The following is a 144179-nucleotide window of genomic DNA, read 5'->3' as shown; positions in this document are numbered from 1 at the left end:
CTCTGGATATGGATGCACCTCTGAGGTCTTAGCTATGCCCAGTCATGGTGTTCCCCAACCTTTTGTGTCCATTGTCCATCCATGTTTGTCTTATATGTCCTGTAAGTCTGCACCTGCTGCCTAACCTACCATACCTATCTGATCCTCTCATTCCTAAGCACCTACCCCAACTTTCGTCTCTCTTTAGAAGAATACAGAAAATGGGTGCCTGTCCCACAAAAAAGCACACTCTGTACATAGCTCTCCTCTTCACAGATGTGATTTCTTGACACATTTAATTTGGTCCAGTTGTCTGTACAACATTATTCTGTTGTTGTCACCCATCTCTGTTTGGTGACTCTCCAAAGTCATGATATTCTTTGTAGAATTCTATATTTATGTTCTGAAGAAGTGGATAGCTATGGTGCTCTCCCATCACCCTCCTGCAAATTCCTGTATTATTCCCTCTGTGTCCAACCATTTGTTTGTCATCCCCATTTTTACCTCTATCCAATCAACCCTTTTTTTTTTACAATTTATTCTGGTAAAAAATAGAATCACACACAACATACATGGATGGAACTGGCCCATGGAAAAGCCTTCTTTTTTGTCTTCAGCATTTGCAAGGAGGTTGGCATAGCACACCAGTGCTGAGTGTCAGTGAATGCCATTTAACTTCCTATGGCAAAAGCTGAAGATTTTAATTTCAGCTACCCAAGTCTGGTTACCTTCTCGCAAATGTGCTTAAATATGCTGCACTTTGGGAATACAGAGTAAAGGCAGACAAAAGGCGCTACTGTGAAACAATTACCTTAACAGTTCTTAGGCTGCTGGATCTAATGAACCAGAAGTGCCTATGTGGCATGTTGACATAATTCCCCTGTTTCTAGACTATTTTTTTCATAGTATTCTTTGGGTCAAATAATTATTTCATGACATTTTATATTCCTATCCAGTTAACTGCAAATGTCTACATTTCACTCCATTTACATTTCATTAACTTATCATTTGAATAGTGCAGGAAGACATCATTTGCAAAAACACTGCAGCCCCAACAGGAAGACTTAGTAAGCCCACCTAATCCTGCTTATGTCTTAATGCTGGTGGTATCTTCTACCCCTTCTTTTTCCCTATAGCAGGCAGTTTATTGTATAGAGCATGACAGCATAATGTACTTGTGGTAATACATGTCCCACAAAAATACTGTTGTTATTCCTCTCTCCATCTGTTTCAATCTCTCATTTTTCACCCCTTCTGCTTTGGTAAGTTGTCAGCGTCCTTCAGTTGTGTTATTTAAAGTGTGTGAGGTAGAAGTTCCTTTGTGATGTGATGAGATAATGCTTAGATCTATAAATAGATTTGTGAATACTTTCAAGGTTTCTAAGCCAGGCATTAGCTAAGTGTTGCTGACTGTTCTTAGTACACTATTTTATGTGTAGCTGTTGCTTACATATTGTAATGAGCAAACATTATCTTGCTTCTGTAATAAGGTACTTTGTCCCTGCCTCCCTCTCCCCCTGCCTATGTATCATCTTCATTCTGTGTCATTAGTCTTCCTTCACTGCATTTGTGCAATGTCTGCCACGGAGCACCAACTGCAGTTGAGGCTAAATGGGAAGTACACAGCTTATGGCAAGATGTTGTTTTTGCCTTCGGATGCATTGTTGTGGTGTTCTTTGATCTGCTGTGCTTAGCTATGTTTAGTCAAGAGTATGCTATATAATCAAACATTCGTAATGTGTTTAATAATCAAATGTTCGTAATTCCACATGTGTTTAACACTGGCAGAAGTTATCAAAAGACATTTGATTGCTTCTGCTAGTGTTAAGTCCAAGCAAGATTGAGCACAGGGACTGAGAAATTTGCCCTTTCTCCATTGTAGAGCGATCTTGAAGTTTGGTATACATAATTAGCAGGGGGTGTGGGACTGTTTTGTATTTTCGTTGTTTTTGGATTTCAGTCTTGTGAGATCAATTTTTAGCTATTTGATGTTTATGTACTCCAATGTTTCGAAGTACACCCATCTAGTCATGTTGAATATACAACTTACAGTTCTCATGAGGGTAATGAAGAGTAACATACATTCTCCTTTTCTGCAATCTATTGTCACACGTGAATTTTGTGAAATAGGAGTTCCTATGTGGTGTGATTAGATAATACTAAGGTCAGTTTTTTTCTTGAAATACCCTCAAGGTTCGAATCCAGATGTATGATAAGCTGTTTTTGAATATTTTGTGTGATTCCTGTGGGTGTAAATGTTGGCTACACCTTTTCTTAACACGCCATTTCCTGCTGCTATAATAATGTACTTGCTTCCTATTATGAAGCCTCGCTTGTACATATCTTGCATGAATAAGTATGCTGGTAAAGCAAACAGTAACACAACACAAATATGTGCAGAAAGAAAACATGAACTAATGTGTTAGAATGTCTGTACTGTGTATTCCTGTCACCAACTGTTCACCTCTTCCCACCACATCTGTGTCATCCAATAAACCTTTTTGATTCACACCTGCTTCCATAATCCATGTTTCCACCAGCAATAACAAGCTTGGTCTCACATGTTTTGGAATATACCTCTAGCATACATACAAGGCTTGATTAACTGCAACTGCCATAACTACAACTGCCATGACAAATGTGTAAATCATGACACCTGAAACATGACCATAATGCATGTCTGTTCCTTATTCCATCATATTCACACATAGTTGCATGAATATAATGCTTCTTTGTGTGAACATACTGCTAGTTCCATTCTAAGTTCAACACCTCAAGATATGATTACACATGTGCTAATACTTTGCCATCAGCTGCACAAATTAGCTTGACAATGCTGTAGAGAATTAATTTCAGCAGCAGTTATCTGTATTTCAGAAGTCAGTCTGTTAATGTATATCTGCATTCCAGTGGTTACACTTGCAATTGTGTTACAATGCTGGGTAATCTATTCATACACACTCCATCACTGTTATTGTACAGTGTGCTGTCCTATTCAGGATGTGTCTATTTGTATTGTCAATGCTCATTAGACAAACATGAAACAAGTCAAGTGTAGAGTCACCCGAAATGAAGTAGCAGGAATACTTGATTGACAGTCTACTCATTTATAACTGTGATTGTCACTGGCATCTCATACTGTAAAACAGGTAAATGTCCCTCACAGTAATGCAATGTACATGAAGGACAGTATATAAATCTTAGCTGATAAGTATATCATTAAATGGGACAATCACAGTGCTGTTGCATTGGTCTGTGTGCACATAACACCAGCTATGCCAAAAAGTGATTTTTTTTTTTACTAATTATAAATATGCGTTTTCACATCATTAAATTCAGGCTTCTGTGGCATTGCTACTAATATTGTTCTCTCTACATTGTGTCACTAGATAGGTAGGAAGTTCAGATCTCACAATGGGAAGTGTGTGTGTGTGTGTGTGTGTGTGTGTGTGTGTGTGTGTGTCTGGGAGGTGTAGTGACAGATAAGTAATGCTTTAATGTCAAATGTGCTGTGTCCACTTCCACTGAGGAGAATATGTTTAACACCTCTCAACCTCTTATAGCAAGAAATCTGGACAAAGTCATAAATAAAAGTATAAAAGTGGGACAAAGGACACAAATAGGAACAATTTTTAAATATCACTCTTATCAACTTAGAAAGTTGATAGAATAATAGGTTTTGAATTAGCATGACTATTCTGAAGGGTATGAAATCTGAAACTCAAATGTCTGTGTTTATTTTCTAACTTCAATCTTTAATGATTTGCCACTAATTTGCCAGAAAACCACAAATTTATGAAAAACTGAACAGAAATATGAAGCAAAAATCTGGACATTCTGCAAAAAGATGCACAGTTGAGAGATATGCATTTCACTTTGTACATAGCTCCCTTTGCATGTTATCCCACTTTTAACACAAACATCCTCTCTGCAACACGCTGATGAGATCATCCTATCAAAAGTGCACTCTCTTTCCTTAAGAGTCAGGCTTCATCTGTGGTGCTTACAAATAATACTGTGCTCTATATATTGTGTAACTAGATGGGAGGTTCAATTCTCACTCTGGGAAATGTGTGTGTGTCTGGGGGTATAGTGACAGGTAAATAATGCTTCAATATTAAATGTGTTCCGTCCACTTCCACTGAGGAGGATACATTCACATTTGCTCACAACTCCCTCTGCACTTCATCCCACTTTTGGCACAAACATCCTCTCTGCAACACACTGATGAGGTTGTGCTGTCAAAAGTTCACTATCTCCCCTTAAAAGTCAGACTTCTTCTGTGGCACTTGCAGCTAGTACTGTGTTCTCTAGATTGTATAAAAAGATAGGTAGAATGTTCAAATCTCACAGTGAAGAACTTGTGTGTGGCTTCAATGTCAGTTGCATATAGCTTCCAAAATGCTCATGCTGTATCTACTTCCACTCAGCAGAGACTTTTAACATAGGAGAGGATGCTCCCATCCCCTTATCCCACTTTTACCACAAACATCTTCTCTCCATCCTGCTGATGAGGTCAGTGTGTTAAAATTGCACACTGTGCCCTTACAATACACAGTTCTCCTGTGGAGATTTCAGCTAATTATGTGTTGTATGGATTATGTAAATAGGTAGGGGGTTCAAATCCAGCACTGAGTAAATAATGTCAGTGTGTTTACTCTCATGTAGAGATGTGTCTGTGAAAACACCCCTTATATAAAATTCCATTTATGCATTGTATTTTGGATTACCCCATTGATTTGTATTACCCTGAGGCAATAAACATTTTTGGAAGTGCAATGCTTACATCATGCTATCAAAAAAGAACCACATCAAACTGATCATATGAGTTACCCTGTGGTTCTGCCTGATGATACTGTGCTTCATAGACAGGATGAGTACAGCAGGAGGAGGTATGAATTCAGCAATGATAGAGTACTGTCTGCAGGTGTTTGCCTGTAGTGTTGTGTACAGAAGGCTTGCAATGCATGTAGCTGTGTAGTGTTACTGTGCATTTCAACTGTCTTCATACATTTTTAGAAGAACAACATATGAAAGAATGGTGATGTCATCCATTTGAATGCGCACTGTCACAACTGTAAAAGAACATCTCGTGTAGTCCATGTGATTCAGACACAGTTGTGTACCTTGTGATCTTAGGTAGTCTGTTCAAATCCAGCCATCACTCCTTAGACTCAGTTGTGTCACTATGTCTATAAATGTGCAGGTAGGAAACAATGTTAGCCAGATGTCTGTGGTATACATGTATGGAGGGAGATTACAATGCATTCTGCTCCTTTTTCACACAGAAATGCTTTCTTTTATATGATGAAAAGGGATGAAATTTGTCTTTCTCATGAGAACTACTAAAGTTTTTTTTCCTGTGGAGTGAAAACATAGGATTATGTTCTGTACGCTGGTGCCTTACTAAGGCATGTGGTCAAATCTGTGATTATCCACACATTGTGCTGATTGCCATTCTCCCATCACATTGAAGACTCATGAACCCCTCATGAATGCTCTGATACATCACAGTATACCCCAACCCTATCCATCTTCTTCCCTGGTGTTTAATCTTTTATTCTTACTGACTTGTCTTAACCTTATATCTTGACACAAGTCATTCTTTACAAATAGTACTACCTATGTTCAAAGCCTAGGTTTTGTTGTCAAGATGTAACAAAATTGTATTTTCTTATATATACTACATTTTGTTTACTTTACACTTTATTGATTATTGTACTGTGTGCATTAAAATTTACTGTTACTCGTGGAGCTTTTGTCCCCGGGCCTCTGCTGAAAAAGGACCTGTGTCCAGTCAGATTTTCCTGGTAAACAAATGATAAATAAATAAATAAATAAATTATGCATCTCGTGTCTGGGTATAGCTAGCAGCAGGCAATGGTGTGTGTGAAAAAATGCACATATACCAACAGTATTTTAAAGAAATTACAGGCACACATTTCCTTTCCAGTAATAAAATGATGTCATGGATTCAAAGACCAGAAATATGTCACACTTGGAGCACCAGTGGCACATTCATTCTTTCCAGTATTATGTACCTTCTGTCATCACACAGGCAGATGTTCAAAACCCACATTGACTGACTGTAAGCATTGTATGTCCTAATGCTGTTATGCATGAATGAAAACCACACGTGTTATAAACACAATCGTATGATGTAATGATCTCACATAGGTGCAGTATCACAGCTTTGTTAAGACTTCCACTGTGGCTCATGTGAGTCATACATATGTTTGTAGTCTGTGGGCTTATATAGCTTGCTGTTCGGTTCCAGGCAAGGGTTACATTCTCTGAATGTATTCACAATATAAAAACAACACAGCATTAAGTTATCATGCTCAATTTTTATTGATTTATTATTAATGCAAATAATATATGTGTTTATGTTGTTTACATGCTGTTATGGCTGTATTCACTGTAATGCCTTCTGAGCAAACTTGGTATAATACTATATTAGATGCACTCCATTTGCAAACTAGAGACCTTAAAATAATGCAGTGTCATCAGATCTGTGTTGTCATTTGTCACTTGTGTATTTTGACTGATATTATATTACTGTTTATGATCCACATGTATATAAAACACATGCTTGTTTAGGTCATGTGTCAATGTAATATACTCCCTATTTATGGTTTCCAATGAAAAATGTTAAAAGATGTCCCTTTCGGCTGTGCATGACACAGCTGATCTACAGCTCAAGCCTTGTTAATACAGGATAGAGTGGATGATACAGAAATACAGTCAGTTATCATGCATACATTCCCTGTACATACATGTTATATTCAATAACTGCATTGTATACGAATGGCCCATAATGTATCTATTGTCCTTGCTAACTATTATCTCAACTTGGCATGTTATCAACATTAATATCACATTTACTCCTCTTTCTTACAATGTCGCATATTGTCCATCTCACATCCAGTTTCAGTATGTCCTATTTAAATTTTGCACATAGATAAATAGTTGCAAACAGGATTATTAATTACCATCATCAATACAGATTTCTTCCTATTGAAAAATGTTTTTGTGGCATTATCACATTTGAATGTATTAAATGAGTATATTTTTTCCATTTACCCTCTCCTCATAATTATCCCTGCACTGTTCACATTGCATTCTGTGTAAATTATCCCAGTTTCACATCCCCTGCAGCCACATGCTTAAATGTAAATTACCTTTACTTCATATAAGCTGCTCACACATGCCTACAGGTAAGTATATTTGTTTGTCATAGTGTGGCCGTGTCTCCAGCACTGTTTCATGGCCACCAACACTATTGCTGGCCATGAAAGGGTGCTTGGGATTATGTAGGCACAATGAACAGCATACATATTCAGTGAGCTCTGCTGCACATTGTGCTAACGCTCTATAGTTGTGTATGTTTAGTGCAAAGCCTACATGATTGTTAGTAAAGCCCAGGGTGTATGTTCTGACCAGAAGTATCCTAAGTAGCCAGATGCCTCCATCTTGGACTTAATGATTGCTGGTAGGGAGTCTAACAGATCACACTGAGCAAAGATATTCCAGCAATGTTAGCCATCCCAGCCTAGCCTAGAATCACTTCAAGCCTCCTTACACACACACACACACACACACACACACACACACACACACACACACACACACAGGCACACACACTGGTAGCAAGTGGCAGCCATCCCTATCCTTCATTTCTTGGCTCATTTGTGACTAGTGCAATGCTCTCTCATACACTAACAGTAAGCAGAGCTCCGACACCCCACACGGTGACCCTAGTAGAGCCTTTCATCCCTCCCTATCCTGGCAATAAACACAGTCTCACTGAGTTCTTATAAATCCTGCCCGCAAGTGGATTCTCTTACCCAAAATCAGCAGTTGGTGTCCTCTCTTCTCTTCTCAGCCTGTAAATGGCGCATGTCTCCAGTCTCCCTTCTCCCTTCACACATCATATAATCAGTAAGAGTCAGACATTACTTTTCTACCTGACACATCAACAGTAGATGTAAAAGTCTATCCGCTACACTCATTCCACTAACACCTAGAGTACACTGTCTACACTCTATCCCATGCTATGATTGGAGAGCTTTGTTCACTTCCTCATTTGAATTCCCATGGCTAGTAATGCCCCCATTCTATGTAGCCCACATGGTAAAGAAGTGCAACATCCACCTGCCCTTCTATCCCTGCCCCACAAGCTCTGCATTCTCTTAAGGCACAAGTACACTGTATCAGACTCCCAGACTATACTTGCACTATACGTATCAGGTGCATAATGATTCCATTTATGAAAGTCATCTTGGTATCAGAGTATAGAGTGAAAAAGTTCTCTGCATCAGACAGGCCAGTCATCCTTCAGTACACGTTAGAAGGGCAGCCCTTCCTACATCCCTCTTAGAGTGTGCTGCCCCCTTTCAACACAACTGCCACAGCATAATTTTCATGAATCCCACGAAACATTCATATAGTTGATCCATATTCCTTCATTACGCATGCTTTGCATGAACTGTAGCAGAAATGGCATGCGTTTCTTTATCTAGAGTTGTCTCTATCATTTTCTTATATATAGAATGCAATAGGTAGCACAATGGTACAGCATATATTATTGCTTTTTAACAGTGCTTGACTTCCTGGTTAGACTCTCAGCCGGACTGCCTTCTGTATGGAGTTTGCATGTCCCTCCTATATTCAAATGACGTTTTACCAAAGTCTTCACTTCCCCTCGTATTCCAGAGACATGCTGACAGATAAAGAGATGATGCTTAACTGCTCGAGTACTCTTGTCAGTTTCAGTATTATTGTGCTGCAGTGGATGATGTCACATCCAGGAATGCTCCCCACCTTGCACCTTTTGCTTACCAAGATAGAATCCAGCCCTCCTTGATCACGACTAGATTAAATCTAGATATAGAAAATGGGTGGCTACAGTATGGAGCCATTATATTACATCATCTTCTTGTTTACTGTGGCTGTGCAAACTCAAGAAAACTGGTTGATTATTTAACAACAGACATAGTAAAGCTTTTATATTACATAATCACTGTGTGTAGATAAGGCATGGGGGAAAGTAATATTATAATTGTAAATGAGCCATTTTTATAGCAACAGATGTGCTCTGTATTTGTGCTGCTGAATACTGACAGCACTCCTGCTGTGGATCAATATATTTTGCTTTGCCTTATGCCTTGTCTGTCAGCAACAGTGATATTATTACTTAATAGCAGACACACACACACACACACACACACACACACACACACACACACACACTCAGTGCTACATAATGTTGCTTCTCTGTAACATTTTGTACTTGTGCTTTGGTTTAGGCTTCATCATTTAGTAATCTAAACCAGGAGTAACATCTGAACAATTAAATATATTTGTTATAATAACACGTGCAACACTCATAATGTGCCAATACTTTTGGCAATTAAAAACTGACTACAAAACAAGATCAAGGAAGAATAGAAAATCCTACCACACAGCTAAGCAATATAATAAAAATTGTATTTATTTCAGGCTTCACACACAGCAGACTGTTTTTCTAAGAAAGCAAATACCTGCAAGCATGTCTTCATCCAACTCATACATGAGTATGACTTTGCACAGGATTTTTGTAAAAACTAAAGTGAACGACGTATAATACTAGTGAAAAACATGGAATTTATGTTAAGAAATACCATGCTGAAATAACATTCATCTTACAGGCCCATGCTTACACTTATCAAGGGTATCAGAACCTGTTAGAGATTTGGGATCCATGTTTAAGCTTAAAATGACCCTTGTGGTTGTTAGCCTAGTAAACTATGACTAATTATGCCTAATTATACAGTGGCTATGTGTATTTTTGTAGCCCATAATTAACCTTTAGTAATTCACATTTTCTCTAGTAGTATTACAAGTATTGTTTTAGAGATCATTCATTTTATGGAGTTACAGGACACTTACATGAAAAGAAGCACAGTGACGCATAGAAAGCAAAACTGCAAAGGAAGGTTTCATTGAAACTCTCCAACAAGTGATGTAAACTATTTTTGCAAGGAGGCTCAGGTCTCTCTGCACTCCCACGTGGGGGCTGCTGTTTCCACACCACTGTAATATGCCCGTTCCCAGACTGCACAAATTCAGACAAAGTGAATTGTTTGGTTTTGCAAGTAATTCCCTTTTCCACAAATTCCTCACTTCTGGCTGCTTTCTTGACTCAACTTTCAGACTGTGTGCATTGCTATCCTAAAAGACAGAGAACAAGAACAGAGTCATTGCATTTAAGTATAGCAGAGAAAGAGTTCATTGCTGCTTTTTCTTGGCATGAAAGCTGGACTACTTAGATTATCAGTTTAATTACAGTTTCTGAAGCTGAAACCTAAAGTTGTGTGCTTCTTCTGTATTACTGACTTGCGGTTATTTTCTTATAAATATTTATTATTTTTACTAGGAAATAGCTATGACCTGATTCTGTAATTTAATTCAGTGATGCTTTTCCCATGTCAAACTTCCTGTTATTTATTGACACTCTTACAACACTGGTCCTTAATGTATATGAGTATAGTATTTTATGATACAGGAATTTTCATGTATGCCCTCTGTAATTTATTCAGCATGTGAATTAAAAAAGGGTTGGATAATCTCTTTGCTCCATTTACCTTTCAAAATGTTTCAAATTAGTTTTGGGGTACTGCACTCTTATTTTTTATAGTACAGAAGAGCATTCTTTCTTAAGGTTTTGTGGACTACTAGATTTGCTGCAACATTACTGAATTAACCAGGGCCATTCTGTGTATGCCACAAACATATTATGTGTTAAAGAAAACATGTAAGTTGACATTAGTTTTGATTTGAAATGCCTAGGCTATACTGAGCTCTATATTTTATATTCTAACATCTCTTGAAGAAACAGTTATAGATTTTCACTGGAAAATAGATGCGTAATTCCCAGGATGCTTTATAATGATGATAAATGCAGGTGTTTCTGAAAGTTAGAAAGACATGATGCAAGCCAGAAGACTTTAATATCATAAGGTCAGTTTTGTGGGCTAGCTCAAAGTGGGGCATGTTCCTTGAGGACCATGAGTCATTCATTGTCTATGTCTGTGGTAAGAATAAGTACTACTTCAAGAAGGATAGTTTATCCAGAAACTTCCGTTGGAGCATGGCCAGATCATTTCAATGGTTGGAAGTGTGAAGCTCATCACATTCTTTTGTTTATGTGGCCTTTTTTGGCTTTTCCAGTCCTAGTTCAAGAGGATAATGACTTCACTCCCTGATTGAGAAATACTCTTTTTAATTCCTTTCATGATGGTTTGATTTGCTGGCTATTCTTCTTTTTCGTTTCAATATTCATTGTTAAAGTTTTCTTACTTGCTGATTGACCATTATGTTCTATTGTTCAGCCTCCACTGACCTTTACAGTAGTGGACGGACTATCAGAAAACCCTCAAGGTAGTCTTAGTTGATTGTCTTTCATCTCTCACTCAAGCCATGGAGCACCTGTAATGGGTTTCCCCTTCTCAGAAACTGCCCAAGCAAGATGATTGTCCTGTATCTCCTTTTAGCAGTCCTAGCTAGTTTAATAAAAGTCAATCCTACATGCAAGCTTCTTCCCTCCCCTACTACCTTATTCCTTAACATTATTGGATTGACTTAGCATATCGTACACTGTCTACTTGCTAGCCAAGGTTTCCTTCGCTCTCAACCCTTGTACAGCTGGATCTTACACAAACCTCTTGATTGGTCAGACCCTGTTTGTTCTTCACTCCTATTGGATGGGTACTGATTCAATGGCTAAATCTATTGTGTTACACTAATTGGTTTGCCAAAACTTGAAACCCATTGTTGAAGTTTGAGCAGCTGCTGAAATCCTAAGCATTAATCTGATGTTTTCATTTTTATTTTTCTGTCATGAGTGGTCTGTTTGAATTTACTGTTTTATTATGATGCTCATAAAAGATGTAGTTGAATGCTTGTTGATCCAGCATATAAAATAGTCTAGAAAAAGACAGAAAATTTGCCTGTAACTTGTTTGCTCATGTTTTCATTTCATTTTTGTTTTTGAGTATTAGGGCACTACAGTTTTTTATTCTCTTTAAGGTGCAACCACTTGTTTTCATGTATCATAATATCAAGTGGTTATAACCTCCATCACTTTGTCATTATATGGGCACATCACTGTCTACCCTGTCTCCAGTCTCCTTCTGCCATGCTTTTTCTCACCACCCATGGATTCACCAGCCTGCACCCCCCTAAATTGTATTTACTATCTGCCATTCCCTCTTCAGCTCCTTTCCTATGCCTTATCCTTGCCTATATTTCCCACAGCCACCTTTTCTTTTGCCTATACTCATCACACCCCCTATATCTTAGCCCACCAGCCTGTCACTTTTTTAAGTAGTTTCCTAATCCAGCTGCTATACTGTAATGTCACATTGGCCCCAGTTCTTTTCCCCCCAACTTCCATTTCCTTTATGTCCTATAATTAGCTCATTCCACCACCAGTATCCATTACATCCTCTGCTCAGCACTGCCCCTATGTTCTTTCCACTGTACTCTTAACAACCAAAGTTTCCAGCACTCTTCATTTGTTGATTTATTTCCTCCCAGCTTCTCACTCCTCCACAAATCCAACAACCTTTTACATGCATACAATATGTGGGGGCTACTGGTCCCTCCTTACTATACCTTTAAAACGTATCATGCTGGCGGAGACCCTCCTCCTTCAACCTGTAGAGAGTCTTGTACCATCTATGAACCAGCCACATCTGCAAATCTCATACCAGGCACATTACCTCCAGACCCATAAGGAGACATCAGAACTGCTCATACTACTGGTTAAACTTAATTCTGCTTTCTCCATCCATCAGCTATCTGCTAAGCATCCCTTAAACCATTAAGTCACTATATGTTCTCCCTGTCCTCACTTTTCTTTTCCTTCTCAACCCTCCCATGATACCTCAATCCTCTCCTTTCCTTTCCCTTTAGAATGTTTTTCCACCACACCTCTGTAAACCTACTGCAAACCACCTTTCATAACAATATTTCAACCTCTCATCTCTACCATGAATGTATTTCTACCCACTTCCTACCATGCCTCTCAACCTCTTAGCTGAAGAAATCTGGACAGAGCCTAAAATAATGGAGGAGACAAAGGCCCAAAATAGAAACATATTTTAAATGTAGCTAGAATAACAGGATTTGTTAGTATGCATTTTCTGAAGGATATGAAGCCTGAAACTCAAATATATGTAGTTATTTAGTGACTTCAGTCCTCAGTGATTTGCTTAAAATCACAAACTTTATGAGGAACAGACCAAAACTATGAGGCAAAACTCTGGACAACTGAGAGGTTTGCTTACTACAGCCACTATCTGGAACTGGACTGGCTGGTGGAGCTACAGGCTTCACTTTCTGTCTCCCCATCATCTTGTAATGTGAGAAGCCATTTTCTTGTTCAGTACTCCATCTGATAGGAAGCAGAGGAAACTGTATGTATGTACAAGAGGAACAGCAAGCACTGGCACCAAGTATGGACAGGTAAACAAAGTGTCAAGGTGCAGTTAATGTCAGACTATGCACCTCAAATAAAGCAACACCAGGTACTGCAGAGGTAAACTCTGTACTTTATGGCATGTGTTGGTACAATATAGGCACAGGTTCACAAAAAATTGAAACAGCTGTGTATACCCTGGATACTGAAGAGTGAGGACTTATGAAAATCGTAAACTAGTATGGTATAAGGGAACAGCACACACACATGCACACAAAAACAACATATTAAAGTGTGTGTGGCACCAAAGTACATTCTACACCCTTGATGAGGGTGGGGGTCATAGTTTTGCAGGTTACTACAAAAGGAGGCACACACAAATGCCACACACACACAGAAACATGCAACTGGTATGATATGAGAGTGTACAAATATTTCTCATTGTGCTATTGTGAGGTGGAGGGGGTTGGGTCAGGGCAGAGTGCCCATATCTGGAGTAGCTGATTGGGTGACAGGGTGTTCTCTGTCTGCCTGTGCATCATGATAGATCCTATATCCAATTTCTGTTTTTACAGCACTTACCTGGACATGGGCCTGAGGATGAGTGTGAGAGAACACATAACATATACAGTACAATAGACTGACTGTTCACTGTGCACAAAGCACAACACATGTGGATAGGATGTTTTTGTGTCAGGAACTACACATGGCACACAATGTCCCCTGTAGATGTAATGCCAGCAGCCATGCATATTTAGGTTTTGTATTACAGAGGCACATGGCATAGGAGGGATGCTTTGCACAGTTAAAAATCCATTGGTCTGCAGTACATGATTATGAACAGGGCATACACCCAACATAAAATGTCATTATCCATATGACTATAATCTAGAGCATACATAGTGGCCTGTATATGTACCACAATGTCTGCTATGGAATATGGTTGTAAATGCAAGGTAACACAGCAGCAGCAGAATGGATTAATTGCTTCAGCATTTGTGGGTGGCAGGCATGAGCAATATGACTTATAATGGAGTGTGTCTTATTACTTGTGCATGTGGACCAAGTACTACCTGCATATCATCACCTTAAGCTCTCTTCCCAGGAGGTCTGTGACTGGTTGTTTCATTCAGGTTGTGTATGGAAGAAGGATGGAATGTGAGTGCACTGTGGTATTTGTATGTCAAGTACTGCAGTATGATACACTGCCCATATATGAGTGGACAGCTTTTTTCTGGCACTGCTTGAGCCATATTTAGGTAACTGATATTGCTAAGTTGTGTTATGCTGGGCAACACTTCACATTTGTGTTCTGGTTGGTTTCTTTTTTGTGGTTGTTTGGTTGGTTTGTCCTCAGTATGGCTTGCATAGTAGACTGCCTCAGGCAACTTCCCTTTGTGAACACTAGTTATGTTGCGTACATTGCATCAAGCAGAGGTATGCTGGCTGCCTTAATTTGCATATCTTTTTAGTGTTGTCTGTTGTACTCAGTATGTAGTTTTATCAGAGGCAAAGAAAGATATGAGTAATGAAACTTTGTCATGGGAAGATGGGTATGATGTGCCTCTGTCAGGGGAACAGATGAGTGATGCGGCTTTGTCATGGGAAGATGGGTATGATGTGCCTCTGTCAGGGGAACAGATGAGTGATGCGGCTTTGTCATGGGAAGATGGGTATGATGTGCCTCTGTCAGGGGAACAGATGAGTGATGCGGCTTTGTCATGGGAAGATGGGTATGATGTGCCTCTGTCAGGGGAACAGATGAGTGATACGGCTTTGTCATGGGAAGATGGGTATGATGTGCCTCTGTCAGGGGAACAGATGAGTGATGCGGCTTTGTCATGGGAAGATGGGTATGATGTGCCTCTGTCAGGGGAACAGATGAGTGATGCGGCTTTGTCATGGGAAGATGGGTATGATGTGCCTCTGTCAGGGAACAGATGAGTGATGGCTTTGTCATGGGAAGATGGGTATGATGTGCCTCTGTCAGGGAACAGATGAGTGATGCGGCTTTGTCATGGGAAGATGGGTATGATGTGCCTCTGTCAGGGGAACAGATGAGTGATGCGGCTTTGTCATGGGAAGATGGGTATGATGTGCCTCTGTCAGGGGAACAGATGAGTGATGCGGCTTTGGCAGGGGAAGAGAAAATGGATGCATTTTGTCGGGGAATAAAGGAACAATGTTTCTTTGGTATCGCACGAGTGTTTGGGGGAAGGTAAGGGTAGATCCAGGTGCTCATTCCCACTGTAGCATCCCAGAAAGCAACAGAGATCTACTGGGAGCACTAGCTTCAATGGAGGACAGGGCAGTCCTGAGGGCTTATGTCGTCAGTGAAAGCAAATTATACATATGCCCTCACAGAAGGCCATTGTATGACAAACCATGGGCAGTTACAGGCATGCACAGACATATTAGGGCCTTAAAGTCACAGCCCCAAGCCTCAAATGAGTGACAGCTCCATTCTCGACTCTCAGCTATACAGCTCTGGCCTTTTGAAGGCATGAAAGGGTTGAATGGGGCAGCAGAGAGAGGGGAACTTGATGGCCACCAATTTAGGGAGAAAAAAAAGAGCCAGAAATGCTTATTCTCTTTTATATGGCAGAAATTGAGTTTTTGTATTGTTTTCTGCAGTTGTTTGAATTGGACTTCTTAAATCAGCATTCTTGCTATTCTTTCTAGAGTGTAAATTTCAGTTCTGTGGTTTTATTTGTTATTTTTCTGTAAATGTTTAAACATTGACTAAGATACAGACTATGGACAGATTCAGTAATCCTACAGAATGATATTTTTCAACAGGTGTTTTTTATATTGCTCCATGTCGGAGTTCCTACATTTCCTTACTATCATCTAGACAGTGTTCCATTGTGTACAAAATCCCCATATTTTAAGGCAAAGCAATTAAACTTCATGTCTGACTCGTAATAGCTTTTAATTTATCTAGCATATGAAATAAAATAGATAACTAACCCATTTCCTCAATTTGTCTAAAAATAAATAAAATGAGAGCTCTGGGATAGTGCCTTCTTGTTTTCATAATATGGAAATTATTCTATTTTATATTTTATACAACAGCATGCTATTAGACTACTACATGGGTCCCATGCAAGTTTTATGCATTAAAGATCACTTACAGAAGCTGGTATTATTTTTGATTTGACTTGGTAGTACAACACAGCTGTGTGGAGTTCCATATTCCATGAGCTCTGAGAAAATAGTTCATGGTTTTCATAGAAAAGCTGCATAATTTCCAGAAGTTTCTACAATGAGAATAATGCAAGTGTTGCAAAATGGAAAGATATGTGTGGTGCAGGCCAGAAGACTGACATACCATAAAGTCAGTTCTGAGAATAGTGTATGCAGAATTTAGTTGCCAGTGCTATTAACATGCAACTTATTGCCAAAGATTCAGTCGATGTTGGAGAACAGCTACAAAAGGACATTTAGGGAACAGTAGAATAATGTCAGATTCATTCAACTCATTACCAAGTTTTAGTTAGGAATAGATATGATGACACAAACAGAGCTTTTGAAAAAGCTCAGCAAAAATCTTAAACGTTGTCAACTTCATCACTTGCATGTTATTATTTTTAACTGCAAAAAAGGAGGAGCAGAATGAGAGAGACACTAGAAATACATTCTGTTTGTATTAGTGTCTCTGGTCATAAAAGACCCCTCTTGGATATTCTTTCTGTAGCACATAAATATGCATTTATATCCAAGACCCTAATGTAGAGCTTCCCAGCTCAACACATCAAAATAACTTGCTTTGCCATTAGTACCTCCAGTGCAGTGCAGTTCTAACTGAGGTCTAGTGGCAATAACATAATGCTAGGAGTAGCACAAAATAAATTAATATATATATATATATAGAGAGAGAGAGAGAGAGAGAGAGAGAGAAACTGAGGAATAAATTAATAGATCATGTTAGAATGCAAATTACAAAAAGTGGTTCTGCAAGAACAGCTAAGAATCTTTCAAACACCGATTTCTATTTTTAATTTCTACTCCAATAAATATGAGTCCTGCTGTTCTAGCTGAGAGATTACTGCTAATTAACATTTTATACTGCATACTTAAGACTACGAAGATGATTATATTTGGCTAAGAACACAGCTTCACTTCAACATTTCCATTTTAATTTAACAGACTCACTTCTTACCTGTTGTTATACCTTCACTATGACATCTGATCTTTCTCCTAATAAGATTTCCATTACGTCTTTGTTTTATGGTTCACCGTAGTAAGTGAGAATATCATCTTGCTGTAAAGAAATCTATTAGTGCATCAAGTTCCTCCTTGTATGTTTTACAATTTAAACCCTATTACAGAGGATAACTTGTTACTTCTCTGTTAATGATGTTACTGATAACATGCATCTGTACAGCCCCAGAAATGGAGATGTGCTCCATTACAAGATGTATAACTCCATGTCTGGTAGGTATTTGTCTTAGACACCCCCTCCCGCACCTTACTCCCGAAAAAGAGGTCAACTAATTACATGAGTCATACTGGCATAAGGCCAGTGCACACAGAAATACATGAACAATCCAGCTCCCTGTCTGGAGAAACTGTGAAGCATGGCTGCATAAATTATGTGGTACTGCACAACAAGCAGGCAGGTTTTTCAGAGGACACAGGCCATGTTGTTAATACTTACAAACATATTACTTAATTCTGTTCATTTCACTGTTGTATATGTAGCATGCACTCTGACTTTACTAATAACTACTTTATGCTATGTGTATATGTGTATCGTTTCTCAAGAGCTCAAGTCATGGCCGAAAAGGGTCATTGGACCAGCCCACGAACATGGTTATTAAACTGCCAAATCAAATAAATAAAATAAATAAAAACTCTGCAGTTGAACTCCCAGATGTAAGGCTTTGTGACTATGGAATTGCATGTTTAAAGTGTACAATATTGCTCTGCCTTTCACCTTCGGCATACCTCAATAACCCCCAGATGCCTTGTGCGTTATCCTTATGTGGGGTGCTTAGTACTGGCTTGTTGTTTACATTCAGCATACAGGTGTAACCATCAAAGTACCTTCTGTGTTATTTCTGTGTAGCTGTGTATCTGTGTAGCCCAACCTCTTTTATAGATGTGCCGTAGAATAGGTGTAAGCCTATGATCACAGTAAACTCCTGTTGTTCTGGGATTCATTCCCTCTTTTAGAGCTTGCATAAATGTATGAGTTTTTAAGCAGTAAACTATTGTAGTCCTGGGATTGATTCTCTTTTTTAGAGTTCACCTTGCATACTTTGTAAGTCTGAGAAACTAATTTCCAGTGAAACCAAATCACTGACAGATGGTAGTTCCTCAGTTGTTGAATACCCCACAGCATACGCCATTCCCATCATTTCCAGTATTGTTTTCAATGCAAGCAACATTATGATATTTAATCAGTTGTTGTGTCTTTCGGCTTATTAGGGGTCGCCACAGTGGAACTCCGGTCCGCTAATGTTTGGTAGTAGATTTTTACGTGCCGAGTTACCAGCCCTGACGCACAAACTTCAATGAAGGCACACCCATTCACGCATGCCTCCACACAGAAGACGCTCTAGCTGAGAATCGAACGGGACAACGTCTTGCTGTGAGGCGACAACGCTACCGCAGCACCAGAGTATGCTCCCTAAACAACACAGACACTGTGGATATGTTAACAACTACCATGAGGCCTTTGTTATGTCTTCTTCTGCAAAGAAGTGTGTCACATGACATTCAACTTCCTGCAGTTAGGGATTAGCGTTCTTAAAGATATATACTCTCTATGCTATAGTTCACTTTTTTCTAGTTAAAAATATACTTATTTTATTTGCATTTTATGAGGTAGCATTCATTACTTTACACTGGTCATTTAAATTATTTTTGACATTTACATTAAGCATGCTACGTGCTGTTTTTATATCAAACAACGCTTTAGTGTTGACATCAATAAATTCAGTTTTCAGTACTTGGAATCATAATCAGCTCTTTTACTCTTCATCTATCTGTCTGGTTTCTTACATGGTCTTGCAAATCTGGAGAGTTTTCTAATACTGTTCTCTTTAGGCATCTGATCACCCTTTGAAGCCGTTCTTACTGCTATACAACTGTATTTAAAGACATGACTAGAGCATCTTCTCTCAGCAGTTCTTAAATATCACAGCTGTCACTATTGTGGTTTTGTTTATTTTTTCATTATCATGTGGGTGGTATTCTCATCAGACTCTTGCCAGCCATAGTCTGGGCATACTGAGGATAACAAATATTACAGCACAATAATAAAATATTATGTCAGGCAGTTAGCGCAGAGGATAATGACAATGATGGTTAATGAACTACTTCCTGTAGTCCACAGCCTGATTCTCTCACCCTCCTTTTGCCTGCTGTATCATTGACTCTGAGCAAGTCACTTAAGCAGGCAGTTCTGTGGGGTAGTTGTACTGTTGGCCTAGACTTCTCAGAAGTCCCATGGACCACATGCCTATGAACTTTGCATAATTACAGAACAGCACAATGGAATAAAACAATCACTCGGCAACGTATTATTATACAAAGAGTATTTAACAAGCACAGTGGAAATCAGCACTGATTGATTTACCATTATTTTAGCAAAAAAAAAAAAAAAAACATTTGCATTCATTTTTGAATGCATAAATAAATGAATATTCTTTCAATTTAGTCCTGAAGTCTTCTATTTTTTTCTTCTGTATCCTAGCTAGAATTTGATTTTAGCATGCTGCAGCAATTTTTATAAATGCTAACTCCCAACTACCAAACCAAATAGATGTCTAAGTAAGGAAAGTGCATTGCTGCTTCTTAAGGAATAACCTTGCCTGTCTGCCATAGCATTTACTACTTACTCTGTGAAAAAAAAAGACTTTCATGTAGCCTACTTCCCCCACAAACTAATACTTCAAATTCAGCATGTACTGAACGTGCCACAAGTAACATAAACTGACCAATGCTATACTCTATCAGTAAAGTAAACAAAACTGCTATCTTCCTTACAAACCCCTTCTCAGTATTCAGAATCAGTTCATTCCTCAGAATTGTAGCTTGTATAAAGCCACATACCTACCACAGTTAACATCAGAACTCAAACTACTGCACTGACAAAGAGATGATGATTGAGAAGCATGAAAACATCCCAGAACATCCAGGACTGCAGCAATTACATAAGTGTGCAAAATCATGAAAAAAGGCAATTAGAAGGACCAAAGATTTACAACAGCAGGCAAACTGACACTTTTGCCAGCCCCAGACTCTTCTGGAAATAAGAAAGTCAGTTATCTGCACCAAAATCATACATGACTACCTTGAACTTTATAATTGAATTCAGTAACATCATCACTACTACTTTATCACCTAACACCACCAGCCTGCACAAACTAACAGACTCTGTACATAAGTAAATATCTTACAGGAGTCCTCTCCGTCAGTCTCAGAAAAGTTTTTGATCCAGTTAAATGCTGATTCCTCCTGACATCCTTCACAGTCTCCATCTTTGGCCCTGTACTCTTAGCTGCTCCAAGGGCTACATCAGTATCAGATCCTTCACTGTTAAATACTGTGGCCCCTTCTCATCACCACATCCAGTCATAACAGATGTGCCTCAAGGGTCCATCCCTGATCCCATATTTTTCAGCGTCTCCATCAATTCCCTCCCCAGTGATTTAAGTACTTCTAACATCATACTGTACATTGATGACATTGTCACCTGCCACTCCTCTCTGCTGCAGAACCTCCAAAATGCTCTTCAGACCCCACAGTCATGGCTAACTATCAAATAACTAACCAAGAACCCCCCCAAAACAAACTAATAACTGAGCAGCTTACCACCGCTCCACTATCTCCCCTTTCTCCTAACTTATAAGTCACAACCTATTGAACATGTCACCTCCTTCTAATACTTTGCTATTACTTTTCATCCCTGTCCAAACATGTTAATGCACATTAACAATGTAAAAGCTACAATAAGCTCCACACTTTTGGGTCACCATCAAATTGCACAGTTCCCCACCCTAGAAAGAAGAAATGCAATCTGTAAAAACATTCTCCACCCCCAATTAATACACGCTCTAGCTTTCCTTGCTTGTACCTCCAATAAAAACATCAGAGACCTGCAAACACATTCTAACAAAATCTATAGTTTTGACTTTTTACCGCTAAATAAGAACATGAATATGTCATTCTCCATTTAGCCAAATGCTCCATATTAGGAAAGAGCAGACCTGCTACTCCTCAGCCTGGTTCATAAAATACTCTTTACAGACTCACCCTCCCTCCTTCCTGGACAGTAAATTGACCATCAAACATACCCCGTTCCAGTTCAGTTCACAGTTCAACAATACCCAAATTCTTGCCAGTCCCTCTGACACACTATCTTCCACTAATCATGCCGTCTCCATCTCTGGACTTAAGCTATGAGATTCTTTCCCTCCAGAACTCCATGATACATCATCATACGCCATCTGGGGAAAAGCTAACTGCTCACTTATATAAAAGAGCAACTGGAAAATGTACAGTCATCCCCTTATAATACAAACTTACCAATAAAAGTACATAAAACCACCTGTTCTGCCTTCATTCCATTACTCCTGATAAGTCAATGGAACAAATAACTCGACAAGTTAGAAGTTCCATTAAATACCTCTGTCTTCACACTAAACATTTCTTTTTTTCTTTTTCATACCTTCATGATTCGCATCTCTTCCACATCAGCTGCATCCTTAAAGCAACTCTATCATAACCCTTCTCCCACCAACCCCTCCCGCTCCCAATTACTCCTACCTTCTGTTTCTCCTTACACTTTTGTAAATATGTACATAAGCATGCTAAGCATTATGGTGATGGTGTAAATCTGCATGTAATTGTATACTAAGTTTTACTTTTCTACATTACTGTGCATAACTATTATACTCTGTTGCAAAGCTTATCTTAGTCTATCTTTTCAACTGTAATTGTTAATTATGTCATGGTAGCCAATGTCTTGATAAATTTTCCCTTTTTGCCTACTGTAACTCCCAGGCTGTGGCTGAAATGGGTCCATACTGGATTAGCCCTCTACCTCAGTCAACAAACTAAGTAAATAAATAAATAAATAAACATATTGAAACTGATGGTAGGCAATACATTCATTTGATTAGTTTAAATATAAAGGTGGCCAAAGGTAGTACAGCTCCGGCTATCACAGGTAGCCAGTGGGACTTCTATATTGGCAAGTAGTGATGGGTATAAGGTCTGACAGAAGAGTGCATCTACAACTCTTGTTGAAGGTACTTTGGAGAAACTAGGAGCTGGTGATACAGGGCAATAAAAGGGAGATGGAATTCTCATTAGCAGTAGTATATATTTTTGCTAATGACCTTCTTGCTGTAAGGGAGAGTAGATGTGAGATCTGCTGCTAAGTTTTATTTGGTTTAAGTCATAAATTGTAAATGACATTGTGAGGTCCAAGATATTTTTGATAGCGAAGGGGGTGTTATTTAGGGGATCTTTGAAGAACACGTTGTTCCAGCCAAAACTGTGTGAGACTGTGAGCAGCATAACTGCAGATCTTGGGGGGGGGGGGTTATTGTGGGCTTGTTACTGAAGGTCCAGTACTGAAAGTTAAAGTCCATGTGCAGCTTTTCTTGCAGCTTTTGAACAACATTAACTGAATGTAATATCAGTATATCATTTGAACACAGAGTAACATTTAAAGAGGAAGATATGATTTAGACCATTGTGAAATAGAACAGCACTAGGCCTAGCACTTCTTATATACTATAATAGAATCTCTAAAGCCAGTTTAAACAAATAAGGGGAAAACAGGCAACATTGCTGTGTACTGTTTATAATGTTAAATGCGAGAGGTGGCATTTAATTACCCTGTGCTCTGGCTCAGGGCATTTAATACAAAACATTAACATATTTAATAAAAAAAGATAAGGAAGGTCTATGCACATGACCATAAAAAAAGACTGACTTTAGATTGACTTTATTCAGTAGAAAGTTGTACTGGTCTTTAGCACTGCTAAGGATAATATAGGGTAATATAGGTGTTCTTAGGACCAAACTGAATGACAACTGTCTGCACCTAATAAAACTAACTTGCCCCCTACTCAGCAAGTATAATCAGATTTTGTCCAGTATGGTGACAAGTATACTGCGGTTTGTAATGGTTTAGTGAGACTAGTTTTTGTAAGGAAACATCATGACAATCCATATCCATTTTGAGAAGCTACATAAGAGCGGCTACATATTACTCAGACTAAGAAACATGGGCCTTATGCACTTGGCTTATAGTCAGCTTCATCCGTAACACACTTACATGCCACAACTCTTCTTGTCCCTAGGCTTTTTCAGAAGCAAGATAATTAACTGTTGCATTTATTTATTTATTGTTTACCAATATGGATGGTCACAAAAACTGCCTGTCTATATCAGACAATGTTCTCAGGCCTTTTTAACCTAAATATGCCATCAGTGACTCATAATCCATACACATTCCGGGAACATAATATAAAACATTAAGCAATTCTCCTTAAACATCTTAACCAGCTCTCCTGAAACTGAATCTCCAGGCAATGGTATACAACAGGGAGCCACAGGAATGATAGCCATTGCACTAAATTCTGTTTGGCAGCTCCTCCACTCCTGCCCATTTTACATAATAAACTTCATTATTTGTGCTATGTCCTCAGTTTGCATGCCATCATGCTATGCAATTATAGATCCTAAGACCATCAGAAAAAGAGAGAGAAAGAAAATCAGTAAAAAAAAACAAAAACTTGTACCAGGTCTGTACAACCTTAAAACTGTGCCCATATATTTAAAACACAAGTAAAATCTCACTTCATCAATAACTGAATAGATCACTTTTCATCCCCACCAGGGACCTGTTTACAAGTTAAATGCATTACAAATAAATCCCTATGTGGTAAAATGGATAGTAAGTTGGCTAAGGGACAGAACCCATTCTGTGTGTATAGCTGGTAACTCATCAAGGAGTATGAAGGTAACCAATGGTATCTGGCAGGGCTCTGTGCTGCAGTCCCTTTTGTTTGGCATTTACTTTTCCAACCTCCAGACCCCAAGCCAAGATCTCTGGATAACCAGGTTTGTAGATGACTGCAATCTGGGAGCCATTGTCAAGTCAACCACGGACATTGGATCCCTGCAGCAAGCATTACACTTGTAAATACCAGGTGTGCTAACAATGGGCTTAAATTAAATGCTAAAAAGTATAACATTGTCACATGTGGTAAACCATTCCTCCCATAAGCACATGACATAGACAATGCCCCCTCTCCCCTCTAAAATGAAAATCTTGTTAGAGACCTTGGTACTACTTCTTCTTTTGGCTTTTCCTGTTAGGGGTTGTGTGAAGATATGTGAAGGCTCCCAGCCTAGCAAGATAGAATTTTGTAGATAATTCTGTCATTTGTAAATATTAATGTAAGACACAGGGTTGTTCTCTTAAATGGAAGAAAATGATGTTAAATGTTGAACTTCAAAAATGTAACCACATTGCACTCTGCTGGAGGAAAGCTGATAAGTCAAGCATTGTATAATTGTTTGATCTCAAAATTTGGAGCTGAGATGTCTGGATGAAGGAATTCTTGCTATTGTTTTGAGACCAGAGTTAATTGCTAGAATTTGCGTGTATAATGTCTTTTATTGCTGTAGCTTCTTGACCAGGTGCAAGATCAAAAGGGCTGCTAAACTCTGAGTTTCTATTAGCCTGGAAACCAGAGAAAAAATTATGTAATCTGAAATGAGTCAGTTGTACTGTGTTATCAATTTACACAGAGAGAAAGACTCAGAGCATTTTGCATTTGTCTTCAGAGCATCCAACATCACCAGCACTGTCTTGTTCTATATATATAAGTTTATTTGAGAACTGTGTTTGCTTTTAGAAATAGCTAGGAAATAGGAAGATTAAACTGGCTATTTTCTGTATTGATGTCAGAACTATTCTACTGTATTATTTTAAGCATTTTACTGTGATCTCTGAACTCTTGACTAGCACTTTGTAATAAGAAGTATTGTCTTGTGTTCTTATTATTAAATATGTTTAAACCTTTCAACTATGGCTGTTTTATGTAGAGATAATTTAAGCTCTAGAGTACATTGCATGTATATAGTGATCACTCCAATAAGTTTTGCTGTTCAGTCACACTTACCATTTGGATAATAATATTGCACAGTAGTAATTGGACACCCTTTGATAAGGGCCTTTTAAGTAGCTGGTATTAGTGGTTGGTGGCAGCTGGTACTACCTTATATCCTGGCAGAAAGGGGCACAGCTGGAGAACCTGTGCCAGCCTTCCCCAGGAGTGGCTGTGTGTTTGTATCTAAATCAAATCTTAGTGTGTGTGTGTGTGTGTGTGTCAGCTACTTGGGCAGGGACACGAAGCACTGGTTGGGCAGAGAGGGTGCTGGAGGTTTTAGCTTGACCACTAGGTTGAGATCTGGACCCTATAGCTGTGCCAGTGGGGAGTCTTATTGGGGATCTGGAGAGAAAGGGAGAAACCAGCCTCAGACTGACTGTGATCTCTGTGTGCTCTTAAGGGAAATTGCACTTTACTGTGTGTGTATTTTTTATCCTTCCCAATGTGGACACCCCTCACTGGTGTTAGTTGTGAGGATTGAGGCTCCTTGATTGCTAGCCCAGTGCACGGGCATCACAGGTTGTCACAGTGGAACAATGCTCTGCAGAATGATTGACAGCAGAGTTTTACAGTGTTGAGTTGCCAGCATGGGACCCAACCTTCCACAGAAGGCACACACACTCACATCTAGGGCCAATTTAGAGTGTCCAATTCACCTTCAGCATATCTTTGGGATGTGAGAGGAAACTGGAGCACCCGGAGGAAACCCACATAACAGCAGAGAGGACATGCTGAATCTGCACAGAAGGCACCCCAACTAAGAATTAAACCGGAGCACCTCTTGCTATGAGATAGCAATGTTAACCACTGCACCACTGCAGCCACCCTGTTAGAGACCTTGGTACAGGGACTGATAATTCCCTCTCCTTTGATCACTATGTAATGACTGTAGTCAGGAAGTCCTTGAACTTCACCCAGTTTACCACCAAAACAATTTCTTCCAGAGTGGTCATAGTCCCATTCTATTCAGAATTTATTAGCCCAATTACTGGATGCAATACCCTCTTTGGGATATACCTCACAAACATCTAAAAAGACGTCAGTGTTTCCCAACTGAAAAGATCACTAGCTTAAAAATCTACATCTCCTAGAAAAGACTAGAGACATTGTCCCTTTATTCAGTATCTAAGAGACCCCGAAGGGGAGACCTATGCCTTGCCTTGCCTTGCCAGCCATTAGGGATCCAGTATTATTTATTTTTTATTTATTAGCATTTGTTTAGTGGGAAAGAGCCCATTTTCATTGGAGGGGCATAGAGAAATGCTCCAAACGCATGTCTTTGTAATGTGGGGGGAACCAGAGCACCCAGAGGAAATCCATGTGAACACACAGAGGATATGCAGACTCCACACAGAAGGCACCCCAGCCAAAAATTGAACCAGAGAGCCTCTTGCTGTGAGGTGATGGTGCTAACCGCTGCATCACTGCACTGCCATAGTCCAGGATCTTTTGCATCACAACAGATTGAATAGACTCACAAATACCAGAACAAGGGGTCTAAGTCTTCAGCAGCAGATAAGCAGATAAACAGAGCAGAGCAGGGCGATAGGGTCATTACACAACACCTTCCCCACCTCTGGAATAGACTCCCACTAAAAGTTAAGCAGTGTGATACATTATCTTCTGGGTGATTGGATGGATATTAACAAATTCACCCCTGACTTTACTAGTCTAGCCCTGCTGAAGAGAGGAGAATCATTCCAAAGGCGGATAGTGGTGAAGTGTAAATGGTCTCCAGATTTAGTTGCCTTACATTTGCTATGATGCTATATCTACTACATGTAGTCACACTACCATTTTATTTCTTACTCCTTCCATCTCATTTTCTTTCCACATACAGGTCTCTCCCTTTTCTCGTCTAATCTTGTTTTTCCAGATTATATCACCACTTACGCATTTTTGCTCATTCGTCTAAAATCCTTTCCTTCACTTTCCCCAGCTTTAAACTACCTTTTTATTATTACATTTACACTGCATTTCCCTCTTTCTAACACATTTTCTCAAAGGATTATAACAACACTTCTGCACCTCAAGGTAATTAGATCATTTCCAAGTCTATGATTCAGTCTTACAGGTGCATTTCACTTCCTGTTCTATCAATGGAAGCTGTAATTTTAGTTCCTAAAGTTACTGCACCTATCGCTGAAATTTCTTCACGTCTTTTGGGTTTGTAATGTCATGATAGTAATGGACCCCATTCCTACATCAGGGTACAATTACAGTTCACAAAATTAGTATTTTTCAGTCTTTGAGGTTTGAGAGTCCTCTTCTCAGAACCCACAACATGCCTGTGATTGCCTCTTACTCTAATTCATACGGCATTATATGTATTATAGCATAAGTAAGTACGACTGTAAATTCTTTTTTTATTAGACACATTGTTTCTACTGTTATTAGAACTGTTTGAATATCTTTCTTCCACATTGCTCTCATTTCTGCCTTCAAATCCTGGTATTTTATGACTTTGTGTCTCTCTGTATGTAAGACCCTGTGATCATTGGGTATGGCAATTTCAGTGATCTGATCAGTACAACTTTTAACTTTTTTCATGGGCTACTATATATGGTTTTCTCGCATCTAGTTTTTGAACTGTTGGTAATGGGCGATCCCATGTGATATACACTTCATCATTCTCCATAGTGTTTTGTGATTTATGTTTCCAAAACTTCTCAGCTACTTTTATATTGTAGTGTTTGCACAATCATTCTCACCGCATTACTGTATCTTTCAGTATATAGACCCTCTGCCATGAGCATATCACACCCAGCAACACAGTGTGTTTCCAATTCTGTTTTTTTTTTTTTTTTAACAGAATATATACATTTATCTGTTTCTCCCACCTTTTCAGTGGATTTTGTGAACCAACATGTACGCAGTCCACTATCCTGGGCTACTATTATTAGCCCTTCATCTTTTGGTTTCAGTTCACCTCTCCTTAACCATTCTTGTATCAAATGTTGGTCACCATGAGGTTGTTCAGATATTTCTGTACTTGTCACTAAATGTATGGATTTTCCACATTTTTTCCTTTTCATCTGAGCCTTCTCCTTATATTATTGATTTTGTTTTTTAGCACATTTCATTACAATCTGATTTTTGTCTACTTCTGGTTTGATTTGTGTTCCCTCTTGACACCAAAATGTTTTTGGTAAACTAAGCAAATATGTTTTGTCCTACTTCTTCTCTGTGTTTTAAAGCTTTCACTATGTTTGGATCTAAGGCGATCTGTATATGTAATCAGTTTTGAGAAGGCCCATTCCTCCTTTAGAGCAGGAGATATATAATCTTGGTTTACAGTGATTTTTACATAGCATTTGTAGGTATGAAGCAGTTTTCATGCTCAGTCAGGCCAGTACTTTTTTTGGGCCAATCAATTCACCCCAAAGCTGAAGTTAGAACAAGAAGAGCAAATTGATTTATAACTTCAACTTTATTCTTAAATGACAAGGCAGTTTTCAATAACAATTTTAGTCTTCTGAAGTATTATTTACTGAGCTTTATTTGTATTTGCTCATGCTCAGCTGTTGAACCCTACTGTTTGGTATGTACTTCTCAGAAGTTCAGGCCAAAACTAAGGGGCTGTGGCTGACCAAGTTTGCTGATGACTGCAAACTGGGTGCAATTATTGAATCCACAAATTATGTCAGTATATGTCGAGAGGTTCTTATACAGACCAACAACTGCTGTCTAAGTTACAGTCTCAAACTGAATGTAAAGAAATGCATCATTCCCTTGGGTGTCGCTTCACACTATCAAATTAACAGTAGCCTATGTACCTACAAAGTGGTATGAGATCTGGGATCACAAGTTGACTGCGACCTTAACTTTGACCACCATGTTTCTACTGTAGTAAGGAAAGCTTTCTAAGTAGCACACTTGATTAGCAAAGTCATCGCTTCTAGAGCAAAGGAGGTTATAACACCTCTATTCTTGTCACTAATCAGGCCCATATTTGAGTATAATGCCCATTTCGGCATCTACAGTACAAAGCACCTGCAGCAATTGGAGAGACCTCAGAGGATTCTAACTAAGAAGATCAAGGGACTCCAGCATATTCTGTATGCAGACCGACTAAAGTCCCTGTCACTATACACAGTATCATATAGACTTCTTAGGGGACACTTATGCCTGACTTACAGAGCAATCTCCAACCTAAACCTAAAGAATTTGCTGCATATCTGTAAATCAAACAAGACTAGAGCTACCCATTCCAGGGACCTAAATATGGCCTGTGACTTGAATAGGACATGCTGGAGGGACAGATTTGTCTCCCAGCGACTGCCATATCTTTGGAATAGGCTGCCAATTCATGTCAAGCAGAGCACCTCTGTGACATTGTTCAAACAGAACCTCGAAGAGTGGATGGAGCACCATAAATTCTTACCAGGGATCGTGCCCACAACCCTCCTGGACATGGGCAGTCATTAATAAATACAGTCCTCGGTATTAACTAGAGTATCTATGGTATTACATTGGGATGAAATGGCTAGGCTTGAAGTGACCTCTGGGTCGATAGCCTAGTATCCTGCTATGATCCTTCATTTATTTCCAAATATTTATACATTCCCTCCTGCTCAAGTTTCTTAATATCACATTTCTGTCCCAGGTTCATATTTTCTTAGTGTTGCAGCTTTCCCATTTAAATGTTGCTTTTAAAAATTTATCAAGTCCAAATGTGGTTTGTAGGATGACGTTGGTGATCAAGAAGAGGAGGAGGAGTGTAAGGACAGCACCAAGGATCAAATGGTGGAAATTGAAAAAGGGTAATTGTGAGGTGGAGTTCAGGAAAGAGTTAAGACAGACACTGGGTGGCAGTGAAGAGTTACCAAATAGCTGGGTAACTACAGCAGAGCTAGTAAGGGAGACGGCTAGAAAGGTGCTTGGTATGACATCTGGACAGAGGAAGGATGACAAGGAGACATGGTGGTGGAATGAGGAAGTACAGGAGAGTATACAGAGAAAGAGGTTGACAAAGAAGAAGTGGGATTGTCAGAGAGTTGAAGAAAGTAGACAGGAGTATAAGGAGATGAGGTGCATGGCAAAGAGAGAGGTGGTGAAGGCTAAGGATAAGGCATATGAAGAGTTGTATGAAAGGTTGGACACTAAGGAGGGAGAAAAGGACCTGTACCGATTGGCTAGACAGAGGGACCGAGCTAGGAAAGATGTGCAGCAGGTAAAGTTGATAAAGGATAATGAGGGAAACATACTCACAAGCGAGGAGAGTGTGTTGAGGAGATGGAAAGAGTACTTTGAGGGGTTGATGAATGAAGAGAATGAGAGGGAGAGAAGGTTGGATGATGTAGTGATAGTGAATCATGAAGTGCAGTGGATTAGCAAGGAGGAAGTAAGGTTAGCTATAAAGAGGATGAAGAATGGAAAGGCTGTTGGTCCAGATGACATACTTGTGGAAGCATGGAGATGTTTAGGTGACATGGCAGTGGAGTTTTTAACCAGATTATTTAATGAAATCTTGGAAAGTGAGAGGATGCCTGAGGAATGGAGAAAAAGTGTTTTGGTACAGATTTTAAAGAATAAGGGCAATGTGCAGAGCTGTAGTAACTACAGCAGGATTAAATTGATCAGTCACAGCATGAAGTCATGGGAAAGAATAGTGGAAGCTAGGTTAAGAAGGGACATGATGATTAGTGATCAGCAGTATGGTGTCATGCCGGGAAAGAGCACTCTGATGCGATGTTTGCTCTCAGAGTGTTGATGGAGAAGTACAGAGAAGGTCAGAAGGAGTTGCATTATGTTTTTGTAGACTTAGAGAAAGCATATGACAGGGTGCCTAGAGAGGAGTTGTGGTATTGTATGAGCAAGTTGGGAGTGTCAGAGAAGTATGTAAGAGTGGTACAGGATATGTACGAGGGTAGTGTGACAGCGGTGAGGTCTGTGGTGGGAGTGACAGATGTGTTTAAGTTGGAGGTGAGATTACATCAAGGATCAGCTCTGAGCCCTTTCTTATTTGCAATGGTGATGGACAGGTTGACAGACGAGATCAGACAGGAGTCCCTGTTGACTATGATGTTTGCAGGTGACACTGTGATCTGTATTGAGATTAAGGAACAGGTGGAGGAGACCCTGGAGAGATGGAGATATGCCCTAGAGAGAAGAGGAATGAAGGTCAGCAGGACTAAGACAGAATATATGTGTGTGAATGAGAGGGAGGATAGAGGAATGGTGAGGATGCAGGAAGTAGAGGTGGCGAAGGTGGATGAGTTTAAATACTTGGGATCAATAGTTCAGAGTAATGGTAAGTGTGGAAGAAAGGTGAAGAAGAGAGTACAGGCAGGATGGAGTGGGTGGAGAAGAGTGCCAGGAGTGATTTGTGACAGACGAGTACCAGTAAAAGTGAAAGGGAAAGTCTACAAGAGAGTAGTGAGACTAGCTATGTTATATGGGTTGGAGACAGTGGCATTGACAAAAAGGCAGGAGTCAGAGCTGGATGTGGCAGAGTTAAAGATGTTAAGATTTGCACTGGGTGTGACAAGGGTGGACAGGATTAGGAATAAATATATTAGAGGGTCAGCCCAGGTTGGAAGGTTTGGAGACAAAGCCAGAGAGGCACGATTACGTTGGTTTGGACATGTGCTGAGGAGGGACATTGAGTATATTGGGAAAAAGATGCTAAGGATGACGCTACCAGGTAACAGGAAAAGAGGAAGGCCTAAGATAAGGTTTATGGATGTGGTGAGAGAGGACATGCAGGTGGTTGGTGTGACAGAGCAAGATGCAGAGGACGGGAAGAAATGGAAACAGATGATCTGCTGTGGCGACCCCTAACGGGAACAGCCGAAAGAAGATGATGATCAAGTCCAAATGTCATTCTTATATCATCTGAGAAAGTTTTAACCATTTGTAGTTGTGCTTTGAGGTCCTCATCTGATGAACTATACAGTTTTAAGTCATCCACAAAAAGCAGATGAAAAATATTTAAACAATGTTGTTTTCTGGGAGCTAAATTGTAACCATAACCTAATCTGCTAAGTAAACATCTTAAGGGGTAAAGAGCAAGACAAAACAGCAGCGATGACAAAGAATCACCCTGGAAATCTTCCTTTGAATTTCTATCCCTGGGATAATTTTTTTGTCATTGCCACTGTTTTATGGTCACTATAATGTAATTGATCAATATTGGGTGTATCATTAGTAAGCACTCCTTTATCCATGAACGTAATACTGTCAAATGCTTTTTTGTAATCTAAGATAAATGGTGGTAAATTAGTGCTTTTTTGTAATCTATCTACGCCATACTGAAATTCTTCCTCTTTTTACGATTCTCAGCTATGACTTTATTTAGAAATAAATGATCCTTTATGCTATAGGACTTTCTTTTGTTACCCTTTTATTCTATTGCCATAACTGATTTTTTTTCTAAATGACTATAAACTCTGTCTGCATTAATTCCAGTACACAGTTTGCATATCGTCAGAAAGCAAGTTTTTGGTCTATAGTTCTTAGGATGGCTTGCAGGTTCACTCATAAGAAGGAGTATCATTTTTCCTGTTAACCAGGTTGGTATCTTCAGGGTGTGCAAATAAGCAATTCTTACTCAAGGATAAATCTTTATGTAAAGATATTTGTTTGTTTGTTTATTTGTTTTCTGGGGAAGAGCACTGATCTCCATAGACGTTTTTTTAGACTCAACTCAGGGGTGGTGTCTGGTTAATTGACTTGCTCAGAATCACATAGTTAGGCAACATAGGCTCAGGGAATCAAACCTGGCACCTCTAAACCGTAGAGGAAACTGCTGTTTAACAGCTTCTTAATCCTTTAAGCCAACTGCCAGACACAATAAACAGCTAATGCTTTTAGCCAGAAGTTAGGTACTGTGTCCGGGCCTGGGGTTTTCCAGTTAGATTTTCTTAATTTTGTCTGAATTTCTCTCACTGTCACTTCAGCCCATTTCATATCATCTACATCATCACTTTATTTTATTTTTTCTCTCCATTCATATATTTATGTTCAACAGGGTCGTCTTAAATACTTCTCCAAAATGTGCCTATTTCCTAGATTTTTTTTTTTTTTTTTGTGGTGCTTCTGTTCCTTTTTTATTTCCCAAATATCTATAGAATGTTTTAGCATAATCAATGAATTGCTTATTTTGTACTTTTCCTTTATATTTATCTGCATGCTTTCTAATGTTTTCTGCCATTGCTGATATTTTTGGTTTATTATTGGTAATAGGATATGATACATTTTGGCCTGTTTTGCTATTGTACATTGCTTTTATCGTGTCTATCTTTCTAAGTATTTTTGATGACCTGTTCCATTTTCTATGTTTTTCTAATAGTAATACTTCTTGTCGTAATTGCTTTATAGTTTTCTTTAGTCAATGCTTCCATGGTGGCATTTTGCGTTTCCTTCCTTCCCTTTGTTACTCTATGTTTTTGCAGCAGCACTTTATCCATTATTAATTTAGCTGCATGCTAGTGATATATTCTATTTATTTCAGTTACAAAACATAAATGTCTGTCAATAGTCCTGATTACTGTTTTCATCTGTTTTAGCAAGTCTTCTCACATTTGGGGTCCTATTTACTTCCTGTAATCTATTTCTTTCATCTATGTTAATATGGTTGTCCATCTCTATTATGTCAAGTAGATCTCACATAAATCACTTTCTTCTGGGCTGAGAGCATCATCTTTGCTCTCTGATTCCTGTGAGTAATCTACAGAAAGTTCCAGAAAATCTTCCTGTGGCATATCCTCTTCAGAGGCACCTTGATTCATCTGCTGGTCCTACATATGGGAAACTTTTCTCCCATCACTCCACAACATTACCTGTGTCAGAGTTTCCTGTGCCTTCTCTTGCTGTTCAGCTTAACTGGACTTTCATACTGGTCTCCTGCAGGAGGCTCCAGGGCATCATTATGTTACAAATCTTCTTTAGATGCTACCTGCTCCACCTGTTGCTCCTTAATCTGAGGACCCGTAATTCCACCATGCTGCAACATTGCCTGTGTTGGATTCTCCACACTAAATCCTTCACTTCGCAGATAATCCATAGTTTAATTTTACTAATCCTATTTTCTACATTCATCCTTTGTTTTCTTATTTATTGTATTGTGAAATGTTTCATATCTGGGTGCCTTTGCCTGTATTTCTCTTCAAATGTCTTTGGAGCTGCTAGTTGTGTACTGATTAGTTTGTTTTTCTCCTTTGCATAAATATTGAACCTTACCAAATCTGTTTTTCTTTCCCACAAACATGTTTAATTTTTATACCCTTTCAAAAATCTCAGGGTTTTCATTTTACTTGAAGCATTTGACAATTTTTCTTGTGAAAGTATTTTTCTTTCCCATAATTTCTGTTTTAATCTTTCTAAATATCTTATATCTGGAAATTCTGGGCTTGTTGTTTAATAGTAACAGTACATAATAATGGGCGTGCCTTCGTTGAAGGTTGTGCATCAGGGCTGGTAACTCGGCATGTAAAAATCCACTACCAAACATTAGCGGACCGGAGTTCCGCTGTGGCGACCCCTAACCGGGTTAAGCCGAAAGACACACACACACACACACACACACACACACACACACACACACACACACACACACACACACACACACACATAATTTCTTTCTTATCCTCAGTAGTCCACTTTCTTATATTTACGGATCTTTTTTGCTCTGTCAGTTTTTGTGGACTACTTCCTTGTTCTCCAGTGGGTGGTTATCTCTATTTTAGTTTCCAGTATGTTCTTACTCATTTATGCTGCATGTATGTTTCCTAACTATTTCTACAGTGAATATCGTTTGTAGTACAGCAATTTGATGATTCTGTTGTTTGTTTACAAAGTAACACTAATTTTAACTTTGTATAATATATGCTTGTCCTATGCTCTGTTAATTTTTGTTATTTTATGTAATACTTTTGCAGCTTTTCTACCTGGGTCTATGTTGAAATGGGGCTTTGCCCAGTTGGACTTTCACGGTAAACAAATGCAAATAAATAAATAAATGACATGTTACATATATATATATATATATATATATATATATATATATATATATATATATAAGCATAACAGTCTCATGTTGCTGCCTAAAATGTTATGCGACAGAGACTCTCAAGTCATGACCCTTTAAATAAACATAGCAAACTAAAGAGAAACTGCACCTCAGCAATATGGTAGTCCCAGCAAAAGCCAGAAATGGTGGATAGACCTGCTTTTGCAATGAACTCCCACTGGGATTGCTAACCTACCTGAGAGCATGGCTTGAATAAAAGAGAAGCAGTCAGTAAGGCTTACATGCTGTTCACCCCTTAAACCATCCAAAGCCACACATCCAGTCATACAGCAGACCTCCTCCTTCTTTCGACTGTTCCCGTTAGGGGTTGCCACACAAGATCATCTATTTCCATTTCTTCCTGTCCTCTGCACCTTGCTCTGTCACACCAAACACCTGCATGTCCTCTTTCACCACATCCATAAATCTTATCTTAGGCCTTCATCTTTTCCTCTTACCTGGCAACTCCATCCTTAGCATCCTTTTCCCAATATACCCATCATCCCTCCTCAGTACATGTGTGTGTGTGTGTGTGTGTGTGTGTGTGTGTGTGTGTGTGTGTGTGTGTGTGTGTGTGCGTGCCTCTCTGGTTTGTCTCCAAGCCATCCAACCTGAGCTGACCCTCTAATATACTGATTCCTAATCCTGTCCATGCTCGCCACACCCAAAGCAAATTTTAACATCTTTAACTCTGCTACCTCCATCTCTGACTTCTGCCTTTTTGTCACTGTCACTGTCTGCAACCCATATAACATAGCTGGTCTCACTACCCTCTTGTAGGCCTTACCTTTCACTCTTACTGGTACCAGTCTGTCATAAATCACTCCTGACATTCTTCTCCACCCACTCCACCCTGCCTGTACTCTTTCCTTCACCTCCCTTCTACACTCACCATTACTCTGAACTGTTGATCCCAAGTATTTAAATTCATCCACCTTCGCTAACACTACTCCCTGTATTCCTCTAGCCTCCCTCTCATTCACACACATATATTCTGTCTTAGTCCTGCTTACCTTCATTCCTCTCCTCTCTAGAGCATATGTCCACCTCCCCAGGGTCTCCTCAACCTACTCCCTACTCTCACTACAGTTCACAGTGTCTTCAGCAAACATCATAGTCCATGAGAACTCCTGTCTGATCTCATCTGTCAACATGTCCATCATACAGCACTCCATCCCACTAAAAGTGCTCACATAGTCCATGTCAGTATCGCATTGCAAGGAGAAATGCTCAACCAATTTGTAGTGCATGGTAGTGGAAATGCCAAAATGTCTGTTCTACATTTCTGATCATTACCTTCACCAAACATTTCAAAAACAGAAAGTAAGTCAATGATGTTTGTGTCTTTCGGCTTTTCCCGGTTAGGGGTCGCCACAGAGGAACTCCGGTCCGCTAATGATTGGTAGTTGATTTTTATGTGCCGAGTAACCAGCCCTGACGCACAATCTTCAACGAAGGTACGCCCATTCACGCATATCTCCATGCAGAAGACGTTCTAGCTGAGAATCGAACCGGACAACGTCTTACTGTGAGGCGACAAAGCTACCGCTGCGGGAAAGTAAGTCAGTGATACACTATTATATTGCACTTGTCACGCAATAAACTCTAAACTTGCTGCAACATAAATGCATAGATCAAGTAGCTGATGGTTCAACTCTCTAGGTGCAAAGTCTGATTCTGTAAAAGAAATCCATAAGTCATTATATACAGGACTTGCTAAGTAGAAGGGTTCCTAACTGGCAGTTCAACTGATGCAGAAAGCAGGAGTTCAGGATGCAGAATCTCACAGAGTAATTGTAAATTGCCCAATGCTTGCTTATCTCAGAAGGAAAAATCTCTTAATTTCAGTAGGTATAGATTTCCCCAAAGACGCCTTCTGGTGGAGTGTAGATCTTACATTATATTTTCTAAAGGAATTTCAGAAATGTGCAATGATAGGACAAGACAAGAGAAGACAAATTTCCTTCCATAGACTTAATGCGTCAGTGCAGGAAGAAAACTACAATGCATTGGGTATTTTATCGCTCACTGATAACCAGAACAGAATCAGGTTATTGTAATATAAAAAGCCATCCAAGACCTCTATTTTACTGAAGACATTTTTGACCCTTTGCTTTAACATATCCACTTCTCAATTTGATTTTCTTCTCACCAAACACCATAAGATTGGACTTAAGATACAAGGCAATCATACTGATCTTATATTGTAACCATTTTCTGCCACTGCTTGTTTAAAATATGTCACCTTTTAATTACTGTATGTTCATACACATTGTTTTTGAAACTGTATTTTTGTCTTTACCATGAATTAATATTTTGCTTTTCATTTACAATGTTAATACATCTGAAACATTATTAATGTTGTCAATATTGTTAGTAGTAGTAGATTTTCTCCTGTATGTCAGGAGCTTTTCTCCCCAGGTCTCCGCTGAAAATGGGCTTCTGGCCCAGACGTACATCACCCAGTAAACAAATGTAATAAATAAATGAAGAAGTGCCACAAAACAAGACTAAGAAGAAACAACCAGGCACTTCAGTGTAACCACACAATGAGCTCCATACTCATCAAAAATGCATTTCAACCAATGTCCAGTGACAAACAAACAAGTTCCACTTAATCCTAGAGGTGGGTGGCGGGAGCTCCATTTACAGCTAAGAGAGTTTCATTGAATTATTAAATTAAGCTCAAATATGCATCCCAGTATTAACAAATGTATTTTCTTTAGCCCCAGTTTTAAAGAAAAGAGCTTTAGATTTTAAATAAATAGTTTTTTAGGAAAGGTTTTTTTTTTGGTGTTATTTGTATGGAAGACATGTTATTTTATGTAATGTTTAATATCTAATTGTTAATAATTTAATCTTTAATTAGCCTAATTTATATGCAAATTGTTTGAATATAAAAGGTGGGTGGTATGAGTGCTTTTTTAATTCTGATGAAGTCTCTGTAAAGTAGGCAAGACGAAAGTGCTTAACTTTTCATTTTATTGGAATTAATTGTGTTTCACTAGACAGTGGTTGAATTGCATTTTTGCTGGGTATGGAGCTCATTGTGTTGTTACACTGACGTGCCTGGTTGTTTCTTCTTATTCTAAGATCTGTCACAGCCATCTTGATTTCCTGGAAGCCCTTTTCATATGCAGCATTTTTAAATTAACAGAAATAAGCAATTCTCAGATTAGCAATTAGTGGTGCCTTCTTAATAATTTTGTTTCTGCTTTTGCATGGCTTCCCTCTTTGAGGTTGAGCTGAGGGTGCAGGTACTTTACCATTAGTTTTTTTTTAAATGTTGCAGATGTCATATCATGCAGAAATCAAGCTCCCCTTTCAGCAACTTTATCCAGTGCAATTTCCAAAGAGCAAATGCCCTAAAATTACTTTCCTTTTCTTTAATTCCAGATACACTTATAATGTATTATTATCACAGTTATATTCGATGGGAAAAAGTACCACTTATTTTAGGTATAAGATCATGGAGCATAACAATGTTTCTAAACTGGTCACTTAATTGCATTCAGAACCCTTCCCATCCTTTCAGGTCCCTGGACATTCTTCCTAATCACCTCCAGTGGTGGCTGGTGCTATTGGGTTGCAGGACTGCAGCCCATCCAGCTGAGAAAACAAAAGAAAACCAAATTAATAAAATCAGAACTCACGCATGTGTGAGTGGAAGTTCTAATCTGGACTGTCATTTAACCAGTCCAGATTCAGAAGAAGGTAGCAGTCTTACAGATGCCCCAGAAGTCTATGCAGTTACAACTGCATAGATTGGAAGGGAATCGGACTGCAAGGTTTGCAGGCATTGCTCGGAATGGAACACACAGAGGCAGTGCACACATGTGTGCTTGCCATTCCGGCACCAAGAACAAGCAGAAACGGCTGCTTAAACTTGGCTTATGGAGGAATACTTTTGCAAATCGTGACTACTGGCTGTTTTTTATGGAGGAAACGGCTGCTGTATTTTATGAGGAATACTTTTGCAAGGGAACGGCTGTTTCGCAAATCATAGCTGTTTTGTATATAGAAAATGGCTGCTTGAGGAGGAATACTTTTGCAAAATAGGTACTTACTTTAGGAGGTGTGTGTGTGTGTGTGTGTGTGTGTGTGTGTGTGTGTGTGTGTGTGTGTGTGTGTGTGTGTGTGTGTGTGTGTGTGTAAAATGCCCCAGTTAACCATAACTGATGGCTAGAGAATAATTCAGGTTCGAAAAGGTGGCTTACTGTAAAACCTCTATATGCTTCATGTCCAAAGAAAGAATTTTTAGACTTTGTATGAGAGACTGTATGCCTTTGTTTATGGAACTCTAGGACTTTGAAAGAAAGAAGATGCTTCACATGATTTTATTTGGTTGCCACTACAGAAAGTTAATTTGCTTTGGTGCATTAGTTTATATGAGATGAGTCTACACCATGTACTTGTTTTGCTTTACAATACAATTATTTTAATTTTATGAATTTGTGGACATTGACACATTAATATACCACTATTTATTGTATATAGTCAAGGCAGAATATATATCAAATCATAAGTTCATGTAACAATCCATAATCCAGAGAATCAACCCATTAGGTTTGCAAATTTAAAATAAAAACAACAGTATATTGGTTATTTCTCAACAACTGTGTACAGAGCACACAGCATTTGGGAAACAGCCTATCTATTAACACAAGAAATGTCCAAGGATTTTCCAGGCCCATTTTAAGTTCTAACTGTATATTGTATATACTGTATATGATATTTCCACAGGTATAATCCACATGTAGTGTTGATTAGCTTCTCTCTCAATGCATCCAAGGTCTTCCTTCAGATGTTCCATCAATGAAGAACTAACTGCCTAGTTTGCTGTTTTAAGGCAACCTCATTTTATGCAACACTAAATGGCAATTAAGACCTTGTTAACAAACTAAGTATTGCACAGCTGCCCTTCCATGCAAATATTCTCACAAATCACAGCATATATTTAAAGACATCACACATTTTTCAGTGCAAATGTGTAAATTTGTGAGAGTATGTGTCTGTGTACCTTTGTGTGTGAGATACTATGCCCCAGGTTTTCATGCTTCTTTTCCTCTCCAACAATTTCAACATACTTCATACTTTTGTTCACATATTTCTCCTGTCAGACTCATTTGGTTCCCACTACCATTTCCAGTAGAGTCAAAGGATAACACTGTCAACTGATTTTGTTAACTTTTGTCATTTTTATTGTTGTAGAGATCATAACAGCGTATTATTTAACACACACATTTTCATATAAAATGGTCAATCCACACTTTTCTATGTAACTGGCAGTACTTCTATTTATTTTTACATTTGTTAACCGGGTTAGTCCAGCTAAGACCAGAGAGCCCTTTTCAGTGGAGACCCGAAGAGAAAATTTCATAGGTTCATAGGTTCATACTAGGCTATCTGCCCTAGGGCATTTATAAGCCTAGCCAGAGTATGTTTGGCTTTCACCACCCATTTTAAATTAATTTTGCTATGCCCTTTTTCGAGGTTAGTATACTGTGCCTCTGTCTAACAGTGACACAGAAGTGATACCCGGGGTAAACCTATGATCTCCCATCCACTCATCAAGATTCCTCTTGAAGAGAGTCAATGAGGGACTCTGCCTAACCTGGACTGGGATTTTATTCCATAGTGAAGGGAGCCTCTGGGTTATGAATCTGTCCCTCCAGCATGTCCTATTTATTTCAGTGCTGAGGTTCAAGTCTCGAGTGTAGCTCGATGGGATTTAGATTTTTGAGGTGCAGCATGTCCCTTAATTCCGGGTTGGACATGGCCTTATACGTCAGGCACAGGTCACCTCTGAGCAGGCGGTATGCTGCTGAGTAGAGCTGGAGTTTGTTTAACCGGGCAGCATATGGCAACTGTTTGAGCCCTTTGATCCTCTTGGTGAGGTACTTTTGGGGTCTTTCCAGTTGCTGCAGGTGTTTGGTAAGGTACATCCCAAAAGGGGCATTGTACTCGATTATGGGCCTGATGAGGGATGAGTAAAGAGGCACGATGACCTCCCCTAATCTAGATGTGAATCCCTTCATGATTAGGTGGGCTATATAAAATGTTTTTCTAACCACTTTGGCCACGTGGTTGTCAAATGAGAGATTGCTATCAACTTGGGCCCCCAGGTCCCTAATTACTTCTTCTGTACTTAATGGATTACCACCTATGTGGTAATTTGTGGGCACTTTGTTTTAACCAAAGGGGATGACTATACACTTTTTGGCGTTTAGCTTGAGGCCATGGCTCTGGCACCAGTTGTCTGTTTCTATGAGGCCCTTTTGGAGGATGCTTGTGTCGGCTGGAGAGTCGATTATGGTGCCCAGTTTGCAGTTATCTGCGAACTTAGTCAGCCACAGTCCTTCCGTGTTGGCCTGTACCTCCGAGAAATATATACCAAACAAGAGAGGTCCCAGGACTGAGCCTTGTGGGACGCCACTTGTAACTGGTTTGGAGTCTGACATGGCTCCAGCAATTCTAACCATGTGGGTTCTGTCCTTGAGCCAGTTTGCAACCCATCTAGTGACATAGGGGTTTATATTTAAGCTGGTGAGCTTATCTATAATGCCCGAGTGTGGTATTGTATCGAAGGCTTTTGCGAGGTCCAGATAGGCTGTGTGGACCACCTTCCCTTCGTCAATGGCCTTGGTGACTGTTTCAAAGAAGTCAACCAGGTTTAAGAGGCAGGATCTGCCCTTAACAAAGCCGAACTGGGTAGAATTCAGTGTCTGTAGGTCCCCAATATCTTTATTTATGAGGTCCATGATGATCCTTTCCATAGCTTTGCAGACCAAGCTAGTCAGGCTTATGGGGCGATAGTTTCCAGGGTCCGTTGAGGCACCACCTTTGTGGAGAGGGACCACTGTTGCTGTACGCCACTCTTTGGGTACATATCCTGTAGTAAGGCTGAGATTGAACAGTAGTTTTATGTTTGGGTTTAGCTCTTCTTGGAGTTCATGTAGGACACAGCCTGGGACACCGCCTGGTCCCATTGATGCTGTGTTTTTGCTTTGGAGAGGGCGGCTCCCACCTGAGCATCTGAGATGTCAGGGGCAGCACTCTGCTGGGATAGATATTTGCCCTTTGGTGGGAGGGGAGAAGTTTGCACTGAACCTGTCAGCTAGGATGTTGGCAATGTCTGTGGGTTCGTGTATTTTTGTCATTTTGGACTAATTCTGAGCATATCTGGGAATTCCCACCCAGGTTCCTAACATAACTAAAGAAAGCCTTGTGATTATCCTTAGTGTCCTGTGCAATTTTTCTCTCAACGCTGGCCTTTGACGATTTTATGAGTGCCCTTAGTTTTTGCTAATACTGATCAGAGATGCCTTCCTTTTGGGATTTTGCTCTATCATGTAGTAGCTTCCTCCTTCTATTGTATAGTTTGTTTATGGCTGGGGTCCACCAGACAGGTCGTCTGCCTTTGGAGGATTGGGTCTTGGTTTTATTTGGGATTGATGATCCATGCATTCCTGAAGGTGTTCATAGAATGCATTTATAAAGGATTCTGTGTGGGCCGATTTTCCACAGGCCCGGGCTTTGAAGGATTCCACCTCGGTTTTGAGGAGTGTGATATTTGCTTTAGAGAAGTTTTTCACTGTGGTTTTCTGGGCAGGGGGTGGGGTCGGGATGTGAATATCCAGTGAGATCAGTTTATGGTCTGATCTTACCAGTGAGGGATACACTTCTGGACTGGAGCATAGAGTCCCCATGTTGGTGATGATCAGGTCCAGTATGTTTTCCCCTCTTGTGGGAGTGGTAACAAGTTGTTCCATAGCATCTGAGTTTATGAATTCTAGGAAACTTTGGGCAAGGGTGTTGGAGCTAGAGTAATGCTCCCAATCTATGTTTGGGTAGTTGAAGTCGCCCAATATAATGGTGTTCGGAGAGACCTTCATATTTTCCAGTGTTCTCAGGAAGACCGAGTGGGGTTCCTGGGTTTGGGAGGGTGGTCTGTAGCAGGCTATAAACTGGAAGGCAGTTTTACCCACTGTTAGTTACACATGGATATTCTCTGATGCTTCGTGCTTTGCCACCAACCTGGAGGTGTGAGTATCTTTGATGAATATCGATACTCCCCCTCCTTTTGTGATTCGGTCCAAGTTTTGGGGCCGAAAAGCATGGTATGAGGTATAACCTGGTAGTGCTGGGGTGCTCTCGGGAGTCCTGAACCAGGTTTCTGTTACTGCACAGATATCGATGTTCTCCATGCTAAGGAGAGTTTCGAGTGCGTGCATCTTGAGGTTTAGACTTCTGGCGTTGAGTAGCATTACTCTTAGTTTCTTATCCCTTGTGATACCTATGGAGGTGGGTTTGTCTTTTGAGCCTTGCCTAAAAAAGGCACTATGGGGGTACCAAGAGCCTTTGCCAATATCCGAAAGCCCAGGGGTGGCAGGTGCAAGCCGTCCCTAGCAAAGCATTGTGACATGTCGTGCATATCATCCCAAGCTGACCGGCATTGGATCCCCTTTGAATGACACCAATACTTAAGCCAATTGTTGAAATTGATCATCTTGTCTTCATATTGTGGCATCATTCTTGGTGAGGGTAAGATGCTACTCAAGGTCAGGGTCATACCAGCCTGGGCTACATGCTAAGAGAGCTCCTCTATGTCTCTTTTCATGTAGTCCAGGGAGGTACGTCTCAGGTCATTCACACCAGCATGGACAATGACTGAGTCATATTTGTACTTGCCTTGGAGTAACCTGAGTGCTTGTGTTATGTGGTGGATCCTAGCGCCAGACAGGCTGATCACCGTGACCTTCTCCTTGTTCAGCCTGGTGAGCGGGACGTCAGTGTGACTGACGATAGAGTCACCTATTACAAGTGTATCAGGTGTGTTGTTTAGCCTTAAGGGCTGTGACTGTTCGGCACACTGGCTTTGTGAGATATGTGTTGCACATGTTTTGTTTTGGGGTAGCGGTTGCTTGGGTGTCTGCTTTGGAGGTCTCTGCTGCTTAGGCAGATCTTTATTTAGAGCCTCCGAGTATGTTTTTGTGTGATTATGTGTTTGGTTTGCTGTCGTGGTAGGTCTACGTGAGACTGGAATTGTAGTGAGTGTGGTTTCCTTCTCCTCCTGACTGGTTATGCCAGTAATGAGTTGAGAGAGCTTAGCCTCCAGTTTGGCTATATGGATGCCTCTCTCACATGTGTTGGAATTTGTTGGGAGGAGGAGAGGGTTGTCTGTGTACATGAGGCAGTTGTAACATTGACTCAAGATTCCAATATTCACCAGCTGGACCGGAGAGGAGATTGACAACTGACCTTTGGACATGCTAGAATAATATTGGGAATTCCTTTATAATTGAAAACAAGGGCCAATGGGGAGCGAGGGTGTAGTGCTTTTAATTTTTAGTGCTGACTTATAATTGCTTTAGTGAGCAAGTGCCAGGTAACATGTGCAATGTGTTACAGGTAACTTAAATGCAAAAACGACAAACAGTAACTTTCTTTCAAGCGAAGCAAGGAAATAAGTACAGTAAGCAATGCAGATATCACTAGGGATCCACAGAAGCGCTGAGAAGCCACGTTTTAGGTGGAATTAGCGTTCCAGGGAAATAACAAGCATACAAACAAAGCTAGATTCAGCAGGCCTGGATCTAGTCTATGCTACAGCAAACAAGGTGTACCAATTTCAGTAAGATACAGTTCAGATATTCAGGCACTATGAACCTTTAACCAGAAATTCCCAGCTCAGAAGGGCAGAGTCCAGCCTCTCCTCCCACAAGAGTGCAGACCACGAACCTTCTTAATGTAAAAATAACTGGCCTGAAGCCCAAGTGCTTAAACCAGAGCTAATACACTTTAAGAATAACAGACACTGAGCTCTCAATCAGCAGTTCCCAACTTAGAAGGATGAAAGCTACCTGTCCTGCCACCACAGTGCATGCCACAAACCTTCCTAATGTAAAACAACTGGTCTGAAGCCAAGTGCTTAATACAAAAGACTTAGAATGATAGCTACACTTTAACCAAGTTACTACCAAGCAGTAATAAATACAACTGAATACTTGAAATAATGCCTGGATTAGTGCTCAAGTTATACAAACAAAGCTAGATTCAGCAGGCCTGCTACAGCAAACAAGGTGTACCAATTTCAGTAAGAAGAAATTCAGATATGCATGCACTATAAGCCTTCAACCAGAAATTCCCAGCTCAGAAGGGCAGAGTCCAGCCTCTCCTCCCACTAGAGTGCAGACCACGAAACCCTCTTAATGTAAAATAACTGGCCTGAAAGCCCAAGTGCTTAAACCAGAATTAATATACTTTTAGAATAACAGACACTGAGCCCCTCAATCAGCAGTTCCCAACTTAGAAGGATGTAAGCTACCTGTTCTGCCACTACAGTGCAGACCACAAACCTCTCAATGTAAAACAACTGGTCTGAAGCCCAAGTGTTTAAACTAAAAGGCTTAGAATGAGTTACACCAAGCAGTAATAAATACAACTGAGAACTTTTAAGATGACGCAAAAGCAAAATAAAGTAGGAAGAAACACAAGTACAGTAAAAGCAGAAGATTTTTTTTTAGAAAAGTAGCAAAAGCAGTAGTAAATACAATTCTCATGCAGTGCAAGCTGGCACACTTGAATATGTAGCAATATTAGTCCACACACAGTTTGAAAAAATGTAATTAAATTAAAAAGGACTAAAAGCAAGTGCAGAAAGGGTTTATTAGGTAGAATGCGTAAAGAGATGTCCTGGGGAGTGTCTTAGATCAAATCTACAGTGGGGCGGGCACTGCAAAAGCCACCAAATTTAAACTACAACCAAGAATAGGGAGGGGGGTGGGGAAACAGTTTCAACACAGATGTAAGGAATGTGCAAATTATAAAAAAATATATATACTGTTTTCTATATATTTGCAGAGCAGTAAGACACAGATATCAAGCAGACAATTTAGCTCTATAATACAGAATAACACAGAAAATATACTCAGCTCTATATACTTGAAGATAGTTCTGTAAGGCTGTCTCTCAAACTAAGATTCCAGTTTGAATACAGGTTGTTGAGGAAAGTAATTCCTCAACCTTGGGTGCAGGTGGCAAGAACCTGAATTCCCTACCCACTACCACTTGTGAAAAGCATTCAGATTTTTGCCTCATATTTTTGTTCCCTTCTCTTCTTCATAAATTCTGTGGTTTTAGAGTTTTCTGGATTTTCAGACATTTGAATTTCAGACTTCATATTCTTCAGAAAGTACATAGTAACACAAAACATTTTATTCTAGCAATTTTCTAAGTTTATAAGATCAGTATTTGAAATTTGTCCCTATTTTTGGGTTGTATTCCCCCATTATTGGCTTTGTCCAAGTTTTTTGTGCTAAGAGGTTGAGAGCTATGGTGAGAACTGAATTCACTAAGTGATAACCATTTAAGTTTCCGTCTTCCTATCTTTCAAGAAACAGCTGATTTGGCATAGTAGTATGTTTCTCTGACTGTAGTAGTGCACAGGGTCCTGGTTCAAGTCTTGGCAGTGAAATGCATGGTAGTAACACAGCATTTTATTCTAGCAACTTTCCAAGGTTATACAAGCAGTGTTTAAAACGTGTCCCTGTTTTTTGGGCTTTTGCCCCCCCCCCAATAAATTTTGGCTTTTTCCAGATTTCTTGTGCTCATGTGTTGCAAAGTTGAGAGATACAGTTGAGTGGATTTTACAAGGAGTTAAGAACTTCAGGGGAAGAGAAGTTTAGTGCTGCTTATTCTGAGTCTGCTTGCACTGTTAATAGCACAATAGGTAGTATACTTGCTTTTGATGCAGAAGGCTGTGGGTTCTACTCCCACAGTATGTAGATAATTTGCTGATACTGTACTGTGTTGTACTTTTAAAGGGGGTGGATACTGCAGTCCTAAGAATGTCCTCTTTGACAGATATACCTAGTAACTATCAACCTGTTATCAGTTTGCCATCCATTCTCTATTGCAATATTACTAACATATCATTTCTAAATGTAACATGGGCAATTTATTCCTCAAGGGCAGCAGGCACTTTATTTGTAGATGAAACAATGAAATATAGAGTTGTTTGCTAGCAGCAACAATTAGTTACAGATCTCTTTAATGTGGAATTATTTAGATGACTTTTACTTCTGCAAAGATTGTGCATATTTACTGATACTGGTGGATTGCAAAAGGTTGAGTAGACTTTTATGATGGAAATGTTCTGAATTGGACAGTTTTGTCATTATTGGTGCATGCAATTTGTTTCATTGTTTACTGGAAAAAATGTTCAAAACAATAAATTTAAAATGTCCTCTAACAACTGTACTGTATTATACAAGGAATATAATTTAATACAACCAGGAAGGTGTATCAAAGAACACATATGTTTCCTGTGCAAGGGCCCTATGATTTGAAAACAGTCCAAAGTTGATCTTTATCCGCCGCTGGCCAGATGTATTTTCTTTGAATGTGGGTTTCAAAGCTGTTTCAATGAATGTGAGTTTCAAGGGCAGAGAAGTTTTAATGCTAAGTTTATTTTCATTGTGAGACTGCATTGCTTTGTTCAGCAGAAGTCTATTAGTGTTTGTGCTGTAAAAATGTAAAATAAAACTTTTAAATGAAAGCCAAATTATCGTAGAAGTAAAGTAGTATGCACATTACAATGTTTATGGTAAATGGGGTGAAATAGCCAAGTAATGGGACATTGGAATGCCTGCAGGGGAGATGCCCCATTCAACCATGATTTTGTGAGGGGGGGGATGGCAAACTCAAAGACAGCCCAGGCTGAACTATACCTCTCAACTGTATGAATGAATTAATAGATTTTTGTTTCTTATTTTTGGTTTGTTCCTCATAAAATGTGTGGTTTTCTGGCAAATAATTTAGGAATGAAGTCATTAAATAATGACAGACATTGATTTTCAGACTTCATACCCTTCAGAAAAATGCATGCTAAAGCAAGACCTGTTATTTTATCAACTATCTAAGTTTATACAACAGCAATTTTTAGTACTGTTTGTATGTTCCCCCAATATACATGGCCTTGTCCAGATTTCCTGCATTGAGAGGTACATGCAAATAAATTGCTTTATAGAATTAGGTATATCCAAACCTCTCAACTGTCCTTGACTTTGGTTCAAAATGTTGCTTCCCCTAATAATCCCTCTGCAAAATGGCAATTTTGGAAGAAAATGTGGAGGATTTACAATTAAGAAATAATTGTAATCATCAGAGTTGTTATAGACTACTTTTATTTCAGAAATGCATGTAGATTCTCTTATTTTGTCAGTTGCTCAACTTAACAGTACTAATATTAAAAAGTGTCCCTTCTTTGACAGGTTCCCAGCTGTATTGTGTGGCTATTTTATATTTTTGCATCACATTTTTGGTCCATTTTTCATAAAATTGTGGTTTTCTGGCAAATTAGTGACAAATCATTAAAGATTGAAGTTAGAAAATAATGACAGACATTTGAGTTTCAGATTTCATACCCTTCAGAAAAGTCATACTATTGCAAGACATACTATTTTATTACCTTTCTAAGTTTATAAGAGCAATATTTAAAAAGTGTCCTTATTTGTGGTCCTTTGTCTCACTTCTGTTTATGGCTTTGTCCAGATTTCTTGCTCTGAGGTTGAGAGGTATGACATGTGTCAGGGCCATCACTGTCAGCCAGAGACATTTCAAATTGCGACATGCTTGTTGCAACACACTCCCCCATGTAGTGACTCTGGATGTGTCCAAGCAAGGCAAGGAGCAGTTATGCAGTGTAAGTGTGCTGAGTATCCCCCATCAAAGGTAGACACAAATACTACAGTGGCTTTTCATCTGTCCTTGATTTTGCAGAATGTTCTGGTTTTCTGTCATATTTTTATACTGTTGATTTATGCTTCTTCTTATTCAGAAAATGCATGTTGTTGCAGTGCCTGTTGCTCTGTGTTTAAGTTGCAATGCTTTAATGACCATCAGGTAAGCTTGTCTGAGATTGTAAGATGCAAGTAAGCTTTAATAAGCATGCTGTTAAAGAATTACCAACATTGAAAGCCTTTTTGTTGTTGCCATGCAAAGAATATTTACATAACTAGATAACGTATAAGCCTTGGGTATTGAAATCCATATGACAGCATTTGTAATAAAGCACAGGATTACAGTATTTTCAGAAGCTCACTACATTTTTTGGAGACTTGCAGTCATCTTTGCAGGCTTTACCAGTAAACTAAACAGAATGCCATTCTATCATGTGTGGTCCATAACCTGTGCAGTAATATCTTGAGCTTTATTCTTGTTTGCTGTTCATTTTTTACTTTGATCATGTTTTCCCCATGAAACAAGTAGATAGTTGTCAGGCAGCAGGTCTTTTTTGGATAAGAAACATTTTTATAAGTGGGGGTATCACAAAAATTGCTATTTTCAGCATGTTACTTGGGTAGTTTTATAAAGCTGAATATAAATTATAATTAGAAATTTGGAAGATGTTTTTTTAAAAGTTTTAATCTATTAAGAATTTGGAGGGAATTTTTTAATTGATTCATTAAATGGGGTATAAATAGCAGATGGATTAGTCTAATAAAGTACATCTGATGAAGTGTTGGGATATAAACGAAAATGTAGTTGGAATAATAGCGTTTATGCTGTGGCCTTTCCTTTGCTGTTATGTGGTTTAACTTCTGATCTTGACTGTTGTGGAATAAAACTTTGAATATTTAAGCTTCCTGGTCTTCATCCATTCCATTACATTTGGATTATTGGTTTGTTTCACCCTGCTTTTTGTGGTTTCTTGGTTTTTTTGGTGGTCGGAATGGAGAGCCAGGAAGTCCCTGCAAAATCTTTGCAGGAAGACGTTGGATTGACGCGTAAGCTAATTGGACAGCTTACGGAGCTTATCAATTTACTCACTCCTGTAGCCTCCACGCTGCTTACAGCACAAGGAAGGAGAGAGACAGTTTCTCCGCAAAGAACCGAATGGTCAGAACTAACGAGGAGTTTGAATAACGGTAATGGCGAAATGGAGCTTATGGGCGCGAAAGATGACGCCGGCTGCAATAGAGAGAGGGTTAGAGGTAGCTTTAACCCTGCCAGCACGCCAAATATATTGAAAGAAACTTCCAGCGTGGAGGCAAATGGAACGAGAGATAAGCGAGACAAGAGACCACTTCGTGTTGCAAATGGGAAAGGTACTGTTAACAATTTCCAAGAACTAAATGACTGGTTATTTCACAAATTTGATTTTAAAGACAGTAAAAGTGCTCCTAAAGTGCAAAGTTGTAACAGCACTTACAAGGACAGTATTAACATGTTATACAGACTAATGAACAAGCATAGAATTTTGAATGTTGAAAATGCATATTTAACTGAATGTATAGCTAAAGAGATTGTACCTAAGGGGTTAAGAATTTATAAATTCCCCAACAATGTTATTACTGATTCTGAGTTTCATAAAGAATTGTTGGAGATTTTTAATAAATGTGGAATTGAAATGTTAAAATTAATGGTGAAAGAAAACACTAGACTACAAGAGGAATTGTATATAGAAATAGAAATACTGGACAAGAGTATTAGGAAAGACCTGCTTTTCTCTATTGAAGAAGAAAGAAATAAGTATTTTAATGTTAGAGAAGATATAGATAGTAATATGGATGAACTAATAAAGAGAAAGATTAAAAAAATGGATCGTGATATATATGAATATCAAAATAACTTGAGTTATCCGATCCCATCCAATAGGAGAAATCAGAAAGATAATTTTTATAAAGAGAATAATAAGTTAATTGGGGAACAAGTTGATGAATTTTGTCCATATGATGCAGAACATGAGTATGAAGAAGAATTTCCTCCCTTGAGGAGGTCTGAAAGAATTATGAACAAACAGCTTGATAAAGAAAGAAATTTTTATGTGAGGGGGGGGAGAAGGGGAAGGGGGAAGTATTAACGGAAGTTAATAACCTCTTAAAATCCCCACCCCCACCCTGTTCAGATATTATAATACATGAACATAACAAATGGACATACAATAATTTTAATATTTATAACTACAGCTCCTTAATATTAGAAAAAGACCACTTTAACCTACTTTCTAAAGGTTTAAAATTTATACCATATATTAGAGGGAATATTACTAAGTCTTTAATGGACATTAAAGTGTTCTTAAGAAAAATAAATTTACACTTTATGTTCTCCAACCCTATAAATAGGACAGATATGGTGTTAAGAAGGAAATCCATTTACAACCCACCGATGCACCCCCAGTTAAAATGTTTTGAAAAACTGATAGAGAAAGAAATCAGAAAGGAAGAATTAAACACCATAAAATACCCAAACAATATGGGGAAAATGAGAAGAGATTGTTGTATGAGATGAAAAATGACTCTAATTTAAGAATTATGAAGCCTGACAAAGGGGGAGGAGTTGTTATAATGGATAAGGTAGAATATGACAGCAGAATGTATAAGATCCTATGGAATGACACCAAATATGAAATAGTATCTAAAAATGAAATAAATATTGCATGTAATAGAATAGACATGAACTTAAAAGATATGCTGTATGAAGGGTCTATCGATCAAGATATGTATAACTTTTTGAAGGTAGAAAAACCAAAAATCCCTCTAATATTTGGTATACCTAAAACCCATAAAAACGAAATAGATCCACTACTTTAGCCAAGTTTGTTGACAATAAGACCAAAAGATTATGGGTAGATAGGCAACAAATCTTGAAAGATTCATGGGATTTATTGAAAGTCATTTCTGATATAGCTGATATAGATAATATTATTTTTGTTACTATAGATGTAATGGATCTATTTTCCTCTATTCCCTATAAGGAGGGTATTGAGTTCTATGAAGAAATTATATACGAAGACAATAGTTTGACAAATAATGATAAGCAGGCATCTGTCTGGTTAATGGATATGGTGCTGCAAAACAATTTTTTGTTCTTTAATGGCGAATTTTACAAGCAAACACAAGGTGTGGCTATGGGTGCGGCATGTGCCCCCACTTTTGCTAATTTGGTAATGGCAAAGTGGGAGGAAAAATATGTGTTGGAATGTGCATTTAGTAAATGGTGGGTGCTATACCGTAGATTTCTTGATGACATAGTCCTTTTTTGGACAGGAAGTGGAGAGAAATTAAATGAATTTTTAGAATATTTGAATCACACTACAAACTTCCTGAAATTCACTTGGACAATTTCTAATACCTCTTTAAAGTACTTGGATGTGGAAATTTATAAGAAAGGTAGTACTTTAGAAACCAAAGTGTATAGGAAATCCACTTATTGTAATGCTTATTTGCACTATAATAGTGCACACCCCACACATTGTAAGAGGAACATTATTAAAGGCCAGTTTGTGAGGGGTAGCAGGATGACCAGCAATGAAGAAGACTTTATGAGAGAATGTGATACACTAGGGAGTATGTTTAGAGACCGAGGCTACCCAGAAAAACTTATTAAAGAAATCAGACAAGAAGTTGAAAAAGGAAGAGAAACTAGATTCGCACCTATAGTGAGAGGAGTGGAATTGGTTAACACTTCTAACATAAGCAAGACTATAGATAAAGAACAAGAAAATTACAACCTAGCTCTTACCTTAGAATATAATGGTGTTAATAACAATATAAAACAAATTTTTCATAGAGAATGGAAGAGATTCATTAATTTAACTGACATAGAGAAAGCAGAAAACATTCCAGCTAAAGTAGTATATAAAAATGCACATAGCCTAAGAAATATTTTGGAAAACAAGAAACTTAATAATTTGAATGATAAAAAGAAAAAAGGTACATACAAGTGTGGCAGATGTGCACAATGCCCATATATATTAAATGGGAATAGTATAAATATAATGAGTAGGAATAGAATAATAACAAATGAAGAGTATTACTATAATTGTGAGTCTTTGGGCTTAATATACTTAGCGTTTTGTAAAATTTGTTATTCATTCTATATAGGGAAAATGGAAAGGAAGCTTAAAAGGAGAATCTATGAACATCTTAATGATGTCAAAGATTGTAAGGAGACTAATGCCCTTTATAGACATACTAAGAATGCCCGAAGCAAGTTTCGAATTCACAGTTATTGAACATACTGAAAAAGATATAAGAGGTGGGCTTTGGGAGGAGAAGATAGAATATAGGGAGCTCTGGTGGCAAATCACACTAGAGTCCTATAACCCACCGGGTTTGAATGAATATACAAGTATATTACCCATTTTAAAGTTAAGGGCAGCTAAATTGTAACATATACTTGAATGTATTTAATAAACTTGTGTCTAGTGTAATACTTTATATCTATTTTATTATTTATATAATTTTTACCCCTTTAAAGATTTTAAATAATATTTATTCATAAATAAATTTTAACTCCTGTGGGTTTTAGCTATATAATAATTATGAAATAGCAGGAATTAATTTATTAAAGTTGTGTATTACTATGGTTACATTTTTTAGAAAAACTAACACTCAGTAGCAATATTGACAAATAGCCACTAGATGGCAGACACGTACAGGCTATTTTCGTCTGTTCATGATTTAAGCAACTGAAATTTTATACAGCTTTTTTATTTTGAATATATACTATAAATGCATTGTATTTACATAATGCCACATATTATTGCTGAATTTATTTTGAGTCTAGAATTTCCAGAATTGTTTTATACATATTAAAATGTGTCCATAATAACAAAGACAGTTAGTTAATTTGGAAGATGTTTTTTTAAAAGTTTTAATCTATTAAGAATTTGGAGGGAATTTTTTAATTGATTCATTAAATGGGGTATAAATAGCAGATGGATTAGACTAATAAAGTACATCTGATGAAGTGTTGGGATATAAACGAAAACGCAGTTGGAATAATAGCGTTTATGCTGTGGCCTTTCCTTTGCTGTTATGTGGTTTAACTTCTGATCGTGACTGTTGTGGAATAAAACTTTGAATATTTAAGCTTCCTGGTCTTCATCCATTCCATTACATTTGGATTATTGGTTTGTTTCACCCTGCTTTTTGTGGTTTCATGCTGTTAAAGAATTACCAAAATTGAAAGCCTTTTTGTTGTTGCCATGCAAAGAATATTTACATAACTAGATAACGTATAAGCCTTGGGTATTGAAATCCATATGACAGCATTTGTAATAAAGCACAGGATTACAGTATTTTCAGAAGCTCACTACATTTGTTGGAGACTTGCAGTCATCTTTGCAGGCTTTACCAGTAAACTAAACAGAATGCCATTCTATCATGTGTGGTCCATAACCTGTGCAGTAATATCTTGAGCTTTATTCTTGTTTGCTGTTCATTTTTTACTTTGATCATGTTTTCCCCATGAAACAAGTAGATAGTTGTCAGGCAGCAGGTCTTTTTTGGATAAGAAACATTTTTATAAGTGGGGGTATCACAAAAATTGCTACTTTCAGCATGTTACTTGGGTAGTTTTATAAAGCTAAATATAAATTATAATTAGAAATGCAGAGCAAGGAGAAGCGGTTTGAGTTGAGTGCTGCTTGTTTTTTTTTATACTTGATTTTGACTAGCATTCCAGTAATGTATTTAAAAAGTAATTTATTTTTTCATGCCTCACAACCTTTTTATTTCCATCTAGATATTACGTAAGCTGTCATGTAGCCAATGCACTTCTTCTACCACATCCTTTTGTCTTGATTGGTCTCTCATAATGATGGTTTGGCACCCAGGGCAGTGTATTTAATTAAAGTCCCAGTTTTTGTGGTTTTGAGCATAGCTCCACCCCTTTATTGTTGGTTACACCCCTTTCCATTGGCCCCATCCATTCATCTGTCTCCTGCAGCCCCCATTTGATTTGAAGTCACCAGCCACCACTGATCACCTCCGTCACCATCCCTTGCAATCTCCCCATCTGCATCCTATGTCTTCCATGCCATTGACTGTCTAGCCCAAACTGTCACCAAAATCTCCCAACATACGTTTATCCATTTTAAAATAATCAGCATATCTGGTTATTGAGACCCCAGTTCCCAATTTTATATCTGAGCATAATAGTCTGAAAAGAAGTAGCCCATGAAGTGAGCCCTGTGATCAACAATGATAAGCCCCCTCCAGATAGACAAGTGATACTTGCCCACCCTGACTTTCTGTGTCATGTTACAGAGTCAGTGTTCCATCCACATGGTTGCCATTTAGTGATCTTAATCTGTCAGCTATTTCCTTATGTGAAACAGTGTAGAATTTTGTATCAAGGTCAATATAAGCACATTGTACTGTAAGTTTTTCAAGCGCTGTTGTGTGACTTTTTCAAAGAATGCCTCATGATTCAAAATATAGCATCTCCCCCTAACAGAAATAGGTCATTTGTGTCATTTTCAGATAAGCAGCATTATAATTAGCTGCATGATTTTACATAGAATATTAGGTGTATAAGTTTAACATTTCTGGGGTCTAATGGGACCCTATGAGAATTGGTACCATTACATCTTGTTGCCATATATCAGGAATGTATCAACATATTGACATTTTGCTTAGCATGACTGAGAGGAATTTAGTAAAGTTTTCCTTTGATTCTGTAAAGCAAACTAGTTGATTTGTTAGGTTTTCCTTGATTTTGTAAAATTCTACCACCAGCAAGATAGTCCAGGAATGAAAAAATGTAGGCCAAGAAGAGCTTCCAGTAGTTTAATAAAACACACAAAACTGACAAGTTTGAGCGCTTTCATATAAAAATACTTCATCAAAATCTGTTACAAAAACACAAACACCAAGTTTAAATAACCCTCCGTATAATCACATGACAGTTTGCATCATCAATGCACTCACCTGTAGAAAAAAGCATGTTAGCAACAACATGTTACAAGCTAAAACTTAAAAAAATATGTTATCTATTACTTTTCATATATAAAATGATAAAAATAATCCTTGCCCAACAAAAAGAAAGTTTATATATATATATATATATATATATATATATATATATATATATATAGTTTGTTGAAATGCACAGAACAGCAGCACCTGGCTACACACAAGCTATATACACCCCTTCATTGAGACCAGGAGGGTTGGTAGCATTTAATCTAAACTGCCAACGCAGTTCCCTTTCTTCCAATTTATCCTCCCATGGTCCCCTTTTAAGGTCTTGTAACACTTGTTTCAAAACAAAAAATCGAAAACTGTGACTTGGGTAAATGTGTTTAGCAAGGGCACTTTTACTATCCTACATAAAAACTTTTACACAGTTGACATACAGCCACATAAACCACCCTTATACTGTTGCAGTTAGAAAAATTCCTAGATCTAATTGTCATTTGGTTTAACACCAGGTTATCACCTTCCAGTATGTCATTACAATAATTACAAAAGTCACATTTATAGGTGCCAGCCATTTTGTTCCTGCGTCCATATTCACAGTGGACAGATGTGTGCTCAAGATGATTTTTAATGGTCTTGCCCCTTCTAAGGACCACGGTTGGATGGTTCCCTATTTTGTCTCCGAATTCTTTAAACAAAGAAAAAAAATCTGACAGTTTTTGATCAAAATACCCCTAATCTGAGGGGGCTCATTGCAAAACTCTGTAACAAAGGCTTTTTGCATAATAGGCCCATCCACTTGTCTCCTAGAAAATGCACCTGTGGCCAAAGTGGAGGTGGGGTGTATAAGGGGTACTGTATCTCCCTTCATTCTTTTCTCCATGATATTATCCTGAATCATGGCAACTGTGCCCTCGGGGTATGCCCTCTTGAGCAACATGTGCCACAGTGTCTCACATTCTTCCACAAAATGATTGTGAGAGGAAACCATTCTGGCCACTCCAATATATTGGCCTTTGATGATTCCTATTTCTTGATGGAGAGGGTGGTTGCTCTCAAAATGTAATAGGTTGTTGCTGCATGTGGGTTTTCTGTAAATTTTACTAGCCCATTGTTCATTCTGATAATCTTTAAAAATAGTAACATCCAAATAATTGGTACTTCCAACTGAATGGTGTGAGTAAACCTCAAAAAAATGTAGAGGAATTAATAAATTCCATAAAATCCCGGATCTCCTCTGGTGTCTATCCCAGATGATAAAAATATTGTCCAAAAAACTGAGATATAACTTCCAAGGTTTAACCTCATAGTGTCTGAAAAGAACATATCATTCCCATTGCAGCAATACTATGTTGGCAAATATGGGAGCACAAGACGCTAACATAGCTACCCCCTTTTTTCTGCCTATATTATTGCCCCTCCAGAAAAACAAAGTTATATTTCAGAACCATTTCCATGCATAAAACTAAAACATTAACAGTGTCATTGTTAAACTCACTGCATTCACACAGGAGATCATGGAACCATTCCAGATCTCGTTCATGTGGTATAATGTTAAACAACTCAATTACAGCCACTGTTAAAAAAACAGTCCCTTGAAAATTCCAAGTTTTTCATTTTACACAAAAAATCCCATGAGTCCTTGCAAATGTGATCAAAAGGTTCCAAACACTTTTTTAGCAAAGAATCCACGTAGACCCCAAGGGGGTGGATTCTGGATTTACTGTCATTTACAATTGGTCTCATTGGTGGGTCAACAATGTTCTTGTGAATCTTGGGGATCCCGAATATACACAGGACAACAGGATGCAATACCTGAAGAAACCTGTGTACTTCCAGTGTGATCTCCCCCTATTCCAAGTCTTGCAGAAAAAAATCAGTTCTGCAGTATTTCAGTTTAGTGTAACTCAATGACGTCTTCTCATACAAATCACAATTTGTGACATGGTTCATTATTTTGTGCAAGTAGTCTCTGTTCATGACCACTACCCCTCCCCCTTTGTCAGATTTCATAACCCTTAAATGTTTGTTCCTAGCTAGTTGAAAAAGCAATGTATATGCATGGTTATTCATGTTACTCGTGTTATTATGGTTAAATTTACAAAAGGCTCTGAAATCCAGCTCTACAATTTTTTCAAACAATATTAAGGGCAATGGGGGGGGGGGGTTAAATGTGCTGCTACGTTTCAAAATGTTACTAGTAAAATCTGTTCGATTTCCCAATACTAGCCCCAGATTAATTTTTCTGAGGTACAATTTTAAGTCAATTAACAGCGTATCTATTTTAAATTGAGCAGAAAGAACAAATAACTCACCCTTGCTGAGTAGATCTACATGTTTAACAGTGCATTCAAAGTTACTGCAATTTAAAGTCACCTGAATTATTAAATGTCAACAAAGGTCCTTCTGTGGCATTTTCCCTTTGAAAGTCAGACTCATTGTCGGCTAATGCACAAAGTTCTTCAGTCATGCTGTATGATATCCCCGTGGTTGCTGCCACCTGTTTCCCTGGCTACTTTTCCACTGGTTGTGCTAGACACTGTTCTGTCTCTGATTTTTATTCTGTCAGAACAGCGAACAAATTCCCCCTGCCCTAGCTCTAAAGGGCTCTCCTGGCATTCGTCATGGTTACGCCTGGCAGTTTCTGCTTCCTCAGTGACATCGTCATGTGCAGAAGAATTTACTTTTCTCGTTTTTTGTTCAGAGAAAAGGGCATGGCAGAAACAGCTTATTTGGAAGCTGCATCAAATCCTCGTTCACTGGATATTGGTTTTTGACAGACTATCTCGTATTCTAAACATTGATGAAAATCCACTTTTGAATTTCAATCTTACTAAGGAAGGAGACAGTAGCTCAGAGGGTAACAGACTATCACATGAGTTCCTACAATGTTACAGAGAGTTGGAAAACAAACTTTACAAATACAAGCGTTTGCAATGGCAACGCTTGCACCTATAAGCATCATTGGAGCATAAAGTCATACCGAGAGGTCTCAGGGTACTCAATATGCCTAGCTACGGCAAATTTTACCCTGAACTTTTACGCAGATGGCAACAACTGAATCTGCAGTTTAGTGCCCAATATATTAACCTCTTGATAGATTTCTTTTTACCCATAGAATTTGAACTGAAGAGTGACATTGTTTCTTTATAGAACTCTATGCACAGTCAATTTACTTCTTATGTGATTGCAGATAAAATAGATTCGCTACAGGAAAGTATTATAGCCTATGAGAAAAGACTACAGTTGACTAAAATGAAACAACTACAAAGAGATTTTAAAGATTTTCATAATCAACATGTTTTTTCTTGGCCACGGGAAGAAGCAAAAACATCGGCTCCCATCTCTGTGAATCCAGTTCAGACTTTGCCTAGCACACCTATTGAAGAAATCAGGGCTATGCCCATTAATTCTGTAATGGCGTTTAAATATACCCACAAAAGCCCTAGCTGTTTTACCTCTAGCTAGTACCAGCAACACTGAGCACATAGACCAGTCGACTCCTGTCGTTAGATCGCGAACTGGCACACATGCTAATATACATTTATCGAATGGCTCTATGGAGAATAATGTCAAAAACAATTTTTTATTGAGAGATCCACTGCCAATAAACAACAGATCCAGAAGCCTGGGAAGGAAGGGGAGACTGCAACGCCATCCCAGTGCAGAATGGAATACACAAACTGTCAAAAGGAGATGCTTTTGAACTCAGGTTTAATTATTAACATTTCTTCATTAGAACTAACTTGTGAACATATTGCATTATTGAATAAAGGTCTGTCCTTTATTCCTGCTAAACGGGCAGACCATGCAGAAATGCTGAAAGACTTGAGATTGCTAGGTAGAAATCTCACATTAAAAACCATGTATAAAGAGAGTTATGCTAATGCTACCTTTCCTTATAAAAAGCCTAGTACTTTTGTTCCTAACAGTGATCCTGTAGTTCAAATCTTTGTCAATGCATGTGAACTTTAATTTAGACAGTTATTCAATGAAGGAACTAGAGCCGATTTTTGTAATATGTCTAGCCAGGATTATCTAGCTCTTAACGAACTTAAGAATATGCACTCCATAGACATCAAACCTGCTGACAAGGGTGGAGGCATAGTTGTCCTTGACAGAGATCTATACCTTAGACAGATGGAATTCTTGTTGCATGATGTTAATACATATCAATGTATTTCTAAAGCCGTTGTGAACACTATTATGGAAAAAGTGTCCTCCTTGATTTTCGACTTGTTAATGACAGAACTGATCAATGAGGATTTATTTAATTTTTTTTAACACAACACATCCATTGATACCTAGGATATATGGTCTTCCTAAGAGACATAAGAACAGGAACACTCATGACCTATTGTCTCTGGTGTAGGTTGGTACACGGATCCTCTGTCTATCTTCCTAGAAAACAATTTACATGTACTGTTAGACACGTGCAATACTATTTTAAAAGACACAAAAACATTTTTAGACTGTATACTGTCGTAACTACTCTGGGCAGTGATTTTGCTTTTGTTACTCTAGACATTGAGTCTCTCTTTACTAGCATCCCTAATGACTGGGGTATAGAAATGATCAGAGAATTTTTGATGACGAACACATGTTTTTCTAACAATAAGGTTGTTGATATGTGCTCTTCTGGAAATTGTTTTAGAAAACAACGTTTGTAATTTTAACAAGGATTTTTATCTTCAGAAAGTTAGCTACACCAACTTAGCTTTGGCACATTGGGAATCTGCCCACATCCTGTCTGAAACAAATATTTATTGTGACAGGATTATATGGTATGTTCATTTTGTGGACGATACTTTTCTGTTATGGAAGGGTAATCAACAGGAATTAGACGATTTTGTTGCTTACATGCACAATACAACCAACTTTTTGAAATTTACATTCAAATATTCTCTGAATGAGATTGAACTTTTAGATGTGCTGCTGACCAAATCTGACTTAAATCAAGTGTCTAGCAGCATCTACAAGAAACCCACAAGGAAGAATGCACTCTTACATAGAAGTATGCATCCAAGACATATTCCTAGAAACACACACTGAAAGTTCAGATCTATAGAGTGCTACGGTTACATAACAATGATACAGATGCAAAGAAAGCTCTCTCTGAACTTAAATTTAAATTTTTAGAGCGAGGTTACAAAGCTAGGGGAATAGATGTTGCTATGGATGAAGCATGGACAGAAAGAAAAAAAATAGGTGTAAGCCATATTTTGGTAAAAGAACAGAATTGGCACCTTCTATTGAATCACATGCACCCTGTAATGATATTTTCAGGGTGGTTTTTCAATACTCGAGTGACATTAATGAATATTATAATGTCATTAAGAAAAACTGGAATATTTTACATAGTGCTCCAAAACTAATGAACAAGATAGGCTATACATCATTGTTTTCTTTCAGGAACAAGCTGCTAATATAGTTTGTTTTTCATTTTGCCAGAAGTGCTATGCATATTATGTGGGCAAAACCAATAGATTATTTAAAGATAGCATACTTGATCACGTCGGGAACATCAATAATCAAAAGGACAGCAACACTCTAGCAACTCATATAATGAATACTGATCAGACACACTTTCAGATTTCTAGTATTACAAGTAATAGAGGTAAATGTAAGAGGGGGAGATTTAGAAAACTGTACTGAGTCAGCTGAACAAAAGTGGATCCTTTTACTTAATGCAGAGAAGTCTCCAGTTCTCAATGGTATGTCCTCTTTGAAACCCTTCTTAAAGGCACATCCATTGAAACATAAATAGCTCTATACCCCTTTTTTAACACATCCGTTGTTATGTTCAAATATTTATATATTTTTGGATTTCTATTTACATACGTTTTTTATGCATATTTCTGTATTGCTTATTTGTAAGCACTTATTGGTTTAATGCTTTTGATATTCAGAGATGTTTTTATTGCCCTTTTAAATTTTAAATGATTAATTAATTGATTTATTAACTGACAACTTATATAACAATGTTTTTAACTGTTTTTGATTTGTCTGATGAAGCGACTTGTATGTCGTGAAAGCGCTTACGTTTTCATTTTATTTATTTGATTAAACTGTTCCGCCTAGTAAGTTCTGTGCAGTTTTTATTCATTTTAATGTGCAGAAGATTTGTTGGATGCTGGAGGTCTAGGATATGCTCTCCCTTCTTCACAGGCCATCCGGTTCCTCTCAAATTTATTTTCCTTTCTAGTCCTGATAAGAGATTTCACGATCTACTTTCCTAAAAATCGCTTCATACTCCCCCTGAAATGAGGAAGACTGTAGGTCTTTGTGTAAAACTGCATCCATCCTGCCTGCTTCACTAATGAGCACATCCAGCTCCTGTTGGTTATGTTTTATAATACACTCCAGTAGTTTGCACCCATACCTGTCAAACATGGCAAGCAACTTACAGTAGAAAGGACTCCCCTATTTAACACCACTGGGGAATTTCCAAGTTCTAAGGCCCTTAGGAATTCTTTGGGCTATAATGCTTTCCCGCTAATAGGCATTCAAGCTGTTCTTGGCTAGCATTTTTCATTCCTGGACTATCTTGCTGGTGGTAGACTTTTGCTGGATTTGGTCTTTGTTATTTTGGTTTTCCTTGATTTTGTATAGGAAAACTGCCAAGTATGCTAAGTTCTATGGATGTACATTGATAGGTTTGTGATCAGCCCCCAGCTTATCAAAACCCCACAGTACAAGGATACTTAAAAAAATATTAAAAGCACCTAATCCCCTCATTTCCACAAATCTGGATATACCTTGTGTTTGTAAGGCAAACACCTTAACCATTAGGCCACCCACTCTCCGATGTAATGTAAATCTGTGCTTCTAATGTGTTGTCTGGTGCTATATTATTTTATTTATGGCAGCAGATCTAATATCTGTACATAAATAAGGAAGTTTATCCTTGTCTCTGTAGCACTCAGACTCTCTACAGGGTTTTCCATGTACATTTGCTATATTCTGCGTTTGAGTGATCACTTCAGTGTTTACTGAAAGCATGTTATGTTCAATTTTCTAATGCAGTTGAAGAACACTCTTTTCTTTGTTTCAGCTTTGAAATTAAATTATTTAAGTTCATAAATGGATCTGGTCATATGGAAAATTTGGTAAGAGAATATAAGTAAGCAGTTGCTGTACTTTATTTAATCTAAGTTTTTATGACTAGGGCAATTTTTGTAGGATAAGTAACATCTATTTCTTCTGTTGTATATCTTATTAATTTTGTATTTCCACCAAAATCTTTTATTGATCATACATGCTTATTTACATCTTCGATTATGTAATGTACCTGAGAGCAGTTTTATCAAATAAACCATTACTGGATTATTAATATCAAAGCCTGCTGTGAGTAACCATACCTTACATGTGTTGCATATCTAGAAATGTAGAGTGTGTTACTGTAAAATCACATGGGAGCAGTTATTTGGCATTAGGATGCTTGTTCTTTTTCCCCAGACTGTGCAACTGAGGAGTTAGTACGTTATGCAAAGTGTAGGCTGTGTGTGAAGTTACCAAGTAATGTTTCTTTCATGATTTGTGAAATTCATTTTTGCACATTTGATGTTGTGCTTTCATTTTTTGAGGACATAATATCAGGATGAATCCTTATGTTTTACTGGCATGCATTCATGAATGTAGAAGTTAATATAATAAAACATACTGAACTTCTTAATAGTATCTGTTTGGGTCACCAAGGAAATTATCCCAGTATGTTATAATACATCATTAACTGGATCCTGGTCTCCATTGGTGAAGTCTATCTTAATGAATGAGTTTGATTTTACTCCTAGGTTAAAGATAATGATCTGTGTTAATTAAGGTCTTTTAAGTTTGTCAGTATGATATCCAATTAATGATACTCCCAGCTGGATTTGGTATTACTTGTTCCGAATTGTTTTGACTAACAAACTTAATATCTGACAATATTTATTTGATTTTGAGTAGATCACCCTGTCAATATTTGAGTAGTTAATTTCTTCATAAAGCTTGTATTTTAATTGCAATCTATTGCCAGGAGTTTAGTTAAGAAAGTATTTGTAACAGCTTTAAATTCTGAAACTCAGGAGTGCAAGTCCTGGAATAGTGAGACCGAATGTGCAGTAACAGGGACTTGTATTTATAAATCCAAGATCATTGTGTCTCAGAACAGTCTGCTTTTTCCAGGGTATAGTAATCTCGGAGTTAGGATATATAAGTAGTGGGGGGGGTGTAGGGTGCAATCCCCCATACATCAGGTGGTACAGAGGAGCTTGGCTTCTTATAAAAACAGCTTTAAAGGAGAACAGGAATTGCTGACATTCACTGTTCTATAGTTTTACTGTTTTATTTATTTATTGGTAATTCCAGGACTTGCAATTACAAATATCAGACTTCCAATGAAAACCAAAATTCTCATACCCTGTAAGGGAAATAGATGATGTATAGTAAATTCAAATGATATTATAAAGGGGCATTAACATTTATTTTTCTGTGAGCAATTTCTAGCCCTGAGCTTTTCTGGTTTCTGATGTCTAGCTGTTCTTATACAAAGCCTACTACACCATAGCTGCAATAATGAGAGGAGGCATACTTATGCCTTTATGTATATGGAATGCATATGTATAATGTAAGTGTGTGTGTGTGTGTGCGTGTGTGTGTGTGTGTGTATATATATATATATATATATATATATATGTGTGTGTGTGTGTGTGTGTGTGTGTGTGTGTATATATATATATATCTATATATATATATATCTATATATATATATATATATATATATTTATATATACACGGGTTCCTATCAGCAGACCCAAAGATGCATGTGTTCGAATGCACCTTTGTCGAACTGACAAAACCAAAACTGCAAAATATCGAAGTGGCATGTAAGCAAATTCTATCCTTGGGAAAGAATTTGCTTGGCCGCTTTGGTACTTTGCCATTTTCAGCACTATCGTGTGGTCTCGGAGTTGGTATATATAAGTAGGGGTGTGTGGGGGGGTGAAGCCCCTCACTTAATCTCATGTTTTAATGTGCTTTCTTTTTTTTTTGTTGGAACAGCGATTTTTTTTTCCCTTGGAAAAAATCGCTGTTCTGACAGTTCTGTTTTGTAAGCTTTCACTTATATGGGGCTGATTAATCACCATTCGCTTACCTAAGCATTCGGTGATCTAATATAGACTCATATACACACACACACACACACACATATATATATATATATATATATATGTATGTATACACGTATATAGGTATACACACACACGTGTGTATTTTGGATCTATAAATTAGGTATCAGTAAAGGTGCAAATATCAACATCCTCCAGGTATAAAAGGTCTTCCAAATTACCTGGGTTTTTTTTCTAACTTCAGATATTTAGAAATTTCACCTTCACCTCTGAATGTTTTTTGTTTCATTTTAATTTCTTTTTTTTCTGGAAATTGAATTGTTCTAAAAAGATACCATGAGAATAAAATCCCTGGGGAAAGAGGTGAAGTCTATTGGGTGCAAAGCATCTCAGCTGGTTGCAAATTCCAATTTAAGCAGACAGACAATGGGTCTCTGATACCCCACTTTAAGCCACAGACTCAATGCAAACACTTTTTTGAAACACAATTTTGTTAAACAAATATGTATTTCCAGTGATTTCTTTGGTGTCCAGTAATCTCCCCATACCTTGTGACAGATTGATTTGGGCATGTAAGAGTTCACATCTCGGTTCCTGAGGAATCCACTGTGATGTGATAGTATCCTTGACAAATACAGATACTCCCCTGCAGTTGCTAGTAGGTCTGTAGATTTGACAGGTACTAATCTCAGGAATGGATTAAGTACTTTCTTTGCTTTGAAACAATATCTCTGTAATTACATACATATGAACGTGTTCAGGTTGCAGGAGGACCTCAAGTTCAGGCATTATTTTTTTAAAACTCTTTACATTCAGTACAGCCACTTTACTGTTTTGAAAAGTCCAGTAAATGGACCCTGCCTAAAAATCTACTTTGGAAGGGTAGAAAAGGCTTTAGCCAGAATGTAAAAGCCATAGTAAGTGAGGTGCAATCCAACCCTGGCAAAATAATAGAGATTGTCAGACATCTGGTTCCAAGATGACAATACTGCACAGTCCTAGAATGACAGTACACACATAACCAGTTATGAAAGCTAATAATCTCATTTGTGAACCTCAGCAGCATTCTGGGTGATGGTAAACTTCCACTCAAGATCAGAGTCTTTCTTTCCTCACACTTGCCTAGCAAGATGAATTATGTCCTTCCACAAGTCCCCTTGAGTAAAACATATAAGGTCATTCACCCCCTCAAGGGCCACTGTTAGGACATAATTGTATTTGCCAAGATGGATGGGTCTAAAAACCCCCATTACATTCCTGAGCCTTTCTCCAGAATGACAGCAAACCATTAGCTATTCTTATCCAGCCCGGTGAGGGTTCATAGGAAGTTACTAGGCTAATGGCCCTAGAGCCCTTACAAGCCTAGCCATATTTATCCCGAGTTGACCCGATTGTCAGTGGTTAGGTGAGTGAAGTTTGCAGAGATAAGGGTCTATGGTAGTTAATACCAACTTACCCTGACCATTAGGGACATGGGTGCCAACCCAGGAGTGAATTTGTGGTCACCCATCCATTGATCTAGGTTGCATTTGAAGAGGGTCAGGGAGAGGTTCTGTTTCACATGAATAGGAAGCTTGTTGCAGAGAAGTGAAAGTCTCTCTCTCCAGCATGACCTGTTCATGTCATAGGCTAGGTTAAGATCCCTGGAGTGATTGACCCTCCAGCAGTTTGATTTACGAACGTATAACATTTCCATCAGGGCCAGGTCAGATATTGCCCTGTAAGCCAGGCACAATTAGCAATCTGTAGGAGACAGAATACAGTGACAGGCTTTCAGTCTTTCTGCATAAGACTTGTATTGTGTACCCTGTAATTTCTTGGTGAGAAACCTCTGTGGTCTCTCCAGTTGTTGCAGGTGTCTGGTAAGGTACATGCAAAAGGGAGCATAGTACTCAATTATTGGTCTGATGAGGGCCGATTATAATGGAATTATAACATCCTTAACTCTAGAGGCAATGCCTTTACTTAAAAGATGTGCCACCTAGAAGGATTTCCTTACTACTGTGGATATGTAGTGGTCAAAATTCAGATTGCTATCAACCTGAGTACCCAGATCATGTACCAATGGGTCTACACTTAGGGGTTTGCTGTCTATAATGTTGTTAGCAAGGATGTCAGCTTTCCCAAAGGGAATAATAATGCATTTTTTGCATTTAACTTTAATCCATGACTTTGGCACCAATAATTTGTCTGTATTTACCCTGTCTGCAGTATATTAACATTGTTGGGGACTCGATGATTGCTCCCAGTTTGCAATCATCAGTGAACTTGGTCAGCCACAGGCTGTCCAAGTTTGCCTAGAGGTCTGATAAATAAATTCTGAACAATAAGGGGCCCAGTACAGAACCCTGTGATATGCCACTGGTGATTGCTTTTTGCTAGAGGTGAAGTCACCCACTTTGACAGTGTGTGTCACATCATTGAGCCAGTTGGCTCCCCATATGGTAATGTAGGGGTTAATTCCCAATTGAGAGAGTTTCAGTTTCTCTATAATACCTGAGTGGGACATTGTGTCAAATGCCTTGGCTAGGTCAAGATATGTAGTATGCACTGTCTTTCCCTCATCCAAGGCCTTCGTGACTTTCTCGAAGAAGTCAACCATGTTTAACAGGCATGATCTACCTTTAACGAATCCAAACTGGGTTGGGTCCAGAGTTGGGAGATTACCTACATCCTTGTTAATAAGGTCCATAATAATTCTTTCCATGGCCTTGCAGATAAGGCTAATCAAGCTTATGGGCCTATAATTCCCAGGGTTGGTTGATGGTCCCCCTTTGTGCAGATGGATTATTGTTACTGTCCTCCATTCTGCCAGAACATAGCCACTTCACAGGCTGTGTTTAAACAGGGATTAAAGTGGGTCTGCTAGGTCATGTTTTAAGTTGTTTATAAGACAACCTATGATGTTGTCTAGTACCATTGATGCCATGTTTTTGGTCTTGGAGAGTGCTGAGATGACCTGCTTCCTTGAGATAATAGGCTGAAGAATGGTGGCAGGTATACTTTGGGGAAGAGTGGAGGGGGCAGGGAGGTGAAGTTTGCTCAAAATCTGTCAGGTAGCAGGTTGGCTATTACCTCCGGTTGAGTATGGGTGGTGCCATCCACAACCAGTTCTGCACATAGCTGGGTATTCCCTTTTAGATTTTGGATGTAGTTAAAGAATGCCTTATGATTATCCTTAGCTAGGGAGGATATTTTTGCTTCATAATTAGCTTTGCAGAACTTGTTTGTTTCAGCTAGTGAGGGATTTCTTCCTCTGCTGAGCCAGTTCCCTCTTGTTCTTGGACATTATTTTCTTTCTCTTGTTGTATAGCCTGTATATACTAGAGGTCTACCAGGGTGGCTTGTTTTTTCTGCAAGACCTGGTTTTAATCCTGTCAGGTACAGTCGATTCTATACAACTAAAGTGGTTATACAGGGCATTGGTGTACACCTCTGCATTAGGAGTCTGTGTTATCTGCATTTCAGGAGGCTTTGAAACTTCTTATACCATCACTTAGTAGGGGGTAATTTGTCTTTGAAAAACTCTTGTGTTTTTGAGCTTGTTGGGGTATCTGGTCTTACAATTACATTGGACAAGACTGATTTATGGTCTGATCTTACCAGGGAGGGCATCACAAAGTGGGGTGCAATGCTCTCCTGTGTTAGTAAGTACTATGTCCAGGACATTTGAGCCTCTTGTGGGTGTGCTGACTTGTTGTTCCAGAGCATTTGCATTGACAAAGACCAAGAACCTCTGAGCCAGCATGTTTTTGTTCATGTATCTTTCCCTGTCAACTGTAGGATAATTAAAATCACCCATTAGTAAGATGTTGGGCTGTATGGCAAGTGACTGCAGTAAGTCCAGGTATGCAGTATGTTTTTCTGTTTCATTGTGGGGGAACTGTATCTAGCTATGATGTGGTAGGGGGCTTTGCCTATAGTTAATTGGACATGGAGTAGCTCAAAAGAGTCATACTCTTTCACCAGTCTCGAGGTGTACTTATTCTTAATGAAAATGGATGCATCTCGTCCTTTGGTTCTTTCACTCTGAATTTGTGGCCTGAATGTATGGAAGGAGTTGCAGTCCTGCACAGCTGTGGTGCTTTCTATACCCTTGAGCCATGTCTCGGTGACTGCACAGATGTTAGCATCTTCCAAAATGAGGAGTGTTTCCAGGGACTGCAGTTTCTTGTTTAGACTCCTAGCATTAAGCAGCAGTACCTTGAGTTTATCTAGAGAGGATTTTGTTATGGTGGGAGGTTGGTTATTTTGACACTGCCTAAAAAGGCACTATAGGGATGGCTAATGCATTTGCCAGTATTTGAAAGCCTAGAGGAGACAGGTGCAGACCATCTCTGGCAAAGCAGAGTGGCCTGTCGACCATGTCTTCCCAGGCTGACATATTGGATCCCCTTGGACTGACACCAGAAGCTAAGCCAATTGTTAAAGTCAATCATTTTTTCTTTCTATTGTGGTGTCATCCTTGGAGAAAGTAGAATGCTGCTTAAGGCTAGGCTTATACCTGCCTGCAACACATAGTCTGAGAGCAAAGTCATGTCTCTCTTCCTATAGTCCAGTGGGGTATGTCTAAAGTCATTCACCCCCACATGGACTATGATGGAGTCATACTGGTTCTATTGTTTGAGTGACTTGATGGATCCTGGCACCTGACAGGCAGCTACGCGTAACCTGCTCCTCATCCAGCCTGGTGAGGGGAACATGTGTGTCTCACAATGGAGTCACCTATGACCAATACATTAGGTTTTGTGGTGTTATGCCTTATGGGCTTATTTGTTGAGACACTGGGGTATGTGTTATTATGTGTTGTGGTTGTTTTTTTGCATGGTTATGTGTGTAAGTGGTTTCTGTTTGGGAGGCCTCTGATCTTTTGGTAAGATGTTCTTCAAAAGTCTCACATATCTGGGTTTATGTGTTGTCCTTATTTGGTGTGTGTGTGTGCTGACAACCTATATGGCATTCAGTTTGTCCTTTTGTGAGAGTCTTGTCTCCAATTTCATAGTGTTACTATATCTCTCACATAAAGCATTTATTTGATTCAGGAGTAAATGGTTGTCAGTATTTAAGAGACAATTGCTGCATTGCCTCAGGATGCCCATGTCTATCAGGCTGGCCAGAGAGATAATGGCAAACTGCATGTCCATGATAGCAGGCTCTTACTATATGTTTTTTTGACAGGACGAGCAGCAGAAAAGCTTGGAGGGTTTCACTACTGCTGTTTAGGGAAAAACTGAGCTTTAGGCTTTGCAGCCTTACACAAGGTTTAAGCTAACTACCAATCAGGAAAGCACCAGCACCTTCTGCCACAAGGGTGCAGAAAACACGTTCTTAATGTAGAATAGTTGGTTTTTTGTCTTTTCTTGCTCAGCTGAAAGCAAATACTCAGCAATCAGTAGCAAAGTTGCCAAATGACAAGCAGTTCTGAGTATCTATGCCAAATTCTGCTCAAACACAAGGCTTAAATACAAGCAAAAAGAAACAAGTTTAAAGCTATCTACCAACTAGGAAAGACACAATGCCTGAAAATAGGGTCATCTATTACTAAAACATTACCCATGGTGAATAAATGCAGTCTTAGTTTAGTTGGTAGGCTAGAATCTTCTCCTTCCTTGTGACTGTTACTAGTATATGTAATGGCTACATGTGTGTGTAGACATAGTGGTGTACCATGTAAATTAATGTGTGTCTTAGTGGTGTTGGAGTTGATATGACAACCTCCCAAGTATGATATAATTAGTTACATTGACATATTGAATAATTCTGAGACAGTAATAAAAGGATTTCATTAAGAATGAAGTGGTCACTACAGTCCCTTAAAATGTCGCAGTGCTATCAAACTGATTACAGGAAGGAAAAGAGCTGATTAAGATTTCACAACAAGGACAAGGCAGTTAAGTTTAGGCTAGAAGAACCGTCTGTACCAGACACCGGTTCTTTAGAGGTGTCGGTGGAGCCGGTGGCTCCACTGGAGGTTTCTTTGTGTTCCCAGGGTGAGACCTTATTATTACAAGATGTGGCCTCTCAGGAGACTAGTCAGGCTGAGGGGGCTTCTCATGTTACTATACTCCCCTCCCTTCCTAAGGTGGCTAGGCCCTCTCCTTCTGTTTCAAAGGCTTCCCCCAGGGGCAGGCCAGGTTTAGCTTCAGTTGGTGTTACCCCTAGCTCTTCAGGTACTGTGCCCAAGAAGCATATGCTTAAATTGGCAGAAGATTTGATTACTTTGATTAGGGGTTCTATGCCCCCTCCTGCTAAGAGGCCTAGGGTGGAGCCTGAGCTGGGGGATTTTGAGCAGGCTTCAGATGTTTCAGAGTCTTCGGCTGAAGACTTGCAGGAGTACTCTCCTTATTCTGATTCTGAGGTGGATGATTCTACTCCTTCTGCTACTCCTCCTGAGGATTTTTCTTTTTCAGAAACTCTTCATTCCATGAGGGAGCATTTTAAGTGGGAAGGTCAGGACTTCTCTGATTCCAGGAAAAGGCTTAGGGAATTTCTGTTGTTACCCCAGCATAGGCCTTTGGCTATACCTCCTGTTTTGGATGTAGTGGAAGATGTTTTTACAGAAGCTTCTCTTAATCCTGATTCTTTGCCTCCTGCTCCTGTTAAGCCGGATAGGTATTACAGGGTGCCTGAAGCTCATAAGTATCTTTTTAAGAGTCCTAGGGCAGACCCAGAAACTGTTAGCCAGGGGCCTAAGGGTGTTAAGGCTTCTGTTGTTAAGAATCCGGTTCCTGCAGACCAGGAGGCTAGGGCCTTGGATAGATGGGGTAAGAAAGTCTATACTTCTTCCACTCTTGCTATGAGGGCTCTGAATTGCCAGTTTCACATGTTGAAATACCAACATTATTTCCTTTCACAATTGAAGTCTAAGGTTGATGCTCTGGCAGTAGGTATTGATTGTAAGGAGTTGCAAGATTTAGTGCATGTTTCTGAACAGGTGGGTAAGCATTCTTTGCAATGTGGTTTTGATGCTGTACAGGCCTCGTCTAGGGTGGCTGCCACTGGGTCAGTTCTTCGCAGGCACGCCTGGCTGAGGGATCAGAATTTGTCTGAACATGTTAAAACAAGGATTTTAGATGCTCCTTTACAATCTGACGTGTTGTTTGGTCCTCCTGTTGAGACAGTTTTAAAGAAAATGGAAGAAAAGGCTAAGTCTATGCAGACTGTTAAAGATTTTTGCAGGTCCAGCCTCCAAAGTTTAGTAGAAATTGGCCTACTAAAGGGTGGACGTATCCTTCTTATGATTCACAGTCTAGGGGTAGATCTAGACGTGGTAGGGCAGAGCTCAGGGCTCTTTCAGGCCTAGAACAGGGAGTTCTCCTGCACAGGCTTGGTGAGGGCAGGGGTCAGTCCTTTCGTAAGCAGACCCAATGACCTACCTTTTCAGCTGCCAGAGCCTGCACGCCTGGCAGCACCTTTGGGGGGAAGGTTGGCACTTTTCAAAGAAAATTGGAGTTTATTTACCCAGGACAGATGGGTATTGGATATCATACACCACGGCTACAGGTTTTATTTCCATACCTTGCCTCCTTTCAAAGGCATGCCAGACGTTCCTCCTCAACAAAGAATAGAGGCTCACAAACAGGTTTCTCTGTTGCTCCGACTAGGGGCCATACAACCGGTCCCTCTGCCAGAAGTGGGCCTAGGATTTTATTCTCGCCTGTTCCTAGTACCAAAGAAGGGGAACACGTGGAGACCAATTTTGGATTTATCTATCCTCAACACTTATCTGGACATTCCCAAGTTCAAAATGTTGACGTTGCTGCAGCTTTTACCTCTGCTGGGCAAAGATCATTGGATGGTAACTTTGGATCTCAAGGAGGCTTACCTTCATGTTCCTATCAGACTAAGTTGCAGAAAGCATCTGCGTTTTCGAGCTGGGACTTCTCACTATCAGTTTTCTGCATTGCCCTTTGGCTTATCTACTGCGCCCAGAGTGTTCACGAAAGTTCTGGCTCCAGTGATAGTTTTCTTCAGACTAAAAGGAATACAGATCTATCCTTATTTGGACGACTGCCTAATTCTGGCTCGAGGAAGAGAAGAGCTTCTTCATCATTTGGAATATGTGATAGCAGTGCTAAGATGCCTAGGGTATTCTGTGAACGAAATAAAGTCCAGTCTAGTACCCTCTCAAGACATGTGCCTTCTGGGTGTGAGACTGAATACAGCATCCCAGATGGCCTTTTTAACCCCGGACAAACAAAATAGTCTATCCCTTTACTTCCATCAACTATCTCATCAGTCCGGGCTGACTGCAAGGACAGTCCTTCAAGCCTTAGGGTTCATGGCATCTTGTATTCTGGTGCTTCCCAATGCCAAACTGCATATGAGGAAGCTACAATGGTATCTCAAAAATGTATGGACACAGCACTGCCAGGATCTGGACACTGTCATTCAAATAATACCTTGCATTCAAAAGGAATTTTTGTGGTGGGCTCAGGAATGTCACCTAAACAAGGGACTCTCTGTGACCCGGCCAGAGGCGAGTCAGATTTTAACGACAGATGCCTCAGACAAAGCTTGGGGAGCTCATCTAAATGGAAAGTGGATACAAAACAAGTGGCCTGTCAGACTACAACATCTACATATCAACATGAAGGAGATGTTAGCAGTCCAGTTTGCATTAATTGCTTTCAAGGAATTACTTCTTCCAGGGCAGGTGTTGATTCTAACAGACAACACAACTGTCATGTGGTACATCAACAAGCAAGGGGAACACATTCTTATCCTCTATGCAGGCAAGCAATGATTTTGTGGGAGACTGCTCTCAGTTTACAGCTCAATCTTCAGGCAAGGTTTCTGCCAGGAGCACAGAACTCCTTAGCAGATGTGTTGAGCAGACGAATTATGGATCCCCACGAGTGGAAATTGGATCCTCATGTATTTCAGAAATTGACAGTGTCATGGGGAACTCCAGACATAGATCTGTTCGCTTCTCCACTAAACCATCAGCTGCCAAGGTTTTGCACAAAAAGGTTTCATCCCACAGCTTGGAGAGTGGATGCTCTTTCTTTCAATTGGAGCAATCTTCACGTGTATGCCTTTCCACCTCTGCCTCTCCTCCTAAAGGTACTTCTAAAGGTCAGACAGGACAAGCCAAAGATGATTTTAATAGCTCCGGATTGGCCTCGACAACACTGGTACCCATTACTGAGAAATCTGGTACGGAAGCCTCCATGGCCTTTGCCTTCGATTCCACACCTGTTGTCGCAGGAGGACAGCCATTTGCTGAATGTCAAGCTTCACTCTCTGCACCTAACAGCCTGGCATATTCTGTTTTGAACCATAGTGGGCCTCCACTTCCTCAGCAAGTTTTGAATGTTATTTTGGAAGCTAGGAGGCCTAGTACAAGGAAAGTGTACGCAGACAAATGGAAGAGATTTTTGTTTTGGAGTGCAGCAAAAGATTTTGATGTTTCTGAGCCTAATTTGTGTGTGGCTCTTCAATATCTTACTGAGTTGCTAGACAAAGGTTTGTCTTTCTCTTCTATTAAAGTTCATGCTGCAGCAATTTCAGCTCACTATGATTGCAACCCACCATTGTTTTCTCATCCTTTGTTCAAGCAATTTCTTAGAGGGGCAAAGAATATAAGACCCCCACGAAGAGCTCCTACTCCTGCTTGGGATCTTAATTTTGTGTTGGAGAAACTCACTCTACAACCTTTTGAGCCTGCAGCTACTGCTGAGTTGAAATATTTATCATGGAAGTCTGCTTTTTTGTTGGCCATTACCTCTGCAAGAAGGGTTTCTGAATTACAAGCCCTTATGGCGGTTGAGCCTTTCTTGATTTTCCATAAGGATAGGGTATCATTACGTACTAATCCTTCCTTTATGCCTAAGGTGGTTTCTAGTGTGGCTTTAAACCAAACTATTCATTTGCCTACTTTTTATGCAAATCCCCAAAATAAAGGGGAAAAGATTTTGCACACTTTAGATGTCCACAGGCAGTTGCGTTATTATTTGGACAGAACTAAAGGGTTCAGGCAGTCTCAGCAGTTGTTTGTTTCTTTTGCTTTGAGTTCTCAGGGCAAACCTGTATCAAAACAAACTATTTCTAAGTGGATTGGGTTTTGCATTGCTTTCTGTTATTCCCATCATGGCAAGGAGATTCCAGCTGGGATTAGGCCTCATTCCACTAGGGCTACTGCCACTTCAACAGCTTTTTTGAGGGGAGTGGCAACCAAGGATATTTTGGAGGCAGCTACTTGGAGTTCTGTGCATACTTTCTCTAGGCATTATCACCTGCCTCTTTACTCTAAGTCCAGGGCTGGTTTTGCCACTGCTGTTTTGCAGGGCATTTTGGCAGCTCCTGCTTCCTTGTAGTTAGCCATCCTCCTTACCTCTGCTTTGGGATTCTACCCAAGTGTAAGGACTGCAGCAATGTGAGATGAAGAACATAGTACAGTTTTGTACCTACCATAAATGTAGATGTTCAAGATCCACATTGCTGCAGTCCAATTACCCTCCCTCCTTCCCTCTGTAGTTAGAGGTGGTTGTGTGGGTTGGGTTGTACATTTTGTGTATATTGTATATATTGTACATATAGTTAGTGCAAGGGTGGTTGGTTGGTTGTTTGCTGTCTTTTGGTTTTGACCTTTATTTTTAGGGTCTTCTGACATCTGGGGCAAGAAAAGACTGAGGATATGACGTCGGTCATGCGCATTTGTACCCTGACGTCCTGACGTCAGTCAAATGCGCCCTGACCGACGTCAGCCTTATACTTTGATATTCGGGCCGACCGAGGACAGCGGACTACCCAAGTGTAAGGACTGCAGCAATGTGGATCTTCGAACATCTACATTTATGGTAGGTACAAAACTGTACTTTACGCTTACCAAAAGTACCTCAGCATATCTGGGTTTATGTGTTGTGTCCTTATTTGGTGTGGGAAGTGTGTGTGTGTGTGCTGACAACCTATATGGCATTCAGTTTGTCCTTATGTGAGTGTCTTGGCTCCAATTTCATAGTGTAACTTACATCTCTCACATAAAGTATTTGTTTGTTTCAGGAGTAAGTGGTTGTCAGTATATATGAGACAATTGCTGCATTGCCTCAGGATGCCCATGTCTATCAGGCTACCCAGAGAGATGATGGGAAACTGCCCATCCATGATACCAGGCTCTTACTGTATGTTTTATTAGGAAAGGGAATGGGGTAATTTGACAGGACTGTGCTGGTACCGCAAAGACTACAAGAGGGACCTATACTTTGTGTAGGCTAAGGTTGATCAATAAGGCAATGCTGCTCAGCACACAACTGAATTGCTCCTAGAGCAGCAGAAAAGCTTGGAAGGGTTTCACTACTGCTGTTTAGGGAAAAACTGAGCTTCTAGGCTTTTGCAGCCTTACAAGGCACTGCTACCCACTGCCACACAAGGAGCAGCAGTACAAAAATGCAAGACTTAAATACGAGCAAAGAGAAACAAGTTTTAAGCTAACTACCAATCAGGAAAGCACACAATAAGCCTTCCACCAGCAATCCCCAATTTAAACCGTTTAGATCAGCACCTTCTGCCACAAGGGTGCAGAAAACACCTTCTTAATGTAGAATAGTTGGTTTGGAGCCCAAGAGTAACAAGACCACACAAACTACCTACAACTAACAGATACAATGGAATACCCTGCAATTAACTACTTAAAGTAGCAGCAAACAGTACAGTTTTTTTTTTGTTTTGTTTTGTTTTTTGTTATAAAGTGCAAAAATAACAGCACATAGCTTGAGAAACTAATAAAGTACAGTCACAGTATATAATATAAGTATATATAACAGAAGTGCAAAAAATACTTATATTTGTCTTTTCAGTAGAGAATTGCTCCAGCTGAAAGCAAATACTCAGCAATCAGTAGCAAAGTTGCCAAATGACAAGCAGTTCTGAGTATCTATGCCAAATTCTGCTCAAACACAAGGCTTAAATACAAGCAAAAAGAAACAAGTTTTAAGCTATCTACCAACTAGGAAAGCACACAATGCCTGAAAATAGGGTCATCTATTACTAAAACATTACCCATGAGTGGACGAATGCAGTCTTAGTTGGCGTATAGGCTTAGAATCTTCTCCCTTGTGACTGTTACTAGTATATGTACTGGCTACAGCCATGTGTGTAGACATAGTGGAGTTACCATGTAAATTAATGTCTAGGGTCTTAGGCATTTTTTCCTTAGCAAAGTGTGTGTGTGTGTGCGTGTGCGTGTGTGTGTGTGTGTGTGTGTGTGTGTGTGTGTGTGTGTGTGTGTGCTATGATTACCAAATGGTGTTGGAGTTGATATGACAACCTCCAAGTATGATAATTAGTTACACTTCTGACATATTGAATAATTCTGAGACAGTAATAAAAGGATTTCATTAAGAATGAAGTGGTCACTACAGTCCCTTAAAATGTCCAGTGCTATCAAACTGATTACAGGAAGGAAAAGAGCTGATTAAGATTTCATAATAACAAGTACAATTGGATGGATGTGAAAAAGGATAGTTTAATCATTTACTGTTACTGTAAGTGAAGAGAGTATAATGCATTGAAACAGAAAATAATGACAAAATAGGACGGGACTAAATGATCCAACAATATGAGATTTGATTCTGGATACAATAGCCAGTAGACTGTGGACACAATAAGTACCAGAAAAAGTATTCACATGTGCAAAAAATGTAATATGTAGCAATGATAAAGTAATCAGTAATAAATTTAAATGATATACTGTAATCCAGTAATTACAAGTGCAGTGCCCGAGGACAATATCTTCAGATTCTGTAGCAATGGAACAATTGTACAAATAGCAATGCAACAACGATAGCAATAGACATTATTTTCAGGTGCAATCAGTATCCCAAATATTACATTAATTTGTTCTCTGCTTAACTAGTAACAGCACTGAACAGTATATAGTCTAACTCAATGACTACAGATGCAGTAACTGTAGGCAACAGCGACAGATAGTCTAACCAAATAGTTCTAAGTATAGCAATCGCAATATCAGCAAAGCACATAGTAACAATGCATTAACAGCAGAGCAATAAGCAGTATCAGCAAAGCACATAGTAACAATGCAGTAACAGCAGAGCAATAAGCACCATCAGCAAAGCACATAGTAACAATGCAGTAACAGCAGACCAATAAGCAGTATCAGTAAAGCACATAGTAACAATGCAGTAACAGCAGAGCAATAAGCACTGTCACCAAAGCACACAGTAATAATGCAGTAACAGCAGAGGAATAAGCAGAGACAGGAAGAGTATATCAGACAGTCTAAACCACTTGTATCTAGTACAGTACTGTAGCGCAGTAGCTTTAATTGCCATAATATTATTGTAATCAGCAATGCAAAAAAAAATACAGTCAGTAACTGAGATAATAAGTACATTTGATTTTATGTAATCAGTAGTAACAAGTGGCAAGTGTGTAAAATTGTATGAACTAGTGTAGCTTGCATATTGCCAGTAATGAACAAAAATGTAACAACAACAAGGTATAACAATGCAGTATTACTTAGACATAATGGTAATATAATTAGCAGAACAAAAGGGCTAATTTCAGTGGTGTGAGCAGATTAAGTGAAGTCGATAAGTTACTATGAAGACAGGAATGTCCACTGCATGTAATAAGGCGATAGTAATAAATTGTATATGCAAATTTATTGAAGTACAAACACTCAGATGAACAATAAATAGACAGCAGTTTCCATTCTGTGCAACAAACTGCAAAAAAATGTATAAGAATAGTACATGTGCAGCCAAGCAAATAAAATATAGTAGTCATTTGCACTATCATATAGTATTCATTTGCACTATCATATAGTAGTCATTTGCACTATCATATAGTAGTCATTTGCACTATCATATAGTAGTCATTTGCACTATCATATAGTAGTCATTTGCACTATCATATAGTAGTCATTTGCACTATCATATAGTAGTCATTTGCACTATCATATAGTATTCATTTGCACTATCATATAGTAGTCATTTGCACTATCATATAGTATTCATTTGCACTATCATATAGTAGTCATTTGCACTATCATATAGTATTCATTTGCACTATCATATAGTAGTCATTTGCACTATCTGTAATGCAACCTTACAGACTTTTATGTGTTGTACAGAGGGAAGACAAAGGAGAGATTTCCCATAGTTGTTCAGTTGTGAGTTGTTTTAAATTATGGATACAGGCATTCGTCTTAACCCTTTTACATTAAAATCATAGTAATAGCCTTTAAAAATCATAACAGAGGGTCAGAAAGAGAAACACTACTATTTTTCATAATAGGAGGTATTCAGATACTAAAGGTCGAATCTTTGTATAGGCTTAGTTCAGTTATTTCGTAACGTATGTTCTCTTAAATATGTGTAAGTTGTTAAGTAGCATCAGTAAATCTTGGTGGAGAAAACCTAAATCTGCGGGGAAAAAATAGCAGCAACTTGTATGTCACAGTAGATGAGAGATGACTACAGGTACAATTTTCACAGATTTCTAGAACTTTGTCCAGTAAAAAATATGTTTCTGTATTTCCTATGCCTCGTGACAAATGTATTAAATATTAACCGAGAAATAAAGGAGTGAGATGTTTTATCAACCTTTCCATAAAGTATTAAGGCCGTAGGCAGTATATACTTTTTTTAAATGTCGCCAGTAGCATGGATTGCATAAGAAAACACACACTAGGCCTGCTTTTGTGTCCAGACTTCAAAGCAGTGTAAGCAGAACTGTGAAGAAAGGAGAGAATTTGGCTCATAAATATTCCTTGATTTACTTTGGTATTGTAACTTACAGCTTAGAAATGCAGTTCTGTACACATCGCAGCACTACAATGCAGCTGTATTCTTTCCTGCAGCAACTCTGCAGTGAAGCCACTAATGCTCCCTTACAACATCATTGGCATCATGTTGGATAGTGCATGCTGTTCCATCTCTCAGGTGTCTGAATGTTGAAGGGTTCCTTTGTTGTCCTCATTGAACCATCCTTGTGAGCAACACTCTCCCCACAGCAGTGTTTCTTTCACAATCCATTTTAAACAAGGACTCTTGTGGCTCTAGTGTGTGTTTTCCTTTCTAACTGGAATGCCAATTTTCAAACGAGTCTCATTATTGCAGGAGAGTGTACTTACTGCAGAATTTGATGAAACAGAATTCATGCTTATATGCTTCAGTTTAGCTCTATTTTTGATTTCAGGATCTTAACAGAAATCCAGAGAAATGTCAGAATGTATGATTTGTCATCTCCTCCCCCAACATTGTATCCATGTGGCTAGTATTCCAGGGGAAACAAAATACCAATATAAGGCAACAAACAATAACAGTGTAGCCCACCTCGAAATACTGTGGCAGCTTATTAATTGTTATATTCGGTGATGTCTTGAAAGTTAATTTTTTTACCCCAGATTATTAATCCATTCAGATAGCAACTTTAACAATGCTGGTACTAGGCAGGTGTCGATGTTAGAAATGCACCACTGGTTTGAGCGTTTTAATTGAAAAATAATATTTTATAAACTACGTTCTCAGTGATCTGACTGTAAATGTATAATTTACCCCTGTGTGTCAGGGGATGTGAACTTCTGGCATGAGTTTTATTGCTGTGCCACTCTTATGGTTTTATAAGAAGGAAGATTAGGCACTGAATACTACTTTATAGTTTTGGACAAAAAAGCAGGGGATCATCTTGGAAAGAGATTGTATTGATAATACATCTCCCCTACCATGGTACATTATCAGTTGAAGTCTTGACACCTGCTTCCTAGTCATGTAAAACATTTGTGATAGTTGCAGAGAGGCATTACTTCTGTACTCTCTTTTTTAACTGGTATTTCTGCACACCCTTTTGTTAACTGGTGTAGAGGTGGATGCATGTTATTACTGCTTCATGTTGAACTGCTACAACTTGAAAAATTAAGTAGTGGGACTATTTTTTTTGGTTTCCTACTTTTGAAGGCAAGACTCATATGTTTCTATTTAGTATCTAGTACATTCATTTGTAGGATTTGGACTACGGTGGTGGTGCTGCGGTAGTGTTGTCGCCTCACAGTAAGACGTTGTCCTGTTCGATTCTCAGCTAAAGCGTCTTCTGTGTGGAGACATGTGTGAATGGGCATACCTTCGTTGAAGGTTGTGCATCAGGGCTGGCAACTCGGCATGTAAAAATCTACTGCCAATCATTAGCGGACCGGAGTTCCGCTGTGGCGACCCCTAACCAGGAAAAGCTAAAAAACACAGCAACATTAATTTGTAGGATTTACTCATAACCTATTGGATTATTGAACATACAGAGAAGATCCCTTGAAAGTATTCGCCCATCTAGTTTCAAATAACTGAACAGGTAGATATTAGCTTCTAAGGCACTGAAATATCAAAGGCCACATCAAGTTGAGTCACAACAGTTATTCTGGGATCTGAATGAAGAGATGGAATCAGAAAGAGAAGGAAACTAGTATTGGTGGAATTGAATTTATCCTCAAGTCTTGGTGAGTACCTTCACGTGGTGGACCTTTTTATAAACTCTCAAGGCAACACTGTTATGTAGATTATCATATATACTGTGGTGAAAGATAGGTCAAAAAAGAAAAAAAATGACTGAGTGCACAGGTCTCAGGTTTCCTACTTTTTGAAGGCAAGACTCATACATTTCTATTTAGTATCTAGTACATTCATTTATAGGATTTACTCATAACCTATTGGATTATTGAACATACAGAGAAGATCCCTTGGAAGTATTCACCCATCTAGTTTCAAATAACTGTATGAACAGGTAGATATGCAGATGAACAGTCATATAAAAAATCTCAGCTTCTAAGGCACTGAAATATCAAAGGCCACATCAAGTTGAGCCACAAGAGTTATTCTGGGATCTGAGTGAAGAGATGGAATCAGCAAGAGAAGGAAACTAGTATTGATGGAATTGAATTTATCCTCAAGTCTTGGTGAGTACCTTCACGTGGTGGACCTTTTTTATAAACTCTCAAGGCAACACTGATATGTAGGCTATCTTATATATTATGGTGAAAGATAAGTCAAAAAAGAAAAAAAATGACTGAGTGTACAGGTATCAGGAAAAAAGTGCCCACTCCTGTTGTGCACACTGGTCCCACTCTTGTTGTACACACTGGTCCCACTCTTGTTGTACACACTGGTTCCACTCCTGTTGTATGCCGTGTTCCCAGGACTGGGGAAAAAAGCAGTGTAAAATCCTCAGAACATGGAGACTTTCTTCCTAAGGGCTAGGCCATGCTGAGGGCAAGGATGGCTTTCCTGTGGTAGAAAGCACTTGTCCCCCCCAAAAAAAAATAATAGGTCAAGCAAGAGGCATTGAGACAATGAAGTGTATTGTTCATAGGATCATAGGTAAGTACTAGGCTATCTGCCCAAGGGCATTTATAAGCCTAGCCAGAATGTGTTGGCTTTCGCCACCCCTTTAGATTAGTTCCCTGTGCCCCTGTCCAGCACAGCCATTAGTTCCCTGTGCCACTGTCCAGCAGAGCCACTGCAGTGATCCCCGGCATACATTTTCTGTTTCCCATCCACCCATCAAGGTTTCTCTTGAAGAGTGTTAATGAGGGGCTCTGCCTGATATATATTGGAATCCTGTTCCAAAGCATGGGGAGTCTCTGGGACAGGAATCTATCCCTCCAGCATGTCCTATTTATTGTTGTGGTGAGGTTTATATCTCTAGAGCGTATGGCTCTCCGGGATTTGTTTTTTTTTTTTTTTAGGTAGAGCATGTCCATCCATTCTGGGTTGGACATGGCCTTTTATGTCAGGCAGAGATCACCTCTGAGTAAGCGGTATGCAACCGAATACAGCTGGAGTTTCTAGAGTCGGGCTGCATAGGGCATCTGTCTGAGGCCAGTGATCCTCTTGGTGAGGTACTTTTGTGGTCTTTCCAGCTGTCATAGGTGTCTTGTAAGGTATATCCCAAATGGGGCATTGTATTTTATGATGGGTCTAATGAGTGATGAGTAGAGAGGCACAATAACCTCTTTTGTTCTAGATGCGAACCCTTTTGTGATTAGCTGGGCCACATAGAAGGATTTTCTAACCACCTTGGCAATATGATTATCAAAGGAGAGATTACTATCTACTTGGACCCCCAGATCCCTAATTACATTTTCTGTATTTAGGGGACTACCACCTATGTGGTAGTTCATGGGTACTTTGTTTTTTCCAAAGGGGATGACTATGCACTTTTTGACATTTAGTTTGAGGCCATGATTTTGACACCAGGTATTCGTCTCAGTGAGACCCTTCTTGAGGGTGTCTATATCAGCTGGGGAATCAAATATGGCCCCTAGTTTGCAGGTGTCTGTGAACTTGGATCCTCCTATGCTTAGCTGTACCTCTGAGAAGTATATACCAAACTGGAGGGGTCCTAGGACTAAGCCCTGGGGGACACCACTTGTAACCGGTTTAGAGTCGGACATAGAGCCTGCAACTGTCACCATGTGGGTTCTTCCATGAGCCAGATGGCAACCCATCTCGTGACATAGGTGTTTATGTTCAAGCTGGTGAGCTTGTCTATAATACTAGAATGGGGAATGGTGTTGAAAGCCTTTGCGAGGTCTATCTAGACTGTGTGGACCTCCTTTTCCTCATCTAATGCCTTGGTAACTGTCTCAAAGAAGTCCACTAGGTTTAGGAGGCATGATCTGCCCTTAACAAAGCCAAACTGGGTAGGGTCCAAGGTTTGGAGGTTCTCAATGTCTCTGTTAATGAGTTCCATGATGATGCGCTCCATAGCCTTGCAGACCAAGCTAGTCAGGCTTATAGGGCGATAGTTCCCAGGGTCCATTGTGGCACCACCTTTGTGGAGCGGGATAATTGTTGCTGTGCACCATTCTGTGGGTACATAGCCTGTAGAGAGGCTGAGTTTGAACAGTGTGTTTAGGTGAGGGGTTAATTCATTTTAGAGCTCTTGTAAGACACAGCCTGGGACACAGTCCAGTCCCATTGAAGCTGTGTTTTTGGCTTTGGATATGGCTGTTTTAACCTGTGTGTCAGTGATTGACAAGGCCCTACATTCTTCTGGTATGATTATCGGCCCTTTAGGGGGTGAGAGGGGGGTGAAGTTTGCACTAATCCTGTCTGCCAGAATGCTGGCAATATCAGTCGGTTCAGTCTATTTTGTGCCATTCTGCACTAACTCAGAGCAGATCTGAGAGTTTCCACTTATGTTCTTGACATAGCTAAAGAATGCTTTGTGGTTATCTTTGGAGTCATTGGCAGTTTTTCTTTTGAAACTAGCCCTGGATGATTTATTGAGGGATCACAGTTTCTTGCTGATACTGATCAGGGATGTCTTTCCTTCTTGGGATTTTTCTCTTTTCTGTACTAGTTTCCTCCTTCTGTTGTATAGCTTGTTTATGGCAGGGGTCCACCAGACTGGTTTCCTTTTCTTGGAGGAGTGATTCTTGGTTTTACTTGGGATAGCATGATCCATGCATTCCTGCAGATGCTCATAGAGTGCCTTTGTAAAGGTTTCAGCAGCTTGGACAGCATTGTCCTTTAGCATGGGTGCTGTGTTACTTTCCACCCCGGTCTTAAGTAACGTGAAGTTTGCTTTTGAAAAGTTGAGATAAGAAAGAGATTATGTATTGTTATTACACAACAAACCCAGAATTTCCTCACAAAGGTTATGTGGCAAGAGTAAGAAAGAAATTAGAGGAAATTAGAGGAAAAATACTTTCTCAAGAGAAACTATAAAACTAAAGATAATAATTCAATATCCTTAATGCAGCAGACCAGAGCAAAACATTATCTAGATAAAGAAACATTGGGCTACCTGGAAAAGGAAGCAAGAGAAGAAGTGCTGAAAGAAAAAGAATAAAAAACAGAGGTTATTGAAAGTCATAAATTAGGTAGCGTTGTCGCCTCACAGTAAGACGCTGTCCGGTTCGATTCACAGCTAGAGCGTCTTCTGTGTGGAGACATGCATGAATGGGCATACCTTCGTTGAAGGTTGTGCATCAGGGCTGGTAACTCGGCACGTAAAAATCAACTACCAATCATTAGCGGACCGGAGTTCCACTGTGGCGACCCCTAACCGGGAAAAGCCGAAAGACCCAAACATTGAAAGTCAAAAATTAAAAACATGGCCACAGGAGAGAAAGATAGATCTGATATGATGAGATATTTATGCAGAGAAAAGGACATTAATAAATATGAAAGCTGCAGCTCTAAAGATACTTCAAAAGAAATGCAGGGAAAGACACCATGATATTGTAAATTTTGCAATTAAAAAAATATCAAAAATGTGGAATGTGATAAATAAAAAGAAATGTAAGAAGTCAGAAATTAAACAAATAGAAACTGAAATGACAGACCACCTGTGAAGTAAAATATTTAGTGTGGCAATATCACAACATGATGGGTCAATGTGTCCCCAGATGGAGGGTCAGCAGACCTGTGATGTAAAATATTAGTGTGGCAATGTCACAACATGATGGGTCAATATGTCCCCAGATGGAAAGACAGCAAACTGAGCAGGATGCATCCTGAGAAAATGTGCCACAGAGTGATGTTCCACGTGAAGGTCAAGTTAGAGTTGCACAAGGAAAAGAGCATAAAGCAGAAAACAAGAGAAAACTCGTCCTCTACAAGAGAGTGATCTAAGGGAAGACCTGCTTGGTTTAATAGAGAGGGCAGACATATTAAGATAGTAGATGAAATAACTATTTCTTTATTCATTTATTTATTTGCATTTGTTTACCAGGATGGGCCATAGTGAGCCCATTTTCAGTGGAGGCCCGGGGAGAAAAGCTCCACACTAAGATACACAATGTATACAATATACAGCATAATACATTCAGTGCAGCATGATCAGTACATACAATGCATATGCTGCAGTTGATAATAAAATGGACATGGTGAAATCTGAGTACAAGGACAGATTACAATTAAGAGTACAACTAGATTACAGAAAGTGAATAAGACCCAGAGTATTAGAAGACTGCTAAAACAGATGAACACAGTGCAGTAATAGAAATATATAGAATATACTACTGTGAAGCCAAACTACTAACAGATAAGGTGATTTTCAAAAAATGCAGAGTAACAAAGGAAGGGAGCAAGTAGACTGTCACTATGGAAGTACAACATGGAGGAAACTATAAAAAAAAATTATGACAAATATAACTTTTAGAATGCAGAAAAGAGAACAGTCATCAAAAAGTCTTACGATAGATGTGGTAAAGGTAACACACAATACCAAAACAGATCAGAATTTTATCATTTACTGTCTCCAGTAAACTAGAACTATCAGTACAAATAGAAAGATGTAGTAGGTCTGCAAACAATTTTAAAGGAAAGGTACAAAACAAGCTATTCATTGTTTACACCAAAAGTTAGAGAGAACTGGGAAACAAAGCAAAGCAAAAGTAATAGTAATACCACCTAAAAAAAAATCAGTATATTTTATAGCAATACTTATGAAGACCCAGTTTAACACAACAAAGATGTCGAATGGATAGAAAGAGACAGAGAGAAGCTTTAATATAGTTGATATGAAATGAAACAAAGAAATTGAGATGAAATTAAGAAAAGCTCCTAGCTGGAAAATCCCAGGTCCAGATACATTATCTATTGTCTAGATTAATATCTTTACAAAGAGATTTAGCTCTGAATAAGAATTAGTTGTATGCAAATCCTGAATAGACACCAGCCTGATTAAGAAATGGAAAAAACATACTCCTCCTCCTTTTTTTTTTTTTTTTTTCAAAAAAATTTTTTATTTAGATTTTAGTAAAACAAAATATTAGTAGGAAAGAGAGCAATACAGTTAAAACCCGCATATCTAACAGTAATTAGATCAAATTAACAAAAAGTAAGTATTTACAAAAAGAAAATTAAACATTAAACCTAGAACTATGTACATTATATACAATAGAAGTCACATCTGCAAACTTACATTTTTGTAACTAATAAAAGGGAGCTAATAGAAGGAGCATATCATATTGCGATGTGTGGATGAAGTATGCAAACTTTGTTAAATCCAGATATATTGTATAGATACTTATATGTTGGGATAATGAAAGGAATAGTCTGACTTTATTGTAACAAGTTAGCGTTAGAGTCTATCAGAATAGCCTGGAATGATGTCAGATTTTAATTCTTAAGAATTAAATCCAGCAAGTATCCCCGGTATTTATGATAGTATTGCTTTTGCTTTATAGCAGCGTATGCTAATTTATGGGAGGAGATATACTTAGTAGCTAGATTACAAAAATCTTCCCATGAGATTAAGGATTTATCAGTCCAATTTTTGGTGATGTAGAATTTAATAAGGGCACATATAGTGATAAGAATATGTTTAAAGATTTTAGGGAGTTTGGTTGTAGTAATATGTAAGATAGTTGTTTCCCAAGAAAAGGTGGATTTTTCATATCCCATCTTTCTTACTCTAAGGGAACACCATAGGTTGTGGACTTTCTTACAGCCCCAAAAAACATGTAAAGTATCTGCTATTTTGGGCAGTATGGGCAGTTTGCTGAATATTTGGGATTGAACTTAAGAACTGATGGTGTATAGTAAGCATTGTTGTTAATCATGATTTGGGTATATAACAATCGCTTAAAGGGAATAAGCTTAATCAGATTTTCAATGCCCATTTTTTTATTTTCATCTTAAATCATTTGACTTTCCCCTGCCAGTAGGTTGAGAATAAAAGAGAGTTCTGAGATTTTATGATTATTAATTTATATGTCCTAGAAATCATTTTATTTTTAGTTGCTAAGTTTTTAAATACTAGAATAGCTGAGTTAATATCCTAATGGTCAATTTTAATAAAAGGAAACAGTATTAATTAGATAAAGGATCAGTCTAAGAATGGCAGCATATTTCTTTGGGAGCTCAAGTTTCTGCCTTAGTTCTGTTATGTTAGTTTTCTGCCATTTGTATATTTCCCACACTGTGAAATCCTTTATTAGAGGGACGTTTGTTAGGTTTATTGGTTGGTTGTTAATTAATAGGTTAGGATTTAGGTGGAGTGGTTGTATGAGAACAAGGACATTGGAGAGTTGTATACATTTGAATAAGTTTTAGATAGTTATTATCATGTGTTTGATCAGTGGGTGTAGTTTCCTAATGTAAGAGTCTTTTGGATTTAAGTTTAGAAAGGGGAGAGATTTGGGATTTATATTGAAGGATTTAAGTTGATTATACCAGATTTTAATCCATTGGGGTGTCCAGCAATACAGGTTAGGGTCATAATTAACTGTTTGGATCAGCCTATAAGATGTGATTATATTATAGTAGAGTTTAAAGTCTGGCAACCCCAGGCCACCTTTAGCCTTTCTTAAGGAAAGTTTGTCATATTTAATTCTAACAGATTTAGGATGCCACAAGAATTTAGATATGGCTTTTTCTACATTCATAAAAAAATTTTGCGGGATGATTAAGAAAGTAGCATTTAGCTGGAAGAGAATTCTAGGTAGGACATTCATTTTGACCACACTAGCTTTTGATAATAGGGACATATTAATATTTCTCCATCTGTTGATATTTTCAATGTTTGACCATGTTTCTAGTAAATTGTTCTTAAAGATCTCATTAAAGTTAGGAGTGTAAGTTATGCCTAGGTATTTTATCTGGTATTTAGGTTTAAACTCGCTAGTAGGAAGGTAGAATTCTTTATGGCCTAGAGGATTTAAAGGGAATATATATGATTTACTCTGATTAATTTTATAATTGGATATATCAGAATATAAGTCTAGTGAATTTAGCACTTTTGGGAGGTCAGTGTTAGGGAGTTCAAAATATAAATTTAAATCATCGGCAAAGGTAGAACATAAAAGTTTTATATTTAAAATTTTTGGTATATGGTGAAAGGTTTTTGGGATATATATATATAAGAGCAGGGGTTCTAAGTAAAGATTAAAAAGGTAGGGAGAGATGGGGCATCCTTGCCTTGTGCCATTAGAGATAGGGATAGGGTTGGATTTGAGTATATTAATTTGAATGGTAGTGGAGGCTTTTTGGTAAAGTACTTTAATTATTTTTATAAATTCTTGTGGGATTCCAAAGGAGGGCAAAACATTAAATAAAAAGTGTAGGTTTGCTCTGTGGAATGCTTTGCTTGCATCAGCAGTAAGGACGTATCTAGGATGTCTTTCATTGTCTAGAAGTTTTATAATGGTATCTAACAGAAGAGTGTTATCGCATATTAGTCTATTCTGCATGAAACCCATTTGTTCATGGAAGATCATGGAAGGGAGTATATTTTTCATTCTATTTGCAATAACATGGGCTAGAATCTTAAGGTCAGTATTGTTAAGGGCAATTGGCCTATAACTAGCTGGGTCTAGTGGGTCAGAGTTTGGTTTAAGAATTAAGATGTTTTTTGAGTTGTTCAAATATCTGTCTGTTAAGCCATATTGGATTATGTAGTTAAATAATTTTAATAAAATTTTAGAAACAGGTTCAGAGAATTGTTTGTAGAATTCCACCGTGTATCCATCAGGGCCAGGAGATTTACCTGGTCTAAGTTTATTGATTGCAATTTTGATTTCTTCTAAATGCAGGGGTGATTTTAAATGGTTCTTTTGATAATCAGCAAGCTGTGGGAATTTTAGCTTATGAATAAACTCTTCAAATTTGCCTGTAGAGGGAGAGTTTGGTAGATTGTATAGTTTTTTGTAAACCACCTCAAATATGTTTATAATGTCTTGGTCTTTATATTTTAACAGTCCTTTGTACTTGATTTCCTTGATCCTGGCAGGTCCATTTTTGATATTAAATAATCTGGTGAGGATTTTTGAGGGAATTTGTGCCCACTCTGAATATTGGTATATCGCTCTCATCTCTACAAATTAGATATTTTTTAGGTAGAGATTATGCAATTGCTTTTGCAAATCGGTCACTGTATCTTCTAATTCATTTGAGTACTTATGCTGGAGTTCTAATTCATTATCTTTAATTTGAGTCTTCAGTTTAAGTTTAAGATTATTATGTTTTTTCTTATAGCATGAGGATTTTTGAATAATGAGACCTCTTATGACCGATTTACCAGCAGCCCATTGCACATCATTGGGGATTTGATTAGAGATAAGATCATTGTCCAGTTGGACTAAGGTAGCATTTATTTCCTGTATTACTTCTTGTATTTAAATGATATTAGGATTTGAAGTCAATTGTTGAAGTAGGAGGATCTTTGCTTAGAAGTCGAGATGTTAATGAAGATATTGATTTTGGAATGATCCATATGGATCTAGGGGAGACTTTGTAGTTTAGTCTATAAGAAGTGAAAGTTTGGGAAATTAGAAAGGCGTCAATTCTTGACCAGGTTTTATGTGTGGCTGAAAAAAAGGTGAATCTAGGTATTGAGTTATCATGTTGGAATTTTGTATAGGGGTCCATTAAATCAAAGGTATTTTGTAATTCTTCTAGGGCTATATTAGTATGTTGAGATTGCCTAGTCTCTTTGTGACCTATCCTTGTCTGGACTGAGCAAAGCATTCCAATCCCCTCCTATAATGCATAAATGATTTGGATAATTAACTAGAATATTGAATATATCATAGATAAAAAGATGTTGGCTTGAACAGCGGCTATAAACATTAGCAAAGAGTAAAGGTTTATTTAGGGTATGATAGTTACTGGTAAACAGAGCCCATCTTCCATTAGGATCACTTTTGATGGAGGTGATCTCTCCTTGATAAGATTTATTAATAATAATGGCTACTCCCCTAGATGATGAGTTATATCCTGCTGCAATTATTTGTTTCACCCATTTCCTCTTTCTTTCATTATCCCAAAGCTGATTGATCATATGAGTCTCTTGTAGAAAAGTTATATTACATTTATTTTGAAATGTGAGGTGCATGATTCAATTTCTTTTTTTTTATCTGATAGCCCCTTATTATTCCATGAATCTATTGTAATCATTATCACAATCTGAATTTGTTTTTAGGAATGTTGTTGGGTGATAAAGTAAGATTGAATGTGCATATTTGAAGCTGTTATGTTAGAAGATTGTTTAAATGAGGTAACTTCTAAACTCCTAAAACCTATGTAGGTGCCTAGCCACCCATCCCTCTGTGAAAGTGTGGAGGTATTTATTGGATAGCAGGAAATAATTAGGGTTTGACCTAATGTAAAAGAAGTGAGTAGCAGAGGGATGATAAAATTACCTAACTTGATCCAAACGTAAACAAACATTAGCTACAAACTGTGCAAAACTACTCCTTTTAGTTATTAACAATTAAAGGAAGTCACTATCTAACCTCATAGTTTAACAGTAGTAATATCCACTTAAATACCTTGCTGGAACAAGAAAACAAAAGCACAGGGATATTTTATAATACCAGCAGTAAAAATTATTGATAAGGATAAAAATATCCTAGTTAAACCAAACAAAAATAAGGGTAATTCTGGCAGAAGAAATATAATAGAACAATAACAAAGCTATAACAGTCAGTACTAACAGCATTCTCACTCATAAAGTTATTGCTTAAATTTAAAACAAATATATCTCTGTAGGTGTGCTAATCTGATAAGGGTAATAAGCCCCATAAGTCAGTCATTTTTATACACAACTTAGCAGGAGTTACCTTAAAACATTTTAAGTCTATTAGGAAAATAATGGTGTAAGGAGGAAACCTTACATCAGGTTAGGATGTAACCAGGCCCAGTGAAACCGTTGGTATATCAAAAGTTAAAGGGTGTTTAACTTACTAACATATCAAGTACAAAAATAAATGGAATCATTCTTGTTTATAGTTGTCAAGCCAGCAGAGGAATTATATGCAGGACATTTCAGTTAGAATTGCTCATACACCAATAAAGTTAAGTATTCCATAGAAGTGGTTGTAGCTGCTGATTTCAACAGTTTCAAATTGCTGCAGACATATTACTGTCAATATATATAAAAAAAAAAAAAACAGCAGGCACTGTCTAATTTTCAAGCTTACTATTATTTTTGATATTCTATTATAAAAGGAAGAAATCTGTCACGCTATTGCTTTGACAGTAGCAGGAGTACACTTAATACTGCTAGAATAAAGCTGTACCACTAAATGTGTTACTTATTTGAAGCAATTCCAATATAGTAAAGAAAGAAAAAAAGGTAACTGTACCCAAGTCTAATACTGATTGCAGCTACAAGTCTGTTAAGAGGTCTTTTATTTCCTGGTTTATATGAGCGAGTGCAAGCATCATCAGCTTCTTCTTTCCTTATGTTTCCCAATGTCTTGATGTTTAATTCGAAGACTAAATGATATAACAAAATAAAATAAATGAAATAAGAGTTTCCATGCTTCAGAGCATTAAATTTGACGTTTGTGACATATTTTTATCGTTTGGCTGCTCCCAGTGACACACAGGGGCAGGAAGTCACTCAGAGATGTCATTTAGGTGAAAGGGTAACAGTTCATCAGTTCCTCATTAGCTTGAAAGGCTTTCTGGGAAATAGAAAGCCGAGATGCTAAAGGACAGCAAATCTCAAAAACAGCAGCTTATTTCTTTAAAATAAAGCAGCTAAAGCATACAGATGGAGAAAACTTCTTGGTTTGCTTGTCGTCAATTCAGCGATTCACAGGGTAAATTGTTTCATGCAGGATTAACTTTGAAAATACGCAAAAAAGTGGATTTGGCCTCCTCGGGGGTTTCAACTGATATTTTAGCATCTTTATGGGAAAAGATTAAGGTAGCGGGATATTTCATCTGGAAACAAATCTTATTTTCTACTAGATAGCCACAGTACTTACTAAGTTTTTGGCATTTCTGCTTAATTTCTAGTGAAAGATCTTCTAATATAAAAATTTTATGACCTCTCCAGGTAAAGTTCTTTTTTGCTTTGAAGGCCGGAAGTATGGCTTGAACATGTGCTGAGTTCAAAAGTATGACATATATTTGCCTTGGAGTTTCAGGTAGTTGACAATGCCTGAGAGATCTGTAGGCTCTTTCTATGATTATGTCATTAAAAAGATCCTTGTTGTCTAGCAGTGTGGTTAGGACTTCTTTGATTATAGCATTAAGTTGGGCACTTTCAAAGGACTCAGGAATACCTCTCAGTATGATATTATTGCGTCAGCTTCTGGCTTCAAGATCTAGCATTTTTTTACATAAATCTTTGATGGTGTTATCACTAGCCTGCAGGGTTTAAGTTCTTTCATTTTAATTTCATTGTCCATTGATTTTGCTTCATTCTGGTCAAGTCTGAGCATAATTTGGTCTAAATTAGATCCGAGCGAGGGTAGTTTGTGAAACCCTGGATTTCAGTTTGTAGAGGTTGCAATGCCATTTTAAGGTCTTCAGTTGTTAAAGATTGATCTTGTTTTGATCTAAGGGATAATTTCATGGCCTCTTGCTGTGGCTTACTAGTTTTTTTGCCTTTAGAAGAGGTGTCTTTTTCTGGAGTAGTTATCAGTGACAGTTTGGTCTTAGTAGTTAATGTTTCCATTTGGTCTGATTTATTATCCATTTTAATTACAGAATTAGTTGCTTGAAATTACAGGATGTAGTTCAGTTTGCTATTTCCAAGTCACACAGTTCTTCTTCTCTGTTGTTTCTTTTGTTTAGGCCTCAGTGTCAGGAAGTGTTCACACCATGCAGTTCAGGGCTCAGCATCCAGTAAGTAAAGTTTTGGTGCAACAAATGAATTTTCTGCCAAAAATATTGGTAAAGATGGGTTATATTTGTATTCTTCCTTCTAGCCTTAGAGTTTTAGGATATTTTCTTTGAATGACGCACCAGAAAAGGGTCAGATAATGATTAAGAGTTGAGGAGCTGCACAGCTAGTGTGCTTACAGGCTGTCCACCATTTTAGAATCCCCACTCCTCCTTAAGAATGATCCTACAAACCTCCTGATAATTACAAATCAATAATGTACCTTCCAACAATATATTTATTAAAGTAATAAAAGAAAGACATATGGAACAAAAGATCATCTAGTGTTACATAAAGCCACAACAGAGAGATGTAAAAGAGGCAGAATCGAAGTATGGCATTGATTGGTTGCAAAAAGTATTTGACAGCATGACATGTTCATGGATTATGGAATGCTTACAGATGTACAAGATGAACCCTACATTGATCAGTTACACTGCAGGGACTTTGAAACAGTGGCAAATCACTTTACAGGTGATTTGGAAATAGGGGAAGGGTCATCAATAAGACAAGAAAAAATGAGAACAAAGCTTACTAAGGAATATGTCAGAAGACTAAAGTTAACATTGAAACCTGCATTGGTATCTAGGAATAATGTTCAACCTATAAAGCTATAGCCGAGAAGCACTGGAAACATGAACCACAAAGCATCATTGAAAATAAAGGCATTCTGATCACATGGGTCATCCAATACCAACAGTTAAGAAAACATAAGCAAGAAAACCAGATATGGTAGTCAAAGAAATAAGGACGACTTACCATTAGACATTAAAATAGTTTCACCCAGTGCTTATAATGTCCTAGGTACCGAGGCACACAAAGTCGTAAAATACCAGAATTTGTAGAAACTACAACAATGTAGGATATAGTCAAACAGACACTTCTAACAGTAAGTAGTACAGGCAACAAGCTTAAGAAAAAAAAGTCCTGTATGAACTGCAGGAGGAGGCAATTCTGTGTACATTCCAGGTGCTGAGAAGACCACTCTTGGCAAACATCAAAAACTGCAACAATGCTAATTTCTTGAATTTTAATCATACCCTGTTGCAGTAATTGTGGTCCATTCTTGTCACGGTATTATTTTTTATTTTTATTTTATTTTACATTTGTTAACAGGGATGGTCCGACTGGACACAGGTCCATTTTCAGCGGAGACCCGGGGAGAAAAGCTCCAAAGTAAGTAAAATTTTACACAATATGTTAAAATGCAGTATACAGAGAATTTTCAAACAATATGTTAAAATACAGTATACAGCAGAAGACATAAGACCTATATATGCAGGAAAAAATAGTTACACATGGTTATAGACAAATTCAGTCAGCATTAGGAGAAGACCTACACTGTAATATATATTACAGTAGGTATATTAGGAAGTGAGGTATATAAGTGGAATAATCTGAGGACTTATGTAATACATGGGTATAGCCACTTATTCTTTAAGTGTGTTCTAAGTGAGTTTTTAAAGTGAGAAGAGGTAGGGGCAGAAATCAGAGCAGGAGGGAGATTATTCCAGGTTCTAGCTATGGAGTGGGAGAACAGTGCTTTTCCTGCAGTATTGTTATCCCTAGAGATACAGAGGAGGGGTTTGTCGGAAGATCGGAGAAGACGATTTGTATTATAGTGGATGAGAAGTTGGCCTAGTGCAGGGTTTTTTTCTGGATGTGTTACCACATTGTAGGCAATGACTAATTGGTGATATGTTAGTAGCTGGGGAAGTTCCAGCCATTGCAGTTCCCTTAGAGCCTGGCAATGGTGGGTTCTAAAGGTGGAGTTCTTTGCAAACAATTAAAAAAGAGATGGTTCTTGGCTGACGAAGAAGAACAGTCAATGGTTTATTTATCATGAGAAGCAGTTATCTTCATCATGATGCCAGAACATTGCACTTGTTTTGTAGCAATGTGTACCTTACACTATTTTTTTTTCTTTTTTTGCATCAGCCATGAATTTGTCGTCATTCACAAATGATGACATCTTGGGAGTCAGTAGGATTATGATAGGCCTTTCTTCATATTAATCCTGGTTTCAGAAGCAGACCAGCTCTGATACTTTTATATACAAGTTTAGTTGTCCTCATCCACTGTGTTACAGCAGCCCTGAATAAAACTGATGACGTTGCAGGGTTATAGAGATGACAGGGATGACAGCCTTTGAATTCATAAATGACCAAGATTCATTCTTACAGGTAGTATAAAACTCCTCTTTTCAGGCCACAGTACTTTTTAGAGATAATATTTCTATGTTTAATTCTCAAAGAGCACTTCTTCAAAGAATTAGAGAGTCAGTGCAAGGAGCCTAATGGGAGTCTGTGTTCACTGCATTTCAAAAGGGAAGGAATTTTCCGGAATGTCTTCCTACCAGCTGCTGACCTCATTTTGAGTGTCCATTTGTTTCTTCTCTCCACTGGCAAAAGCTGAAGAATAGATTCCCAAGGCTGTCACACAGAAGGACAGGTGTTTCTTGTTTATTTTGTAACCACTGTCCCCCCCACCCCACCCATCATATTTTGTGCATTGGCATCAGTTTGGGAAGTGAGCGGGTTCTTCATGTGTGCAGCACTTCAGACATCTGTGGCACCTTCATATTTAATTATTGTCTGCTGTTAACCCTCCAGCTGTTGTTGGCTCAGATCTCACTCACCCCCATCCTAGATGACCCTCCAGCAGCCATAGTGCAGACCAGACCCATGTTCTTGGCATTTGTAATGACAGCTGTCCCTCTGTGGCTTTGTGCTGGCTAAGTAAGAAAGAGACAGTTCTTAAGAATGATGGGTCATACATATTGTGCACTGCAAATATGTGCACATACTATATACTTCCTGAAGTAAACATATCCTTAACAGTGTCTGGAAACTGTATTTCCACAACAGTAGGATTGTTAAGGGGGTAGGCACCCTTCTTAACACCCAATAATTCTTAAGGAGAGATTTAAGGGGAACATTAACACCCATTCTAAACAGCATTGCAGAAAATGAAGTTTATAGAAAGGAAACTCAGTGTGTTGACAAAAATGTGTTTCTATTGACATCTATCTGTATGTCTGTCTATTATTATTTATTTATTTGTTTATTTTGTATGCATTTATATGACTGAATCAAGATTAAGAAATCCACCTGTTATTGTATGATTTTGTACATTGTAAGCAGACACAAGTTATAAGGCAGTTGGTGTAAAATGAATAATTAAAAATTGTCACTATCACTCTACATTTCCCTGCAAGCTGTCAGGTGGAAAGGTTGCATTATGTAGTTAGCATACTGTTACATAGTTTATGTTGCAGTGCATTTAATAGTGTGGCGCTTTTTACATTCTTGACAAGGGCAATGATCAAATTACACAAAGCTATTAATGATTACTATTTGGCAGTCTGCAGAGTTATTACATACAGAGAAGTTTGGTATAACTTTGGGGAAATTATACAAATTAAGAACATTTCAATAGAATGTTACAATGGTGTAATACAAGAGATTGTTCCATTTTACACAGATTAACCCAGTGCAAAGAAACAGTTCTGAAACAATTATGCATTTAAGAAAAATGCTGACAGTTTTGCAGCTGGTCTGTTGCAGAATAGCACATGTTCCTCTACACAATGGATGCCTGAAATTCCTATCTTGCTCAGTAATGCTTTCCAGAAAGAACAATCCTCTAGCTGTTTTCAATGTGTTGACTACTGACTAATTTACATACCAGTATCATTTAAAGAGAAGGAACAGACTCTCCAGCTATATAAAACAAATCTCATCCATGTCCATATTTAAGCACAACTTGGGATCTATGGATTGGAAACAGAAAATTTACCCTAAGGCTACCCCTTGTACTACTAGTGGGCATATACAATTCCTAAATGCTTTATCCTATGCATAGATCCCGTCAAATTATTTATGTTATGATTTCCAGTTATTCTCATTAGGAGTAATATATAATTTTCAACCATAGGATTGGTAGGGCCAATCTCTAACCAAATAGAATAAGTTTATTTAAGTATAAAAGGGAAATTGGCTAGTCTTAAAATGGCCCACAAGGGCATCTGGCCTAGTACTTCTATGAACATACAAACCTATGAACCTTTGCACTAAATGCTTGATTCTCATACTGTTTCATGCTATGGCCCACAATACTTTCCAGTTCTTCATGTTAAAATATAAAAACTCTATAGTTTTTATGACATGGAATTCATGATCAGGCATCCAAAACAAAGTAAACATAACTCACATTTAGTATGTGCATTATTAAGTATCCTTCTTATACGGAACCCTGCATCTTCAAGATTGATTGTATATCTCGATCATGACATGATTTGAAATACTGATGGTCTTGCTGTTACTAAAATAAAAAAGGTTTACCAACCATAATCAGATTAATTTTACGACCACAATGTAAGAAGATGATAGGCTAGTGGATGGCCAGACTGTGGCAAATAAAATGCAAAGGTTACATCAGACACTTTACATAGAGAGGTGAACGGACTAAAATATGTCAATATGATCAGCTGTGGCCATAATGTACCCTAGAAATAGCTTTATATTCCCATCTCCCCAGTTGGCTCAACACCAGGCTGCTCTATCTTGAGTCATATGGGTCATATTCACAGCTTCTTTCCATTAAATGCCACAGAACTAGCTAGCTGGATAGCTGGAAATATTTTGTTAACTGTAAGTTATATAAAGGAAAATGATTTTTGTAGCTTCCCAAGTCATAAATAATGTCTTTAGGAGAAAAGTCAAGGAGGTTGCAACATAAATCCAATGTCTTTGTCACATATTCATATATATATATATATATATATATGGGTACACTTTTAAAGCTTGAAAAGCCAGATTACCGGATGTGATTTTCGTGAGATGACAACATTGAACCATTGATTTCCCGAAAGCAAGTTTTACCAGGGTAAGTAAATACTTGTCCAACATGGGAAATATGCAATTTTCCCCACTGTAGTGTGATCCTGAAGTTGGTATATATATTTGGGAGGATGTGGGGGGTATAACCCCCACCTAGGTGGGTTTTTACATACTAAAGTGTGATTCTGTGCAATTTTTGGAAAGTGTTTACTTACCCTGGTAAAACTTTTACATTCAGGAAATCAAGCTTTCGATGTCGATTAGTGAAAGTCACGTTCAATAATCTGGCCCTTCAAGCTTTCAAAGTAGATTCATATATATATATATATATATATATGTGTATATATATATATATATATATATATATATATATATATATATATATATATGTGTGTGTGTGTGTGTATATATATATATATATATATATATATATATATATATATATATATACATGCACCAGACAAACACTGCGTGATGTTCACAAGAGGAGAGATATCTTACAGAAGTATACCAGCAGAGCTGAAGAAATATACATTTTTAGGAATTTTTCTGTCTGAAAGTACAGTGTGTAATTTCCTGTAAAAATATTGCTTAAATGTTGCAACCCTCTGAAATGATTGTGTTTCAAGGAAATTTAACTGAAAACTAGAAGCTTTAAATCCAGAAATTCAATGTATTACTCATTATTAGTGAATTAGCAAAGAAGTATAAAAGTGTATAGCTCCTAGGATTCAGAAAAAGTCTCCCATAGGTTAGTCAATTACTGCAGTGGTGAGAAAAAGTGATTCTGAGACAACTATGACCGCAGTGAGAAAGCCCTGGTTATTGTCTCATCGGTATGTTTTAGAATTTCGCACTAAGGCTGTTTAACTTAATGGTAGTAATGTTCTCACTCTCTTGTACATTCCTGCACTAATCAATTCTACTAAAACAATTCACCAAGTCCTAGTGCACTAGATAATGTGAACATTCTGTTTACTCTCCTTTCTCCCTCGGAAACAAATTACTCTATTTTCAAGTTCTAATTTCAAGCTATATAAATAATTACAGTTTACTTTAAAAACCTGTAGTCATCAAAAGTGGGTGATGAGACTTGCACAAAGCAAAATAAAATGGTGAAAATCATCAAACTACAGGCACAAAAAAAAAAATATATATATATATATATATATATATATATATATATATATATATATATATATTGGGTGCTCCCAATGTCCAGTGAAGACTTCAGTAGTTTGTGTTTTAACATACTTAAGGTGTTCTTAGACATTTTTAGATTATAATTAAGCAATCAGTTAGAAGCATAAATTAACAAAATGGGTGTTGCTTTCCTTTAGGGTCATCAGTCTGCGCTTGCTATTTTCACTCAGACTCCAAATGAAAAAAAATCTCACTCTGAAATAAAAACAGTAGTTTTGTCCCTAGGGAAACAATGACATTGCATTCCAGAGATCCTGTGCTAACAGCATTCCAAGCCTCATAGCAAACGTTCTGACCATGTGTTCATACAGCATTCAGTTATTTATAACTCATTTTCACATTTAGATTCCCTTCAAGGGGGATTGTACATATTTGCAAAGCAGCATTTCACGCAGCACATAAATATTTACACTTCATTTTCCACAGGCATAACTCTGGAAAATGGACGAAAGAATAGTTGGATAACATATTTAATTTTATCTATAAAACAAGAATGAAAGGGAAGGCCAAATGGCCCCTTGTCTTGTGATGGATTCGTATTTATAACTGAAGCAACTTCCTTCCTTCACTGGTGGTTCAATCAGCTGAACTGCATTTGGTTAATATATGTTTTCTGACTTTAAATTTCATCTCAGGATGCCAGTAACATAAATATATAATGTCAGTGAAAATCAACCTGACAATAGGTGTAACTGTGTTATCCAGGTAAGGCAAACACAACTAGTGTAAAAATAGCTGCGTACCCTTCACATCTCTCAAGCGCCACCACTGCTGTCACAATACTCATTGTTACTGTCAGTATACTTTCAGTATTGTAGTGGGGATGGGTCCAGTGGATGGAAAGTGGTTGCCAGGCTGTGGAACCAGATGGCCTGACAGGGAGAAATGCTAATGCCAATATCTGAAAGAAGAGCATGCAGAATACAAAAGAAATTGTTGCTGTTAAACTGAGTTCTGTAGCACAGACTAAGCAAAATTTTTGTTTAGTCAATTCTGGCAAAAAAAAATATTTAATAAAACAAAAAAAAAACCTTATATCTTGAAAATCCTCCTCATCATCAGCAGCAGCCCCCTTTTCCTCATTTTTCTACATGGGGTCGGGGTATTGTGTTAACTGTTGCCAGCTCTCTCGATTCAGTGCCACAGTCCTGCTTTCTTCAGCACTCATGCCTGACTGTTGCAGATCTTCTTTCACACAATCCAGCCACCTCTTTGCTAGACATCCTCACTGCCTCTTACCTACACCTTGTCTGTCCTAAACCTTCCTTACCAGATTGTCTTCTTCTTTTATAAACATGTCCAAATTACCGTAATCTGTTCTCTTTGATCTTTTCTGCAGTTGGAACTACTTTGGCTTCTGTTACGTCCTCATTTCTTCATCTGTCCCACAGTGTGCATCCTACCACCCTTCTCAGGCACTTCATCACCATCACCTCTAGCTTCTTTAACTGCTCTGCCTTTACTGCAGATGTTTCTGTACCATACAGTAGTACTGGTCGCACCACTGTCTTGTACACCTTACTTTTCAGCTTCTTTGTCATTCTTCTGTCATAGACTACACCTGACACTATATGCCAATTGGCTGCAGCCCCTCTTATTCTAGCTTTGATCTCTTCCCTTCTCCTCAACCACCCTTCCCAGATACTTGAAGCTGTTTACCTGTTCGACTATCTTCCCTACTGTCTCTAGTCTCAGCTTCTTCTGATTTACCCCAATTTGCTGCCATTACCACTGTCATATCTGTACTTAGTTTCATCCCATGTGCCTTCAGTTTTGCATTCCATTCTCCTATCCTTTGCTGAAGTTCTAGCTCAGAGTCTGCCTGTAATGCTACATCATCTGCATACAGCAACTTTGTTGCTCTGTCCCATCCAACCTGTTTGCTAATGTAGCCCATCACCAGTATGAGCAGCAGTGGGCTCAGAGCTGAATCCTGGTGTACACCCACTCCCACCGGGAATCCCTCTGTGAGGTCGAGCAGTCTGTACTTGAGTCATTGAGTCCTTGTACATAGCCTGCACTAATTCTACCAATGTTTCTGGGACTTCAAATCACTGCAGTACTACCCAGATCAGCTTTTGTGGGACCTTGTCATATGCTTTCTCCAAGTCTAGGAATGCCCAGTTGGACTCTCTCCTCACCTCTAGCTTCTTCTCAAGTATCTGTCTCACTGCAAACATCGGGTCACTTGTGCTGCATCCTGATCTGAATCCGAACTGCTCATCTCCCATCTTACAGTCTACTTTTCTGCATATCCATTTATCATTCACCTTCTCCAGACCTTTCATGCAATGTGATAGGAGTTTGATGCCTCTGTACTGCCCACAGTTGTGGATGTCCCCTTTGTTTTTGTACACTGGCACAAGTATGCTTATTCTCCAGTCATCTGGGATACACCTTTCTTTCCACACTGCTATTAGTACCCTCAGGAGCCATTTCTCCCCCAACTCACCCAGCATCTTTATCATATCTGCTGTGACCGCATCTGAGCCTGCTGCTTTCCCTGACTTCATTTTCCTTAGTGCTGTTCTTACTTCTTCTAGGGTGGGCTCCTCCTCTTCTCTCATCATTGGCTGTTTCTGGGGCAGTGCAGCTTCTGCGGGGTTTTCTTCAGAAGCTGCTGGAAATACTCCTTCCATCTGCCTTTGATGTCCTGTGGACTGGTGAGCAGGTTGTTGCTGGCATCCCTTATAAAGAGTGTTTGACTATCTTCTTTATCTTTCTGTCTTTGCCTTGCAACCTGATATAGTTTCTTTGTGCCACTTATTAAGTCACTTTCCAGAAGTTGGTATAGTGCCTCCGATGCCCTATTCTTTGCTATTGCAACTTCTTTCTTAGCTTCTTTGTTAGCCAATCAGTAGTCATTCCTAGCCTGGTCAGTCTTTTCTATCTCCCATTTCTTCCTGCACTACTTCTTTCTTTTGATGACTTCCTGGACTTCTGCATTCTATCACCAGCTTTCCTTATGTGATTTATTTCCATATCTGGCTTGGCCACATATCTTTTCTGTAGTCCTAACACGTGCTGTTTTTAGGTGCTGCCATTCTTGTTCAACTCCACCTATTTCCTCCTCTTCCTGGGGTGCTAGTGGCTTGAGTAATTCCTTGAACTGTTGTACTTTCTCTCCAGTCAACTTCCAGATCTTCAGCCTGGTCTCTGTTGACCTTAGAGCCTTCTCTGACCACTGCTTGTAGCTGATTGTGGCAACTAGTGTTTTATGCTGTGGGCTTACTGTTTCACTGGGGATGACTCTGCAATCATGGATTCTATCCCAGTGCCTTTTCTTTACTAGGAGGAAGTCTACCTGAGTTGCATGTTGGCTACTCTTGTATGTGATCTTGTGACTTTCTCTCTTTCTGAACCATGTGTTAGCTACTATCAAGCCATTTGCCATAGAGATGTCTAGAATGATTTCACCTTCTTTATTACTATTGCCCCACCCATGTTGACCCAGGCAGTCCTCATATCCTGTTCTGTCTGTACCAATATGTGCATTCAAATCACCCATTATCAACACCAATTCATGTTGTCCTACTTTATCTAGTAGCTCCTGCAACTGCTGTCTGAATGCACTCTCTTCCTTACTATCACAGCCCTGCTGTGGGGCATAGGCTGAGATTATGAATACTGCCCTATCATTACACTGGAGTCTGAGTGCCATGAGTCTGTCATTAATTCTGATGATATCACTGCATTCTGAAGCTTATCTCTCACCACAACTCCTACACCATTTCTAGCCTGTCGGCCTCCAGAATAGTAGAGTCTGGATCCCAGGCCAAGTGACTTTGCTGCACTGCCCTTCCATCTCATCTCTTGGATACATAGGCTGTCCATCCACTTCCAAGATGCATTGTGTCAGTGAGCCTACATTAAGTGTAGCAATTCTCAGTTTATGTTTGGCAGGTTAGTTGGTTTTGCATCCAGCTTTCACTCAAAGCGCTATCCCAGGTAAGCCAGGCTGGACAACTAGACACCAGCCAGCCAGAAGCTTATTGATCCAGGGCTGCTGGGCTTTATGGTGGGCACACACTGGTCAATAGGGGGCACATATACCCCTCCCACCATTAGCAAGGGTCCCTGGCATAGGTCAGAGTAGGCCAGGTCCTCAACTCATTTATCTCTGGTAACTACCCATGCACATTTTTGGCGATATTAGTCAACATGACCAAATCACCTAGAGCCATATTTTTACACTGTCAAGTGGCTAGCCCTGCCACGGCGCACAGTCTGTGACCCGTGTTCTCCTGTCTTGAGGATACTGCACACCACAGTAGATGCCTAAATCGCTTGGTCTGTACAACTCTTCCCCCTATAGGGCACCAGGTAGAGTCTGTGCTGCTGCCCACAGCTCCATTCATTTCTTGAATGGAGTTTTTCATATCTTGAAAACTCTTGTGCTATATTACTGTTGGTGTCAGATGCCAGCTGTTTGGGAATGATATTGTTAATGTAGACCTGCCTTCCTCAGAGGAAGTTCACGTATTAAACAGTGGATGAAAGCACTAAAATTTGGCTTCTGGCTTACTTGTTTTTTTTCGCTAGCAGGTCTGCAGTTCATTTTTCGTTTCGTTTGGTTGTCAGTGATTTCTTGATATTGTTAATGTCCTGTAGTCTGCTTAATTCTCTAAAGTTTATCATTATATCATGTGTCATCGTCCCACAATGGCAGCTGCCTGTGATGGTATAACATCTGGCTGAAGGTGGTTTGTAGGCATGATAATTCACTGCACACATTCATATGAAAACTGTGATTACTCAGAAATCCTGAGATGCTAAGAAACAAAATATCTCCCTTCAGAACTAAACAGAACTCCTTGAGCTGTACTGCTGCTTTGCACTTAGGGTTACCACCTGTCCTTGTTTGTGAGGGACAGTCCCTGTTTGGGCAGTAGTTGCATAAAACAGTTATTTTGTATCTGAAACACCAACATATTATGCAAAATGGCATGAACAACTCAAATGCTACAAGAATAAACTTTTAATAAGCTTTTATTTTGTCAAGAAAATGAAGTTCTGGCCTTTGCACTGCCTGTGGGTATGTTTTGTCCTGGAAAATCTCACGTTTCTACAAAAAAATCCCACTTTAGGCATTTGAAAAGGTGGCAACCCTGTTTGTACTTATTATGTTTATTTTGGAATAGTGCACGATGACACAGTCAAGACAGAGGGCATAGGAAGCAAGTACCCAGTGATTACTTTTTGTTTGTGTGAAGTTTCTGCTTTTCCACTGTATTTTTCAAGGATCATATCAAATGTTATGTTCATTGAATAACTATTGTAAAACCGCTGTCTGTACTAGTGAAATAGACTTCCTGATAAATAGAAATAGGTCTGAGGTACCTTGAATTTCTGTACTGAGAAAAGAGCCAACATGATATTATTAGCATAATTTATTGCTATGGATAACAGTTGCCAAAGGACAAGCTCAGGAAGAAAATGTTACAACATCTAAGTGACTGTCTTCTTTATTTACTAAATTGTTTGTTCATTGGGTAGATGGACTGGACTAATGACCCTTTTAAGCCTCAGCCTTGGCCAAAAGACAATCCACCTATAATACAAAGGTACAGTTACATATATATGACATAAATACAATCAAAGAAAAATGCATAAAGCATTAAAGCATGAAGTAGAAATATAATGTATGAACATAGCAGCTTAAATAAGCTCATAGAATTGTACTAGGCTAACTGCCCTTGTAGGCCATTTTAAGGCTAGACAATTACCCCATGTGAGAATCAAAACCTGCACCATATGTCTATAAGGTAAACAGCTTAACCATTATGCCATCTTCCCAGTCTAAAATAAATAGACAGTGTTGATATGACAGAGTAGGAATACAGGAAAGTATAATAATGATAAAATTAAGGTTTTCGTTCAGGATGCAAATGAAAAATACACACACAAAGTATATCCAAATATGAATAGATAAGTACAGGGGCACAATAGTAAACAAATGTAAACTAGGTTATAAAACTTCATAGTACTAGGCTAGCTGCCCTTGAGGGACATTTTAAACATGGCCAATTTACTTTTCAATGTTGAGAAACAAACCCTGCACCTAGTGACTGTGAGGTAAATTCTGAAACCATTACACCAACTTCCAACCTCAGCTGTACAAAATCTGGAGATGGACACCATTTTACTGTGGCAGTTTTCAAGGCAGTGGCATTGTATTGTCTCAAAACAGTGAGTTTTAGTAGCAGTTTGAAGGAAGTCATGCTAGGACTGTTACATATGTAAGGTAGGACTGAGTTCCATACAGTCAGTGCAAGTCTGTAGAAAACCCTTTCTTTGAAGTTTAGTATTCAAGAAAGACAGAGTTGCCATCTGTATTGTTTAAGAGGTAGTTATTATTGGCAACAGAGAGAAAGTGAGTAATCTTGTAAGAAAGCTTTGTTGGGGTATCATACAGGTGATATGTGCACTGAATGTTAGATTGAGATAAAGGGTGAAAATGGAAATATATCTAGTTAGACTAGCCCGGTCAACAAATGTAAAATGTAAAAATGTAAAATAAAGACATTTAGTTGTATTGCTTTGTAGATTGTTGTAGTAAATAGTAGGATACCCCTGAGACTGACAGTAAGAGTAGTGGTGGACAGAAGAAGGTAGCAGTGGTATGGTCTTCAAGCGATAAGTAACACTTCATTTTAGGTATAATAATATTTCTAGCTATGCAATACCTAGCATTTGGAGCGAAGAAGTGGGCAATCTTGTATGAAAGCTTTGTTGGGGTATCATACAGGTAATATGTGCACTGAATGTTAGATTGAGATAAAGGGTGATCCCATATATCTGTAGGAAATTACATGTTATATATGGGTGCTTACTGAGTACGTAGGAGATAAGACTGAGTAGTTAATTAGTCCCTGATGTGTTCCAAACAACATTGTTTGGTTTTAGGAGCTAATTGTAAGAAGATGAAGAGAAAAACAGTCATCCATTTTGTTAAAGTTAACCTCCAGGACTTTTGCATGTCTTACAAATTGTGAGGGTATCAAAAAATAAGGAAATCATCTACATAGAGGAGCTTGTTAATATGGTGGAGGTCCTAAGAGAATGTGTTGATAAACAGAATAAGACTGACCCCAGAATAAAGCCTTGAGGTACATCAGAGTAGATCTTTGCTATACAGAATAATGCTAACTTTGACCTGAAATAGTCTCTACTGCATGTATTTGTTCTTCTGAATCAAGTGCTTTTTTGAGATGAGCAGTGGCACCAGGTGGCCACAGGCCCTATGGTACAGAAGGATAAAGCCCTGATTGCATTTCAGACAACCCATGTTTGACTAGCAGCACAAGCCCTGATGGGACTGGGTGAGTGAAGGAAGGGAGTGAGAACTGATGGCAGCTTACCCATCTTGGAGGGAGGCAGCTTAGCTCACTGCATTGGTGACACCTGCAAGAATAAAGGCATATCAGTCCTGAAAATAATAGCCTAGCATGTCTGTCCTTCAAGCAGTGTGCTACATGGCTGGGAGGTTGTGCGTGCATGCATGAAAGCATGCATGCATCTTCAGAGGCAGCTATAGTGTAATTCACAGGCTGCTGAAGGGAGTGGGGATTGGACCCTACACAGGATCTGCAGACCTGTCTGCTTCCTAACACCTGTCTGCTTCCTAACATAGAGATCAAATGGACCAGAAGACTCTCACCTCAATGGAGGAGTGAATGAGCAAATTGTGCGAAATAAGGGGAGTTATTGGGTGATCCTGCTGTGGACCAAAAAAAACCCAGAAAAACAATAAAACAATTGTAGCACTTAGGAGTCCCCTTTCATACTTTGATTAAATAGAATTGGTGGCAAGGAGAAGAGTTGTTAGAGTCTTAAAAATATGAAGAAAAGCATATTTCAGGGAAAGAGAGTATATCTGCTGTGAAGAAACTGAATTACTAGTTTGTAATGGATGTTCTCTAGAATTGTAGCTGTAGAAGAGAATACAGTAATGGAGTAATCGTCTCCTACCTAAAAGGGATGATAGGATTTCAGGAGATGAATAATAGTGGCATATTTCCATTCAATAGATGTAATTCCAAGGCAGATACTGAAGATAAAGGCTGGTGGCACAGAGAATAAGATTGTAACTTATTGAGTACATTAGAATGTTGTTGAGAAACACAAGAAGAAAAGGCTTTGTTGAATATTTTTTATTCTGACCTCATAAAAAAATCAGTAGATGCATCAGCTATGTGAAATTCCAGTGAAAGATGTCCAGTGCCTCCCTGTGACTTCCAAGGACAAACAGGTCATTAAGAGGTAGAATAATGATTGATCCTGACTTACAAAGCAAGTTGCAATAACAGGAATGGGTGTGGCTACCCTCAGCTGTAAATTTTAGGAACACTGACCAGAAAAAAGAAGACCTTTGAGCTCTAGCTCCAGCCTCAAGGTACAAACAAAGACATGAGGAAGGGAGAAGGAAGTCATGATGTTGGCAAGACACTGTAAGCACCAAAACAGTCAGATACTGTAGTTTAATGGATTTGTAAATGCTTATCTTTTTATATTATATTAATATGTGACACCACAAATATGTATTGCTATTCTGATGTTAAGTAATGGATAAAATAAAATAGGTTGATTGTGACTAAAATAATCAGAGTCCTCTCTTATGTTAGACAAGTCATCAATACCTATTACATGAGTTTTGATGATCACAAAAGAGTTCCTATAATGTGAACCACTTCTCATACAGATGGAACTAGAAGGATTGTCAGATCATGGGTAAATTAGTTCCCGAGTGAAAAAAAAAAAAAAAAAAAATATATATATATATATATATATATATAATATAGACGTGTATGTATGAGGAAAGTCTAAATCTCAAAAGGCACTTGCTCGAAGCACTTCTTAAAATGGAGAACATCGACATTTGTACTGCAACAGAGACATGGTTCAAGGCAGCAGAAAGGACCCCTACACTACCAGACTATAACGTTTTCCATACCTTTTAGCTCCAGAACTTGGACTGAAGCTCCAAAGATGGTGGTGTTTCCATATTCATAAAGGATGTGCACACCTCCAAAATGGTAGCCCAACATAACGCATTAGAGATACTTCAGGTGCAGCTAACATTGGGTAAGACAGCGATTCAGGTCGTAGCCTGCTATAGGTCCCCAACTATGTCCCAAGACTCACACTCCACATTCCTAAGCACCCTGGAGAATATTAGGGTCCAATCTAACACTCTCTTACTAGGCGACTTCAACTACCCTTTCATTAACTCGGTAAACTACTCATGTACCAATACACTTGCACAATGTTTCCTGGAGTTCATTAATTCCAATGTCCTGGATCAGCTCATTCTTACCTCCAATAGACATATCAACATCCTTGACATGGTTATTACTAACATGGGTGACCGTTGCTCTGCACCAATAGTCAGCTCCTCCCTGGTTAGATCTGACCACAAATAATCATCTTGTAAATTCACATCCCTCCCACCCCCGCAAAGTTAACCACCATGAAAAACTTCTCCAAAGCTAACTTTGGACTCCTTAAAACAGAGGTGGCTAACTTCATGGCACCCATGCAAATGAAGAATAGTTGCGTGACCACCAAATCATACATCAGTTCACTGTACGAACACATGCACAAATGCATGGATCTCACCATACCAATAGAACCAAGATGCTGTCTTCCAAAAAAAGGAAACCAATCTGGTGGTCCCCTGCCATAGACAAACTCTACAACAGAAGGAGGAAACTGATGCGGAATAAGGTGAAGTCCCAAGACTGGAAAACTCCCTTATCAGCCTCATCAAAAAGTTGAGTTCCCTCATCAAATCCTCTAAAGCTAGCTATGAAAACAGAATTGCAGCAGATAGTAAAGACAACCACAAGGCCTTCTATAATTATGTCAAGAATCTCCACGGCAATACCCAGATTTGCTCTGAGCTACCGCACAATGGTACCTCCTATACCGAGCCAACAGATATTGCCAGTATACTGGCCGACAGATTCAGTGCCAACTTTACCCCTCCCCCCAAAGAACCAGTCAGAATGCCAGTAGATTGCCAGGCACCCAGTATTAATGCTGCACAGGTTAAAAACCTTACTGTCCAAGGCCAAGAATGCAGCTTCTATGGGACCTGACCATATCTCTGGTTGTGTTCTACATGAACTACAGAGTGAACTGGCACCTCACCTGTGTGTCCTGTTCAATCACAGCCTCACCTCAGGCTTTGTCCCTACAGAATGGTGCACTGCTACAGTCATCCCTCTCCACAAAGGAGAAGTGACTACAGACCCTGTGAACTATCACCCCACTAGCCTGACGAGTCTGATATGCAAAGCTATGGAACGCATCATCATGGACCTAATAAACAAGGATATAGGGAATCTCCAAAATCTGGATCCCACACAGTTTGGTTTTTTGAAGGGTAGATCATGCCTACTCAACTTGGTTGACTTCTTTGAGTCAGTCACCAGAGCTGTGGATGAAGGCAAGGTGGTTCATACAGCCTACCTTGATCTGGCCAAGGCCTTTGATACCATTCCTCACTCAGGAATCATAGAAAATCTCACTAAACTTGGCATCAACCCCTATATCACTAGATGGGTTGCAAACTGGCTCACAGATAGAACCCACAGTGTCAAAGTAGCTGACTCCAAGTCAGACTGTCGACTAGTCACGAGTGGAGTCCCACAGGGTTTGGTCTTGGGTCCTCTCCTGTTTGGTATCTACTTCTCTGAAGTCCAGGCCAACACGAAGGGACTCTGGCTGACAAAGTTCACAGATGATTGCAAGTTGGGAGCTATTATTAACTCCTCGAGTGATGTTGACATCCTACAGAATGGCCTCACTGAGACCAGTGGTGTCAGAACCATGGCTTTAAACTCAATGCCAAAAAATGTGTCATCATCCCCTTTGGGAAAAACCCAGTTCCCATGAATTACCACATCGATGGTAGTCCACTGAACACAGAAGGTGTTATAAGTGATCTGGGAACACAGGTTGACAGCAACCTCTCTTTTGATCACCACATTGCCACTGTGGTTAGAAAGTCCTTCTGTGTGGCACATCTCATTACTAAGGGTTTTGCATCCAGGAAGAAAGAGGTCATTGTCTCCCTCTGCTCTTCCCTCATTAGGCCAGTCATCAAGTACAATGCCCTCTCAACTGGAGAGGCCACAATATTACCTCACAAAGAGAATCCTAGGCCTTAAACACTTGTCCTAAATGGACAGATTCAAAAAAACTCCAACTATTCTCTTTCATATCACCTACTTAGAGATGATCTCTGCTTGACTTACAAAGCCATGTCTGATCCAGCTCTGTTAGAAATGCTACATCTAAAGAAATTACAATCCCTCCACACCACATGCTCCAGAGACCTCAACCTCATTACCACAATTAACAGAACATGCTGGTGGGACAGGTTCATAACCCAAAGAATGCCAATGCTATGGAACAGACTTCCCATACATGTCAAGCAGAGCACCTCGCTGACCCTCTTCAAGAGAAATCTTGATGAGTGGATGGGAAACATAAAATTCACCCCAGGGATAACTCCAGTGGCTCTTCTCGACAGAGGCACTGGTAACTAAGGTTGGGTGGCACTATGCCAGGGTAATCCTATGGCTAGGCTTGTAAAGGCCCCAGGGCCATTAGCCTAGTACACACCTATGAACCTATGAAATGATTAATCTATAGTGTTAAGAATAAGTGGTAGGTTGTATCTTAATGAATGGAACCATCCTTGAGGAAATAGCTATGCACCTTTTCTTTTTATGTCTGTACATGACTGTGTCACGCTACACCTCCCACCCTTTTACTGTGTCTTCTCTCTCATAGCTCATACTATCCCTGTTTCATCTTACAGTCTCCTTCAGCACCCTGGTTGCTCCACATCTCATCCATCCTTCTCAAACTCAAGAGCCTTACTGGTTTTCAAGCTGTATCTGGTAGCAGTAGAATCCCATCTGAGGATTACTTACCTACATAAGCGGCTGCACAGGCTCCTGGGAAATCAGTCTGCCATGTAGCCATATTTCAATGGTTTAACCCTTACAAAAAAGTGTGCTACCAATATGAATACTTATCTGATTATTAAGCTATTCCTGGTAGACTTTCCATGTGATTCTGGCACCTGACATTTTGTTTTTTTATTTCCTGAGACCTAACAAATAATGTTCTCCAAAATATCCACTGCCATGGTAGCTCTTCTTTTAAATACAGGAGCATACTATAAAGGTACGTTTTCTTTCATTATTTTTCAGATCCTGTAACAGTGACCTTGATCTCAGAAAGTGTTTTACACCCCTGTTGGTTATATACATTTTCTCATGCCTTCCAGTCAGTATTTATATTTCCTTCCAAATGAAATATCTTAAAATAATAGTTCTCTTAGCTGCAAACACTTTGTGGCCATCACAGTATTCTTTCTATGTGTAGCTCCCACTGAATTTCATTGTAGAAGTAATAGACTGCAGTTTTCCATTATACCACAAGGTGGAGCGCCTTCTCAGGAATGTTTGTTTGTGTCTTTCGGCTTTTCCTGGTTAGGGGTCACCACAGCGGAACTCCGGTCCGCTAATGATTGGTAGTTGATTTTTACGTGCTGAGTTACCAGCCCTGACGCACAACCTTCAATGAAGGTATGCCCATTCACGCATGTCTCCATGCAGAAGACGCTCTAGCTGAGAGTCTTACTATGAGGCGACTACACTACCGCAGCACCACCACCGCAAAAGATATAAAAGACAATTTCGAAAGTGAAAGAAAGAAGACTGGAACACTAGCTGAAGGAGGGAAGACTGAAAGACTAGCTGAAGGGAAAAGGGCCTTGCAGTATGACTGGATTTTTTTTCTTCTAGTGTTTTGGGACAGAGAAGTGAGGTAGCAGTTTGTGTCTGTCTCTTGCTGAAATCCTGGATGATGGTATTTTGTGGATTCAGGAGAGAACTCTGAAACCAGTAATTCCATGCCTGCATATGATTCAGCAAGAAAAGGAGTTCCCTTGGGCCTAGTGCAGAGATGCCATAGATGACTACCAGAGTTTTGGCGGGTGATTTTCCATTTTTTCTCGTCAGAGGAACTGCGTTGCCTGGTCGCTGGGATATTCTCGACGGAGTGGTGAAAAGCTTCTGGCCATCATTTTTATACTTTTATAAGATTGTGGATCCCCCCTAAATGCTTTGTGGATTACAAATAGCTGGGATCCATATGAGCTCCAACCTTGGGCCCCATCATGCCGGCAGTAGGACTGCAAGTAGTCACTGGCCAGTGAACAGGGTACAATAGAGTGTCTCATAGTTGGTCTGTTTAGATTTATCTAGGGGGTTGCCTTAAAGACTCTTTATTGCTAAATGACATTGCATTTTCTCATATTTGTATTGTTGCATTATAAATCTTTATTGTTCAGTGACATTGCATTTTGCTCATGTTAGTACTGCTGCCTTCAAGAATCTTTACTGCTCAATGACATTGCATCTTTTTTCATATCTGTACTGTTGTATTATAACCTTTTTTTTACCTCAATGACATTGCATTTTTCCCGTGTTTGTATTGCTGCATTATAAAAGCTTTACCGCTCATTGATATTGCCTTCATGTGCATGTTTGAATGTCAAGATCTTTTCTGTTGAGTTCTGGGGAAGGGGTAAATGTATGGTTTCATTACAATGCATATCTCACTCTGCCTTACTGCTAACTGGTGCACTGTTGAAATAATTTGTTTGTTGTGCTATTGCCCTTTAAAACTAAAGTGTCACCTAGAATAAAATCTGTTATCACTTGCCACCTTGGGATGTTAGGCCTAAAGAAGGGGTGTCACCAGAGTCGGGTAGGAAGGAACCCATATCTACTTCTGCTACACTTGTGGGTGTGTTACATATGTATCTCTGTCCAGTAAAATTCATATAAACTCTTCCAGAAATACAGTTAACTTGTAAGCTAGATATTTATTTATGCCCCCTGAAAAACAAGTCTGTCTCTTCATGGCAGCACATCAAGCTGCTGTGGAGCTGGGATTGAAAAAAGTAACAGCCACCATTATTTTACATTCACTAAGCAGCGCTTTTGCTGTTTAGCAATGGTAAAATAAAAAGGGAAAAAATTTAAATAAAAATGTGTGTGTGTATGTGTTTGTCTGTGTGTGGGAGGGTATGCGTGTATGAGAGTGACAGAGAGATTGATCAAGCTATTATTTTACACTCGCTAAGCAGCTCTTTTGCTGTTTAGTCAATGTAAAAATAAATGAAACAGAAAAAAGTCTGTGTATTTATGATTCTGTCTGCGTGTTTGAGTGAATGTGTGCATAAAAGCAGGGGAGACATTGTATGTTTGTGTGAGAGAGAGAAAGAGCGAGGGAGAGAGTGAGAGAGATCAAGTGATCCCTGGCAGCTCTAGTTGAGAGGTTTGCATACATCTCAACCTCTTAGCTCAAGATATCTAGATAAGCCTAAAATATACTTGGGACAAAGGCTCAAAGTAGGAATATACTTTAAATGTTTGTTACAAAATCAAAGTTACTTAAATATTAGAATTTGTGTTAGCATGCATTTTCTGAAGCAGAGGAGTGTGTGTGTGTGTGTGTGTGTGTGTGTGTGTGTGTGTGTGTGTGTGTGTGTGTGTGTGTGTGTGTGTGTGGGTGAGTGTGTGTGTGAGAGAGGGAGGGAGTGAGTGAGATTGACCACTGGTAGCGGCAGCAGTAAAGAGGTTTGCATACTTCTGGACCTTTCAGCTTTGGAAATCTGGATAAAGCCTTAACTAAGGGGGGAACAAAGGCTCAAACATAGGAATTTAAAAAATAGGATTTTAATTATTGCTCTTATAAAACTTGCTTAAATAAAGGATTTGTGTTAGCATGAATTTTCTGAAGGAAATAAAAATCTGAAACTCAAATGCATGTCATTGTTTAGTATCTTCAGTCTCCAATGACTGTAACAAACCAAACATTTCAGGAGTAAGGGACAAAAAATAAATACCTGGATATATTTTTAAGTGATATTTTGGATGGAGAATGCAGAGGAACTATTTTACATCAAAAAGATATACAAAATAATATAGTAATAAAAAAAACATAAGTAAAACACAACAATTTTAGAGACAGCCCATTCTCTAAGCACAATAATGCCCTCCACAGTGCCCACGTTGCTGGGCCTCAGAAGTCCCCTGGGCAGGCATTATTTCCACAGTAACAGACACCCTGTTGGGCCTTATTACTTGCGGGTAGAACACTGATCATCAAACAATGACCAGTTATTTTCTCAGTCATAATTTAACAAAATAATGTTCAGTATATAATTAACAATGGTTTAAATTTATGAATAAACACAGAAAATCTGACAAAGAATATGTACAAAGAAGATCTAACAGACCAAACTGAACATCTTTCCCACACATTGATTTATATAGTGTCTGCAAGACTGCATCCTACCCGAGACAGGGAACATTTGACCGACAGTATAAAAGTCATAGGTGGTACAACCTCTACCCATAGCCGTCTGCAGTCTATCAACAGATGCTGTCCACCTTCCTCACAAAGACCAAGATCATTACCTTCGTGCAGCCATTAGCTAGTACAACCTTCTACATCCAGCTAGTAAATGTAAAATAGTGCCCTTACTCTAGTGAAAAGACTTGTTTGCATGTTCTGGAGGTAAGTAAACCTTCCCTGCACACGTATACCCCAATTTTAGATTTTTTTTCCGCTTTGTTCATATGGGACTTAATCCATTTCTTTTCATCTTTCTTCATTATACCAGCTGGAAGCATTTCACTGCAGTGTACATTTTCCAGGCATGGTTAAGTAATTCTGTGAGTCTGCTCTTCATAGCATTTCTAAGGAAGTAGCTAGCTGACTATTGGAATTTCCCTTTATAATATCTGCAAGGGGAATTTTGTTTTAAAAAAATAAATTAATGAAAATGAATTACATAGAATATTCCTCATCTGAAAAAATCCATCTCTGCATACTATTCAAACTTTATACTACATATAGCATTTATCACTGAGTGATAGACCTACAGCACTGAAATCCTTTTTGTTTTTTGTATCAGTGTCATCTTAGACATCTGCTTGCAAAGACTGACTTCACCACCCTTTATGTTCTATATTTGTTATATGTTAAAATACAGTAAAAGTACACAGAGATGCATGTTAATGCAAAAGGCAGCAGGTCAATATGAAATACTTCAGATACATAAAATCAATATGCAGCAATCTGTTGATGATTTATATTAAATGAAGCAAATTATAAGAACATATTTTTGCAATTTTCTAGCATTTGCACTGTATTCAATATTTCAGGAGACATTAGGATGATATAAGTTATCACAATCATAGCGTAGTTCTTGCTAAATGGCAATTTAACTCATTCCATAGTGCATAAATAGTATAAATGCCAATTTATGCATATTCCCCAGGCTGCAGAACTCCCACACTTACATAGCTAAGTAATATTTATAAATCTATTTTTTCTAGGGGAAAAAGTAATGCAAGAGAAAATGCCTGCAGTAGAAATATCTTAACAGTTTTGTCACAAATTAAGGAACCTTGCAGCCAGCAATACATTTATAAAGTCAAATATCACAATCTGTGGGTCACCTTTGGCATTAAAGGATGCAGCTCTGATGGAAATTTCTACTTTATTCTCCTCAGCTCATTTCTGCAGATCTCCAAGAGAGAAGGCAGACCAGCTTCCTTCTAATCACCTCTGGTGTGCAAACAACTGCACATCAAATGATTACTGTGTTATAGCTTATTTAACCAGTAACTTAGCAAAGCATTAAGTTAATTTTTTTATAAGACAGAGTTGTCATAACAAAAATAATAAGTTTTCCATTTGCTTGTCCTCTCCAGTGCATTACACTAAAGTCACACATCTTGGCAAAGAAACTTCTTCCCAGATCAAAGCATTAAGTAACAGTGATCCTTAAATTGTTTGAATGATACTTAAATACACAGTGAATTTCTGGACCTTTGTCTTTTTCTAAAAAGATTTCAAACCTGCATAAACTAAAGCACTGCTTGTGATTCTGTGCTATCATTTCTCATCCACTGTCCCCTTCGTTGATCTGCTTTTTAAACGTGATGATTTTAGGCTGTCCACCCCTACTGTACATTTAGCTTAATAAGCTATTCCCTTTCTACACTGCTTTTGGTATCTTGAATTATTTGCCTTTTCTTGTGCTTATACTGAAATAGTACATTTTGCTTCTCATTGTCTGTTCTGCTGATTTGCTTCCTCTGAATTTATTATCTAGGTAGTTGTTGAATAAAGTACTGTATTTTTACACTCTAGCAAATACTTGTTTTTACATCAAGAGGTCAGTGGATTTTTCTTCTAGTGCACTGGGAGATAGCCTAGTTTTTTTAAGTTGAGGAAACACTTGGGATTTCTACATATAGTTTTATTGGCTAGACGGCTTATTAATCAGCTTATCTTGTTATTAATCTCTCTATAAATTCGGTACAATTGAGTGGCTCTTGGCTCATTTATAAAAAGTGAAGACTGTTATTGATAACCACATTTTTATAAGGTATTTAAAGTACACTTCTGTATCTGTATCTAGTGGCAGTAGGTATATACCTGGTCTGTCTGAGCTGAGAAGCACACAAAAGGGCTCCAAGTATCATCTTGCATCTCTTTTATATACTCTGGCTGCACTTTAGCAGTTTAAAAAATGTATTGTCTGCTGCTGCTTTAAGTAATTAATTGCATTGTATCTGTTAGTTGTAGGGCTTTGTTGGTAGTTTTGCGGTCTTGTTACACTTGGGCTCCAAACCAGCTATTCTATATTAAAAAGGTGTTTTTCTGCACCCTTGTAGCAGAAGTGTGCTGATCTAACCTGTCTGAGTTGGGGGTTGCTGGTGGAAGGCTTATTGTGTGCTTTCCTGATTGGTAGTTAGCTTAAAACTTGTTTCTGTTTGCTTATATTTAAGCCTCGCATTTGCATGGTGCTACACTTCATGCAGCAGTGGTTAGCAGTACCTTTGTAGAGATACAAAAGCCTAGAAGTTCAGTTTTTCCCTAAAAACTGTCAGTGAAACCCATCTAAGCTTTTCTGCTGCTCTAGGAGAAACTCAGTTGTGCTCTGAGCAGCATTGCCTTATTGATCAACCTTAGCCTATACAAAGTTTAGGTCCCACTTGTAGTCTCAGCACTATCAGCACAGTCCAGTCAAATTAACCCATTCTCTTCCCTAATAAAACATACAGTTATAGTCTGCTATCATGGATGGACAATTTTCCATCATCTCTGTGGGCAGCCTGATAGACATGGGCAGCCTGAGGCAAAGTAGCAATTGTCTCGTGTATACTGACAACCACTTACTCCTGAAACAAACAAATTCTTTATGTGAGAGATGTAGTTACACTATGAAATTGGTGGCAAGACTCTCACATAAGGACAAAGTGAATGCTGAAGAGATTGTCAGCACACAAACTTTCCACTGAAAATATGGACACAAAACATAAACCCGCATATGCAGCAGTACTCATTAGTATCTTACTAAAAGATCAGATGCCTCCAAAATGGAAACCATTTACACACATAATAATGCAAAAAACAACCACAACACATAGTAAAACACACACACACACACACACACACACACACACACACACACACACACACACACACACACACACACACACACCAGTGTCAAAACAAATATGCCCGAAAGGCGTAACACCATAAAGCCTAATATATTGGTCATAACTGACTCCATTGTGAGACATGTGGATGTTCCCCTCACCAGAATGGATAAGGAGCGGGTTATGGTTAGCTGCCTGTCAGGTGCCAGGATCCATCAAATCACTCAAGCACTCAAGTAACTCAACCGCAAGTACCAGTATGACTCTATCATAGTCCATGTGGGAGTGAATGACTTGAGGCGTATCTCACTGGACTATATGAAGAGATACATGACTGAGCTCTCAGATTATGTATCACAGACAGGTATGAGCCTAGCCTTCAGCATCACTCTACCTTCTCCAAGGATGATGTCGCAATGCAAACAAAAAATTATTTACTTTAACAATTGGCTTAGCTTCTAATGTCAATCCAAGGGGATCCAATATCTGTCAGCCTGGGAAGACATGGTCGACAGGCCATGTTACTTTGCCAGAGATGGACTGCACCTGTCTCGTCTAGGCTTTCAGATACTGGCAAAGGCATTAGCCACCCCTACTGTGCTTTTTTAGGCAGTGTCAAAATAACCAACCTCCCAATATAATAAAATCCTTCTAGATAAACTCAAGGTACTGCTGCTTATTGCTAGGCATCTAAACAAGAAACTGCACTCCTCACTTTGGAAGATGCTGATGTCTGTGCAGTCACCGAGACATGGTTCAAAGGTGCAGAAAGCACTCCAGCCATGCAGGGCTACAATGCCTTCCATATGTTCAGACCACAAACTGAGTGTGAAAGAACCAGAAGAGGTGGCGTATCCATCTTCATTAAGGATATGTACACCTTGAGACTGGTAAAAATGTATGACTTTCTTGAGCTACTCCATGTCCAATTAACTATAGGCAAAGCACCCTACCACATTATCACTAGCTACCAGTCCCCCACCATGAAACATGAAAAGCATACCACATACCTGGACTTAATGGAGTCACTTGCCATACAGCCCAACATCTTACTAATGGATGATTTTAATTATTCTACCATCGACTGGGAAACCTACATGACCACAAGCATGCTGGCTCAGAGGTTCTTGGACTTTGTCAATGCAAATGGTGTGGGACAGCTAGTCAGCACACCCAAAAGAGTCTAAAATGTCCTGGATATAGTACTTACTAACATAGGAGAGCATTGCACCCCCCCCATATGATGTCCTCCCCTGGTAATATCGGACCATAAGTCCGCCTAGTTCAATGTAATTATAAGACCAGATACCCCAACAAGCTCAAAAATGCTTAAGAATTTTTCAAAGACAAATTACATCCTACTAAGTGATGGTATAAGAAGTTTCAAAGCTCCCTTGAATGCAGATAACACAGACCCAATGCAGAGGTGTACACCAATGCCCTGTATAACCACTTGAGCAGTTGTATAGAATCGGCTGCACCTGACTGGATTAAAACCAGGTCTTACAAAAAAAATAAGCCACCCTGGTGGACCCCTGTTATAAACAGGCTATACAAGAGAAAACAAAATAATGTCCAGAAACAAGAGGGAACTGGTTCAGCAGAGGAGGGAATCTCTCTCTAGTTTAAACAAACAAATTAGAGATTTTGTCAAGTACTTCAACTCTAATTACGAAAAGAAAATAGCCTCCCCAGCTAAGGATAATCACAAGGCATTCTTTAACTACGTCCAAAATCTAAAAATGTATACCCAGCTATGCACTGAACTGGTTGTGGATAGTACCAACCGGAGGTAATGGCCAATCTTCTAGCTGACAGATTTGGAGCACCTTTACCTCTATAACATGGCATCAGTGGGACCAGACAACATCCCAGGTTGCCTGAACTGGTTGTAACATGATAGTACCAACCAGAGGTAATGGCCACAGCCTGAGAACTGGATATGTTCCAGTAGAATGGAGGTCAGCAACAGTAATTCCTCTGCACAAAGGGGGACCATCAACTGACCCAAGAATTATAGGCCCGTAAACTTAGATAGCTTCATCTGTAAGGCCATGGAAAGAAGCATTATGGACTTTATTAACAAGGACATAGGTAATCTCCAAACTCTGGACAAAAAACAGTTCAGATTTGCTAAATGTAGAGCATGCCTGTTAAACATGATTAACTTATTCGAGAAAGTCATCAAGGCCCTGGACAAGGAAAAGACAGTGCATACTACCTATCTTGCCTAGCAAAGGTATTTGACACAATCCCCCCACTCAGTTATTATAGAGAAACTCTCCCAATTGGGAATGAACCTCTACATTACCTGATGGGTAGCCAACTGGCTCACCGACAAGGTACATACTGTCAAAGTGGGTGACTTCACCTCTAGCAAAAGACCAGTCACTATACCACAGAGTTATTTGCTGGGCCTCTTACTGAATTTATTTCTCAGAGGTCCAGGCAAACTTGGACAGACTGTAGCTGGCCAAGTTCACTAATGATTACAAATTAGGAACAATCACAGAGTTCCCAAAGGATGTTAATATAGTGCAGACAGGGTTAGCACAAACAGATGATTGGTGCCAAAGCCATGGACTAAAGCTAAATGCAAAAAATGCATTATCATTCCCTTAGGGAAAACTAACATCCCTGCTAATTACATTATAGACAGCACCCCCCCCCCCAAGTGTAGACCCACTGGTACATGATCTGGGTACTTAGGTTGATAGCAATCTGAACTTTGACCACAAGATCAAAAATAAGTGCCTCCACCTCTGACAGCAGACATGTCATTGAAGGTACTCCCCAGGGATCTATCTTGGGACCCCTATTGTTTGGCAGCTACTTCTCAGAGGTCCCGGCAAAGACAAAGGGCCTGTGGCTGACCAAGTTTACAGATGACTGTAAGTTGGGTGCTGTCATTGATTCCCCAAATGATGTTAGCATATTGCTAGAGGGTCTCACAGCAACAATTGACTGGTGCCAAAGTCATGGTCTTAAGTTAAACACAAAAAAATGTATTATCATACCATTCAGCAAAAATATGGCCCCTAATGATTACCACATCAACTGCAACCTAAGCACACAACCTGAAGTGAGAGATCTGGGTACTCAGGTTGACAACAATCATATAGCGGCAGTGGTCAGAAAAGCCTTTTACTTGGTTGATGTCATAAGTAAAGGGATTGCATCCAGAAAAAAGGACTCTCTGTGCTCCTCCCTCATTAAGCCAATAATTGAGTATAATGCCCCATTTGGTATGTACCTCTCCAAACACCTACACCAACTGGAAAGGCCACAGAAATACCTCACAAAGAGAATCCATGGTCCCCAACACCTGTCCTATGCGGACAAGCTGAAATCACTGTCACTCTACTCGGTTTCGTATAGATTGCTTAGAGGTGATGTTTGTCTTGCCTACAAGCCAATACTGGACCCTGCCCTACTAGAGATGCTCCATATCCTTAAGTCTAACTCCTCTTGCATTACCTTCTCAAAAGGCCTAAATCTAATATGGGATATCAACAAAATCTGCTGAAGAAGCAGGTTTGCCTCCCAGAGGCTGCCCAGTCTCTGGAGTAGCCTTCCCATATATGTCAGAGTAGCTTGCTGACCCTCTTCAAGCACAACCTTGATGAGTGGATGGGAAAATACAAATTTGTTCCAGGGGTTCCACCTGTGTCCCTCATTGACAGGGGTGACAGGTGCTGACTGAGGTTTCTTTTTTGGGGATAAACTTTTGGCTAGGCTTGTAAGGACCCCAGGGCCATTAGCCTAGTAACCTCCTATGATTCTATGTATCCACAGTAGTAAGGAAATCCTTCTATCTGGTACATCTTATAATTAAAGGTATTGCATCTAGATCTAAGGATGTTATAAATCCATTATACTTGCCCCTCATCAGACCAGTAATTGAGTGCAATGCTCCATTTTGCATGTACCTCACCAGATACCTGCAACAATTGGAGAGACCACAGAGGTTTCTCACCAATAAATTGTAGGGTACACAAAGCAAGTCTTAGACAGGTTGTTAAGGAGTGACCTGGGTCTGGCTTACAGGGCAGTCTCTGACTCAACCCAGATGGAAATGCTACACATTCGTAAATCACAGTGCAGGACAGTCACTCTCTCCAGTGATCTTAACCTAGCCTCTGACATGAACAGGTCATGATGGAGAGACAGATACATCTTGCAGAGACTGCCACTTTTCTGGAACAAGCTTGCAATTCACATGAAACACAGCCCATCCCTGACCCCCTTCAAACGCAATCTAGAACAATGGATGGGTGACCACAAATTCAGTCCTCTTGTTGTGCCCATATCCCTCCTGGATAGAGAAAGTCAGTATTAACTACCATAGACCCTTACCTCTGCAAACGTCACTCCCCTAACCACTGACAAGTGGGACAATTTGGGATAAATATGGCTATGCTTGTAAGGACTCTAGAGCCGTTAGCTTAGTAACCTCCTATGAACCTATGAATGTAGAAAATAAGCTGCTGTTAAAAAAGGCCTAATTAGTAGGGTATATAAGATATTGCATGATAACTACAGGAATAAATCAGATGAGGTTAGAAAAGACTGGTAAGAAAGATTGTATAAGCAATTCACAAGGAAGCAATCAATCGGAGGACGTATGTATGATTTCCAAATATTTAACAAAGTCTAAAACACTTAGGATTTTTACTTGAAAATGTTTGCAAAGGTAATATATACCCTAAGTAGAAGCAAAATATTTTTTTTCTCAGGTAGATGGCAAATTTTGGTGGTGTGATAGGGAAGAAAGAGATAACTGAAAACATAAGTTCTGAGAGTGTACCTCCTTCCCTAATCCAGTCTCATATACCCTCTATCTACTTCCTTCCCAATCTTCCCTCTTGCATAAAAAAATCTGAAAAATAGGGAGGGTCTATCCCCTACCAAACTATAGCAAATCTCCTATCCCACCTCATCAAGCATAACTCTCTTGATGTGTTCCTTCTGTGTGCCCCATATTGTTGTGTCTCCCTATTTTCATTCTTTCCGATCTACCTCTTTCACCCCTTTCAAAGATATAATTAGGGTCTCCTTATAAGGAAATCGCTAGAGAGAATATATGAAACCCCTCTATATGTTTTAAAACTCATGTTTTGTGGAGCTTTTCTCCCCGGGCCTCCGCTGAAAATGGACCCACGTCCAGTCGGACACTCCCGGTCAACAAATTTAAATAAATAAATAAATAAAAATAAATAAATAAAAACTCATTCTGAATAGCTGTGCTTGGCTCTGTTTGCCTTAACTGGCTGTCATTAGTTAGAGCAGTCTTTTGCACATCTTTGTTCATCCATAACTATTGAAGAAGTCTGAAGTCAATTAATACTTTACATTTTAACGTTTTAATTCCCTCCTAGCTAAACCATTATTTTTCCCATTCTGAGCAGTTTATGAAAGTAGTTGATGCATGTATTTCTTATCAGTGTAATCATTTTATTTCCTCCTTGTATTTTTCTGTGTTTCCCCATTTTAAGCATGTCAGACTTTCTTAAGGTGGCAGTGCTTTAGTTGGATGCCTGTGATATTTTTTTTTCTGCTGTTTCATCTAACACTAAAACACATCATTTCAGGGTACTAGCTTTGCAAAACATTTTACCTAAACTACCAGATATAAGAACATCTAGAAACATTCCTTCCTCTGAGCATTGTGCGAGACATGGAGGTACAAGCTGGAGACATTTGAAATGTCTTTGCTGTGCACAGTACCTTGTCATTATCATCTTCATCTTCATCACTCCTTTATTGTTAGGTTTCTCAGGCCTGTCATGTCTACTAAAGTATAAATGTAAGGACAGAGTTCAGCTGTCAGCTTGCTACCCAAGTCCTGACCGTTAAAAGTCAAGCTGTGCAAAGATAGCAAACACCAGTGAGTCCTTATGTAGTAGCAGACCTGCATCTTACTCAATAGTCCTTCCTCTGGCACTTCCAAACACAGTATTGCCTCCACTGACATGTCACACACTGTTTCTTAGTGTCATTTCAAATCCTCTGTCAAAGTGCCTGCATTTTCTAGAGACAACATTATTAGGATACATAGGATGTCCAGTCTCCTCCGTATCATCATGTCATCCACTTCCAAGCTGCGTTCTGTCAGTGAACCTACATTAAGTGTAACAATTCTCAGTTCATGTTTGGCAGGTTTGTTGGTTTTACGTCCAGCTTTCGCTCAACAGAGCTATCCCAGGTAACCCAGGCCTGGCAACTAGACACCAGCTGGCCAGTAGCTTATTGACCCAGGGCCGCTGGGCTTTATGGCAGGCACACACTGGCCAATAGGGGCACATATATCCCTCCTACCATTAGCAAGGGTCCCTGGCATAGGTCAGAGTAGGTTGGGTCCTCAACCCACTTATCACCGGTAACTACCCATGCCCATTTTGTGGACATTAGTCAACATGACAGAATCACCTAGAGCCATATTTTACACCGTTGAGTTGCTAGCCCTGCCAGTCACAAGATCATATAAAGACTAGCCAACATGCAACTTAGATAGACTTCCTCCTAGTATGGAAAAGGCACTGGGGTAGAATCCATGAGTCATCTCAAGTGAAACAGTTGGCCCACAGCGTATACCACTAGTTGCCACAATCAGCTGTAAGCAATGGTCAGAGAAGACTCTAAGGTCAACAGAGACCAGGCTGAAGACCTGGAAGTTGACTGGAGAGAAAGTACAACCATTCAAGGAATTACTCATGGCTCTAGCACCCCAAGAAGAGGAGGAAACAGGTGGAATTGAACAAGAATGGCAGCACCTAAAAACAGTTTGTGTTAGGACTACAGAACAGGTATGTGGCCGAGCCAGGTATGGAAATAAGGTACATAAGGAAAGCTGGTGGTGGAATGTGGAAGTCCAGGAAGTCATCAAAAAAAAAGGAGGAGTGCAGGAAGAAGTGGGAGATAGAAAAAACTAACCAGGCTATGAAGGACTACTGGTTGGCTAACAAAGAAGCTAAGAAAGAAGTTGCAATAGCAAAGAATAGGGCATCAGAGGCACTCTACCAACTTCTGGAAAGTGACTTAATAAGGGGCACAAAGAAACTATATCAGGTTGCAAAGCAAAGACGGAAAGATAAAGAAGATAATCAGACACCCTTCATAAGGGATGCCAGCAACAACCTGCTCACCAGTTCACAGGACATCAAAGGCAGATGGAAGGAGTATTTCCAGCAGCTTCTGAATGAAGAAAACCCCACAGAAGCTGTACTGCCCCAGAAACAGCCTATGATGAGAGAAGAAGAGGAGCCCACCCTAGAAGAAGTAAGAGCAGCACTAAGGAAGTGAAGTCAGGGAAACAGCAGACTCAGATGAGGTCACAGCAGATATGATAAAGATGCTGGGTGAGATAGGGGAGAAATGGCTCCTGAGGGTACTCATAGCAGGGTGGAGAGAAAGGTGTATCTCATATGACTGGAGAATAAGCATACTGGTGCCAGTGTATAAGAATAAAGGGGGCATCCACAGCTGTGGGCAGTACAGAGGCATCAAACTCCTACCACATTGCATGAACGTTCTGGAGAGGGTGACTGATAAATGGATGTGCAGAGTAGTAGAATGTAAGATGGGAGATGAGCAGTTTGGATTCAAATCAGGATGCAACACAAATGACCTGATGTTTGCAATGAGACAGATACTTTAGAAGAAGCTAGAGATGAGGAGAGAGTCCAACTGGACATTCCAAGACTTGGAGAAAGCATATGACAAGGTCTCAAGAAAGCTGATCTGGACAGTACTGCACTGGTTTGAAGTCCCAGAAACATTGGTAGAATTAGTGCAGGCTACATACAAGGACCCAATGACTCAAGTATGAACAGTGTTCAGCTTCACAGAGGGGTTCCCAGTGGGAGTGGGTGTACATCAGGGTTCAGCTCTGAGCTCACTGCTGTTCATACTGGTGATGGACTATATTAGCAAAGATCGGAAAAGGCAGATCAACTTAGTTGGTGTATGCAGACGATGTGGCATTACAGGTAGACGCTGAGCTAGAACTTCAGCAAAGGATAGGAGAATGGAATGCAAATCTGATGGCACATGTGATGAAACTAAGCACAGATAAGATGGTGGTAATGGAGCAAACTGGGAAAATCAGAAGAAGCTGAGAATAGAGATAGAAGGGAAGATAGTGGAACAGGTAAACAGCTTCAAGTATCTGGGAGGGGTGGTTGAGGAGAAAGGAAGTCTGAATGAAAAGGTCAAAGATAGAATCAGAGGGGCTGCAGCCAACTGGTATAGAGTGTCTGGTGTAGTGTATAAAAGAAGAATGCCAAAGAAGCTGAAAAGTAAGTTGTACAAGACAGTGGTGTGACCAGTACTACTGTGTGGTACAGAAACCTGGGCAGTAAAGGCAGAACAGTTGAAGAAGCTAGAGGTGATGGAATGAAGTACCTGAGAAGGGTGGTAGGATGCACATTGTGGGACAGATGAAGAAATCGGGACATAAGAGCAGAAACCAAGGTAGCTCTAATTGCAGAAAAGATCAAAGAGAACAGATTATGGTAGTTTGGAGACCTGTCTAGAAAATCAGAATACAATCTGGTGAGAAAGATTGGGGACAGACAGGAAGAAGATAAGAGGAAGTGAGGATGCAAAGAGGTGGATGGATTGTAAGTAAGAAGATCTGCAACAGTCAGTGTTGAAGAAGGCAGGAGTGTGACACTAAACTGAGAGAGTTGGCGAAAGTTAACATGATACCCTGACCCCATGTAGAAAAAATGGGAAAAGGAGGGGCTGATGATGATGAACATTATTAGGAGTTATTACTTTACGTTTTATTTTTCTTTGTAGAACCAACATGAGAAAACCTCCTGTTTGTCAATAAAATAATTTCCCTAAATCCAGTCTCTGCCTCCTGATTCTCCATTATGTGCATAATATTATTACTGGCTATGGTGCTTTTATTATTAACTAATTGGCATGTCTCCCACTGGACATTGTTGGTAAATGAGATATGACCACTGTTAACTTAGGTTTCATTACTGCTACTCAGAAAAGCATCACTCATCAGACCATTGACATCAACTGAATCTTCGCTAACACCTTGGCTGAGATATCACCAGCCACTGAGCCACTACTTCTAGGTTCTTTTTGTCTCAGTACAGGTCCACACATGGAGAAGGAAGAATGTTTGATTCCCTCTCCTGATTCCTCATGTAGAGTATTATTAATTATAATGACATAAAACTCAATCTGTTTCTGCAAGAAATTTGGACAAAGCATAAAATAATGGCAGGACGAAGGCCCAAAATAGGGGCAGATTTTTAAATATTTCTCTTATAAACTTAGAAAATCACTAGAATAACAAAATGTATGTCATCTCTGAAGGTTATGATGTCTGAAACTCAAGTGTATGTCATTATTTATTAATTTCAAGTCCTTGGTGATTTGCCAGAAAACCACACATTTTAAGAGAAGCAAATCAAAACTATCTTTGGGTAAAGAAGACACCTTCACACTTCTCTGCTTTTAATTTCTCTAAGTTTTTTTTTGGTTTCTAATACCATGACTAGAATCAACTCCATTCTTAAGTCAAAGTATGATTAAAGTTCATGAAATTAGTATTGTTTCAATCTTTGATGTTGTCAGCACCCGCAATGTGCCAGAAATTGACTCCTGCAATTCCTAGGGAGTTCTATTTTTGATATTTCAATTCCTTTTGCTTTGTTTCCCAATTCTTTATAAAAATGTTTGGGTCATCAATAAATTGCTTACTTTGTACTTTATATTTATCTGCATATCTTTTAAGGTTTCTGTTTGTGCTAGTATTTTTAGTTCATTACTTGTAGTAACGCATGATAGTAGGTGGATTGGACACTCTAAATTGGCCCTAGGTGTGAGTGTGTGCGTGTGTGGCCCTTATGTGGAAGGTTGGGTGCTGGGCTGACAACTCGATACTGTAAAACTCCAGTGCCAATCATGAGCGGACAGGTGATCCGCTGTGGCGACCCCTAACCGGGAAAATGCCAAAAGAAGAAGAAGATTCTGATCTGTTCTTGTACTGCACATTACTTTTATCACATCTATCTTTTGAGTATTTTTGGTGATCTGTTCCCTCTCCTCTACACTTCTGACAGACACTTCTTGTCTTGCGTTTTAGTTTTCTCTTTTCAATACTTCCATGATGGCATTTGCATTCTCCCCTTCCTTTCCCTTACTGCCTTGTGTTTTTGTTGTAAGACTTTATCTGTTATTAATTTAGCTGCATAGTGACATATCCTGTTTATTTCTGTTATATTCCATGCATTTCTATTAACAGTCCTAATTACTGTGTTCATTTGCTTTATTAAACTTCTAACTTTTGGGGTTTTATTGACTTTCTGTAGTCTATTTCTTTCACTGATCTTAGTATGTTTGTCCATCTCCATTAAATCAAGCAACTATTCTCTGAGATAATTTTTTTCCAAACTGAGGGCACATTCTTTGTTCTTCATTACCTGCAGGCATTCTACAGAAAGCTCCGGAGTGTTTTCCTATGTTACATTCTATTCAGTTTCATCCTATGTCATCCGTTACTCTTTCGTAGTGGAACTCACTGGCCTGTCACTGCACAACGTTGACTGTGTCAGAGTTGCCGCAGTTTCCTGTTCCTTCTCTTACTGTGCAACTTCAACTGAAATTTTGTACTGGTTTCTATGAAAAGGCTCCAAAGTACCTTCATATGGCAACTGATCAAATGTTTCCCGCTCCACTTCTTTCTCCTTAATGTGGGAATCCATTGCGCTATCCTGCTGTGGTGTTATCAGAGTTTGATCTTCTAAACTAAATCATTCACTTCACAAGTAATCCATAACCTCTGGTTCTATTTTTTAATTTCTTCATTACTAATCCTCTGCTATTTTTCCTCTTTGTTTTCTTATTTTTTGTATTGTAAAATGTTCTATATCCAATGCCTTTGCCTGTATTTCTCTTCAAATATCTTTGGTGCTGTTCTTTTTGTATTGATTAGTTTTGATTTCTGCTTTGCATAAATATTGCACCATATTAAATATTTTTCTTTCCCATGTCCATATTTCGTCAGATGTTTCCCGCTCCTCTTGTTTCTCCTTACATGGGGGACTCATTGTTCCATCATGCTGTGATGTAACCTGTGTAGGACTTTCCATACTAAATCCTTTACTTCAAGGGTATTCCATATCTTCAGCTTCTATTTTTTTAACTTCTACTTTACTAATCTTCAGTTTTATGTTCCTTCCTTGTGATCTTAATTTTTTTATTGTGAAATTTTCCATATCTGGATGCCTTTGCCTGTATTTCTATTTGAATATCTTTGGGGCTGCCTTTTTATTGATTTTGACTTTCTCCTTTGCATAAATATTGTACCATATCAGATCTCTTTTTCTTTCCCATGTATGTTTTTCTTTTTTATACCTTTCAAAAATCTCTAGATTTTGTTCTTTATATTTTTGCACTTCTTTTTCTAAACATCCTAGGGTTTCTTAGTCTATATAATATATTTCATAAATCTGTTGTATTAATAAATGTAAATTTCCATTTGAAGCTTTTGACATTTTTTCTTGGAGTAGTGTTTCCCTTCCCTCTAATTTCTCACTTCATCTTTTTGTATATTTTCTGTCTGGAAATTCTGGGATTCTTGCATAATAGTGACAATACATAATTTCTTTCTTATCCTCAATAGTCCACTCTATCATTTTTATGGCTCTTTTTTGGCCTATCAGTTTTTGTGGACTACTACTACCTTCTACAACAGAGTAGCAGTCTGCTAGTATGCAGTCTTGCATGTACTAGAACATCAGCTGAAGTAGCAAGGGGAGACATTATGTCCACTTCTTTCCTTGGTGAAAGTTGGAAGATCTTCATCTGTTCTTTAACCTCACCTGATTCATCCAGCTCATGGAAGTACATCCTAGCATTATAAGTGAATGTAAGCAGATGCTTACCTTCTTATTAAAGTCAGGTGGGGATTCAGAAGGTTTGTGTATTATCAGTTCAAAGAATAAAGCTTTTAATTAAAAAAAATCTCCAATCAGAACATTTTTCTGCCCTACAGACTTCACAAGATGTCTCTCAAGGAAGCATCTACAAATCAGAGGTGGGAAGAGAGGCATGCTTCTGTGTTGTCATGACAACTAACTTTTCACTGCACCAAGCAGTCACTGTCAAGAGTCCAAATAAAGTACTTGATTTGTTTGTATGATCTTGTTCACTGAGACACAGATCTGAGATCTGCTGCAGTAAAAAAGTTATCTCCTGAGGAATTCATGATCACATTACAGTTTCAAATGCATTGCGGGGCAGAAAAGCATTTAGCATTGCTGCTTCACAGTGCATGGTCCCCAGTTTGGTTTTCAGTTTGGGTGTCTTCTATGTGGAGTCTACACATCCATCCTGTAACTGCATGGATTTTTACCAGATGATGTTTCCTTCCATATCCTACAGACATGTTGTAGGTGAACTGAGGATCCTCCAAATGTTTTGTAGGTGCATGGTGCACATGTCATTGTGAGTGTGTGTGTGTGTGTGTATGTGCATCGTATGATGGTCTGGCACCCTCTCTTCATGCTTGAGGTGAATTTCTTGGCATCAATGACTCGAACACATAATTAGTGGGTTATGATTGGTGAGACAATCATAATTCTCTATGGTATTGACATGAGGACAGTACCTATCCCAGAGTAGTTTGAAAGTAAAAGTATTAAGCAGGTAGATAGATCTGGATGTCATAGTGAACCATTTTGCTATCTGAATAGAAGTACAGTGGTGTTCTGTATGATGAGAAATGTTTCAGTGGTCTGAAGTAATGTCATATTATGACTTGATAGATTGGCTATAATGGGTGAGGCATATTCTAGACTTGGGATTAAGAAAATAATTACAATGGCCAACATGCTTCATAAGTAGATTGGATATGACGTAAGCTTCTTTTAGTTGTAGTGTTGTCAGTATGATTGTGAAAAGAGAGTGAATAGTCTAACAAAATCCCTAGATATTTTTGTTGTTTCATAAATAGGGAAGATATCCCTCATATCCTAGAAGTTCTGAAAACCATGACAGTGGATTTACTGAAATAGGTACAGAGGTCATTGTTGGTGAGCAAATTTCAAATGGAGGCAAACTGATTTTATAATGTTAATGTCAATGTCTGTTGAGAAATAGCTTTATGGCATTAATAAAGGCAAAATCATTTGTATACATGGTGATAATTAGCTCTGACAAGTTCCAAGGTAAATTATTTATTTACAGGTAAAAGAGCAGAGGAGATAAGACAGACCCCTGAGGAACTTCAGTAAAATGTGTAAACTGAATGTGAAAATAAGTTTTATGAGGCATGAGGTAATACCGAATGATTTTTAAATAAGTAACTTTTAAAACATTTTGTTATATTTAGGGTGAAGCTATAGTTCAATAATTTATTTAGCAGTAGCTTATGATTTGCAACCTCAAATGGCTCCAGTTAGTAGATAATTGTAAATTTTGGAGAAAATTTGTGACATAACAGTGAAAATAGCAGTCTGGGTAAAATACTTTGAGGGAAAATTATGGTGTTTATGTGAGAAAGTCACGTCTCCACTAATACTAGAACCAGGGACCTAAATCTTGACCAATAGATAGATAAAATGTAAGGAAGGGACAGATGTAACCCATTGCCTCCCTAACCTTTGGAATAAATGTGTCCTACATGCTAAACAGTGTGACACTCTATCCCACTTCAGGCATAACCTAGATGACTAAATAGATTTTCTCAAGTTTGCTCTGGGATCAACTGGTACAGCCCTCTTGGAAAAAAGGAGGTGCAGCCTGAAGAAGGGTACTGGCAAGATGTAAATGGTCATAAGACCCAATAGCCTTGACATATCTGTGAAATCTATATTTTGAATATAATCCAGTATTTGCTTGTAGAGAAGCTTTTTTTTTGCTATTTTGCACAAAGGTTTGCAATGGATCTGTAAGTTGAGGCAGCTTTGGGTTGGAAGAGGAATTATAAAAGAATGTTTAAAGCTAAGAGGCAATAGTCTGGTAGATGAATTCTAGAGGGATCTACCAATTAAAGGGTCAACAGATTGTGATATTTGTGGGTGCAAATGTTAAAGAATGGCTAAAAGAAACTGTGCCAGTTTGGCTTACACAGTAATAACTTTTGACAACAACAGCCTAGATGACTGCAATTTCAACTTCTTCTTACAGCCTTGTCACAATGATAAGGTTGTTTACTGCCCACTTTTCAGATTCTGCCTTTCTGTGTATATTTTTTTAATTTCAACATGGAATCAGTGTATGCAGAGAAACTTTTCAGTCTAGTCAGTTTGAATATCACATCACTTTTCCAGTTCATGCTACATTTTCTAGAATACTTGTCCCCCTTGTTTAAAAAATGTTAAGCTATTCTTTGTTTCTCCTGACAATCTCAGTAGTTGAAGGACGTAGATACACTTTTCTGATCAGAATTCTTTACCTTTAGCTATTTTACAGGCTCCTCTAACTGCCTGAGACCTCTGTTTTATGCTGACAAATATACCATCATGTGGCCTGACATTTCTCTTTTGAGTAGTATTATTTCTTGCCACGGTTACTGCCTGTTTGAAGTCTATGGATTTGACCTTAATAAGCTGTATAGTTACAGACAAATTTAAACTAACCAGATTTGTATCCTAGTTACTTGAAATTATGAACAGGAGGGGTAGGCCTTTTCCACCCTATTGCAACCCAATTCAGTGAGAATTAAAGCTTCTAAACACAGTGCCGTTAATTTTAAAACTGATATGATTTTGCCTTTTGATAAGAATGACAAGTCCTGGAAGAATATAGTTTGATATACCTGGGACCTAACTATTAAGAACAATCCTTTTAAACAGATACTAGGTGAAGGGCCCATGTTCATTAACAAAAGCCAATGCAAACCTAAAGAACAAACTTGAGAGCAACTATAACAGATCTAGGGTTTCTTCTGGTATTTTTAGAAAAATGTCTAAATGTGGCAGTTGCAGTCAATGTAGATTTATTAATGACTCCACATAAGTGTCCATTCCTGGTTACAAAAAACTGTTGGTTGTACGGGATATTACAATTCTGTGACTAAAGGGGTGGTATATATTACCTCTTGTTGGTCATGCAATAGCTTCTTTGTGAAGAAAACTGAGCATCCACTAAAGCAAAGAATATATGAACATTATTATAGTATAAGAGTAAAGGAACCGACTAATTGCCCTTAGCAAGCATGTGCAAAAACATACTCATTTCAAAACGTTTATTTATTTATTTTTGTGGTGTTAAAGCAAATTCCTCATTCAGTTCAAGGTGAAAATTGGGCAAGCTTCATCAAATATAATGAAGTGTTGTGGCAAGTGCGGTTAAATTCAAGGTTTACCCTGGTATCATTGATGATATTTCTATTAATTGTTTTATAAATTATATTTTTAGTACATGTGAATGATGACTTGCTATTTATAGATACTATTTTTGAGCCACTTGATTTTATCACTTTGTTAATCATGTTTCACTGGATATTTAAGGATTTGTTTGGCACTGTTTGTATTCTGAAGAAGTCTGTATTAAATATGAGATGAAAGCACTCAATACTTTTGTTGAATGATTTTTAGTCAGCATTTTCTTTTGCTAACCAGATTTGTATTTGCTTCCTACTGTGGGACTGATTTAATCCATGGCCCTTAGTGAATCCATCCGTTTTCTGGTAGGCTTATCCAGTAGATGAGACATATAACAGGATTCTTTCTTTTCAGCCTTGATGCTCATGGCTAGGAGTTGAAAGTAATACTGTATTATTTTTCTAGATGTATGGCATAAGATAACTGAGGTGACACCGGCAGCTGTCTGTCTCCTTCTACAAGGTCAGAAATGTGCAGACTGTGACTAAATAATGTCAAAGCAGATATGTTAGCAATTTTTGTTTCCGAAGGTATAAGATACCTTTGCATTGGTTGTCAGAGGCTATCTGCTGATTGCCATATTCTTCAAGAAATTTTCAGCTGATGATATTTGTGTATCAGCCATTAAGCCTGTAATACATACTTTTTCATTCACTCCAAAGTAACTCTCAAGAGTGGATCTCGTAAAGGAAAACTCCACCTTAGAAATACAAAAATGCTTTTTTTTCATTGTAGCTTTGTTTTCTGAGTTATTTTAATGCCTCAAAATCACTCCAAGTGCTTTTTTTACAATTTTAATGTGACTTTTCTCTGTCACATAAATTTTTGATACCACATTTAAGCTATCTTAACATATAAACTATTATAAATAACCAACATTTAAAGCTTAGCATTTCAATAGTGTTACTGAATATTTACATTTGTCAGAAGAGGTGACAACTGCCTTTAAGCCCCTGACTGATCTAATTGCTTTGTTTTGCTATGAAAGGGGAGTGTTAAATTCTCCTCCTCTCTGCATTAAAAATAATGGAAAATAGTTCCACAGCTTCCTGTCTTTTTTTTTATATCAGCTGCTGTGCTCCTGACATTAGCAGGATTGATTACCTTCTAAGATTGGCAACAGTACTTGACAGGGTAAACTACAGATTTAACTGTCTCTCTCATATGTCTAGCAAGCAGAGATGAATTCCTCTGCAAAGTATATGAGAAGTTAAGATTTTAAAAAAGTAGGTGGGTTTTCCCTTCCTTTGATTCTTCATAATAAATGCAGTAGGAATTCATAGGTTAGTACTAAGCTAACTGCCTTTGTGAGCCATTTTAAGCCTACCCAATTATCCCTTGTGAGACTCAAACTCTGCACCTTCTGTTTGTAAAGCAAACACCTTAGCGATTAAGCCACCCTCCCAACCCAATCCCAATTCTAGTGCAAGGAAATAAAAGTTTTAAGAAGTATAAGCAGGTTTCTGGTACCTATACAATACTGGAATCATATTATAGAGAGAAAAGAAACCTAAGGATTGAGTTAAACTGTTGGAGAGGGTAGAGTTTTCCTTTAATTTCCAATGACTGCATTCCAAGCTTTTTGTTCTCACATTTAAAAACAAATGTTCATATATTTGGAGCCATAATGGCTACAAAACAAGTTTAAATGGCAAACTGTTCATCACAAGCAAATCTTTACAGTGGTAGTGTTCATAAGATCCTAGATCTTAAAATGAATCTTATCAGTGATAATAAACACACTAAATATTAATTTTGTAAGATTTTGTAAACAACTTAAAAATATTTTAGTAACCACTTAATGTTGCCAACATTTTGTTCATCCATCTCTGACCTTTCATGTGAGATTATGCAGATATATTTGTGTTACTTAGCTTTTGAGATATTTAGAAACATATGAAAGTTATGACAATATAATATATGAACATTAATATATCTTTAGCAGCACAAGACATACATCAAATATAAGTGCATTTCTGTTTCCATCATGTAAGCTTTAAGATGAAAATTTTAATAGCTTGCATTTAGCATTGTTTTGTGATTATTAATCCAAATATGAGCTGGCCATATTAGGAATGTAGAGGTGCCTGTAGGATGTAAGAATAAAATTACCTGGGGGTTTCACTATTCTATAACTTTGGCTTGACCTGCAGACATTGACTGCCTTTGGCTAGATGATTTTCTATGGCTTTCTAGTTTATCACAGTAATTTGTTGCTGATTGTTTCAGCATTTTTTTCAAGTCTATATTATGAATGGCCTATAGTGGAAGAGCCCTTTTAGAAGAAAAAATCAGAATATTTTGTGAGGAATTATTGCTTTGCTTGAACTTTTTAGACAGAGAGAGACAGTGACAGAGAAACAGTGTTGAAACATATGGTGTTTTGCTCCCTCCATCTCTGTTGTTTTTAACTTTGATCTCCTGTTCTATATTTTTAGGGCATGGGAGTCAGAATATGTTTAGGCAATATTTTCTTTACCAAGTGCTTTCTGGGAGAAAAAAAAATAAGATAAATTATGAAGGTTTATGTCTCACTATACTATTGAGTGTGTGTGTGTGTGTGTGTGTGTGTGTGTGTGTGTGTGTGTGTGTGTGTATATATATATATATATATATATATATATATATATATATATGTTATATCTATATCTAATCTATATATATATATATATATAGCCAACTATCTCCAGAAACCACAAATCTGCCTACTTCATCTTCAAACCCTCCCCCATCATTTCAGTTACAACCTGTGTCTACTTCCAGTATATGCTCCCTTCTCCAAAAAGTAAAACCTACCACACCTTCTGCTGACCAACTCCCAGCTGAATACCTTCAAAAAGGAGCTAAAGCCATTGCCTGCCCCATCTCCATTCCATCCATGTATCCATAAGCAACTTCTTAACCACCTCCTTCAAAACAACTTACTTACCAACTGTCAACATGGCTTCAGACCTTATCATAGTATCACCACTGCCCTGTTATCATTCACAGATTGTATTAACAATAACCGTAACAAAACTATTCTTTCCTCTGCAGTATTCATTGATTTATCCGAAGCTTTTGACATGGTTGATCACCAACTCCTTTTACATATAATGAAATCTCTATCACTTAATCCCTTAGCCATAAATTGGTTCAAATCTTACCTAGAAAACAGACAGCAGGCTGTACTCTGGCACAACAATCTTTCTAATTTCCTTCCCATCTCCCTTAGTGTCCCTCAGGGCTCCATATAAGGTCCTCTCCTTTTTTCCATTTTTATTAATGACCTTCAGTCAGCAATTCCACACACTACCTGCATTCAATATGCAGATGACTGTACTATTATCTGCTCTGCCACTTCTCAAAGCGAACTACAGACCCTTACCCAGAAAGCATTTAATACTGTTGAAGAATGGTTCACAAACCATTGTCTCCTCCTAAACCCCCAAAAAACTAAACTGCTACTCTTTTCACCAACCCGTACGTCCACCCCCATACATTTCACACTTACATCTATCAATGGTACTCTTATTTCTCCTGACCCTACTACCAAACTCCTAGGAATAACAATAGACAATAACCTCAACTGTGATAGTCATATTAACAGTACAATAAAAACAGTCAACAAGAAACTAGGATCTCTCTATAGAATCAAACCCTTTCTTACATCAGTAGCCAGAACCGCTATAGCCAGAACTCACCTAATCTCTACTTTACTCTATACTTCACCCATTTATATGAATCTTTCTAAAAACAACCTCAACAAACTGTCAGTATCCTATAATAATATTGCCAGATTTGCTACTGACTCTCCTTTCAGAACTCATCACTGCCTTAATTTAAAACAACTTGATTGGCTAAAATTTCTACACCATCTCCAATTTCTACAGCTTACTATAGCCCACAAGACCCTGTATCAACCCACCAATACTCTCTAGCCTCTTTACCCCCCTACAATAATCCAAAATATTTACGCTCATCAAACAAACTTCTGTTTAACACTTGCAGATCCAACAACTCAGCAGGTGACTCCCTGTTCTCTAATACTGTTGGAAAGCTATGGAATTTACTACCCTCTGAACTCACAACTCTGTCTTCTCTTACAATTTTTAAAAAGAAACTGAAACTATACCTCAATACACACTGGTTATGTTTCTGCACTAATCCTGACTAACTTTCTTACTTCTCACGAATAACTACCGTACATCATAGTCTAACCCTTATAGTTTCCTTTTACCATGAAACTGCTAATGAAATTCATAAACATATATATATATAACATCCTCTCATTAATATTATCCTTGCTGTTTACTGTTCTTGCTATGAACAGTCGAAGTATGGTAGTTAGTATTTCTCTAACAATGTTCAACTATTTGCTATTTTTTTTGAAGGAAAAAATATATATTTTTAGTTCTAACTACAATTTATTTGTACTAACTACTACTACTTTTTATACTGTATTTTGTATGTATCTTTACTGTTATTTCCTTCTTTATTGTATTTTGTAAGTGTCTTGGAGCTTTTCTTCCAGGGCCTCTACTGAAAATGGACATGTATCCAGTTAGACTAGCCCGGTCAACAAATGTAAAAAAAAAAAAAATATATATATATATATATATATATATATATATATATATACAGGTGTACATGCAATCTGTTTAGTTGTCTACCTTTGGTTGACTAAACAGAAGGTCAATGGGTGTGTGAGATTACACAATTCTTGGGCCTTGGGAATATTCCCTTTTCCCAATTTTGTGTGCTCTCACATTTGTTATACATAATTAGCAGGGGGTGTGGGGGCTCAGATGGGCTTCCCCTTGCAAAAAATTGTCTTTTATGGGGTTTTTTTTTGTTTGTTTTAGATTTTACATGTGCCAAGGTAGTTTTCTGGTGCATGTGTAGTATTGTGTTAACATTTGCATTTTCAAAGTATTATAGTTTTTGTTTTAGCTGTCAATGAATGCAAATGTTCATAGGTTCATAGGTTTATACTAGGCTATCTGCCCTAAGACATTTATATGCCTAGCCCAAAGTTTTGTGGCTTACGCCACCCCTTATATGAAAAAATACTGTGCCCATTAGTTTGTTGTGCCTCTGTCCAGCAGTGACACAGAGATGATTCCCGGGGTAAACCTACGATCTCCCATCCACAGGTCAAGATTTCTCTTGAACAGAGCCAGCGAGGTGCTCTGCCTCACATGGACCGGGATTTTATTCCACAGCATAGGGAGTCTCTGAGTGATAAATCTATCCCTCCAGCACGTCCTATTTATATCCGTGCTAAGGTTTAAGTCACTTGCTCTAGTGGTTTTGGTGGATTTGGATTTTTTGAGGTGGAGCATGTCCATTAATTCCGGGTTGGACATGGCCTTGTATGTCAGGCACATGTCACCTCTGAGCAGACGGTATGCGACTGAATAGAGCTGGAGTTTCTTCAATCTGGCAGCATATGACAGATTTTGGAGTCCCTTTATCCTTTTGGTGAGGAACTTTTGGGGTCTCTCCAATTGCTGCAGATGTCGGGTGAGATGCATCCCGAATGGGGCATTGTACTCGATCATTGGTCTGATAAGTGAAGAGTACAGGGGAACAATGACCTCACTAGATCTGGATGTGAATCCCTTCATGATCAGGTGGGCAAAGTAGAAGGTCTTTCTAACCACTTTAGCAACGTGAGTGTCAAAAGAAAGGCCACTGTCAACCTGGGTCCCCAGGTCCCTGATAACCTCTTCTGTGCTTAGTGGATTGCCACCTATATGGTAGCTTGGGGTTACCTTGTTTTTCCCGAAGGGTATGACTATACATTTTTTGGTGTTTAACTTCAGGCCATGGCTCTGGCACCAGCTATCTGTTTCTGTGAGCCCCTTCTGAAGGATATCCATGTCCGATGCACTTTCCACTATGGCGCCCAGTTTGCAGTCGTCTGCAAACCTTGTCAGCCGAAGTCCTCCCATGTTGGCCTGTACTTCTGAGAAGTAGATGCCGAACAATAGGGGGCTAAGGACCGAGCCCTGTGGGACACCACTTGTGACCGGCTTGGAGTCTGACATAGCGCCAGCAACTCTAACCCTGTGGGTTCTGTCCTTAAGCCAGTTTGCAACCCATCTTGTGACATATGGGTTTACATTTAAGCTGGTAAGTTTTTCTACAATACCCGAGTGGGGTATTGTGTCGAAAGCCTTTGCAAGGTCAAGGTAGGCTGTATGGACTGCCTTCCCCTCATCAATGGCCTTGGTGACTGTTTCGAAGAAGTCGACCAAGTTCAAAAGGCATGATCTGCCCTTGACGAAGCCAAACTGGGTCGGGTCCAATGTCTGCAAGTCCCCTATATCTTTGTTTATGAGCTCCATTATGATCCTCTCCATAGCTTTGCAGACTAGACTTGTTAAGCTTATGGGGCGGTAATTACCAGGGTCCATAGAGGCACTGCCTTTGTGGAGTGGGACCACAGTTGCCGTACGCCACTCCTTGGGCACGTATCCTGTGGTAAGGCTGAGATTAAACAGCTGCCTTATGTGCGGGTTTAATTCCTCATTTAGCTCGTGTAACACACAGCCGGGGACACCATCCGTCCCATTGATGCTGTGTTTTTAGCTTTAGAGAGAGCAGCTTTCACCTGCGCATTTGAGATGTCTGGGAGGCTACACTCCACTGGGATAGTTATCTCTCCTTTAGGGGAGCAGGCGGGGGTGAAGTTTGCACTGAACCTGTCTGCCAGTATGTTGGCAATGTCTGTGGGTTCAGTGATTTTTGTATCATTTTGGACTAATTCTGAGCATATCTGGGAGTTTCCACCCAGGTTCCTAACATAGTTGAAAAAGGCCTTATGATTGTCCTTTGAATCCATGGCAATTTTTCTCTCAAAATTGGCCTTAGTTGATTTTATGAGTGCTCGTATTTTTTACTAATAATGATCAGGGGTGACTTCCCTTTTATGGATTTTGTTCTATCATGTAATAGCTTTCTCCTCTTATTGTAAAGTTTGTTAATGGCTGGGGTCCACCAGACTGGACGTTTGCCCTTTGTGGAAAGAGTCTTGGTTTTATTTGGGATTGCCTGATCCATGCAGTCCTGGAGGTGTTCATAGAAGGCATTTGTAAGGGCTTCAGCAGCTTGGGTTGTGGTTTCCACTGGCTCAGGGGCCTTGAAGGATACCACACCAGTCTTGAGTAGTGTGAAGTTTGCTTTAGAGAAGTTCTTCACTGTGGTCTTTTTTGTTTGGGGTGGGGGCGGCATGTGGATTTCCAGTGAGATTAGTTTATGATCAGATCTCACCAATGAGGGATATACTTCCGGTGAGGAGCATTTTGTCCCCATGTTTGTGATAATGAGATCTAGCATATTTTCTCCTCTCGTGGGAACAGTGACTAGCTTTTCCATAGCATTTGAATTTATGAACTCCAGGAACCATTGGGCTAGAAAGTTAGGGCTTGAGTAATGTTCCCAGTCTATATTCGGGTAGTTGAAGTCACCCAATATGATGGTGTTTGGAGATACATTTATACCCTCCAGTGTCTTCAGGAAGGCTGTGTGGGGTTCCTGAGTTTGAGAGGGTGGCCTGTAGCATGCTACAATTTGTAGAGCAGTTTTGCCTATGGTTAGTTGCACCTGGATGGTTTCCGAAGCTTCGTGCATTGCCACCAACCTGGAGGTGTGGGTATCCTTTATGAATATGGATACAACCTCCCTTTTGTGGTGTGGTCCGGGTTTTGGGGCCGGAACGCATGATATGAGGTAAAACCTAATAGTGCCAGGGTGCTCTCAGGAGCCTTGAACCAGGTTTCAGTTACAGCACAGACATCGATGTTCTCCATACTGAGAAGGGCCTCGAGTGCGTGCATTTTGAGATTTAGACTTCTGGCATTGAGCAGCATTACCCTCAGTTTCTTCCCATTTTTGTTTTCTAGGGTGGTAGGTTTAGAATTTGAGCCTTGCCTAAAAAGGCACTATGGGGGTGGCAAGAGCCTTAGCCAATATCCGAATCCCAGGGTGACAGGTGCAAGCCATCCCTTGAAGCAGCGTGGCTTGTCAAGCATGTCATCCCAGGCAGACAGACACTGGATCCTCTTTGAATGACACCAGACATTAAGCCAATTGTTAAAGCTGATCATCTTGTCTCTATATTGTGGCATCATTCTTGGTGAAGGAAGGATACTGCTCAGGGTCAGGGTCATACCTGCCTGGGCTACATAATCAGAGAGCTCCTCTATGTCTCTTTTCATGTAGTCCAGGGAGGTACGTCTCAGGTCGCTCACACCAGCATGGACAATGACTGTGTCATATTTGTACTTGCCGTGGAGTGACCCGAGTGCTTGTGTTATGTGGCGGATTCTAGCGCCCGATAGGCAGCTTACTGTGACCCTCTCCTTGTTCAGCCTGGTGAGTGGGACGTCAGTGTGTCTGACTATGGAGTCACCTATGACAAGTATGTTTGGTGTTGTATTTGGCCTTAAGGGCTGTGACTGCTTTGCACACTGATTTTGTGGTTTATGTGTTGCTTGTGGGGTGTCTTGAGGTAGCAGTTGTTTGGGTGTCTGCTTTGGAGGCCTCTGCTGTTTAGGTAAATTTTTACTTAGAGCCTCCGAGTATGTCTTTGTGTGTTTATGTGTTTGATTCAGTGGTGTGGTAGCATTATGTGAGGCTGGTTTTGTGGTGTGTGTAGTTGCCTTCTCCTCCTGTCTGGTCTTGCCAGTTCTGAGTTGAGAGAGCTCAGCCTCCAGTTTGGCTAAATAGCTGCATCTCTCGCAAGTATTTGTGTTATGTGGGAGGAGGAGAGGGTTGTCTGTGTACATGAGGCAATTGTAACATTGCCTCAATATTCCCAGATTCACCAACTGGGCAGGAGAGGACGCCAGCATCTGGCCCTTCAACATGCTAGAAAAATTAAGAAGTCAGGTATGAGACTGAATAAGAGAGGTACTCCTGGGGGGGTTTCGCAAGGAGGGACTTTGTATAATATAGAAGTGACAAGTGCTGAGCTTTTTTTTTTTTTTTTTTTGAGAAAAAAAAAAAAAATTTAGGAACAAGTGCTGCGCTTTTTAGTCAAGGGATATACTGTTTAGGTTACTAGTAGAGCAGTTCTAAGGGAAAAAATGAAGAACAGACTTTATGGAGCCAGAAAAAGTTTAACCTTGTTAAACCGGCGCTGCCCGATACTGCTGTAGTGGCAACTCCGCGCTAAAGCGTGCTTTATAGCAGGGGGCTGGAAAAGGCAGGAAATGACCCAAAATGGCCACTGAACTGCAAGTTACTGTCTTAAACCACTCCTCTGAGAACAAACAGGCAGCTCAGTACTCCCCACTCCCACTGGTGAGTAAAGAAACTTCCCCCTGACCAAACAAAGAAAATGGAGAAGTACAGGAACCAAAACAAAGCCCAGGGATCAGCAAAATCTGATCACTGGAACAAACTAGCTGACATAACCTTAGATAATCATATATATTATATATAATATATATATAAATATATATATATATATATAGAGAGAGAGAGAGAGAAAGAGAGAGATACTTGTGTGTTTGTATATGCGTACAAGCATGCATGGTTTCAGGGTATCTACCTTCCAGTCTGAACTAATATTAAGATATTTTGTTAGTTCATAATTCCACCTGATGCCTAGTATAGCAAATAGTACCTGCTGCAAAAATATCTTTTTCTTTCTTGGTCTACTGCCATTTTAAATTCTTACATTGTTTATTTTTTTGCATATTATCCATTTTTTTCAGTTTTCTTAAATATGTACATTCTTTATCAAACCAAATTTTATCTTTTCCAGTACAACATTTTTTACCTGTTGGTTGCTTCCTTATATCTTCTATGTACACGTGTTTGTTTAGAGATGCTCCTATATCAAGGGTCTGGGTAAGTGACTTGCTCAGAATCATGCAGTCTGTAGGTAGAATTTGTGGGTGTTAAATCCATATTTGCCAAAATGCAGCTAATTTGCATCTCATTTCATTAAACCACATGCTGCATGTCAAGTCATTTTTTATTTTCTATGTGTGGCAACAAACACATGGAAGAACATAAATTCTAATTGTGACTAATGTTTAGTCATTTGGATTTAACAAGTTCTTTGCTATATCATACATCATAAACAGTAACTACAGTTTATTGGCATAATCACACTTAATTATTCATTTTTTCTTTTTCAGTTAACTTATTCTGCTAATACTTGCTTTGCATATATTGAGCTTAGGTTTTATTAGGTTCTATTTCCTTTCCTTAATTCACCATCTGTGCATTTATGAT

Source organism: Protopterus annectens, chromosome 9.part0 (genome assembly GCF_019279795.1).
Source record: "Protopterus annectens isolate FY-2018-M chromosome 9.part0, PAN1.0, whole genome shotgun sequence".
Lineage (NCBI taxonomy): Eukaryota > Metazoa > Chordata > Ceratodontiformes > Protopteridae > Protopterus > Protopterus annectens.
Note: the sequence above shows the minus strand (reverse complement) of the source record.